This window comes from Onychomys torridus, chromosome 18, assembly GCF_903995425.1.
Source record: "Onychomys torridus chromosome 18, mOncTor1.1, whole genome shotgun sequence".
Lineage (NCBI taxonomy): Eukaryota > Metazoa > Chordata > Mammalia > Rodentia > Cricetidae > Onychomys > Onychomys torridus.
In genome coordinates, this window is record NC_050460.1 from 53,152,876 (window position 1) to 53,292,549 (window position 139,674).

The following is a 139,674-nucleotide window of genomic DNA, read 5'->3' on the forward strand; positions in this document are numbered from 1 at the left end:
TAAGTAATTTAAATATCGTCTCTAAAATAATGGCTTTTTCTTTGGAGGAGGAACCAAGAGTTTAATTAGAGTTACTTGTAGGAACACAGGCAGCTTACCCACAGCTATATAAATAAGGAAAATGTCTCTTTCTCTGTGAGCCACCATTAATTTCGTACAGATCCCTCAGGGAGGGGTGGGGTCCTCCTTCATCTTCTTCAGTACTTGCCTAAACATCTAAGTGTGGCTTATATACAGAATGGATCTTCATAGCTTCCCTTTTGATTCATGTTATGATCAACAAATGTTCTACAATTTCTTTCTCTGTCTTACCTGAGTCTCCTGAACTCACCATGTAAAAAATTGGACAATGTATACATAAAGATGCTGTTCTTCCCTTTCCAATCCTCACACCCCTTTCTTTCTTCCTTTTGTCTTCCTCTCCTCTGCCCTTTGCCTCCTCCTTTTTCCTTTCCTCCCTCCACCCTTCTCATTACCCCCTTCCCCCCTCCTTTCTCTCCTTCCTTCTGGCTCACTCAGTCCTCTCCTTGGCTTTCTAATACTCTCCCAGACTCAGACAGCACCTTGCCTGGGTTGTTAATTGGTTTGTGGTAGGTGTTTAGTAGATGCCTTTGCCTGGTAGGCCATTCCCGTTTTTTCACACTGTGCTGAATTCTAGCATCAGTAATTGGTGCTAACTTGGTTCCACCAGGATTTGAATTGAAAAGCAATTCTCTGACTCTTAAGTTTTCCTCCACAGTGCTTGCAATTCACTGCTCTTGTGCATGGTCATTCCATCATCCTGAAGTTGGTTCCAGAGAATATTCCCAGTTTGAGGTGCTTTTAATATCAGATCCCTGTCTCAGTGTTTAGATGACACAGCCCTGCTTTTAAACTTTGACCCTCATTTTTTTTTTTCTAACCTGTATTTCAAAATCTTCTTACAAGTGTGGATAAAAGCCTTCCCATTCCTACTGAGTCTTTGGTTGCTGACAATTTGGTTACTCACTACATAGAAGACAGAGCAATGAGTTTGAAGTTGATCCATATATTCCAGACTTAGGACAATGCAATAATTGTCTGTTCATAATATCATCAGGAAATTTTAGCTCATTCCTAAGAGATGACCCCTCTTAATATTCAGAAAACCATTTTGGCTAAAACCAGTTTGTGCTATGGCACAAACTTACAGAGTAAGCCAAGGAGGGCATAAGGAGAGAGCCAATTATTTTTTCTTCTTTTCCAGTTATTGTTTCCTGCTCAAGAGCAACCGAGACCTCCCAGCTTCCCTTTCTCAAGACTTCCTGATTAACGGGCACTTCTCAGAGACAAGGGTGCCCTTCTCCAATTTTGTTTGTCAGCAAAGACTGTAATGACTCCATTGTTTCCATCCTTCTGCCACCACGTGGGCTCTGGCTGTTCTGGAAATGTCAGTACGATTTTTTCATTAGCCAGTTAGCTATTGAAATCCTTCACTAGGAAGAAAAGATGGGTTTTCTCTTATAGAAAGAGTGGAGGCTAAGCAAATCGGAGCTCTGGACCTAATGCACTGTCTCCTTGGAGTTCATGTCCAGATATTTTGGTCTGCAGGGCAGAGGCTTTGCGGGTGCCAAACTCCTTGCTGGTTGGCTGATCCTGTGGGATTTTGTGGGTGATAAGCTGCTGTTGTCATTGGATGCCTGATAGCAGATTCCATTTCTGTATATGAACCGGAGACTCCAGGGCATCTAATCCTGAAGCTTGAGTATTGGAAGCTCTCTGAAAATGGAACCAAATCTCCATGTGTGCATCGCTAAGATTTCAAAGTCCAGTGACTGAAAACTGGAGTGGCCCGGGGCTTCCACACACGTCAGTGCTAGTCTGTAAGGATTTTCTGGAGAGAAGAGGAAAATGACCACAAATTCACCACTCCTTTTTCTGTAGCCACTTTAAAAATGAACTAGGCAGAGACGAGGTAGCATGGAGCAAGCTGACAGTTATCAGCCCTTGCAGCAGACTGACAAATATCTGTACTGTATACTGACAATAGTTTCAGTAATCATTAACTCAGTAGAGATATTTAGGATGCCTTCCCGGCATGTGTGCTCTCATATATGCGCTTAAAAAAAGATTGATTTTTATTTTAAGAGTGTGGGTCGGGGCTGGAGAGATGGCTCAGCCGTTAAAGGCTAGGCTCACAGCCAAAAATATAATAAGAGTGTGGGTGGTTTGACTGCATATGTGTTCTGTGTACCACTTGTATGTAGTACCTTGAAAATGCCAAAGAGGGGGTTAAATCCCCCAGAACTGGAATTACAGAGTCAGGTGCTGGGAATTGAACCTGGGTCCTCTGCAAGAGAAGCCAGTGCTCTTAACCACAGAGCCATCTCTCCAGTCCCTGAGTTATTATTATTATTATTTTTTGAAGATACTAGAAAGTGGAGCACGAACCTTAATTTTTTGAAATGCAAAACATAGTGAAAATGTGAAGTTTTGAGATGGAGTCTTTGCTCTGCAATAGAGATAGCAGAACACAGGATCCATTTACAATATGTGTTTGGGACAGCAAAGTGGGGAGGGAGGGTGAGGAGGGAGGGAGCTGTCTGTGTCACTTGGCATGTGAGTGGCTCCACCACATCTAGAAACTTCAATTGTCACCATTTGGGCAGTTGAGATATGATAGAGGTTTACTGGATACAACTCTGGACATTGGAATACTTGTGTTTTGAGGATTGTGCTTCCAGTTAAAGGAATTAGCAAGGAGAAGGCAGAGTTAATGTCCATATGTCTCTTAACAACCTTCTAAAATGTACTTTTCCATTCTTTGGACAGTCTAGTCATTACCACATTGTACTAACTATTGCGATAATTATTTTTTTTTCAGTTCTGTAACTACCAGTAGGTTCAAACACTTCTGCATACTCAGCCCTGAATCCCCAGTCCCTGTAACACAGGTTACACTTGGAGAATCTGGGGTGGGAGATATTATATATTGTTAGATGCCTCTCCTTCCCCCTCCAGGTATCACCCCTTCATCTTTTGTGCTGCTGGGCCATCTGTCTTTTAAGTTTTTCCTTATAGGAATGATGGCTAAGATTGCTGTAGTGGAGCAAAACCTTGAGCCTTGAAGTTCAATATCATAGGCCCCCAACGGGTAATAAATACAGGCGTGATGTTAACCCCTAAGTCAGAGCAGACCACCTTTGATGAAGACTCCTCTGGTTGTACAGGCTGTTGTCAGTCCTTCAAAAACTGTGAAGCTACCAAAGAGTCATGTACCCTTCCTGTGGTGTCCTCTTCCTGTTGCCCTTTCAGCCATGGCAGGAGTTGACTGACCTTCAGGGAGTGAGATGAGTATAGTTCAGAGGCTGTGTAAGAGGACATGAAGGTGCCTTGGGGTTAGGCATGGGTGGAAATCCTGTGTGACCTGTGGGGATCCAATGATGGGTGGCAGTGCTGAGGAACAGAATGCTCTGTCATCATTCCCATGGAGCCTCAGGCTGACATTCATTTCCAATTTGGGCTCAAAAGGACTCAGAATTTCCCTATTCAGTAGAATTAAGAAAGTATAAAAAGAAAAAGAAGAAAGTGTAAAAAGGCGATAAGGCATTCATTGCATAATTTGTAGACTGAGTTATAGACTGCAAAGGTTTATCATGGTGTGTATATTTATGGATTTGTTTCTGGGTCCAGAGAGTAAAGCCTCTCTTTCTTGTTGAAATAGGCATGGTTACCCTTGATGCCAAAAGTGGACATATTGAACTCATCATTCAGAAGAGAAAGAGATGGAAGTTTATGTGAATATACATGAAGGGAAGGGTTCTCTGGGCTTTCTGATACCTGGTAGGTGAGAAGACCAGTGTTTAGCTGTAGATGGCACAAGGATGCATAGCTTACGGTTGCTAACGCCATTCACTGATTTTCTATTATGTAAGTTTCATCTGGACGGGATTTCAATAGTCTCTTCCAAAGTCAAAGGGCTGGGTAGGCATGTCTGACCCAGAGCTCAAGTGTTCCAGGAGTGCTGTGTGGCTGATGGGCAGGGTTGTGTCAACGTGTTTTAGAAAAATTCATTATGCGGAACCCACCACGGAGGGAGCTCTCTGGAGGCTGCCCGGATGCAGGTGTTTCATTGTGCAATCCCACAGGGCTCTCAGCCTACTCAGTGAGCAGGGCCAGGATTTGATGCCAATTAACCAGAAATTACGGCAAACAAGTGGCACCTGGCGGGATAGGTGCTCAGTCGATGCTCCTTGACTGTGAAGTGGAATACAGTCCTGATCTTATTCTTTAACTGTCTCCACAGTGTCTGTCAGAGCAGCTAAGATGAATTATTTCCATGCCTTTTGTGATACTTCCGAGACAGTGCAATCGAGGAGAGGACAAGGTCCCAATCTTAGCTGGGTGGCCTTGGGTGAGTTGCACACCCTCTCTCTCCCTCATCAGTAATGGAGCTGGTGATGGTCCCTGTCATTTATGCTTTCTGTGTGGACTGAGTGGTACAAATGCCAGGGTGGCACACGGTAAGTACTGGAGAAGTGTTTTCCCTCGTCAGCCAACGTGAACCCGGCACATTCCATTCGTCTTCGGGCTTGATGTGGCTGAAATTAGTACTGTTCCCCCTTCTTGTTGCTATGGTTACGAATGCATTAATTGTACAGCTTGATGGGTTCACTAAGACAGCACCAGAAGTGTGGACACTGGTTCACACTTTTTTCTCATTCCCTTTCTGGTGCTGTGATATAACAGTCTGACTAATGTAACACAGGGAAGGAAAGAGTTCTTTCAACCTATACTTCCAGCTCCATAGTCAGGGCAGGAACTCAAGCAGAAACTTGAAGCAGAAACCAATAGAGTCTGCTAGCTAGCCTAAAGGCTCACATAGCTACCTTTCTTGTATATCTGAGGACAACCTTGCCAGGAAATGGTGCTACCGACAGTGGCCTGGGCCCTCTTTTGTCAATTAACAATTGAGATAGTCCCCACAGACATGCCTACAAGACCAATCTGATCTGGGCAACTCCTCTACTGAAATGCCCTTCTGAGATGACTCTAAGCCAGCAGTATTTAAAGCGTGTTGCCACAACCATTGGAAAACACATATTCCTGATGGTTTTAGGAACCTTCAACCATACGTTTTTTTTTGTTGCTATTTCATAACTATAATTTTACTGCTGATTGGTGTCTCAGTTCCTAAGACCACGGGAAACGTGTTTTCTGCTGGTCATGACCCCCAGGTTGACAGCTGCTGCTCGAGGCTGTGTTGAGTTGAAAGTTCAAGTGAACTAGGGACAGGCCTTGATACTCTGTCTTCTGCATATGCTGGTGGCCACATTTAAGGCCACAAAAGAGCCTGGGAAGACCCTGGGAGATGTCTGTTTAGTTATTTAGTGTGAAATAAATAGGCAGGTAATATACACACCCAGGGGTCTTGGTTTTAGAAAATATAGCCTTATGCTAAGAAAATGAATGTTGGAAAGAGTCAAATGGCCTTAAAAAGACATCAAAGAGAGATGGCTCAGAGGTTAAGAGCACTGTCTGTTCTTGCAGAGATCCTGAGTTCAATTCCCAGCAACCACATGGTGGCTCACAGCCATCTGTAATGAGATCTGATGCCCTCTTCTGGCCTGCAGGCAGAACACTGTCAACATAATAAACAAACAGATCTTATGCCTGTAATTCCAGCACTCGGGAGGCAGAGGCAGGCAGATCTCTGTGAGTTTGAAGCCAGCCTGGTCTACAAAGTGAGTTCCAGGACAGCCTCCAAAGCTACAGAGAAACCCTGTCTCAAAACAACAACAACAACAACAACCACAACAAAAATCCCCCAACAAACAAACAAAAAACCCCCAACAAACAAACAAACAAACAAAAAAAGACATCAAAGAACACAATAGCACACATCAAATTCCTATGCTGATTCCTTTAGTAAACTAGACAGATAGGCAAGCATTAAGAAGAGCCCAAGCAACATTGACCCATGTTTGAGCCAGGTATGTTTTTTAGGCCACAACTCCTGGTAGAAGGTGTCTCATGTCAGTGTGCCCAATTCCCAGCTCTGTGGGATGATACTAATGTTCTGCTGAGGAGCCATGTGAGAAGGGTTCTGCCTCATGGATTGTGAGTTGGTGTGCTCACCCTTTTAATGAAAATATCTTAGAAAGAGAAGAAATGAACTTTCCATCACAGGAGAGAAGGCAGAATTAAGGCAGTGAATAAAGATAAGGTGATAGTTACCAGTCTTGGGGACAATAAGATACTGATTGCTGTGTGTATGATTTCATTTACCCCTCTCAACAAGCTCAGGGGCCAGTATTTTCTTTTACTACAAGGACATGGAGGACAAGTCTCTGGCATGGAGGACTACTGCCTGTAAGTAGCTTGGTGGACAGCAGAGAAGGGTGGAGGCTGCTACATGTCAGTAGTTCTGGACTTGGTGGAGAGTCACTAAATGTTAGACAAGATCAGACCTGACTCTGCCTGATTCCAAAGCCCAGGGTTCTTCCCTGCTGGACTGCTTTTCAGATAGCAGTCATTGCAGGGTGGTGCAGGGGACCTCCATTCTCCACTAAGAACTGTTCCTAAGCTCTTATTACATGTCCACCATAGTGGCTTCTGGCTATATGTCCCCATAACATACACAGAGCAATCTCAATGGCTGCTAACAATTTATACTTCCTATAGCTCACCAAAATTAAAATTTCTACCAATGGACCTTGCTCTACTGAACGTCTGCTATCCACTGGACCTTGATAAAGACAACTTCCACCCATCATTTCAATTAATGGATTAATCTCAATCTTGTGAAATAGGCAACTTTAATTCCGTTTTGCACAAAGAAGTTGATGGTGGGAGGAGTGGTAGATGTGTGATCTGAATGCATGATATCAATACCCCAAGTTGGTTCTGGGCACCTATTGGGTATTGCTAATGATTGACAGTTCAAGGGTATTGGGCATACCTCAGGATTTCCAGGAGTACAGGTTTGGAATTCATAGCCAGTTCTTCAAAGTGTATGGGTTGTTAGATTAATATAGTGGTGCTGGCCCCCAGTAAGTCATGTTGCACCTCAGGATTAGGTTAGTGGTCAAGTAACTATAGGCGGCAGAGAAGTAGAATTACTTGAATAAATAACTACAAATTATAATACATCAAAAACTTACAAATAGGAGCTCACATTTCTCCAGGGAAAGATATTAGAGAAAACATCCTAAGTGCCTGGTTTTCAGATTTTATTTTCTGGGCTTAATGCATTGCACTTATAAGATCTTGTTCCACTAAAGAAATATCCTAAAGGGGCCCGAGGATATGTAGTTCAGTGGTAGAGTGCTTGCCTAGCATGCACAGGACCCTCCATTCATCCTGGGCACTGCTCTCCCATAGTTCTGAAGAATAAGCAAAGCCATTCACTTTATAAGAAGGGGCAGCTGTGAGTGAGATAGCAGGTATAACCAGTCAATTTAGTCTGACTCAGGGCATTCAAGTGGACAATTATACTGGAAACTTGCACTCAGTATAGCACTTAGTTGAGCTCTAATGCAAAGGACAGGCTAATGGGGATCTTGAACCATAGCTCTCGGGCTTACTCAGTGGAGACACAACCAAGGATTGCAGTTGACCTACTAATGTTGTATGTTTCCTTTGAGTATGAATTGCGACTTTGATTATTAATTATTAATAACTATACTCACTAGCTTCCCTCTTGTTGTTATGTGGGGGTGACTGCTTTTGGAGACCACAGTCCCATCCTCAGGGCAAGTCCCATGTATAATTTAAAGTAAAGCAGGAATAACCCGAAGCAGCGGAGACAAACAACATCTAGTGAGAATCTTGACTAGACCCACACACTGGTGTCTAGGTTAGGTAGGTTCTTGGCTCAACTGAATCCTGCTTTTCAGTCAACTGTTTGTGACAAGTGGTTGAAGAACAGCCAGTTTGGAAGTGGCAACAGACCCTGCCTGCTGTGTAGCTCTGCCTGGAACTCCCAGTGCCCATTTTCCTTCTGGACACTCCCACCTGGCTTCTGCACACTGTTGTTCTGTTGGCCCACCTATGGGAGTCTCACTGGAGACGCGTCACTACTTTGTCTGCTCATGTAGAAATGTCTAGGGATCATATGCATTCACAGACTGATGTCCAGTTAGTTCAAAACTCTAGAAACTGCTTCAGAACAGGACACACTGTGATGCACAGCCATTGCATTAGTTTTCTGGTTGCTGTGCCAACCCCCCCAACAAACAAACAAACAAACAAACAAACAAACAAACGGAATGAAGAAGGAACAGAGAAGAAAGGGAGAAAAAGGCTCCTCTAGATTCACAGTCTGAGGGGATAGATTTCATCATTTCAGGGAAGATGTGGCAGCAGGTGGCTTCATGGTGGCAGGTGTAACTAGGCTTCCTCACCTGCTCATATCTCATTGAACAGGAAGCAAAGAACAGACTAGAAGCGAGGCTGGGCTATGAGCCCCCAAATTCATAACTTTCCAAAGCAGCATCACCAACTAGAGACCAAAGGATCCAACAAGAGCCTGAGGGGACCATCACATAGAAACCCCAACAGCTATATTCCCCAATTCCCAGGCATCGTCAGGATCAGCTTGCCCTCCAGGACTCTCTGCTATCCTACCCCTGCACCCATTGATTCTCCTTTTCTCTCCTGCTTCTCCCATACCCTTCCTGATTGCTGCTGGAAGCATTCTCAAGTGAACAACTTGCATATGAGTTCTCATCTCTGCGATTTCTTCTAAGAAACCCAGTCTAAGGTCCTCTCATAGTTGACTAGCAGGAAAAAAAAAGCAAGCAGTCTTTATCCACACACAAAGATGAAAACTTCACTTGTGCTATAGAAGGTTTCCCTAGTAGACTAAGACTCTGGACCTTTTACCATCTTGAGTGAAAAACAAAACAGATACTGTGGATCCAAATCTTGTCCTCTGTGTTCATACTCACTGGACATTCAGGCTCAATGTGACATTAACCCCTGTTGGGTGCAGTTACTTTGTTCCCGTAGACTTATGCACACATTTGTGACATTTGCTTTGCCTCTAGAGTCTGCTTACACTGTTGGCTAAATACAATGTGGTGAATTGAATAGTTCTTAAGAGGGCAAATGATAAGAATCATCAAGGTTCTGTTTTCTAGAACGTGGGCTTGGCTATAATAGTCTGACAAACAGAGTTCAGTGGCACAGTTAAGCTGCCGTTCTCATCTTATTTCATCAAAGAGTAGCAGACCCAGCATCTATATACAAAGTTTCATGAGGCTCCTAAAATAACCTTTCCCCCAAGCTGTCCGTGTCCAAGCATCCACGTAATGGAATGTTTTCGCAGCAGAGCCCTGCATGATTGGAGTGACGTTGCCATTTGCTGGCGTGCTGGGTATGCAGCTCTTCCATCCAGTTGCACCCAATTTCACTGATCAGCAGCTCTGGCTGAGCTTATTCACCCCCACATATTCAATAATTCATTGGTCAGGTGCAGAAAGGCACATCCACAAAGGAACCGCAGCATCCCGGAGCACCAGGCAAGTACTCACCATTTGCTCTCTTGGACCACCACAATGAACTTGGATATGAGGAGGCTCACCAGGCTAGCGTATTTCAGCAGCAGAGATATTAGATATTAGAGATATTAGAGTTTCGGTTTTTTTTTTTCCTGAAAGGATGAGTTTTGTTTTTATCTTTTCCTTCCCAAACATGGTTTCCATCAGCAGATTCTTCTGAAATATCAATAGGTTGTTTGTGTATGACCAGTCACTAGGTCATGGAGTTGGGCTGGTCAAAGAGAGAGACAGATTAAATTAGGAAGCCAGCAAGCTTTCCCCCACAGAATCATGCTTATGGTTGTGATCATACAGAACCTTAAAAAAGTACCTCAAATGATTTAAATTCATAGAAAATTTACAAATATAGGACAGAGGTTCCCATGTGGCCCCCAGCCTACATTTCCTAGGATAGGCAGCTTATACAACTATGGAAGCAATATGGGTACAATGTTATGAGTATGTGATGTGGGCACAGTACTCATAACATTCACAAATACAGACTTTATTTGGATCCCCGGTTTCCCATGACTTTCCCTCTTTTGTTTCAATCCAAGATCCCACCACGCACTTGGACACCATATTTTATTAGTTCATGTGAACCCCCCCTCCCACCCCTCAGCCCCTGGGGAGGTGGGTAAGTCAGTAAGTGCCTCCAATGTAAGCACAAGGACTTGTGTTTGGATCTCTAGAACTCACATAAAAGCCAGGTGTGGTAGCGTGTGCTTATAACCCCAGCACTGGGGTGGAGGGCAGAGATCGGAGGATCCCTGAAGCTCATTGGTTAGTTAGACAGCCAGAGTAATTGATGAGTTTCAGGGTCAGTCAGAGACCCTGTCTCAAAAAAATATATGTGGAGAGTTATTGATTAAGGACAACACCTGACATCAATTTCTGGCCTCCATATACACGCACACACATGTGCAACACATGCCCGATTGCGCGTACGTGCGCGCGCACACACACACACACACACACACACACACACACACACACACACACACGTGCACCCTCACAACCAAGTGTATAACACATACATCATACATGTTTTCAGGTACCATATTCACAGATCTGTATACTTGCAGCGTGAGAATGCCTGAGTTCCAGTCAGGGTTCTGTCACCGTGGATTTGCTGGGTCAATCAGCACATTATTAATCCTTGTTGTTCCTTCTCTATGACTTGGGCATACAAATCCAACCTCATCTGTGTTGAGGATGCTATGGTACTATCCTCACATGGTACTGTGGGCATGGTCAAGGGGAGATCATATGGGAAAGCTTAAAGCACATGGTCTTTGTTCCCTGCAGTTAGCCCTGGACTGTTGTTATGTCACTCCATGTGAGCATCTAGTTACCCAATATTTATTTCTTTGTAGCATGGCTATGGATCACTCCCTTTAAAGTAGTTATTTTTCTGGAATAGATCATAGGCACATGGTGAAGAACAGTCCATCGGTACCAAAGAAGGCTTAGAGTCATTCCTATCCCTGTTCACCTGTCCACGGGGTCCCCCTCATCCTGCCCTGAGGCTGCCATCTTTGTCCTTTCTTAGACACTTTCAAATTCAGTTGTCTAAATACTCTGTTATTGGTTAAAATATATTAAGGCAACTCCATGTAGTTAAAAGGGAGGTTTATTTTGTGGGGTAACTTACAAGTGAAGGGATAGGTAACAGGGTCTGGGAAAGTGTGGCGCAGTCCGGCGGTGTTCTCTGGAGAACTCTGCTTGGTCTACCTCCAGCATCCAGGGTCCACGAACCAAGAGAGCTCCCCTATCTGGATCTTGGGTCTTCAGGGATCCTTTCTCGGCTTAGCCTTGTAGGCTTGACAGTTACCGAAGCCTCAAAGGGGGTGGTATTTCCAGGTCAGCTGGAATGGCTACCCACTACACTCTGTCCTTCTGGAGTTTTTGGCAATACAGCAATGGTTAAAGGAAGACTATTACCTAGATGGCAAAGGTAGACTTGCTTTCTTTGTGTTGTGAATAATGACAATAATATTAGTGGCATGTCACAGAGCACTTGTTACACAGCAATTGTACTATCTGTTCTGCTGATTTCTCTTTGGTGGTGCTGGGCTAGACCCCAGGTCCTTGAGCATGCTAGGCAAGTGCTTTATCTTTGAGCTACACCCCCCAGCCTCTTCCTTCCTTCCTTCCTTCCTTCCTTCCTTCCTTCCTTCCTTCCTTCCCTCCCTCCCTCCTTACTCCTCCTCCCTCCCTCCCTCCCTCCCTCCCTTTCTTCTTTCCTTCTTTCCTTCCTTCCTTCCTTCCTTCTTTCCGTCCTTCCTTCCTTTTTTTTTTTTTGAGCTATTATCTTATGCAGCATAGGCTGTTTCCCCATTCTACTGGTCAAATCTATCTTAGAACTCCTGATCATCCTGCCTCAGCTCCCCCGACCCCCATCCCCTAAGAGTTGAGAAGACAGGTGTGAGCCACCATGCTTGGTCTGTTATATCTTAATTCCCTTTCTGTCTCTCTAACCTTGTCTAAGATCACAATATCCTCGTGGAGTACATACTATTAACACTCCCACTTTACAGATAACAAGACTGAGGGCTACAGAAGCCTCCAAGGTCACCTAGCAACATAGAACAGAGATCAGAACTCGGGAATTGGCACTAAGACCTATATTTGTTTCTGGGCTTGGATTTCAATGATCCCTTCTTTGCTTTCTATGCATCTTGAGAATGCCGCCCCCATTGTCTTTGGTGACAGTCAGGACCCCACACAGATTCCACCTCAATTTACCTGGCACATCTCTTTCATCTGTCTTGTCTAGGATCATACCTCCCATGACCTTCTATGTTGCTGAGACAGCCTCATTAGCTCTTCACCTGCTAAGAATCAAGTGCAAACATTCCTTCCTTGCTTCCAGGTGTCTTCCAGTCTCAAGGGAATGAGCAGCTGTTTGTCCTTGCTGTGATCCCAGCATACTGACCCTCAGATGGCAGCCCCTGGTGGATTACTGCAGAGTTCACTTATTCATAGGCCTAACTGATGAAAGCCAAGGTGACATTTCCTTAACAATAAAACAGTGAGACTGCCAAGGAACTCTAAAGCATTTTCTTACATAGACAAGGAGGCTTTTTAACAGTTACAGTGCCCACTTCTGTTGATTTGGCTAGTGTAAGTATCCCTTTTCTACGATTTACAGCAGTTCATATGTAGTGGCCTAGAAATTAAGCATCCGCACAAAATGACAGAGGATGTAGGGTGTTGTACATCCTGATTCCATCTCCTGGGGATACAGACTTGGACTGACAGTGACATTCTCTGTCAGATGCTGCTGAACCCCAGAACTTGTGCTCAGCCTGGAGCAGATCCACTGGGTGGGCTGGCCTGGCCTCCCAAGAAGGGGCCTAGCTCAAAGGAAACAATGTATTTTATAGTTTGCAGAAAGCAAGTTTGCCATCTCAGAGCTGTTAGCAGGATTCATAAGGAGCCTTCTCTCCACAGTGAGTCGTTCAAATATTGGCCCCCCCTTCAGAGGTGCTGCAGCATGGCTTGGCGATAATCTTCCCTGCTGAGATTTTGGCCATGGGTATTAGTACCATTTGGCACAGTTCAGAAGCTGTTGGGAGAGCAGATTGCCTTGGTCTGGTGAAAGATTTTCCTCCCAACACGCCTAGAATGTCTTGCTCCATAGTGCTGGGTCCCATTCATCCTTTCCATGACAACCTTTGAAGCCCTAGAAAGGAAGCCCTGTGTCTTGTTTATCTCAGTGCCAACCAGATTTCCTGGCACAAAGTCAGTATTGAGGTAATGTTCATTTGGAAAAAAAAAAATGCAGACATAGTTTTCCCATGGAGGAGGCTTGAGACATCAGATTTTCCTAAGCTCACTGGATTTGGCCAAAGGACTGGGCACATTTCCTGGGTTTAGACTAAGTATAAAATGTAAAATGGGAGTTTCTGGCTCAGAAAGCTCCTTAAGAGTGTCCAGGGGCCTACATCATTCAAGATAATACCACGGCACTCTGCTGGTAGCAGCTGGAGATGTCTTGGAGCATCTGCTGTTCTGGCTTATCCTGGGTCAGTCTTCAGAACTGGGACTCGGAGCAGATCAGCTGAAGGCATGCCACTTTGATCTCCGCGTCGTTTTCTCTTTGATCTCCTGAGCTTGTTGGAGAAACTGAGACAGTGTGGCAGAGTCTGAGAAATAGCTTGTTTATTCAAGGAGAGACTAGGACCTTCAGGAGCTGGGGGAAATGACACACACAAGCCCTCAAATGAGTAGAGGACTAAGGACGGGCTAAGGGATAGGTTAGATGGGAGCACTGATGTCCGATTGTAGATAACGGTTTCTGTGCTTTCCACTCTCCTAGCTTCGGTGGTACAGCAGCGCCATCCTTCCCAGAAAACACTCTGACTGATGCTAGGGACAGAAGCCTGGCCCCTCTCCTCACTGTGACAATTTTGAAGGGCTGTCTGAAGAATCCTGCTCCTCTGTCCTGAGTACACTTCAGGTCAGAGTTGCATCTGCCCTCACCCAGCCCTCCAACATTCTTACTCTGGTTCTCAACCTGTGGATGTGATCCCTTTGGCGTTGAACGGCCCTTTCACAGGGGTCACATATCAGATATTCTGCATATCAGATTTCTACATTACAATTCACAACAGTAGCAAAATTACAGTTATGGAGTAGCAACAAAAATAATTTTATGGTTGGGGGTCACCACAGCATGAGGAACTGTATTAAAGTGTTCCAGCATTAGGCAGGTTGAGAACCATGGATGTGAAGCAATGACGAATGGACCTCCAGCCTACAGAGTCTTAGAATGTGCTTTCAGGAGAAACTGGGAATGTGTTCTCTGAATGCATTCATCAGATCTTGTGCCTCTGGAAATAATCTTTCAAGTCCCCCTGTCCAAAATATAGTCATCTAGTCTCTTCCCAGAGACATTGCAGTTTAACCAGGGCAAGAAGTCTTAGAACAGGATAAACAATTACTGCTTTGCAGAAACTTTCCAAGAATTGAGTGATGGTGTTGGTATCCCAGTGACTCTGAAACACCCACCACAGGATGTCTCTTGCAGTAAGCCTGCTTCCGTGTTTGGTGCCCACGACTTGTGCCACAGCCTCACACCTGACTGGTCCATCTGGGGCAGTGCATAGCTTCTGCCACTGTGCCTGGTCCATTGGTGTGCACACATCTGTGGGCACTCAAGGCTCTGTTATGGATACATTAGCCTTCTGTGTTTATGAAGGGAGGGTCCTTGTTATCTCTGTCTCTGTTTCCCGGATATCATGCTGGCACATAGCTGTTGGTCGCTAACCATGTGAATAGAGAAGGAGATACATGTTCCCTGGATTCAGGACACTAACAAGGGAAAACAAAAGGAATCCAAACAGGGAACATCCCTTGAATGTCTACCTTACTGTAGGTCAACTCTAACCCGGCTAGGCATGACTCACACCATGCCCTTATTGACTTTTCCCTCTTCCGTCCCTCTAAATCACCGATTATTCCTAGGTAAGACAATTAGAAAAACGTCCATTCCTCTGTTATAGTTTAAACATTGATCTGGATTTAACCTTGAGGTGTGTGTGTCCTCCTCCTTCCTGCTTAGGCTTGAGGGAGAGAAAGAGATACGGTCAGAGGAGGGGCTGCAAGTGGCTTCCCCCCTCATCCATCTTATATCAGCCAGCTTCTGATGATTGACCTGACCAGGGGAGGGTGGAGAAAGGAACTGCTTTCACCAGGTTAGAATGGTCCTGAACTGAGCTTCTGTGTGAGGCAGACATACAGATCAAGTTGTCTAGAGATAATTTGCACACGGCCCCTCCTATGATCTTACTCCAAGTGGCTGGGCTCTCTTGCCTGCAGTTCCCTTGAGTCCAAAATGTGTTATTAGGCTGTTGCTAAGCCTTCCTGTGGGCAGACACTGGTAGCTTTAGCCTCATCCTGATGAGGGTGACTTATCTCTTACCTCCCAGATGGTACTGTTAGGCTAAGGCCTGCAGTCTCTCCTGGACTGTCTTGGTCTCTTTCTCAATCTCTTTCTCTTCTAAGGAGACATCCTTCTATCTCACAAAGTCCGACTCGACTCACGCCACCTCCTCCCCTCTGTTTCCTCTGACATCAGTGATAAGTATTTTGAAAATCCTTAGTAGTGGGTAACTCTGCTGATACAATAAGCCAAATCAAGCTGAATTAAAAGTCCAAGTTTAATCTGAGCAAAGCATTCCTGGGTGATCTTGGGGGAAGAGGAGAAATCACATGCCTGTTCCTAAAGAGGGGGCCTTAAATACCCTGTAGGCTCCATCTTTGAGCAGCTCCAGGGGAGGAGCTGCTGTTGGCAGACTTTCTGGGGGGGGGTCTGTAGAAGGAAAGGTGGGGCTGAAGTGGGGTTCCCAGCTAAACAATCAGCTCTTGGCAAGGGCCAATGTTGGCCTTTGACTTTCTCAGATGGTTGAAGCTGATACACACTGGTTACTAGGCTACCCTAATATGGGGTCACATGACGTCCCTGAGTATTATTTCATGGAGCACTCCACAGAAGGCTTGAGCAAACAGAGATGTCAGCTTTCCACCTGGAATATCTTGGAATTCCCTGAGAATCCAATTTGACAGATTAAAAAAAAATGTTTAAGGAAGGTGTGGGTGTGTGGGGGTCCTCTTTTCTTCCTGGCCACCAGGTTGAGAGGGTCAGAGGCAGTAGTGGTGACCGACAGCGGCGTATGCATCCCATGAGCATGAATGGAGAGAGACCTCCAGGAGACAGACTTCAGTGGATCAGATCAACTTTATTCCAGAGTATAAGGAATATATAGGATTGCAGAGCCTGGGGACAAATCCTAATTTGCATTAAGTGGCACGCTCCTATCATAAGGTCCTAGCAGAAGTCTTGGTTATCATCTGCAAGAGAGCCTTCTAGCAGGGACCTGTGTTAGGGTTTAAGTTAAAGATAAGTCAAGCATCTGGTTTAGAGACAGTGTTCAGACCAGGTCTGTCCTCCAGGCCCAGGGACATTCTCTAGATAAGAGCAGGTAGAGGCAGGAAGTTCTGCTGGAGGGAGGGAGCTCCATGATAGTGAGCTATTGAGATAAGCTATCAGGCCATGTGGAGATGGTGACCTCTATCAGCCAGCAATGTCTTCCTTTCAACAGGAAGGTACAGGGTCACATATTTTAAAAATGTTTTGGGGACTTTATTGAATTTGCTGACAGTTTTACATGTGCATAAAGTACATTCTCATTGCTGTAACTGCCACCCTCCCTTTCTCTACTATCCTCTATTAAATCCTCTTCCTCACTATAATTCACGTCCTACTGTTTTGAGATCTACTGAGTTTAACCAGGATCACCTGTGTGGCCAAGGGTTTGAAACTATAGAATGGAGGAGCCTGGTGGGCTCCTCAGTGGGAACCTGACAAAGACGGTGAGTACCCTTCCCTCACATGTTGGTTAATGCGGTACTCGTGGCTGGCCAGCGCTGGTGGTGGCCATGCTGACGGAGGAGAGTGCTGGAGGAAAGTCACGAGCCATGGTTACGTTTCTAGAGCTTTATTGAGAGGGAGAGAGAGGGAGAGAGAGGAAGAGAGAGAGTGAGGGAGAGAGAGAGAGAGAGAGAGAGAGAGAGAGAGAGAGAGAGAGAGAGAACACCAGAGAAACAGAGAGACTGTGCTGAGGGAAGAGAGCAGAAAGAGAAAAGGGTGACACACAGAGGGCCGGCCTACTTTTTAGGCTGGGCCGCCGTCCCAGGCTGATGATGTAATTAAGGACAGAATCCTTACACCACAGTCTATCTGTAGCTAGCATTTCAGCAGGTATGGGTAGGGCTGATAGGCCCCTTCTTATTTCATGACTGATTATTGATAGACCTGTTTCTGAGCAGGTCCACTGTGGGCAGCCACAGCTGCTATGAGGTCATGACTGCATTGGCTGTGCCGTGCCCAGAAGCCAGCATCTCACAGCTTCCACATTGTCCCCATCCCCACTTTGCAATGACCCCTTCATCTTACAGGGCTCTAGGGTTGAGCACTCAAGCATCACTTATGTGTAGCACCTGAGTAGCCTTGTGGGTCTCTGCATTCAGCGTTGTTCACGGCAAAGAAAAGCTTCTCTGACTTAGGCCATGAATAGCATTTATCTATGGGGACGAATATAACTATTTAGACAGCATCTTGGCACCATGACAATGTAGCTAAATGACAGTATTAGGTTTACTCCTCAGACCTCCACTGCTATGGTGGGGTTGGCCTCACAAATTTCTATCACATTGTAAAATCTGGCTTTTTTATCTTTAATTTCTCTGAACATCAAGCTGGTCTTGTGTCTGCTCTCCTTTTGTGAGTTCTGCGTGGTAGCTTTACTTTGAAATATGGCATCTTTGCCATCAAGTATCAACCAAACACCAAGAGAGAAAAAGCCTATTTTAATAGTTATTCAGCATGGTAAAGGCTGACCTCAGATTGGCACGAATTAACCCTTCTAAATATAGAGAACTTACAGATCAAGAAACAAAGCCTAAGGAAGTTGTGCTTGCCAGATGCATTCAGCCAGCGAGTGGCAGAGCCAAAATTTACACCCAGGCAATTTGGATGTGGAGCCCATGCCATTAAGTACTGACTGCTCTGTCACCCTTGCAAATGAGTGTGTACCCTTGAGCAATTTGCTGTCTGGAGGGGGAGAGAGAAGCTAATTAAGTAACTGTAAGATGAAATAAGAAGACAGATATATCAAGAAAATTTTAGGTAGAGTAAAAAGAGAAAATACTCTACATGAGATGTGGGGAATAAAAAGTTTTCATGGAAGGGACACATTTTGGAGAGTGGATAGAAAGCTTGGTGATTCATTCTTGTCTATAACCACAGCACTCTGGAGGCTGAGGCAGAGGGATTGAGGGTTTGATACCAGCCTGGGCTACACAGTGGGACTGTTTCTCAAAAACCAAACTAAACCATCCTGGGATAGGATGGCAGGGAAAGATCCGTGGCCATGGCAGACAGATGGCAGAGGGTGGAAGCTCTGGAGTCTCTGGACCCAGCTTGACAGAAGAGAGATGGTTGGAGAAGGTGTGGGGGATGGGAATGGGGAAGTGGCAGCTCCAGTGTGACCTCACATGTCAGGGCGAGGATTTTATCTGACCTGTAGGGTCACAGGGATGCAGTGATGTGATAGGGTTCAGAGGAGACACAGTTGATAATGCAGGGACAATGAGAGGACCAGGCTGCCAGAAAGAACAGGGGTTACAGGAGAGACAGGTGGGAACCTGTGGGTGATGGGAAGAACGATTCACTGGGATGCAAGGTGGTCCTCTTTTTCCTTCCTCTTTTACAATTTGGTAAGATATGTGGAACTGAGGTTTTCCTTTGGAGGGAATTATTATTTAATGAACACTGGTGCTCTAAGTAGAGCACAAAGCATGGACTATATAACTTAATATAAAATAAAGAATTGTTTCTGCAACAGGGTTTTCTGTTACCTAGGCTAGTCTTGAACTCCTGGCCTTCGGCCCCTTCCCACCTCATATTTCCGAGTCACTGGGATGGTTGGTGGGTGCTGTTACCCCTGACTTTAGATTTTTATCACATAATTTTATTGGTCAACCTTCCCTCCTGTTGACTTTCTCTTCCATCAAGTTCTTTGGAATCAGCATTGTCTGAGTCAAAATTTAACCTGAAAATCTAGTTAAAAACAGTGATCAGTGCAACAAATGGGCAGGTAGAGGGAGTGCTGTGTTGTTGGGGGGAGAGGCATGAGTGAGTGAGCCAGTAGGGTGGTTTCTACCAAGCAGCATCAGTTGCTAGAATTGCTTTGGTGTTATGGAGCGCCTCTTCCCAGGTGGATAGGGAGGAGAGAATGGTTGATCAGTACCAAGAAGCCATTGAATGTCTTGAGTAAACACATGCACTCCCTCCTAGCCTCTTGGAAACTAGCCATGATCCACTCCAATGCTGGAGAGTTAATGACTGGGAGGTGAGCCCTCCTAAGTCTGGGAAACTGAGGCTGGCTTTGATTATGGTCTAGGCCAGTGTTTCTCAACCTTCCTAATGCTGTGATCCTTTAATATGGTTCCTGATTCCTCGTGTTGTAATGAACCCCCAACCATAAAATTATTTCAATGAAAATAACTGTAATTTTGCTACTGTTATGAATTGTAATGTAAATATCTGATATGCAAAACCCTGCAAAAGGGTCTTTTGACTCCAGGTTGAAAACCATGGATCTAGGCTGATTTTTGCAGAGTGATCCTTCACACGATTCATGCATTCTTATGAGTGTTGTGCTAATGTGGCTGAGAATGTCTTTGAACTGACCAAAACCAATTTGAGGAGGGAAGTGTTTAGTTCATCCTGGACTTTCAGGTAACAGTTCATCTCTGAGGGAAGTCAGGAGAGACACTGAAGTGGAGGCCTTGGAGGAATGCTGCTTACGGGCTTGCTCCTGATGGATTGCTCAGCCAGTTTTTTTTTTTTTTAATTAAAATTAGAATTTTTTTCTTTTTAAAATACCACCTGAGACCACCAGCCCAGAGATGTTTTTGCCTACATTGGGCTAGGTCCTCTCTCATCAATCATTCATTCATCAAGAAAATGTTTCACAGATTTGTCCACAGGCTAATCCATGGAGGTGATTCCTCAATTGCTGGTCCCTCTTCCCAGGTGACTCTAGTTGATGTCGAGTTGACAAGAACTAAATAACCAGCACAGACAGCGTCAGATTTCTGACTAAGATTCACTAGTTTGCCCCAACTCACTAACGGCAGCACCATCCTTAGCTAATCAGACTACCAACTTGGGAGCTGTTCTTGACTCCCTCTTTCAAGTCCACCAAGCTCTCGCTGCTGAGTCCCATCCGCTCTTTCTGTAAACAAATACACCTCACCTCTGGTGCCCCGTGAGGGGGTCCTCCCAGCTTCTGCTGTGTGGGTAGTTTCCCACATGTCCAGAGGGATCCTTTCAGGCTATTCTATTTTTCCATCCTAAATCCCCAAGAGACCCCCATCTGCCTTAGTTCACCTCACAGGTAGACGCTCTGATCACCTAATCGCCCGCTTTGCTTCCGGGGAAGAACACCTGGATGGCTTTTCAGCGAAACTAAGCTCAGAGGACTGGAGACTGTTGTTTCCACTCCTAGAGCCTAGGTGGCGCTCTGGGTCCATGCAACTTTCCCCCTGGCTTGTACTGACATCCCAGGGTGAACTTTACAGGAGGAAACTGTTTTCAAAAAGGGTTTGAGATGGCCGGATTCAGCTTAAAACACTTCCAATGTATATCTTTTGGGGGATCAAATTATAAGCTTGGAAAAATAAATTGGAACGATTTTTGGATTTTCTAATAAAAACCACTGCAACATCTCTGCTGTTTGAGACTGGAGAAACAGCCTGGAGGCACCGGTCTGTCAAGCTGGCTATGGAGGCAGAGGCAAGGGAAGGGAAAGCTTCAGTTTCCCCCTGGTCCACAGAGCCAGTCGAAGGCCAGCTTGAGCAACTCAGCGAGACTCGGTCTCAAAACACGAAGTGAAAACGGAACTGGGAATATAGCTCATTGGTGGATTCCTTGCCTAGCACACAGGAGTAGTCCCAGGGTCATTCCTAGTGATGAGAAAAGCAAAGTAAACAAAAACAATTAACAGTTGAAAAATGTTGAGTTGCAGATGAGGTGGTTTGTTTGAGTGCACACTAAGGGGCATTTGGGTGAAGGTTTTGATGTCTGGGGACAGAGTCCTGAATTAGAAGGGTTCTCATTCCAAAGCCAGCTCAGGTTTCCCTTGCTTCCTGTTGTTCTTTCTCACCCTAATCATTTTTGCTGGAGGGAGGTTCATCCTCAGGCTCAGGAGAGCAAAAGGAGACGTCTTCCCCAGAGCAGAGGGAAGGAGACACTGGGTGTCTGGCCACTCACCATGGACTCATCATCCACTGCAGGGCCACACTCTCCTCCTCTTTCTCCTTAAAAAAACTTTGTACTCCAAGACACCCTGAGATGAGATCTGAGATGGAGGCTTGCATTTCTTTTCTTTAGACCTGGCTTGGAGATAAAGAAGTCAGCACTTTCCTCCAAAGTGGTTGTGGGAGTTAAATGCCTGAGAGTCTGTGAACAGAGTGGGGGAGAAGAAAGGATGATGGACAGGGAGCTAAGAGAGGAGGGGTAGGGGAGAGAGAGGAGATGGGGAGATGAGAGAAAAGAGGGAGAGGAGAGAAGAGAGAGAGAGGAAGAGAGGAGGACAAAGAGAAGGGAGAGAGAGAGAGAGAGAGAGAGAGAGAGAGAGAGAGAGAGAGAAGGAGAAGAGTGTGTGTGTGTGTGTGTGGTGTTAAGATTGTGAAGAGTGGAAAGCTGGAGCTGGTTCAGTCCTGAGGAAAGGGTGACCACCCCCATGGGGTTACCTCCAAGGGGCCGCTGGACTGCAGAACATCCCTGTGGCCTTTTCTGCTGACCATCTATGTAGAGAATGGATCTGAGGATCTGGTAGCCACCCTGAAAGCTCTACACATCCCCAGCAAGAAGGCCAGGATCCTGTGTCCTGCCTGTTATCCCCAACAAGTCAGCATTGTGTTTGCTTGCCACATGGGAGCATCGGAGGGCTGGTGACTCTCACATGACTTCTCCCTGTGACTCATGTACTGTTGAGGATGGTGAGTCTGTTCTACGTCCATAGCAATCAGGACAGAGGCAGCTATCCGTGGCCACACCTCCCTGGGTTTCTTCTTTTCTCCTGCAGAGGGTAGAAGGCTCAGTGCTGGGCATCAGCCCCCTGGCGCTCTTGTAATCGTATTAGGTTATAGCTCACAGCTAAGCCTATGATATTGTCACTGTGGGACACACAGTGTCCTTTTCCAGGCTCTTGTTCTCATAGATAAAATAACTTATAAAGAACATAGACAATGCTGTAGTGGAGCTTTGCCTTCAGGTCTAAAGTGACCATTAGCCCGCATGGAGCAGAGAAGACTTTGGCTTGGTCGTCATGGCAACAGATAAGCAGACTGGTCCATACCAAGTCTGTGGTGATGGTGACGGCACTGTTGATGCTCCCCACTAGAAGGAGTTGGGGAGATCAGTAGACCTTCACCCAAGGGTCTGACCATTAGCTTCTCCTACCCATGGCTGCACATGGCACTTCTTTTTGTAATTGAAAATATTTTTTTCATATAATATATTCTGATCATCCCTCAACTCCTATCAAATCCTCCCCACCTCCCTCCCTACCCTTCCAATTCTATGCCTTCATTCTCTCTTTAGAAAACAAACAAGAAAACAAATAAAGGAAAAAACCCAAACAAGCTAGATGTTTAAAAAAAACAAACAAACAAACAAAAAAAAAAACAAAGGAAAGAACCAGAAACACACTGACAGACACACAGACACACATACGAAACTCATGTGACCACAAAATTGGAACCCACAATATACAAGCAAAAAACCAGTGAGATTAAAAAATAATAGCCGATCAGAACAATCTGAGGGAAAAAAAATCTACAAAAATACCATTGAGTTGGTTTTTGTATTGTATTTTGTGTTGTCCATCTACTGCTGGGCCTAAGGCCTACCCTTAAGTGTGGTTTATATACCCAGTGAGATTCCACTGTAGAAAACTAATTTTTCCTTTGCAAGCGGTTGTCATTTGGAGATAGCATCCTGGTTAGGGATGAGAGCTGGTGTCCACTTCCTCCCGATGGCACTGGGACCCCATCTGGCTTGAACCTGCGCAGGCCCTATGCGCTCTGCTACACTCTCTCTGCGTTCATATTACACGTTGTCTCGATGGGGAGGACACAGAAGCGTAGGGGAGGTGAAAGGTTAACTGAAGACAGGGATCCATGACACAGATTTGATGACATCATCACCCACAATGGGGTGGGTTGTTGGAGTCCTGCAGCTGTTCAAGTCCCCGAAGTAACCCCTCACTTGTGCTCTGATACACAAGACCAATAATCTCATTGACTCAGCACGCTTGACTTGAGTGGAATCTTTCCCTTGGTCTGTGTCTGTGCCCCACCTGGGTGAGTAGGTGTTTGCCCGCGTCTCCCCAGGAAAACTCATACAACAGAAGGGAGCAAAGGGATGATTGATTGGAGTCAAGGAGAGAAAAACAACCGGGCAGGGCAGGCAGGAGGTCTCAGCAGTTACTGGAGCTGCAAAGAGGAAGGAGGACAGTTGTGCTTCCTGGGTTAGGGTTCAAGAGAGCAAGCAGGCTCAGCAGTGAGAGTTGGCTGACAGCCACAGGCAGGGGGCTGCCGAGAGAGTTCAAGTGCTCTCTCTGAACCATGGGCCGGGCAGGTGTAGGACTGGGTCTGCGGAAGGGATATGGGGAGAGCAGGGAGAAAGTTACTCTTTCTGAGTGGGGAATCAGAGAGTGGGCAGGTCCAGCCATGGAGATCTGCGATCAGTTGTATCCAGGGAAGGTTTTGGGGTATGCAAGTACGTATCTCACTGGGAAGTCATTCCTCCCAGTCTCTTAGTTGCCCTCAGAGTGTCATGCTTCTTTTTACTTTTGTAGGAGCATGTAGGCCAGTCTTCCAGTTGTCTTGCAACAATCTCCTCCCTGGGGAAGAGTGTCAACATCTACCCACTCCTCATAAGGTCCCAACGACAAGCTGAAGTTTAATCCCCTCCCCCCCCCACCCAGGAACCATTGAGATTATTGAGTTTAAGTTCATAGCATGGGTGAGGGGGTTACTGATATGTTCATGGGTGACCCCCAAAGCAGCCATACTGGAAAGTCTATACCCAGCATGGATGATGGCCTCCCCATAGCTGCAGATGGAACCTATTCTCCTGGTTTTCCCTAGTCTAAATACTCTAGTCCTTATCCCCACCCCAAGATCCCAAGGCTACAACAATTAGAATAAAATTGCATAAAGCTGACTGCTAGTGGCGGCTGGGTACTCACATTGGCTCCCATGACTCTCCCTATCTACTTCTTCTATGAGGGAACGTTACCAGTCAACAAGCCCAGCTATAACGATAGTTTATGAGTAGACACAGCTGGACTTAGGGAATATGGTAGCTGTACAACAGGCTGAAGCAGGATTTATTTATTTATTTATTTTTTGAGACAGGGTTTCTCTGTGAAGCCTTGTGCCTTTCCTAGAACTCACTTGGTAGCCCAGGCTGGCCTTGAATTCACAGAGATCTGCCTGGCTCTGTCTCCCGAGCACTGGGAGAAGGATTTATTCTTAAATGTAAGTGCTACTCTGGCCTCATCTGCTGCAAAGGCTTTTATGGACCATGGGCCATGTAAAGGGATTTTACTGACCACCAACAGTATCGTTTGTGTCAGAGGATGTTGACATGGTGGTACGTATATAAGAGGTCCCCTGAGATAGGAAGGCCCATTGTATACATCGGGTAGGATGTATCATGCCATTTGTATAAGAGGATGCTGGTACATTGGCATTTGTGTATCCTGGAAAGAAACTGGCTGTAGATGACCCCTTTCCTTCCTTTCTTCCTGTCCAGGATCATCTATCGACACCACACAGTTAAAGAACTTTTTATAAATGTTAGTTTATCTAAACCATCAAGGGGCAATTGCACCAGATGGACATAAACAGGCCAGGAACCCTATTCAAGACAACGATGGCACAGCAAGGTATAGGGAGAGACGGGGCTCAACTCTGCTGAAACAAAAGGCGGGGGCATTTTCAGCATTGTGGGGTTCTGGGAAACAGGTGGAATGGTGGCTGATGGAAGGAAGGATTAGATTGCCTCCCCTGGGAACTGGCACTTACAGAATTGAGACTCCACCCTCCCACAGAGCTGGGCAGTCTGAGAAGATCTTTAAATGCTTTCAAAGTGACAGCTCCCAGGTTTTTGAGAGATTTCTATCTCAAAAGGGAGAGAAAGAATTTACACATTAAGAGAAAAGATTTAGTTCGGTCCCATGCAGTCTCCCCAGCTGTCAGTCCAGAGCCCGTGAGCTCCCATTAGCTTGGGTCAGCTATTTCTGTGTTTTTCCCATCATGATTCTGACCTACCCCCTCTTATTCTTATAATCCTTCCTCCCTCTTTTCAACTGCTACGGGTCCCCTGGAAATGGGAATGGGACTTATCCCAGGTATACAAACTGGCTTTTTAGACCCCATTCCCTATGGTGCAATGCCTTACTCAGCCTTGATGCAGGGAGGAGGGGCTAGGTCTGGCCCCAACATGGTATGACAGCCTGTGTTGATTACCAAAGGGAGGCCTTACTCTCTATAAAAAGGGGGTAGGGGTAGGATGGGGGTAGGTGGAGGGGGGAATGGGAGAAGGGGAGGGAGGGAGAAGAGGGGTTAGTATGTAAAAGGAAAAAAAATAAACCCTTGTTTTATTTTGTTTTGTTTTTCAAGACAGAGTTTCTCTGTGTAGCTTTGGAGCCTGTCCTGGAACTCACTCTGTAGACTAGGCTGGCCTCGAACTCACAGAGATCCGCCTACCTCTGCCTCCTGAGTGCTGGGATTAAAGGCGTGCATCACCACTGCCCGGCTGAATTTTTTTTTTTTTATGAAAAATTATATTTAGAAAAAAGAGAAAAGATTTATTTATGTATGTATATGTGTCTGTGTACATACATGGGCACTGTGTACAGGTCCTGTAGAGGCCAGAAGAGGGCATTGAACCACTTGGAGCTGGGGTTTCAGGCAGTTGTGAGCTACCCTATATGGGTGCCAGGATCCTTTGGGAGAACAGCAAGTGCTTTGAACTACTGAGCCATCTCTTCAGCCAGATTTATAAGTTTTCAAAAGAAAGTCTGTTATGTAGAGAGTTCAGGGAGGAACATGTCTGAAGTTTAATTAAGTTGAGAGGGCCATCAAAACAGGTTGTTCAAAATACATGGTGTGTGGTATGGGTATCAACTATTATTGCAGTTTGGGAGGGATTGTACAGAATGGGGCATACCATGTATAATGACAATACTTGATGGGCAGATGGCAGGTGCCAGGAGGATGCTCAGTAGAACTGTGATGGAGAGCACTATATACTATAGGTTAGCTCTGAGGACCCCATGCAATTTATAGAGCAAAGCATGGAATACTCCTTATTTGTTTGTTTTGAAAGTTACTGCTGTACATGTAAGTAAAACGTGTACAGGGAAAAAATAACTAGGGATTATTTCTGTATACAAAACCAACTAGACAACAAACGTTCTCTAAGGTGTTTAAAATCTGCATTTCTCTATCCTGTCTTTCATATAAAGAGTAACACCTGTTGCCTTCTATTTATTTATTTGTGATCAGTTGAATTTGGCTAAGACACAGGAAATAGTGGAGTTGGTGTCCTGACTCAGTGCTCTGCATAGCTCCAGGCTATAACAGTTGAGGGTATTCATTTAGCCCCCCCTTTTTTAAAAAAAATTATAAAATATTTTGATTTATTCTTTGAGAATTTCATACATGGACATAATGTATCTTGGTCTCCTCTGTCCCCTTCCCCTTCCAGCTTCTCTTAGAACTCACTCTTTCTTTCAACTTCATGTCTTGTTTTTTCTTTTCCTACTTATTGAGTTTATTTAGTGCTGCCGATAGGCTCACAGGTATGAGTTCATCTACTGGAGATTGTTCCGCCTATCAGGAGACACAAGCCAAAAGAAAACTGACCCACTCTCCTCTAGGGGCCATCTTCCAATAGCTCCTCAGCTAGGGGTGGGGGCTCATGTGTTCCCTTCTCCCCAATGCTGGAATGTTTCCTGATTTGATCTTATGCAATTCTTATGTAGGCAACCTTGGCTGCTATGAATTCATGAGTGCAGCAGTCCTGTCATATTCAGAAGACATTGTTTCCCTCTGGTCCTCCACAACATTCCAGAACTTCCTTGTCTCATTTCTACCTTCACAATACTTGTTCTTCTCTTTGACAGAAGCTGTTGAGTAAAAATTGTGTTCCCAGCTTCCTTCCGGCCGTTTAACACAGACCACAAGGAAGCAATGTGTGCATTGCTAACTTTCAAAGTGGTGTTCTTAGAGTCAGGTCTTTCAGAAGCTGGAAACAACTTATAGGTTGCCCTAAAACACATTTGAAGGCAGGATACTGTTGGGTGCAGGCTCTGCTGGGAGGTCTCAGTTGAACACCGGTACAGAAGAGAGCTCTGAAATTTCCTGAAGGTGACCTTGCTTTCAACGCTTCTGTGTGGACACTTTAGCCTTTTTGATGGCAGAGAAAGTGGCAGGTTTAAAAATACTTATGTCTAAATTCTTCTGATCTATCATTTCCTTCCCTTGAACTAAATCCATCCTACTTTAAAAAAAAAAAACCACTCTATTATAATGAATTCACAAGCAAAAACCTCTCACAGTTGGTTTAAGGAAGCCACTCAAATGCTTGCCTACTCTCAAACTCTACATCCCAGTGAGCTTCTGTGCAGTTAGAATGGCCGCTCTGCAGCTATGGAGATTTGCTTAGCATTATACACTTCAACCGTCAATTACATTTTATTTACTTATCCCCCACAAAAAGGAAAACAATTACCGTGGGGTTGAGACCAGAAAAGTTCTAGCTGTAGATGCTCTTTCACGGCTCTCAGGATGAGAAGTGCAGGCAAGAGCCCATAGCAGACATCTCACTTTCCATCACAAATTCAAATAATCAATACAATGTACTTAGTCTGCTTTGATTCAGAAAGGACAAACAAATGTGACTGCAATAACTTTCTTCAGAGTTCACACTGTTTCCACAGAGGACACCCTGGTAGTCCCTGTCAGAGCATTGCTGAGGCTGCTCCTTTGTTAGTGAATGGATTTCAGTAGGTCTCCTGTCTATATCTCCATGCTTGCTCTTACACCATGGAACTACTTTTAAAATGTCTGGTCTATGGAACCGAAGTCCAACCATTAATTTTCCTGGTAGTAGTTGGAGTCGCAGTTAACATAAAGAAGACTTTTTGGCATAACTTTTCTCTTGAGAATTAGTGAGAGGAGGAAATGACTTTAATCTCAAATGTAGAACATATGTCTACTCTATCAACAAACAAAACACAGCTCTGCCTGGCCTCTAACCCATCAAGCAGACTCATGGATTGTAAGGTTGGCAAGAAGGAAAGACAACAAGTAAACCAGCCTCTCAAGGACAGTACAGCACAGCTTATTATTATTATTATTTTTTATTCTGGAGAAAATCCTGAAGAGGGAGGGCTCTGGTATGAGAATTTTTCTTTCTTTCTTTTTCCTTTTTTTAATTAAATTTTTTCCATTTATTTTACATACCAACCACAGTTTCCCCTCTCTCCTCTCTTCCCATTCCCTCCCCTCAATGAGAATCTTTCTGGAGGTTGGGGTGGTTACTGAGCAGAAACTGGGGTGAGCAGGGATTAAAGTATTTTCCATTTTGGTTCATGGATGGCCATTGCTAGGGTAACCAGAGAGTTGGTGAGTTAAAGAATACAAGGTGATAAATATTGTTTCTGGTCAGGCATTACTGGAGATCAGTAGGATAAGGAAGGTTAAAACTCTAGAGGAATGAATTACTGTCACAGTTCAATCAAAATGGAGCATCTTCACAAAATGGCATAGCCCTGGTTAACAGGTATTTACTATTTAGACATTGGTACAACTGTCTAAGCCACATGGAGCTGACCTCTATGGCTGGTACCTTCTACTATTGTAGTTGATGGAGCTGGTTCCTTTGGATGGGATAACCTATAGGTTGCTCAAGACAGAACTGGCACATAGAGAAGCCCTGTCAGCCACGGCCCCATCTATTTAACATACGTGTTCCCATACCCAAAGCTCTAGTCTAGGCACTTGGGCTTTACTAGTGAACAAAGTAGGAAAATTTTTATCTCCAAGGAGATTATTTTCTACTAAAGCAGGAGGCTGAGTAGCAACACTAGGTCAATGTATTCTGGACGGCAGAATCAAATGGAGGCAGGAGAAGGGAAATGGGGTAAGAAACATCATCTATGTTAAGTCATAGCATCTCTGACAAGGTGATATTTATAAAGAAATCTGACTGAAGTGGGACCATATTTTAGTTACATTTTCTCCACCCCCCCTTTTTTTTTTCTAGAAAAACATGCAGATATAGACAAGAGGTCATTCTTAAAGCTGAATTTGTTTTCTTCTGCTGTTAAGGCCAACCAGTTTTGCTTATTGTGGAAATTCTGCTTCTTGCAGTAATGGTCCATCCAAAGTCAACACCACTTGCCAGTTTTTCTCTCTACTTTTTTGGGTTAAAGCTGATGCTGGCTGTAAACCACCAATATCAGCACAGTTTTGTCGCACCGTTGACAATGGCTATCCAGAGTGTTGAGAATGAACTCAAGCTCTTCTACAAGTGAGCCCATTGAGAGCAATAAGAGATCTACGCAGCAAACCGATTGCTCCTCATCCTCCTTGAAGCATCTATACTGGGGCCAGGGGAGACTATTGAGAAACAGTCACTGTCAAGCAAGAGTGACCCATTGGCTTGCCTGTCACTCATCCCAGGGCGGTGGTGCCATCCTAACTTTTTCTGAATGTTTCCAAAGCAGAACAGTTCAGGACTGTTAGTCCCAGTGCTGATGATCCTGTGTTTGAATATCTTTACAGGCTCCCTGCCTCCTCTTGGCAAGCAAATTGATAGGGACCAGCTGCTGCCTCTTGGCTCTTTGGATTTTCCCGTCTAATGTGTGTACTGGTCTTTCCTTAGGTGACTACTTTACTCCAATTTTTGGGTTATTTCATTTTATTATTCATTATTTTATTGTATCAGTGTTGCAAAATCCAGCAACATCATAAAAAATGTGCATGGGTATGTCCTTTGAGACAGTGTCATTTATTGGCCAAGAGCTCATGAGTCCCAGGGACCCTCCTGTCTCCACCTTCCCAGTGCTAAGGTTACAAATGTGTGCCACTGTGCCTGGTATTTTTTTCCTTTTTTAAGATTTATTATATTTGTGTTTTAATTTTACACATCAGCCATGGGTTCCCCTGTTCTCCCGCCCCCACTCCCACCTTCTCCCCAGCCCCTCCCCTCCATTCCCATCTCCTCCAGGGCCAAGACTCCCCTGGGGATTCATTTAAACCTGGTGGATTCAGTACAGGCAGGTCCAGTCCCCTCCTTCCAGGCTGAGTAAAGTGTCCCTGTGTAAGCCCAAGGTTCCAAACAGCTAGCTCATGCACTAAGCACAGGTCTGGGTCCCACTGCCTGGGTGCCTCCCAAACAGTTCAAGCTATTCAATTGTCTCACTTATCCAGAGGGCCTCCTCCAGCTGGGGGCTCCACAGCCTTAAATGTGGGTTCAGGAATCAAACTCCACAGTCTTAAATGTGGGTTCAGGAATCAAACTCAGGTACCTGTGCTTGCAAGGCAAGCACTTTACCTTCTGAAGCATCCTCCTGGATCCTAGCCAGAGACTTTGAAAATAAAGGCTTTCAACATAGAATTTCTTAAAGAGTCAAGTAAGCAAGCCTAGGTAGGTGATTTAAGTCTCCTTGAAGAGAGTGAAAACATGAGTACAGGAGCTGATTCAATTATAGCTATGAACTTAAAGTCTATTTGTGCTTGTATAGCTGAGAACTGCAGCAAAAGATATGATGTGGTTCATTGAATCCAGCACCCAACCCCAGCACTGTGGATACATTGATGAAAACTCCACCACTGTAGTTGAACTTAAGGGCAAGAATAGGCCATGACTAAGCCATTGTGACTCAAGTTTGTGGGTCTGAAAATCTAAATTACCAAAGAAGAGTAGGAAGACAAGAACTAAGAAAAGCAGAGACAAAGCAAGAGAACAACATGGGGAAAGTTTGTTGTAGTGAAGCATGTTGGGAGATCACTAAGGTCAAGACAAAATGGAGCTCTTGGGAACCAGCTGTTGGCCCCCTTCTCTGTCTATTGGGATTTTGACTCTGTGGCTTGGATTTCCTTTTCTCTCACCAACAATCTTTACCTAAAGCAGCCTGTACCCTCCTTCTGTGCTGACAGCTCATTTCTCTGTATTGCCCCTTGGCTCCTGTTTTTAAGTAACAACCCTTAGGAACTACCTTGCTCAGTACTTTATCATTATATTAACTTTGAAAAACATTCAATTACTCCTTAATTTCTAGAATGTGTCATGCCCTGGCCCCTACAGTTTGGGCATTAGGCATTAGTTCTTCATAATAGCAAACCCCCGAAGTCTGGATATATTCTTTTGAGAGAACGTTTATTTTCAAGATGCCTTGACATGTTCTATAATCACTGCTTTTGCATGTGAATTTTCTTTTTTTATTGCACAGTTTGATTGTCTTCTGTTTGGTAGACTTCCTATTTTCTTGTTAAATGTGTGTGTGAGCTCATCTTCCAGGGGATTTTTTTCTTTGCTAATCTGATAGGAAAAGTTTCTACACTAGCCTATCCACTTGGGTTTTCCTACTTACAAGTGGGTAGAGAGAAGATGATGATGATAATCTGGGGCACAGTTCGTGTTTTGCTTTCTCAAGGTTGGCTTATCGCCAAAACCTTAGGAAGTAACACGGCAAAGTAAAATTTTGAGCCAGTAGCAGATTGTCTTAGGGACTGGTGGCATAATAATTTCTTTCTGCCTTCAGGGTTTATGCAGGAAGCAGAGTCTAGCTCTCCACACATGATGGAGAGGTGGTAAAGTCCTGGTGCTTAGAGCAGGTTATTGGCCTGTATGGCTTCTAAGATTTGACTGTTAATCTGTATTTTTATTTCATTCTTATCTCTGTCATTTAGATCATTTCCCCTTTTACCTTAGCATTTGCATAGGTAGTGATTTATTTAAATAAGTCATTAAAAGTTATTTGACAGTTTTCAGCATGTTATGGGTTTTAGACACTTCACCCTTTTCTCCACTCTCATACCTCTCACCCCTTCCTTCTGATGCAATCTTTCTTCCCAACATGTCCTCCACTTCCTACACTTATGTCTGTGTGTGCATGACTCCCTGACTTTAGTTAGGGCTGTCTGCATGAGCGTGGGTGGGCGGCTATATCCAGGAGCTTGTGCCATTTAGTGGCTAAAGCATTTCCCCAGCAAATATTAGCATTCAGTTCTTCAGGGTATGTGTGTGTGTGTGTGTGTGTGTGTGTGTGTGTGGTGTCTGGGCGTCTCATTGATCTCTTTTTCCTTCCACGAAGAAATATTGTGCAGGTTAACCACAGTTGTATTACATTTATGATTGAATGGATATTTATTTGTTTTCATACAAAATTAGTGACTTACATTTTGTTTCAACCTGTCTTAATTTAAGCAAAGGGAATGGATGTGGTGGATGAGATATATTGTCCTGACCAGAAGTTTTGTATTATTTCTAGAAGTGATAGGAAAATAATCCAGTACTACATGATTTACCAACATAAACCTGCAGGTACAAAATGAGTGGGCCAATGGGCAATATATCCCTTTGGTTTTAAATGTCTTGAAGATAATGTCAATTATATAATTAGAAAGTAGTGGCAGTCACATAGTAAGTACATGCTTCAGATATATCTATTGAATTGACATGTACAGTTGAGTTTACTATAATATAGAGGGTCTTTCTGAGTCTGGGTTACTTCACTCAGGATGATTTTTTCTGGATCTATCCATTTGCCTGCAAACCTCATGATGTCATGGTTTTTCCCTGTTAAGTAGTACTCCATTGTGTATATGTACCACATTTTATTTATCCATTCTTCAGTTGAAGGGCATCTAGGTTATTTCCAGGTTCTGGCTATTACAAACAATGCTGCTAGGAACATAGCTGAGCATGTGCCCTTGTGGTATGATCGAGCATTCCTTGGGTATATGCATAAGAGTTGTATAGCTGGGTCTTGGAGAGCATTGATTCCCAATTTTCTAAGGAAGTGCCATATTGATTTCCAAAATGGCTGTACAAGCTTGCATTCCCACCAACAGTGGAGGAGAGTTCTCCTTGCTCCATATCCTGGCCAGCATAAGCTGTCTTCAGTGTTTTTGATCTTAGCCATTCTGATGGGTATAAGGTGGTATCTCAGAGTCATTTTGATTTTCATTTCCCTGATGATTAGGGATGTTGAGCAATTCCTTAAATGTCTTTCAGACATTTGAGCTTCTTCTGTTGAGAATTCTCTGTTTAGCTCTATAGCCCCCCCCCCGCCTTTTTTTTTAGTTTTTCGAGACAGGGTTTCTCTGTGTAGCTTTGTGCCTTTCTTGGATCTCACTCTGTAGACCAGGGTAGCCTTGAATTCACAAAGATCCACCTGCCTCTTTTCTTGGAGCTGAGGACCGAACCTAGAGCCTTGTGCTTGCTAGGCAAGCACTCAACCACTGAGCTAAATCCTCAACCCCTTCATTGCTTTTTTTTTAATAAATAATTTTTTCTTTATTATTATGTGTTTTAAATTTTATACATCAGCCATGGGTTCCCCTGTCCTCCCCTCTCCCGCTCCCACCCTCACCTTCCCCCCAGCCCCTCCCCTCCATTCCCATGTCCTCCAGGACCAAGGCACCCCTGGGGATTCATTTAAACCTGGTGGATTCAGTACAGGCAGGTCCAGTCCCCTCCTTCCAGGCTGAGCAAAGTGTCCCTGTGTAAGCCCAAGGTTTCAAACAGCCTGCTCATGCACTAAGGATAGGTCCTGGTCCCACAGACTGGGTGCTTCCCAAACAGATCTCATTGCTTTTTTTTACAAGGTTGCAAATCTTAAATTTCAATCAAAGTTTAGTGGAATAACATTTGCTGTTTTTTTTTTTCCCCACTGAAGTAAAATTCATGCAACATAAAATTAACCTTTTTTCCTTAAAAAATTTTTTTTTTGTAATTATGTGTGAGTATGTCTCTGTGTGTGAGAGAGTGCACATGAACACATGTGTGTCTATGTAGGCCAGAGGTCTGCATTGCTGTTTTCCTTGACCATGCTCTATCTTACATTTTGAGAAAGGATCTCTCACCGAACCTGGAGCTCACCAATTCAACTAGACTGCCTGAGAGCCCTAAAGAACTCATTTTTATGAGGCATAGGGACACCTTCAGAGATCTGCAAGTGTCAAGAGGGGAGTTCAGAAATCAATCTCCATTCAGGACATGGCCACTTATTCATGTCTGATTCCCTCTGTCACCAGAGGTCGACTCTGGGAGTAAGAGACTGACTCCTAAGGACAACAACCATGGCCCCAAAGCCAAGGAGCACACTTGAGTGAGGTTTGAAAGCATCAGTGGGATTTTGTTATTAGCAGAGCTGTATGGGATGTTAGTGAGCCAGCCTGACTGTGGTTTGTCTTGTAGAAAGAGCAAGCTAAGGGCAGCCCAGTCCACCCTGTGATGCCAGGTGGAAGGTGTTCAGTCTGTAGACGTAGCTATTAGATCTGCATGGCAGAATCCTTGCAGGATTAATTTTCTCAGTATTGGAAAGACTTGGCAGGAAGCGAGATAATGACAGAATATCCTTTTTTTTTTTTTCACTCTCAACTCGCTACAGGAAAAGAAAAATGTACCTGTGTGAGGAGCAAATATTCCTACATTGAGACTTTCTCCTTGTAAAAAAAAATCTTCTGAGAGTGATAGATCACAATAATTCACAGTTCTTTTAATCAAGAATTATTAATTAACACAGTGACTTCTTAGCCACGTGTCTTTTCTCAATTAAAATTGCACCTGACCTAATAAGACTGACGCTTCCACTATTTAATTTATTGATAAAAATCAACAAAATGAATGATTATAATTTAATCTGAGATAATAAATTAATTTAACTTGGATGAGGTACTGATGGGCTTTTAATGACCATAAGCAACGAATTGTCTTTGGAAGCTGAAATTGATGAAGCCGATAGTTTCTAAGTTATTCTTGAATATTAAAATCACATTATAACATTAATGCTACTGTTGATTTTACTATTTCTTGGCATAACCGTAAAGCTAATTTTGTTACTTATCTCCCAAGAAACTCTACTTGGATACATAAAAGTTCCTAGTAATTCACTTACCATAATTGCTGAATATTTACTATGTAAAATGTCTCCTTTTTGTGTGTCTCTGTGTGGGCAGGTACACACAGCAACCAGAGAAAGCCTCAGGTAGGTGTCCTGCTTCCTCAGGAGCACAGCTCATTCTGGGACCTATGCTCGGCTGGCTGGACAGTGAGCTCTAGGGATTAATCCATCTCTTACCCCTGTCCCCCACCAGCACAGGGATTGCAGGGAAACATAGCCATGCTTGGCATTTTATGTGGGTGCTGTGGCTTGATCTCTGGTCTTCATGGTTTAGAAGCGAGTACTTTACTGATTGAGCTATCTCTTAAGCCCCTCTCCCTATTTTTATAGCTAATAGAAAATATACTTTCCCAGGCCAGGGGAAGTACAATAACATGATTTGTTGAGACTCAAAATAAGTCCTTTTCTTCTATGGGAGTCACTATCAGCTGCAGTTGAATCTCAGTGGTCCTTACAGCCTTCCAGAAGGCAACTCTCTGACAAGCCATTGTCACCTCTCCTGTTTGTCCTGCCACACATTGGCCCTCATCTCACGAAATCACTCCAAACCATCTTCCTTAACTTTTGGCCCTCAGAGTCCTTGGTTCCAATGTCATCTTAAGGAAACTTCTCAGGAGGTCTACAAATTTTGGTTGAACCGTGCAGCAAAGGTTCTTCTTTTTTCTCTTGCTCTCATTGCCAAGGAAAGAAATGCACATGCCAAATGCATCAGAGACCTGAAGGCTTTAGTAGATTTGTATTTATTAATAATAATTTTTGAATTATTGTGTATGTGTCAATGTGGTAGACCAGCTCCTGACCATTACTGCAATACAACACAATTTCTACACCAAGGGAAAATTTTAACAACAAAGTTGGATTAAATTTAAGAAAGTAGGGAGACAGGGCCCCATGTCCTGCTATGATGGTAGTCTCCAAACTCCTGGTATGTCTGTTTTAGAATGTATTATAATGAACACTACCAAGGACAAATATCAGAATATCTAAAGTGGAGTCCCAGAAACTAACTGTATTAAGAAAATAAGAACCTGTGATAGCTGAGATATAAACAGCCTTCAGTTCTTTTTTTTAAAAAGGAGTTTATTTTTATTTTCTGTGTATGAGTGTTTTGCCTTCATACATGCATGTGCACCATGAAGGCCAGAAGAGGGTATTATATTCCCTGAAGCTGGAGTTACAGGAGGTTGTGAGGTGACATGAGGGTGCTGGGAATACAACCTGGGTCCTTTGCAAGAGCATCCAGACCACTTAACTGCTGACTGTCTAGCCACCAGTCCTCAGTTCTTAAAAACAGAAGCAATATGAGCAGGACTTTACAATTTTTTTCAGAAAGATACAAGTTTATTCAAATCTTAAAAAAACAAAACAAAACCCTAAGCTACAGAATGTGGCATAGTGACTTATTTACAAGTTTTATGTGAGGAGGCAGGTTTTAATTATCATTTCAAAATAAAGAAGTTTTTCTTTATTTCTTTATTTATCAGTGTTTCAAGTATTTTGGTAAAAGATTGATGAAAACATTAAGTGACTGTCTCAGTTAAAAACAGATAAAACAATGCCTTTGAAATGCTTTGAAAGGTAACTGCTTCTTAGCCATGTATTTTCACAACATTATTCTTGTGGCTCATCCAGACAATATCTTGGTTTAGAAAGGCAGACATAAAAAGTACAAGCAACATATGAACATACCTCCACTTAAGTACATGCTCCTTGGCTGCACTTTAAGGGGTAAATTAGTGTTTTTATGGCTTCTGGAGTCCATCTTCACTGTGGGTGGCAATCAGGGTCTGATGTGGGTGGTGTGTGATCCCCACTCACATGATTCTTATGAGCCATGTGAGTTCTCTCTGGCTTGCCAGAGACTGTGCTGAAGCAATAGAGCACAAAGTCCTTCATGCCACGCTAGCTCCACTCACACGGGGAGAAAGGGTACAGCAAACATGTCACCACCCTCTCTTTTACCAGAACTGAGTCTTCTGACAGTCTCCCCCTGGATGCTCATGATGGCCACCGTGTTTGATTGGTTACTCTGGGTTTTTAGGAAGCAGAATCATGATATTGACTATAATATCTCTTCCTGCAGTACTGCCCAGGGACTGAAATGTATTTGAATGTTTTGTGGTCTTCACATTCTGGATCTCCAGACTACCGTCAGATGATGCACTGTTACTGTAATAATGTCTGTCTTGTATAAACGTTTCCTCCTCCTCCTCCTCCTCCTCCTCCTCCTCCTCCTCCTCCTCCTTCTTCTTCTTCTTCTTCTTCTTTTGGTTTTTTGAGACAAGGTTTCTCTGTGTAGCTTTGGAGCCTGTCCTGGAACTCACTCTGTAGCCCAAGCTGGCCTTGAACTCACATAGATGCACCTGCCTCTGCCTCCCGAGTGCTGGGATGTTTTTTATCTTAACAAAGAAGGAATGGCCTTGAAATTCCTTCAGTGTTTTTCCAGATTTTAAACCACGAATTCTTCTTGTCTGGTCCAAAGAGGCACTAATATCTGATGACCGTCATCCTTAGAAAAATCTTAGACAGGTGACACCATTACTATGTGCCCTTCCAAATCTTCTTGAACACCATCCGTTCTGAATCTTCCACACACCTTGAACCCCAATTGCAAACATTTCAGTATCTCTGCTGAAAAAACATGCAAAGGACAGCATAACCCATCATCACGAAGTTATCCTCAGCCTGGTACTTAAGATCCATCCTGATTTTCCCAGTAGTGCAGTTCCATACTTCAACAGACCCAGTGACCAGATCCTGACCATCTGGAGAAAATCGAACACAACTCCCTGTGAGATTTCTGACCCAACTTAGGAGGCTCAGTTGTGCGGGAAACGTTTCTTCTTCCACATCTTTGAGGGCTGCTTTGCCTTGAAACAAATCTGTGGTTGTACCAGGAGGACGCAGCCTCTCTGGCTGCTGCTGTTTCAACACCTGTCCCTGCAATGCCGTGAGAGGAGACGGAGGCACCACACTGACTTCCCACGTGAACACCCAGGCAATGGCTGCCCTCCTCTTCTCCTTGCTGCTTTTATGTGAGTATGCCTCACAAGGATCAACGTAAGACCGGACAAAAAGGCTTTCCAGGTGAACCTAGTACTCTGGTTGTGTTTGCTTTGACAGTATCATGGGGTCTGTCTGTCTGTCTCTAAAGTGACCTGGCAGCACCCAATTCACGAAGCTCTACCAGTTCCAGAACAATCTGTTCATAGAAGTCAATAAGGGTTTTTTCTGGCAATCTCAGAAATTGTATAGCCCGTAAAACAGTAGCCAATGGTGACTGTTAATATCATGAAACTCTCAGTACTGTCCACAGTATTGAGAGAGACAGTAGTTGCCTTCCTGTGAGGTGGCCAACACCCTAGGTAAACTGTTCTCCCTCAAATACTGTACGATAAGATGAATCACATTGGAAGACTTGATTTCGATAGACACAATGGTAGTGTTTCGGGCGCAGGCCCCACTCAGCACAGACTGGGTTGCACACCACCTCCAGACATGTGGACTTTACAGTTTTAGTAGTGAATCGTCAAATGCAAATTTTTATGATTTTGAAAAAAAATTAATATCATTTTTTATAGCTGGCCACATGTTCCTCATCTGAACACATGTAGTTTGAAAATCATTTCTTTGATCACCTGGCTTAGAGCCAAACATTTCTGGTCCTACTTGTCCTGTATAGTTAAATTATAATTGTATAATCACAAACATCAAAAAAATCAAAAGAGCTTTATGAGATACATTTATTTGCCTCTCTTTCAAAAATTAGGAAAGAAAACAGAAGTTTTTAATGATATTTAGTGGGGAGAAGGAACTAACCTAATCTTTTAACTATATACTCAGGGAGACTCACCCATCTAGAGGACCCACTGAGCATCCAGGGTCTTAGCCTGAAAGGCTCCTGATTTGCATCTAAGGAAGATTTTTTTCTCCAGTTTTATCACAGTCAGAGGCAGAAACTACCGGAGTTGAAAAGGCAACTCATTATGGAAGGTCAGGCCCCTCCCAGAGCCTTAATTAGCATGTTGGGCATCTTAAATTAGAAAAAACTATGCCAAGGGAATGACTTTTTCTTTTCAAAGTTTTTTTTTTTTTTTTTTTAAATTTGGTGCCAGTTTACTCTTGTGGGTCCAAGAGATCTTTAGGTATTTTGTAGGTGAAGTGTAACAACAACAACCACAGCAGCAACAACAGCAGCAACAACAGCAGCAACAACAGCAGCAACAACAACAACATCAACAATAACAACAGCAACAACAGCAACAACAACAATAACCCCCCACTAGTTTCCTCTACTACTACTATTTCTGATGCTGTGTGTGTGTGTGTGTGTGTGTGTGTGTGTGTGTGTGTGTGTGTATTTTCCCCTCACCAATGAGTTCTCTCATTCACTCAACACTAACCAAGTATCCTCCAATTTAGTTTTGACATTTGTAGGACTCCATTGATTAAAGGCTCAGGGACTCATTCTCACAGACAGTAGCCAGCCTCTCTGCCTTCACTTCTTTTAGAGATTTTTTTCTTTTGATTATGTTATATGTGTCTGTATGTCACACTCCCAGGAGTGGAGTTACAAGCAGTTGTGAGCTGTTAGGCACGGGTGTTGCAAACACAAATCTTCTGAAAAAGCCGTACACACTCTTAGTTACTGAGCCATCTCTCCAGCCCTAAGTCCCATGTTCTTACCTTTATTTATGTAACCAGAGTTTTTTTTTTAGGGGGGTGGGGAAATACACCATGGCTTGGCAGTCCTGTGAATCACGGCTCTACCACCCATTACAATACACCAGTTAGAAGGGAGAGTTATGGTGAAAGGCAGAGAGAGGGGATGCCATCAGTGTGTATTAGGAAGAGAAGCAGATAAACTGAGTATAGAAAAGAGAAAGTAGAGTGACATCATTCTTTCTCTGGGGCACTGCCATGAGTGAACTTCAGGGTTAAACAGAGGAGGAGTTGGGGCACGTGGCAAATGAGGAGCAGAGTTACATACACCATGCTGATCAGGGTGTGACTTCCCTGATCTTTTCCCCAGCTCCACATCTGCAAGGTGGCCCTAAAATAAATGGCTGCTTCTGTCACCAGGTGTGGAGATCAACCTGCATCCTATATACTGATCAATTCTCTTCCAGAATGTGGCATCCACTCATTGGGTGTGTTGGGTTGGGAGTGAGTATCTGTCCTAGCCTGTTGTCTTCTTGAATTCCCAAGGGACTTCAGGTTTAGGATGATGACTCTTGGTACCTTTATCCTTGAAGGGAGATGAAATAGGTCAGCCAGCCAGATGGTACTTGAGTGCCTAACCATACCTACCCAGAATCAAGCAGGAATCTGACCCAAAGAAAAGGGGGCAGATGCGAAGTGGAAGCAGGGGAGTGTTAGCATAAGAACACAGTTCTCATTCTGATGCTTCTCTTTGAGAGAGTTTATTCTGGAGCCAAAAACACATGACCATGGCCCAGGGACATAGATGCAGGTATCCCCAAATCCCACCTTCCAACCTGGAAGCAGTTGCATGTTTTTCTAGTAGCAGAACAAAGAAAGACACAAATCAAGAGACTTCAAATACGTTGGTTGGTAGAGACATCAAGGTAGGCAGGTTTCAGCAAGGCAAAGGGAAAACTCTGCTACTGGCCTCAGATGATGCTTGATGACATCTTTGGTTGGTTGGAAATGAGTTGTCTGTGTATTCCAAAGGATTTACCTAATGGTCACAGAGACATTGGGTCAGGTACAGAAGATTAATAAATGGCTTCTAAGGGGGCTAATGATGCTAAGCTCTTCATTGTCACTGACTTGCTATTCAGCTAACCAGCCTTGATGCACTGGAAGGTGCCGATTCTTTCTAGGAACTTCTGTTCATAGGTGCCAGGCTTTCACCTTTTATCTACCCTCCAGGCACAAGGGAGCCCCAGCTGCTTTTTAGCAAAACAGCTTCTATGGGCCTGTTTTACTTTAGACAAACATGCTATAAACCAAGGTCTCCAGGGCTTTCATGACACTTTTACTAGGTTTGATAATTTCCTATGATGACTCATAAACCTCAGGGAAACAGTTGCCACGTTTCTGTTCACTGGCCTGTTATTAAGGATGATATCAAGGATACAGATAGACAGTAGAGGAAGAGGTGCCAGGGGAAAGTCTGGAAGGAAGGAACTTCTGTCCCTATGGGGTGGGACTGCACCAGCTTCCTGGCACGTGGACGTTTTCCTCTTGTTACCAATGTAAGAATTCATCAAATCTCTTTGCTGAATTTACACTCTGGCCCCTCTCTCCTTAGGTTGTTCAGCTTTAGAAGCCGCAGTTCTCAACCTGTGGGTCATGACTCTTTTGGGGGTTAAATGACTCTTTCACAGGAGTCACCTAAGACCATTGGAAAACACAGATATTTACATTATGATGAATACCAGTAGCAAAATTATAGTTATGAAGTAGCAACAAAATTTTATGGCTTGGCGGGTGTGTGTGTATGTCACCACAACATGAGGAACTATGTTAGAGGGTAGCAGTGTTAGGAAGGTTGAGAACCACTGCTCTAAAGGAACCAATCTGGTAGAATATGTATCATAATGGGGGTGCTTACTAGATCAGAGCTGAGTCTGACAATGACCGGTCACATGCTGGAGGGGCTGAGAACCTGGTATCTGCTTAGTACACAAGGCTGCATGCTCCAATGCTGTGGGATGTCTTTCTGTATGCTGTGAATGTGTTGCTCTGATTGGTTGATAAATGAAGCTGTTTGGCAATGGTGAGGCAGAATAAGGTTAGGCAGTACAGTTGAGCTGAAGAGATGGGAGAAGAAAGGAGAGTTGGGGCAGACGCTGTGAGCCGTGGCCAGGAGAAGCAAGATGTGAAAGTACCGGTCAGCCATGAAGCCACGAGGTAATGCATAGACTAATAGAAATGGGCTGAGATTGAGCCAACAGGCCATAGAGTTGGTAATTAATATAAGCCTCTGTGTAATTATTTTGTAAGTGGCTGGAGGACTGTGGGGATGGGTGGGACCAGAGAAACTTATAGCTACACCCCAATATGGTGCTGAAGTATCTACCAACTTCTCTCCAGTCCATGTTGGAAGGCCGAAGAAGCTGGGTCCTGAGGTCAATAAAGGATGATAGGCAGTAGTGGCAGAGGCAGCAGGATAGACACACTCACCAGGAAAAAGTGAAAGTGGGAAGCAGAACAGCTTTCCTTTGGACCTCTGATATCTGGGAAGCCACTTAAAGGTGTTATCTGGGGGAGTTAATCCTCCGCTGGTGATTCCGCTTAGAAACAGCCATCCAGAGAATCCCAACCCTGTGTGCTGAGGTTTCCTCACTGCTGTATCCATCTGCAGCTTCCTAGGATCCTGCTCTAAGTCACTCCATTGACACAAACTCAGGAAGGCTCTAAGATGGCTCATTATGAGTAATCCAATACCCCTGTCTCTTAGGAAACTGCCAGGGCTCTGTGTAAAGAGACAAGGGGAAAAAGTTTTATTCCATGGTAATATACATTCACTTTCTATAATTCAGATGATTTTTGTGCTTATTTTCCCCCTGCCGTCCGAATTGTATCATGATGGGAGAGAGAAATGATGAGAGGAACCTTAGCAAGGCGGCACAGTCTGTCTCAGAGACATCTATCATTTCTTCAAAGCAACTATATTCAGTAATTACATTCAGGAAACATAAGAAAACATGTGTGTTAATAGGAACATATAGGCTTTGAACCTAAATCATATTCAAGCATATTGGAGACTACAAAGAAGCATTTTGAACGGTTTGAATTTCTGAAAGCTCCGATCATAGTGGCTGACTTATTTGCTGGGTACTCTTTGCATGTCCAAGATTGGCTTTAAATTATGACTGTTATTTAAATTGAGGAAACATTTTATACTGAAAACTCAGTTCAGTACGCATTTGCTGTGCTACAGCTGGGATGGAGACGAGTGAGGGGCCTGATGTTTCAACTCTCAGTCTTCAATTATTAAATTAGTGACCTTGCATTGCTTCTCAGATGTTTGCAGATAGAGGGCCCCTCGTGGTTCTGCTAATAGCTACCTGTTTGATATCAGATCAACCACTTAACCTCTTTGACTTTCATCCTTTCCACAAATAAAATAAATAGATTAGGCTTAGCATTCCCCTGAATCCTTTTAACTCCAAAAAATCTATTGCTCTTGGAGTTTTTAAGTTTTTTATTGAATGTGTCTTATTGAACTTTCTAATTTTTTCTTACATTGATCCCAGATAAAACTACTTTCTAGTTACAGTTTAATTCAGAGCAGGAAAATTTAATGGTGAATGTGTAACACATGAGAAATAGTAAATAAATATCCTTCTAACATGTCAACATACTATTTTTCTTTTCAGGTATGATTGTTCAAAGATATTCAAAGAGATGATTCTGATTCCTTGTGTATTCTGTTCTTGTTCACAGGGGCTGAGGTTCAGAGACTAAGGGGTTACATATAATAGATAGCTATTTCATGTGTCCTGTTTGATCCATGATTTATTTTTTATTTATTTAAAAGATTTATTTTTAATAATATTCAGCATAGGGGTACACAAACATGTAAAGTCAGTATTGATAGGTCTGAAGAAAATAGTTTAGGTATCAACACAATTATACCTGGAGGCATTTATTTGCACTCCACCTTCAGTAATGGACAAACAAATATAAACATCAAAGTCAAGTTGTATCCTAGACCAAATGAACCTGACATGAAAATCCCATCAAAGAATGTTGGGTCTTCAGAGTTTTCTCATCACTACATGGAACATTCTCCAGGGAAAAATCTCAAAAAATAAAAAAAATTGAAATCTTATCAAATATCTTCTTTTTTCTGATATGTGCATGAGTATATATATATATATATATATATATATATATATATATACACATATACATATACATATACATACATATATATATGTGTGTATACACACACACACACTTGAAACAAATAAAAATGGAAACACAAAATCACAAAAGCAACAGGCTATAGCAAGTTCAGCAGTAAGAGGAAAATTTGAAGCAATCCATATCTACATCTGAAAAGCAGAAAGTTCTTTAGCAAATAAACTATCATTGCATCTCCATGAGCTAGAGAAACAAGAACAAACCCAAAGTTAGCCAAAATGAAGAAATAATAAAGATTAGAACAATATATGAACAACAATACCTGAAATGGAGACAAAAGATAAAATAATTAAATTCATGGCTAGACTAAGAAAAAGAAAAGATTCAAATAAGTAAAATCATAGACAAAATAACAGACATTAACAATGGACACTATAGAAATAGAAAAGATCGGATGAGATCATTATGGTCTCTATGTACCAATCCATTTGCTGACCCAGATGGCATGAACAAATTCCTAGACACATTTATTTTACTGAGCCTGGGTCATGAAGAAAGGGAAAACCCAAACAGGTCAAAAATAGCTAATGGGATTGAATCACCAGTGAAGAGAAGCACAGGACAAGACAGATGACTCCATTACTAAATTCTTCCAACACTTGAAAAACTAATATCAGTTCATCTTAAGTTGTTTCAAAGACTAGAAGAGGAAGGACATTCTAAATACTTTGTATGAGGCCAGTATCATCCTGGCTTCCAAAGCAGAATGGAAAACAAGAGCCAAAGTGTCCTGTTATCCACAGGCCAATATCTTTAATGGATTTAGGCATAAAAGTTCTCAGTAAAATGTGAACAAACCAAATGCAAAAGAGCACTGGAAAGATGATTTGCCACAATTAGGTAGGCTGCACACCAGGACTGGAAGGATGGTTTGATCTATACCAATCACTAGACATATTCCACCACAGAGTGGTGAAATCTGTGCAGTCATCTCAAAAGGTGCAGAAATGGAACCTCATAAATTTCGTGATAGAAAGGCTGAGAGAAGTATTATAGAAGGAACATACACATGCCGGTTATGAAGCCAGCTGCTGACATTGTGTTGAATGGGGGAAAACTAAATCCTTCCTGAGACCTGAAACAAGACAGCAATGTCCCATTTCACCACTTCATTCAATATAGTGCCAGAAAAACCTAGCCGTCTGGGAAAAGATGTCAAACTACCACTGTTGGTAGATGATACTTAGAGAGCAACCCCCTAAACTCAATGAAAGCAATCATGTGAAGACCTACATTTCCTAATCCCCTATTCTTTTCATAAGATTATACTATACCCCTTCCACCTCCCATGACAAGAATGGTGGTTAAGCAGACAACTACATCAGCTTTGTGAAACAAGTAGCTAATACAACCTTTCTGGGGATGATACCCACTTTTTAGAGTCTTTGCAATGTTTGAAGGAGTGTTTTAAATACACAGCATTGAGAATCATGCCTGGAGCTCAGTCATTGTCATTGTAGATAATTTTCCATCTTGTTTTTGTGCGCACGCACACACGCACACACACGCACATGCACACACACACAGAGTCAAACCATGGACCCATCCACTCGCCTTGAGCTAATCCTCTGTAACTTAGTAGTCATCAAAGCAGGAGTCCAAGGTGAGGTACACATGGACTCCTCTAAAGCATACTTGCCAGCTGGTCATTTTGTGTCATTTCAGAAAACATGGATCAAAATCTCAAGACAGAAACAAAGCCCCACCAGCAAACACAGGCACACGTGTCTTTGAAAGGATCCCCTCTGGCTAAGAACAAATCTAGCTTGCTTCAACCAGTGACTCTTAGGCTTGGGGTAAATAATCCTTTCACAGAGAATAGCTTGTCCTCTCTCTAAGAAATTGGGTGCAAGCCTTATTCCAGTGCTGTTCAGCATCACATTCTTCTTTTCTGAAACCATCTTAAATGTTATAGCAAATACTTGCTTACTTTATGATCCCCTCCCAGAAATATCTGTTGTATTAAAGTGCACTGTGTGCAAGCTATCAACTTCACATACTGTCAACTTTTCCTGTGGAAATGGGGACTGAGAGACTCAAATACCCGCAGGAATTGGGACAGTTTTATAAATAGTATAACCGCACCATCGAGGCACAAAATAGCAACAGACACACAGCCTTCAGCAGCGGGGCTGGAGACACATTCTGGATTCTGGGGATTATAGTACAACATAGGGCATATGAAACACTCACAGGCATGGAATGGCTAATGTTGGTTGTCAACTTGACAGTATGTACAATCCAGTGAGAGATAAGCCTCTGGGTGAGTCTATGACAACTTCTCCATGAAGGAGTAACTGAATTGAGAGGTCTGTCCTCAGAGCGGGCAGCACCTTCCTGTAAGTGGCCCAGAAATAAGGAAGACCCAGGAAAAAGGTGTGCTGATTTGCCTTCTTGCCTTCACTTCTTGCTGGTGAGGGCCTTGTTGTTGCCGCCGCCGTCCTCCCTTGATATCTGACCCTGCTTATTCAGCCTTCCAATATGGAACGAAGACCGGTGACTCCTTAGGAGTTTGCTAGACCTTCAGCATCAGATTGGGAGTGCTAACCCACTCAGCTTTGTGGACTGAGCAGCTTCAGGGTTCCAAGTCTCTCCAGCATGCATACAGCCATTGTTGGACATCCCAGCCCTTATCATGTAAACCAATCTAACGATCCCCCCCTTTAACATACAGCAATTTTACTAAAAACTTCCAGTTATTTGATGTATAGAAAACAGGTCTAATGATGCCAACAAGTCTAGTTTTTTTTTTAAAAAAGAACTTTAAATCTTGAAAATCAGTGTAAGTAATTTATGAATTAGTGTAACTTTGAATCTTGACAACCAAATCTAATGTAAAACTTTTTGTAGGAAAGCCATGTAGATACAATAGTCTACACCTATTGGCAAATCCAGCATCTGGACTAGCAATCACAACCCTCACTGTAGCATCCTGTGGGTTGTATGGTGTCATATGCTTATGGAAACATTTTCCCCCCTATTTACTTGATATTAGGCAGGAATAAACCTGTGACTTGCATAGGACAAGGTATGTTAGATTTTTGGGTGGGGTCTAGTACAGATGGGACAGAGTTCTTTTTCCTTTCATGATCAATTTTAGAGTTATTAACATTAAAATAGTAAGTGACGATTCAAAGTTGCCCTGGAGACTAAATAGAAGAAGTTTTAGGAATAATTGGAGATTTCACACAAATCACAGGGTAGGTTCTCCCATTGACCTTGAGCATGGTCTCTTGTTCCCATGACGACTAATTTTCTATTTGAGGAGTCTGATTCAGAGAGAATGGCATTTCCCAAAGGCAAGATACATTAGCTGTAGAAAATTAAGAAGTGAGAACCAGAGTCAAGCAATGTTAAGTAGGTTTATTTGCTGAAGGTTTTTCGGAGCCTGTGGATGTTGCTGCTGCCATTTCTCTCATGGATAGTCCTGATAAAACAACGTCCGTGGTAACAAACACATCTGTCACGTGCCAGATGCCAGGTGCTGGTCTAAGTGCCTTGCGTGTGCCTGATAGCTTAATCCTCGCAACTCTGGCCAGTAGGTACCATTATTTTACATGTGCCAGAGAAAGTAGGTCACTAGCCCAGGGTAGTCTAGCTCGAGTCAGAGGGAAGTCTCAGTCTAGGCTATTTCTCAAGTTCCTTTGACCTTCTTCCAGGCTCTTCCACCAGTGGTAGCTCATGGGATTAATTTTCCATGAGACATAGTTTTGAAAATGCTGGAATAGAGAGGGTTAGATGGAAGAGAATGGAGATGGACATCTGCCAAATGAATCACAGGGGAACACCATCATGGTGGTCTTGAGTATTGTAGTCTCTGCCCTCATCTCTGTGATCAAATGTTCCTATTTAGGATTTTAAGACATCTATAATCTTCCTCTCATATCTAGGAAGGTGTGTGTATGTGTGTGTGTGTGTGTGTGTGTGTGTGTGTGGTGTATGTGTGTGTGTGTGTGTATGTGTGTGTGTGTGTACATGACATTTAAAACATTTCAAGTAATGAAACAATCCCTACTTTAGAGATGTCTTGTCTCACAGTGTACTACACTAGTGTACTGGTGTTGGCTCCTCTAGCCAGTATCTACATTCAATCTTGAGTAGCTCAGAATTAATTTGAACAAGATATATAAATCCTCTTTGTATACTAGTTGTTTTTTTTAAAAGCCATATAAATAGGAGAAATAGATAGCTATAAGACATATGAAAAAATGCTCACCCTTAATTAAAGAAATGAAAATGAGAACATAAATCAATACTCCTTTTTTTCCCCTACCCCACAAATTGGCACACTGAGCAGGTCATCATCTATATGGGGGTTGGAAAGATCTTTTCACGCACTGTTGGAGGGAATGAAAACCATTACATCTTTGGAAAGCTTTTTAGAAGCCCCAAAAATCAATATGAAAATTGATGTACAGCAGCACCCTTGCAGAAACTGCTGCCACTGTCATGAGCTCAGCTGGGTCTCCTTGTGACAACCCCTCACAATCTGGCCTGTGGTTTGTTGACATTCCGTAAAGAAGGAGGCATTGGAGAAGGTCGTAGGACCCTCACCCGAGTGTCTAGACTCTCTTCCTCGATCAGTAGCTAGTGTTGCCCAAATTGCATGTGGCCTGGAATCTAGAGGACAGGCTATAGTATATGAGCTGGGCAGCACTAGGTGGAATGGGACTCTATTTATGAGGCTATTGGGAAGCCACCATCTGTACTAGGCAAAGACTTTCCGTTGTGACTGCTTTGGGGTCACATATGTTCCTGTAAGTAACCCTTCACTCAGGATCTGAGTAAGTTCAATAAACTCTGTGGTTTCCCAGGGTTAACTGTGGTGAAATTGTACTTTTGTTTGTCATTAGGCCTTTAGGAGGAGTATGTGTGGGGTAGCATTTATAGGGACAAAAATATCCTTGACTCACATAGTTGCACTGTTTCTATCCCTGGAGTCATCCTGCTTTCTCCTTTCTGCCAAGCTTTGGTCCATATAACAGGTAGGCAGAAAAACAATGGTTAGTTTACTTTCTTAGAGGCGTCTGCTGTGTGCTTTGGAATATCCACCAGTGGCTGGCTTGCAGCTCAGAAACAAGATTGGTTTAAGGTTTCATGTAAGTGCATGGCGTTCATTATTAAAAGTGTTTTAGCCACCTATTTGCTTGGGCTCCAGAGTGTATGTTGTATTTTCATGTGGTAAGTCTAACTGACACCCCTCTTTTAGCTATGGAAGGGAACTCCTCCTGGTGACTTCCTCCAGGAGGCCCTTCAGGCATGAGGCAGGAGGGGACCCATGGCAGTAAGATCCAATGGTGTTAACCTGAGAAAGGCAGGTCTCTGGGATAAATATTTCACACAGAGCAAGCAGAGCGACAGAGCCCTACATTTTCTATTTTTGCTGAATAGCTCTAACAACTGTGACATCTGCATTCTTTTCTGAGCTATAATCTCATAATATTTTCATCCTTAGATAAACATCATTGAATCGTCATCACACAGTTAACATTGTGAGGCTTTTGAAGCCAACAAGCCAAGACGATGTGGATTGATGGGTGGCAGCAGCCATGTTAAAATAGTTATTACTGTTCTGTGGTTCATGGAGTGTTTTAATATCTGCAAAGAGGAGGGAATTCTCCCTTTCTAGAGGGAAGGCACGGAGGTGGCTTATGTTCCTGATTCTATAGGGGACAGCGAACAGCAGTGGGAGGACATCACCCTGTCTTCATGTGGACTTACAGACTAACAAGTGGGACTCTTTTTTTTTTTTTAATCTGGGAATTTTTTTTGCTCATTAGGAAATGATCTCTAGCGAATTCTGAGTATTTTATGTTTCTAGATTTGCAATGGGCTCAACTTTTTTTGTAATGGGTAAAATGAGCCATTAAAGCAAACTAAATCTACAGAAGGTATAAAAAACAGAGATTAAAATATTTAAACTCACTTGAGGTGAAGGAACTTTGAAAAAAAAAAAACAGAAAAAAAATCAAGCAGCCAATTTGTATTGAAATGATTGTTTAGATTCTTCTGGATGGTGCCAGACACTGACTTGTGGGAGCAGAGCCACTCACAGAAAAGAAGGGCGGTGTTCCATGTTGGAGAGTTTTAAGCACACTCATAGACATGGACAGGTTTGATGGAGATACAGAATGGGGAGATGACCAGCTTCTTCTGCACGCTGTTTTCATCCTCTGGACTGAACTGCCTTCCCAGTGTTCTGTGTGCTGATTTTGATGAGTCTGTATTTGCTGACTGCAAGGAGGGGTGGAATGGATACATGACCTGCATAATGACAGAATTATGATTCAAAATCATTTATCCATGGGTTTTGGGGAATAGCTCAGTTGGTATTGCAGGCATGAGGATCTTAATTTGATACATAAAACTCATGTTAAAAAAATCAGATGTAGCGTTCTGTAATCCCAGTGCTGGGGATGGGGGTGTGGAGACAGGATCCCCGATAAGTCAACCTAGCCTAACTGGTGAGTACCTAAAGTGGCAATTAACAAGGCAATTCCATGTAGTTTATCTGATAGTCAAAGAGGTTTACTTTGGGTAAATTTACAACCAGCAAAGGGATCAGTTATAGGATCCAGGAGAGGTGAAGTGCAGTCCAACACCGTTCTCTGGAGAACTCTAACTTGGTCTGCAATCCAGCATCCAGAATCACAAGGTAGTCAAGAAAGCGAGCACTATGCCTCTCAGGTCTTAAGGTCTAAAGAGGCTATGCCCCAGAGGCAGGTCATAGGCAGGTATAGCAGTTACCTGCTGCCTCAGTAGGGACAATGCCTCAAGGTCAAAGCTGGAACAGCTTTCCTCTACAAGTACCATTCTAGTGAGAGACCTGTCTCTAAAAGAAGGTGGGTGGCACCTGAGAAACAGTACCTGAGGTTGACCTCTGGTCTCCACATGCAGGTATCTGCACACCAGTATGCACACACATATACCTGTACATATAAGAACACTGCCCCCCCCCCCCCATCATTTACACAGACATAAACATTGAGTCAAAAGTGTTAGGCTATAAGTGGGGGGCTAAAGAGGGATAACTAACAGCACTCCAGAGTTTGTGTCAGTTTAGGATGGCTAACCCAAGACTTGGCAGAGGTTGACATGGCAGACACTTGAGTGTTTTAGTCATCCATGAAGTCAATGTCATCCAGTATACTGTCAAGAAATGTAAATGAATGCATGGGCTGGGCTACTGCTCTAATTTGTTCTCCATCAGTGTGGTAAAAACCATAAGCAAAAGCAAGTTGGGGAGGAGAGGATTCATTTCAACACACTGCTTATAGTCCATCATTGACGGACGTCAGGGCAGTAACTCAAGGCAGGAACCTTGAGGCAGGAGCTGAAGCAAAGACCATGGAGGAATGTTATTTATTTGTTCTCCATGGCTTGCTTACTCAGCCTACTTCCTTATACCTCCCAGTAATACCTGCTTATGCATGGTAACAGCCACTCAGGGTGGGGCCCTCCCACTTTAATAATTAATCAGAAAAATGCCCAACAGATTTGTTACAGGCCAATCTGATGGAGCTGAATGGCCAATAGCTAGGCAGTAGAGATTTAGGAGGGGCTGGTGGGCAGAGAGAATAAGTAGGAGAAGAAGTCTAGGCTCTAGAGAATAGAAGGAGAGAGGAGAACAAGGGGGAAAGAGAGGGAGATGCCCAGGGCTGGCCAGCAAAACACAAGGTAGGAACATACATACATAATGAATAAAGTAAAAAGACTTGAGGCAAAACATAGATGAAAAGAAACAGGTTAAGATAAGTTATAAGAGCTAGTGGGACAAGCATAAACTAAGGCTGGGCATTTACAACTAATAATAAGTCTCTGTGTCATGATTTGGGATTTAGTTGGTGGCCCAAAAGACAGTCTGCTATATATGGGTTTCCATGGGGGCCCCTTTGGCCAACAACTCAATCAGATGCAACTCATTCCTGGCACTGGAAGTTTCTGTTGGTGGCAAAAGAGATCTAGTTGGGGCTTTGTATCCTCCATTATTTGATGATTCCCTTTAGATTTCTTTCATATATATATTTAAGAAGCTTCTGCTGTAGTCGGTTTCCATATGATCCCTCAAATAGCCTTTAGTGTTTGCTCTTCTTTCCTGCATTTTTCTTAACCCCTCTTCCCACCACCTCTCTGTTTAATCCTCCTGTTCCAGTCTCCCCATATCTCCGTAACTATGTATTCCACTCCCCCTATCCTCAAGTTCCTTTTCATTGCCTGGTCTCTTCCTCTATAGCTAACCTCTGTGCTAATAAGGGCAGTAGCATGCTCATTGAAGGCCTAAAGGTTAACTGAATTATAATTTTGGGACAGTTTCGCTATAAGGTAGTGATTCTTCTCTATCTACCTGGGTTTCTTTGTGACTGTCTGAATCTAACATTCTATCCACTTGGGTTGCTAGTGAGCAACAGACTTTTTGGGGTTGGATGTGTGGCTGGGACAAGATGAGGGATATGCTGAACTCTTGCCATTCTCTCAAGGTAGAAGCTGTACGCTCATGATCACACCGGACACTACTCCCATTTGGGAAGCTGAAACCCAAGCATGTGAATTTCTGTTTTCTTCTGCCAAATGCTTGACAGACACAGCTTAAAGGAGGAACAGTTTCCTTTTGTCTCATGGTTCAGAGCTAACGCTCCATCCTGGTGGCTGGGGAAAGCATGGTGCTCGGGGCTCTGTCTTTGGTGGTATGAACTTCTAGTAGTGTACACCTTGTTATATCCTAGAGGTAGACAGGAAGCAGAGCTGAGGCAGGAGCTGGGGCTTGTGTATGTCCTTTAAATGCCTCCCTAGTGTCTACTCCCTCTTGTGAGGTTTCACCTCAAAGGGTTCTACAGCCTCCATTCAGTAGGAGCACCATCTAGGGTCTAAGTTCAAACACATGAGCCCACAGAGGACCTTTCATGATTGAGCCACAACCATGAGTTTCTGTTCTTCTGGAGAGTAAATGTGCAGTGCATGTGATTTCTGTGAAGGGAGATTTATGCAAGTGTTCTGCACATTATATTTCTCTCAGTTTTGTCAGATATGTGGTGTATCCTCTATGAAGGCACATAAGGGATTTTTTTTTTTAGGTCTTATCAAAGGTAATGACCATTGGATGCTTCCCACTTAGTTAGTATTGGTGATCATGGCACTCCAGAGAGATTTCTCCAACAGTAAGGCCAGGATTTTCCAAGCATTAGGATGAGGTGAGAGTCAGCTGAGATGCAACCCTCCTGGGAGCCAGAAGGGGTTAAATATTGGTCACCTAGAAGAGATGTGAGTGCTTGTTAGGTCTTGAAATATACAGTGGCATGTGTGAAAATCTTCAGTTATGTTCTAAACCCCTGGAGCCCCTTTTATGGTTTTAGACATTAAAAAAAAAAACATAATTACAAGCCATCAGAGAATTTTTGTGTAATTGTTTGTGATGAACTCTAGAACATTGTATGTTGTTATAATCTGTAACATACTTTTTTACCTTGTGCCAAAGTCCAGATTGCCAAAGTCTGGATTCCAAAGGCTGAAAATAAGCTCCTAGCTTAATATGTGTGGATTTTATAGATGTCAGGATTATTCATGAAAGAGCCAGGGAGTGTGACAAAGACTTTTATTAGGATGTGGGATTTATACCAAATCTGCCACCAGATGCCATCTTTCAACCATGTCCCTGCCACTGGACTGTTTCTTAATATTCCCTGGAGCAAATTCTTGTGAATAGTCTGATTTAGGAGTTCACCTTCCTCCTTTCCTCTCTGTACTCCAGAGTTATCCTGTCCTCCCTTTTTGCATGGCCCTCCTGAGGCCTGTTTTATGTGAGTCTTAAATATGAAGTAGAATCCCTATGAAGACAAATTTGATATTGCCAGATGTTGACTGTATCCATTGTATGACATGTAAAGCAAATAAAAATCATGGCTTCTGCTTGCAGCTGATGTGATGAGCCATGGCCTCAAGTGGGGCTGAGGCGGCTCGTTGCCTGGAAATACAGAATAACAGATTCACAAGAAAGGCAGATCTTCTCAGGATGATTTACCTCAGTGTAGATTCTCTGATGCTTGCATCCTGCGGGAATCACAAGGGAAGTAGGCCCCCAGGGCATGTTGCATTAGAAAAGCTGTGTACATTCCTAGAATAAGTTACAATAAATTTTAGCAGCAAGGATGCTGGGCATTGTAGCTAACAAGATGTGGAGAATGAGCAAGTACCTCAGAAAAAGGGTGGGATCAATGACACAGAGCCACTGACTCTCTCACAGCAGTGAACGCTGGGCATGTGATCTGAGAGGCATTGCTTACGTCAAGCTTCAATCTTCAAAGTATGGGTAATATAGTCCGATTGGTACTGTAGTTGCGCTGTCAAGATTAAATGAGAAAAGATTCAGAGAACTAATGAATCAGTAAGATATAGCCATCACTTAGTCTATGTCAGCCCTGCCTCTGTTATGGGAGTCCACTTTTGTCTAACCCTGTGGGAATTAGCATGGTGTTAGACACAGAACCTGACCCATCTGGCTTTCCTTTTTCTGTACTGAAGTGCCATGTGGCTGTTAGCAAATCAAGTGTTTCCTCTGGACCCTGGTTAAGTTTTGTCCTATTTTTTGTATTTAGGCAGAATGAGACATAGCAAAAGTGAGAAATATTCTTTAACTCTTTTCCAGTCTGAAAACTTGACTGTATGTGACCCAGCATCATGCTGCAAAAGACAAATAAAGGTATAGTCTTCCTGGTTAGATATCAAAACCCACATGCTTCGATGCAAGCCATGTACCAATTAAGGAGCTAGAATAGGGTTTATCACACTTAACACACATTTGACTCTGCTGGGGAATTCCAGGGAATTGTTAGCATGTGAGTCCCTATTGCATAATCCCCAGGTGCTGGGGGCTTGGGATTCTGTGTTTCTAACCAGCTTCCTGATCATGTGTGAATGAAGAAAGGCTATATGTTTTCCCAGTTTGGCCTCTTTGCTTGGTAGTATAGACCCAAAAGTCCCCTTTCTCTATATACACAAAGGAAATGAAATTGCCACCTTGTAAAGACACTTTTTTTTTTTTAAATTGCAGTGTTATTTGCCACAGCTAAGATGTGTGAGAGTCTATAAGCCTGTGGGTAGGTGTGTCTCAGACACTGCTCTATTGCTGTGAAGAGACACCATTACCAAGGCAACTCTTAGGAGAGAAAGCATTTAATTGAGAGCTTGCTTACAGTTTCAGAGGTTTAGTTAATTATCATCATGGTGGGGAGCGTGGCTGCATGCAGCAGCTGAGAGCTACATCTTGATCTGGAGACAGAGAGATACAGATCGGCTCTGGTATAAGCTTTTGAAATCTCAAAGCCCGGCCCCAGTGACACCCTTCCTCCAATGTGGCCACACCTCCTAATCCTTCTGATCCTTTTAAACAGTTCCAGTCCCTAGTGACAAAGCATTTCAATACAATAGCTATGAGCTATTGTTATTCAAAACTACCACAGGGCAAATGGACCAAAAAAAACCAAAAGATGGTGAATACACGAAAGGGATGCTATTCAACCTTTGAGTAAAGCAGACTCTGCTGTTTGTGAAAACATGGATGAACTTAGAGGACATTACAGGAAATGGAACCACCAGACACAGAACAACAAATGCTGTGTGACCTGGTTGTCAGGACAAGCTGTGTGTCTTCAGAAACAGAGGGAGCAGCAGCTGCCATGTAAAGAGCCACGAGGGGAGGGGCAGGGACTGGTGGAGAAGAGGCAGAGGGAGTCCAAAGATGGAGGTCAAAGGGCACTAAGTTGCAGTTAGAGGGGTTTGGAGATCTAATACACAACACAAGGGTTTGGGATTGGGGTTGGGAGGATGGCTCCATCAATGAAGTGTTGGGTGTATATGTATGAAGATCTGAGTTCAGTCCCCACTACCCATGTAAAATGCCAGATGCAGTGGTGCATGCTGGGAAGATGGAAAGACGGGAGGATCCCTGGGGTTTGCTGGCCAGCCAGCACAACCTACTCAGTGAGTTCGGGAGTGGGGGGTGGGGGAAATAGTGGTCAGCACTTGAGGAATAATAGCCAAGGTTGTTCTCTGGCTTCCATATGCATTTACACACACACACACACACACACACACACACACACACACACACACACGCTGGTATTTCACTGAGAGCAGATCTCAGGTATGTGCACCACATACACAAAGGTACCTATGTGAGGTAGTACATTAGGAATCTTTTCATGATGTATGTGGACATTAAAACACTTTGCTGTACCTGCCAAATAACACAATTAAAAAAGGTCTTCGGCATGTGGATTTTAATGCGAACTCTTTCCCTATTCATGTTGATTTGGTTGAGATAGCTTAAAAAAATAAAGGGCAGATGAATTAAATAATCCAAAAGGGCAGGAATATAATACAAAGCCTTCAGAAACATTCACAAGCAAGACAGCAGCATATGCTGAGGCAAACAAGACTGAGGTCTGGTAGAGTCTGATGGGCACATACCAGAGCCAAGGTCTCTGTTGTCTCCATTTTGGGTCTTGACCAAAGTATCTGTGGGCTGACATGTTCAGTTACTCCAAATGTAAACGGCACGAGGGCCGTGAAACCGGGACAACTGACGTCTGATGACAGTTGACATCTCTGAGAATATTTCCAGTTGCCGGTTTCAACCTCAACAAATTGCACAATTGGACTTTGTCATAAAATTCACTTTTTAGTTAAGAACTGTGGCTAATTTTGCCCTGTAAAGAATTTTGCATAGAACCTATTTCCTTTAAACTGTCAGTGTGAGTCATGGAAAAGAAAAGAGCCCTGGGGATAAAACGAAATGAAACTCCTGATAACTCCACCTGTCAAGTTTCAGAGGACCACAGTGACCCAGTGTGAGATGGATGAAAAGGAGATGACTTCTCATGGAGCCTTAGCAGGAGACGGGTGTCCATCTCTTTCAGGTCAGGGAGTTCTTTTTGATGTCTGTGAGGTTTAGGCATCTTTGACGATAGGCATGGAGAATGCATGTTGATCAGTGGAAGCCGGAATTGCTTCTGCTCATGGTCAATCTTCATTCCCCACTTTGAAGTCTCAGAGGGAGGGCAAGAATGGAAAAGGCAGTGTGCAGAAAGATGCTTATGTTTGCTGGCCTATGGGTTGAGAGCTGGCTTGAACTTTTCTTTTCAGACTTATGAAACTTTCAAGTGAAAACTTAAGCAAGAAAAACAAGTGGGGAATTTTGTTTTCTTTATAATTCTAGATGTCCTGAGCAATGCAGTATTTGTGGGGAAATATTGGGGGGAATTTCCCAAGGTGTAGAGTATACGAAATATCTATATAACTATGCTTATAGAATATGTATGCAGATTTATATATTATATACTTTATACATTTATGCCGTGTATATTTACAGAAAAAGAGAATACTCCTTAAGTTGGGTTTTGTTTTATATATAGAATTTTGTTTTAAAAAGCACTCTCTTTTTACATTTTATGTAGCTAAGAATTCTTTCATGACAAGAATATTCATTGGCTAGTGAGGTTGGATATTTTGATATTTGCTTTCTTTAATTGATTTTTTTTGTGTGGGGAGAAATTAGTTACTGCTGCTTGGACAGTGCTCTGAGTTGGTTCTCTGCTGTGAAGTCTAATATCATGCTTTGCAAAGGCTATCACTCAGCCTTAGTGTTAAAAATCCATAGATAACAGAGCCTTGCTGTATTTGGCTAACACACTGATTCTGATGCTATAATATTTCAGAACTCAATGGTCAATATTTTTTAAATCTAAATTACTTTTTCATGTGTATGGGTGCCTTCCCTACATGCTTTTTCCATGCCTGGTGCCTGTGGAGGTCAGAGAAGGTGTCTGATCACATGGAAATGGAGTTACAGACAGTTGTGAGCCCCCATGTGGGTGCTAGGAATCTAATGTGGGTTCTCTAGAAGAGCAGCCTGTGCTCTTAGCCACTGAACCATCTCTCCAGCTCCAGTGGCTAATATTTTAATGTGAAAGGACTAAGTTTTCTTTTTCTGCTCCCTCCCTCCTGTCCTCCCTCTCTCCTGTCCTCCTTCCCTCCCTTTCTTCCTTCCATCCTTCCTTCCTAACTTGTTGGGGCACAGTGGAATGGACAGTTGTAAGATGAAGATGAATTTTCAACTGTTTTACATTCGCCACAGAATGTATCATTTTGGAAATATTTATGATGTTTTAGGCATTTTCTGTAACTTCTTATCTGGTTTCAGAATCTTCTCTGGTTCTGTTGGAAGGGATCAGGGTTATTACTAGTGGAAGAGTGGTGGACCTTGTACTCACCAATTCTGCAGATGACTGCATTAACACCTCACCGTGGTATTAATGTCTAGATGAATCAGACTTAGTTCCCTCCCATCTGCAAAGGATTTTCTACTGTGAATGTGTGTGTATGTGCATGCCTATGTGTGTCTGAGTGAGTGTGTATGTGTGTGTGGGGTGGGGCATGCATGTATATGTTTTAATTTGAGCGTTTTAACCTTAGAGCTAATCCTTAAGATGAGTGGATTCTCACATTTCTCCTTCATGTAGATAAACTTGTCTTAAACTGTGCCATTAACCAGTTTCTGACTAGAGCATCCATCAACTCTTCTCCTTGTGTTACAGTTTGATCCCACCAGTAAAACTGTCAAAACAACCATATATAGTGGTTCTCTCCTTTTTTCTATGCCACAACCCAATTAACAGTCTACATGCCGAATCTAGAGAGCAGACACTTTTTTTGGGTACATTTTACTTCACATCACCTGAATTCACATGTAAAGATTTCAATATAATTCAGTAATGGTGAAAGAAATAGAATTTGTGGGTGTGAGTACTGAGCTGCAGGGTCCTGAACGATGTCTCATGACACCATTACTGCCTCCTCCCATTGTCCTTCAAAACCCAAGTCATGTGGGCATCCTTGGCTTCTTCCCACATGGAAGCCATTCTTGGGAGTGGAGTGACTGCAGATTTTGGGATATGGCCCAAATTCTTTCACTCTGCTGGTCACATTACCAGCCCAGCAAAACCCCCGCAGTGGCCCCAAAGTTCTCTTGGTGGCCCCAAAGTTCTCTTAATGGCCCCCAAATTCTTAGTTCAGAGCAGTTTAGTCATGATGTTATTAGTTACTTTTCTCTTGCTCTGATGAAGCACTACAGCCAGAAGCAACTTAAGGAAGGGAGAGTTTCTCTGGGCTTACAGTTCCAGAGGGGGAGTCTAAAATGGTGAGGCAAGCATGGTAGCAGGTGGTCAGAGCAGGAAGCTGAGTGCTCATGTCTTCATCCCATGCAAGAAGCAAATGCAAACTCAAAGTAGGGCAAGGCTATGAAAGGCCGTCCCCAGGGACACACTTCCCCCAGTAAGGCTCTACCACCTCCTCGAGCATTGTCCCCAACTGGGGACAAAATATTCAAATACCCAAACCTGTGGGGGACATTTCTCACTCAAACCACCGCAGTGGTCTCCTCAGGTAGAGGAGTGAGGACACAGGAATGGTAGAACGTGTATGCGTGATGGGGTCTCTGTGGCCCTTACAGGGAAGATCATATTACTATATTCAAACTGTAGGAGAATGCCATAGGAACCAAAAACAATGGAGACACAGAAGTTTCCCTTGTCTCCTTGATCTCTTGTTGACCTTTCACCATCCACAGTTAATCTCCCCAGCAGAGTGCTGCTACCGAGGCCATTGTTTTGGGTCAGAATTACACATTTGATCACAAGCCATAGGGTGGTCCCTTTGAAACTTCACAAGCAGATGCAGTCCCTCCCAACTTACTTTCCAAACTGGTCCCCTTAGAACTTTGAGAGTCTCAAGAGAAGAGATTTCTGTGGTTAAATATTTAGTAAACACTGGATGTTCCTCCCAAACCCCTGAATTAGATGCCCCTGGAAGGCTCAGCACGAAGGAGTCTACTTAATTTCGTTGTTTCTCAAATAATATTGGTCTGGAAAGTTCACCCTGGAATCTCAGCCTCTGCATACAAGGTTACATACCTAGTAAATGACTAGAGAATCATGGAATGGACTCAGGATGCTAATTGTCTAATACTCTGGCTATCAATGGATGGGCAGTAGAAAACAGTTGGGATTAAAGGCAGGGAATGGATAGCAGACTTATCATTTGTGGAGCTTTCAGAAGCTGAGGTAACATAGAGAAACATCTTGTTTGAAGCAGGCTGTGGTGTTATTGTGTTCCCTAAAATATTGTGCACCCTAATAAACTTATCTGGGGTCAGAGAACAGAACAGCCACTAGATATAGGGGCCAGAAAATGGTGGCACACACACCTTTAATCCTATCACTTGGGAGGCAGAGATCCATCCCGATCTCTGTGAGTTTAAAGCCACACTGGAAACAGCCAGGCATGGTGACTCATGCCTTTAATCCCAGGAAGTGATGGCAGAAAGCAGTAAGGTATATAAGGTGTGAGGACCAGGAACTAGAGCTGGTTAAGCTTTTAGGCTTTTGAGCAGCACAGTTCAGCCGAGACCCATATGGATGAGGACTCAGAAGCTTCCAGTCTGAGGAAACAGGGTCAGCAGAGGAATTGGCAAGGTGATGTGGCTGTGGCTTTTTCTGCTTCTCTGATCTTCCAGCATTGACCACAATACCTGGCTCAGGTTTGATTTTATTAATAAGACCTGTTAAGATTCCTGCTACAGCAGGCTCTTAATTTGCAGGGGCTAGATGTGAAGTCTAAGCAGATGTATGAACTAGCGGGGACTGCTGTGGGATGTCCTCTGTATGCTGTGAATGTGTGTTGTTCTCACTTGTTGATAATAAAGTGGTTTTGGCCTATGTCAAAGCAGGATAAGGTTAGACAGTTCAATCAAACTGAGGGCTCAAATGGAAGAGGGGTGGAGTTGGAGCAGATGCTGCAAGCTGCCCAAGAAGCAAGATGCAAAGAGACCGGTAAGCCACAGGCTTGTGGTGATGCATAGATTAATAGGAATGGATTAATTTAAATGTAAGAGCTATTTTGTAAATAAGCCTGAGCTATTGGCCAAACATTTATAATTAATACCTCTGTGTGGTAATTTGGGAAGTGACTGCCAGTTAATCTGGCAGATGGGATAGAAAGCTCCGTCTCCTTTTACAAGGGGCTGGCTCATTTCTCAAATGCCCATTTGGTGATCAAAAGCTTTTCTTCAGTTCTTTGAGGATAGAGGACCTGTTTTCTCAGCTTTCAGTGCTTTTGTGAGTGAGCTAGTTTTCTGTACAGAGGCCATTCCAAGGAAAGCATTTATTTGGGAATTAGTTTTTGTCTGTTTCAGTAGAGAAATGAGACAGAAAAATACAATGAGAGAATTAGAAGAATTTCATGAGAGAAGAGTGGTTTCTGGAGTCACATGTGCTGTTGTCCACAGGTGTGCATCATGAGAACCAGCTGGCTAATGTCAGGGATGATTTTTTATGTGTGTGTGTGTGTGTGTGTGTAAAATATAGAAAGCCCTCAAGAAACAACATAAATTTGGCTCAATGTAATCACTTAGTTGCATTGATACACTTCCTTCTCAGTATGTAAAGCAATTTACAGTGAGTTCAGGCCCAGCTTTCCCACGTGATGTTAGGTCATTAGCACCTCTCTGCCAATAAAAATGCACTGTGAAAGGGCTGAGAAGATGCTCAGTGGGTAAGCATGCTTTCTATGGAAGCATGAAGACCTGGGTTCAAATCTCCAGCATTCGCAGAAAAGGCTGGGTATGCCTGTGCACCTGTAAATCTAGGGCTGAGATGGAGACAGGGGAATGATTGGCAGAGCTTGTTGGCTGCTAGCATACCTCCAAGTTCAGCGAGAAACCATGTCTCAAGGGAGTAAGGGAGGGTGAGTGATGGAGCAGGACGCTCAATGTCATCCTCTGGCCTTTGCTTGTGTGCAGGTATGCATGTCTGCACACACACACACACACACACACACACACACACACACACGCATGCACGCGAGCACACACACACACACACCCCTCTTACAAACACTTTTAGAGGCTATATCATATTCCATACTTTAGATATACTATAATTTTTTTTTAAACTGTCACTTGTGTTATTCAGTTAAAACATGCATGCGTTTTTGGCAAGAATCCACTCTTTGTTTCTGCCTCAAGGCCTAAGCAATGCCTTACTTAGGTTCCCAACCCACCTGGAGTTGAGTCTGATGTCTGGGCAGTGGGTCAGTGCCAGCCACCTCCAGCCTCTGCTGCTCACATCCTGTCACACACCTCCAAGGAGGGTTTCTGGAGAGACTGTCACTTGGGGGTTATTGATCTCATGGATAATTTAGCCTGCAGCCAGGGCAGCCGCAGTGAGAAAATGCTGTCAAAATGGAGCATGTCCCTGGGGCGCTGTCTCATCTGCGGGTCCTCAGAGACTCACAGAGGGCACAGGAAGGGAGGTCACGCTGCTGTCCGCTCAGTAAAAAAACGAAAGGGCAACAAATGGCTCTTGAGAAATTACCACTCTTAATTGCTGCAAAATGGACAAAGTGCTTTTTTCCCCCCACAGGGTGATCAGCAACTGAAAACCATCCATTTAGTTTATAAATGAAGCAAAGGAAGATAGACATTCCATTTCTGAGGTAATAAGCCCAGAGCACAGATTGCTTTCCGAGGGTTAAGGATGGGAGGTGTCTGCTGGAAGGCCACCCTTCCCTCCTTCCAGCATTTACCTTTCCCTCCTCCCAAACGAAGCACAGTCCTGAAAGACATAGCATCGGGACACAAAAGAATACAAGTCAAAGTAAACGCTTATTATTTCAAACATAGTCCTATACATTTGTTTTTGTCTTCTTTTAGAAGAAAACTAAAGATTCTCACATCACTTCTTCTGGGCTTTTTGGCTAAGATCTAATGTGAAGATTCTCACAAAATTATCTGAACTCTTCTAAGGAGGGTTCTTTCTTTTTATCTTTTTATTTTTTTTTAAACAGTTCCTCTGTGTAGCCCTGGCTATCCTGGAACTCACTCTGTAGACCAGACTGGCCTCGAACTCAGAGATCTGCTTGCCTCTGCCTCCTGAGTGCTGGGATTAAAGGCGTACATGCATGCCATTGTCTGGCAGATTAGTTTCTTTGCTGGTGTTTTGAGTATTGAATCATTACCCCATTGATAACAGGATGATAAAGGAATGTTTAAAAAATTATATATTATTCACTAATAAAATCTGTGAACATTCACTCACATGATAGAGTACCATAGCTCTTAAAGTTTTGTGCTAGAATGAAGGCTCGATGGCTAAGAACATTTTTTGCTCCTACAGAGGACTGGAGCTCCGTTCACAGCACCTGCAATTGGTGACTCAAAACCTCTTGTAGCTCCAGCTCCTGGAGATCCACTGTTCCCATGTGCACACTCTCCCCTGCCCCATGCACCCAGAGACACATAGACACATACACACAGTTGAAAGGGTGACCAGCTTTCTTTATTTCTTTAAAAGCCATGTATAAATATATGGTCTATATGTCAAATAACACTGTGATAGAATCATTTGATATACGTTTAAACTGTTGTTACTATTATTTACTATTTTATGTGTATGGGTGTTTTGGCCTGTATATATGTCTGTGTACCACTAGCCTGCAGTGACTGTAGAGGCCAGAAGAGGCGTCAGAGCCCCAGGAACTAGAGTTGCAAAAGGTGTTGAGTTGCCGTGTCTGTGCTGGGAATCAAACCCAGGTCCTCTGGAAGAGCAACCAGTGCTCCTAACCACTGAGCCACCTCTCCTTTCAATGTTTTAAAATGATTTCTATTGACAATGCCGACAGAGGATCTAGCATCCTGACAAATAATATCTCATTTAACCCCCACTTTGAACATCGCGTCATCTCCACAGCCGATATCTTTGTTTTTTTACAGACAGCCAAAAAGGCACAGAGAAGTCAATTAACTTCCGCAAGACCACATAGCTGGTAAGTCCGGAAAGCCCTATACCCTTTCACTGTTTTTGGTATGGATTCCTTCTTCAAGTCAGGCCAGTACACATCCCTTTCTTCTGTTTTTTCCAGGTCCCTCTGCCCATGTGGAGATTAGGAGTGTCAATGTCAGCGATTTATGAGAGAGCTTTTGCCCTGAGCTAAGCCTTCAGTGAACTCGGGGAAGGATATTGTAGTGTGTGGCATGTTGAAAGTGTTTTGCTTAGATCAAGGCAGGAACATAAAACACCAGAAAAGTATTTTAATTGCACTGTTCTTCCTGGTACTTGCTGCTGTGGAAGGAAATTTGAAGATAATGCTGAATATAGAGGTTTTTTTTTTTTTTTTTTACAGTTATTTAGTACCTGCTGTTGCTCAAGGCCCATGTACAAGACACAGTAGAGAAAACCACACGTGATAATTCATTGAGGGAGAACATATCCTGGTATGTTTCATTAACACACATTTCAGTATGTGTTTTAATTTGGAAAGGTGTATTGTTTTCCGGATTGTGATTTTCATCCCTAGGTATTTGTGATACATTTTTTTCCCCTGAAAAATTGGTGTTGGCCTAGGTGGGAAAAAAAAAGCCAATCATGAAGGCAGCTCTTGCTGAAACTTTGCAAACATCAGCTAACTGGCTGAGGCAAAGCAGATAAACATGAGTGAAATCACAGGCCCCGACTCTATCCTGGAAAACCACAGAAGCTTGAAACAGTACAGGAGTGGATGGTGGACCAGGGACAGGCCCTGCTGCGACACAGTGTGACCTTCCACAGACCCTCTGACCTGATAGAGCTCTCTCCTATTCTTCCAACATAGCTCAGGTGACAGGTAGCTTTTAAGAGAGAATGACTATCCCATGGAGCTACATTTTTACCATAGTTTGAAGTATGTGCAGGAGCCTTTCTTCATGAACAACGATGCTTGATTTTCCCCTTTCTTAGATTTCCCTTTGACAGTGAAAAAGAAAATGGAGTTGTGTGAACTAAATAACATTATCCTTTCTTAACAACCCTAACTGGTTCATGTGTTGAATCTGTTCTCTCCATGTTACATGTGTGATCTGTATGTTTTCTGACCAGTGCATATAGGTGGTGTGGGAAAGCTGGAGCCCCTGAGGAGGACATGGGCTTCGTAGTCAAACAGCAGGGACTCAGTCCTTGAGGGCTTCTAATTTCCACTAAGCAGCAGGCATAGCAGCTCATTTTATAGTGACCTCAAGGGACAGCCCTTTCCCATATTATTAGCTTCATCTCTTCTTGTAACTGAGTGTAACCTTGCTGTTTGTGCCTAGAACATAGCCCTTTAGATATAACAGTTGCAGGCAGGTGGACCCGTATAGCTTTGTTTCTCTTCTGATTTGAAAGCCTACTAGAGGTTGTTCAGGGATAAGAGTATCTAGGTGGCACCCCCTCAAACCCTCCCCACATCAGAAGAAGGAGCTTACCTTGTCCCAAGAGTTGATGGGAGCTGGTATGCAAAGACCCCAGCACACCTCAACAAACACATCAACAAGTTGCAATGCTCAGTTCTCTTCCCTCCAGGTTAGGCATCCTGGCTCATTGGCGAGCAAGCAAGGAACACACACACACACACACACACACACAGACAGACACACACACACACACACACACAGAGGCACACACACTTTGTAGTTAATTTTTTGAATTTCCGTGTTCTTTCCTATGTCTCAGTGATCACACAGCATCCTGAGATCCCAAGGAGACTGTAAGCAACCTCACTTCTCAACACATTTCTTCATGTCCCGCCTGTGTGGCAGATCACACTGGCTAAGCCATAGGTCCAGGACCTGTTTCTTGCTCTATGAAAGACTGTAACTCTGAGGGAGCCAGGGCAGAGGTAAACACAAAGCAGAAAGTCAACAGATGGACAGCCTTGGCACCAAGGAAGTTTTGAACATGATTTTCTCAAGAGTGGGGCAAAGGTCTGTTTGTTAGTGTCGAGTTTCACAACATTTTGGACATGATTCGCTGAAATACTAAATTTCTTATCATCCCTTATTCCAGTGTGTTTGATGTGTGGGAGTCACAGTAGCACTAGCATGACCCACATGTACAGGAAGGAGCCTTTCTCGTCACATTCCAAGCACTCATAAGAAATGGTAAGAGAAAAGCAGGTTAGAACTTTGGTATTGGCATTGCACTCAGCTCAACACCCCTAAGTGCCCTCAAGCAAGGATGTGACCTAGGACCTCTAATAGCCGATTAGGGAGCTTTAATTTGATCACTGATGACACAGAACTGATGTCTCCTAATGCCCCTTTTAATTAGTAATTCTGTATATGTCTCCCATTCTAGAAAAGGGAATGGAAGACTGGAAGAGCCAGAGGATGGAGAAGCATTGTCTTTTGGACAGCAGGACTACTGCATTCATGAGCTCACAGCAGCTGTGGCTGCCTGCACAAGACCTGCACAAGATGGAGCCATCCACATTCCAGCATGGAGTGGGTGGGGCTTGTGGTCCCACCCCTGGCTGAGGTGCTTTTGGCAGTTGATGGCTGCTGGGGCAGGGAGAGTCAGGTTTTTTCCATGGTGTGGCTCCCTGTAGCTTGACCAATGGCCCCATACCCATGTGCTGGATTCAGTGAATTATTAAAAAAAATCCAAGATATGAAGTTGATGGGGAGATGTGGTGAAAAGTTATCTGGGAAGAGGAGGAAGGAGAGTAAAGGGTGGATATATGGTCAGAGTACATTGTATATGTTATAAAATGTCTCAAAGAATAAACAAAGTTAAAAAAAACACAAACAAACCAAAGCAACAGACTTGAAAATAATGTTCACTTTGATCCTTGTAGACACTCAAAAGGAAAACAAAGGCAGCGGTCTTCATTACTGCTTCATAAAGCAAAGAATTATCTCAACATTTAAATGAAACTTTAACTGCATTGTTTAAAACAGCTCCAACCTAACCAATATGTTTAGTACTTCATTAACCAGGAAATTGAACTAAGAAATCTGTTAAATTGATATTTTCGTTGAACTAATTCATCATTTAGTTCCTTTAAGACAATTTTTAAAAAAAAAAAATTTAAATCTTAAATAACTCAGAATAGTCAGGAGATTAAAGTCACCAACAATCTTTTCTGAAGTCTCTCATCCACTTGCCTGGAAGGCGAATATCCCCAAATCTGTGAGAAGTGAAATTGGAAAAGAAACCTCAAGTTCCTCTATGAATGGTTAGAGTATGGAGGAAGATTTCTATTCTGGGGCTGTTGTAAGTCTTTGAAGGTTTTTAGTGGGAGAGCAACTTGTTCTGAACCATAGGAGATTAACTTGACATTGATGCCTGGAATGCATTGGATGGAAGAAACACCCGCTCGGCATTTACTGTGTGGTCCAGGTGAGCATCCTCATTGAGCATACAAACAAGACTGGTGGGAGTGGAGAGGGGTCAGTGCATCAGGAAACACCCCTTGCCTGAGGGGGTGATGCTGGCTGGCTACTGAGATGTCTTTATCATTCTCTGCTTTTTTTTTTCTGAGATAGGGTCTCTGCAGAACCTGAAGTTGGCTAGGGAGGCTTGGCCAGTGTGGTGTTTTGAGTAAGAATGGCCACCATAGGCTAATGTAATATATTTGAATGCTTAGTTACCAGGGACTGACACTGTCTGAATGGATTAGAAGAAGTAAGAGGTGTGGCCTTGTTGGAGGAAGCGTGTCACTGGGGGTGGGCTTTGAGGTTTCAAAAGCTCCAGCCAGGCTCAGTCTGTCTCTCTCTGACTATGGATTATGATAGAGCATGTCAGCTACCTCTCTAGTACCTCCCTGTGTGTCATCATGCCCCCTGTCATGATAATAATCTACTGAGCCTCTGAAACTGTAAGCCAGCCCCCGATTAAATGATTTCCTTTTATGAATTGCCATGGTCATGGTGTCTCTTTACAGCAATAAAATGAGTGACTATGACAGCCATTAAATCCCAAAGATCTTCTTGGCTCTGCTCCCTCATCACTGCAATTATAGGAGCATGCCATAGCGCCAGGCTTTCTATGTGGGTTCTGGGAACGCCAACTCAGTCTTTGAGGTTGCACCACAAGCACTTTACTAACTGAGGTATCTTCCTAACCACCCCCCCCCCCAAAGGATGAACTATTTTAACTACACGGAGAAGTGCAGAAAGTGCCATCCGTGTAGACTTAATTTGCTTAGATTTTTTTTTTTTAAAGGGATCTCATCCATCTAAAGCCAACTCAATGATCTCAAGTTCTGCTTGCTTTTGCAAAATGGTCAGGAAATTATTTCATGACTCTTGTTTTATTGACAAGACACAGATTAAACAATGTGCTCAAATGTTTCCAAGTAGTCCCAGAGTGGATGCTTGCCTAGCCCTTATATCACACCAGACAGTTTGTTTTTTTTTGGGGGGGGGAACCCAGAAGCCTAGAAATGGATAGTTATTTCAATTTTTTAAAATAAAAAAATTTGGATTTTAGATTCTAAAACTATTAGCTTGTTGTAGATCTAGACAGGCAAATTGATTATTAAATAGTTCCTGAACACTTATAAAAGGATTCAATAAAGGTTAACATTGCTTTGTGAGTCCAAATGTTCAGAATTCTGGCTCTCCAGAGCCTGCTTGGTGTCATTTCATGCCTGAGATCACTGCACAAAAGGCAGGGCCACTTCCTCGGCTCTGACCTGAAAACTCACTGCTCTGTTGGGCAGGCACCAAGGAGCTGTTTCCGTGTATTCTTGCAGAAATGAATATCATGTAGGAGTCCACATTCTTGATAGTATTCCTGCCAGGCCTGCAAAGGACCCTGATGTAGCTCATGGGACAAGCAAACACTCATCTGTAACGTGGGTAAAGTCAGGAGTAGAAGGTGCCTATGTGTTTGCATGTGTAGATAACAGAAGACATTTTTGTCAGTGAGAACAAATCAGGCCAATGGCTCAGTGGGTAAAGGTGCCTGCCCCCAAGCCTGAGTTCAATTCCCAGCGACCCATATGTTAGAAAGGGAGAACTGACTCCTGGCAAGTTGTCCTCTGACCTCCACATCGGTGTTGTGAAGTGCATGCCTTCTCCCTCCCCAAACAAGTAAACATAATACAAATTAAAACAAAAAGAACAAATCAAAATTATAAGAAAACATACAGGCACACGGGCATACCAGGCACAAAATTAATTTAGATACTCGATGGGAAAGATGTTGTTTGACCTCAAGTCCTATGAAAAACTCTATCTAAATTTAGTGTGATTTCTGTTGATGGAAGTATAATTCCTCAATCAAGGGATAATCAACTCCCATCTGCCTTGATAGGTTTCATCCTGGCTACAAGCTTCATTCAAAAATTCAGCAAGTTGAAAGATGGCAGGTGAGTGAGCCAGCACTCAGAAGGAGTGGAAAGCCATATGGTTTGGCAATGGCCGGAGAATCTGGAGATATGTGGTCAGAACAAGTAAGAGGAGGCTGTATGGAGGAAAATGGGATTCTAGAATAAGACGTTTGTGTGATGGACACACAACCTGGCAGCTGAAAATGCCAGCCACATGGGATTTAAATATTCCAGTAGCCAAACTGAACAAAGTAAAACCAAAAGCCAGCTGAACTTTAATAGTGAAATCTATCCAGTTTAATACACGCAACACATTCCATTTTGCAAACACTAAAACATGAACAAGGTGTTGTGCACCCTCTGTAGTTGTAAAAGCATTCCAGGTCTTGTGTGTACAGACCCGATGCTTCAATTCTGAGAGCCACATTCTGCATAATCAGCAGCCAGCTACTGTTCTATTGGGAAGTGTCACTGGCTGTTGTCACCCAGAAAGTAAATGTGTCCTTTTCTGAAGAGCTGTCATAGAAGAAATGGCACTGAAGGGTGAAAGCAGAGGGTTTTAAAACAGATTGGAGTTAATTTTCTCCATGTTTACTTGGGTAAGAAACAAATGGCTCAGAATGTGACACTGAACTGCATTTTACTGGATTTATAGAAGCAAAGACTAAGTGACCCTCACTGGAGGAAGTGGGCAGAGGACATTCCTGTAGTGGGCAGAAGAACTTAAAATATGAGCCTCCCAGTTTATATAATGAATATTATATACAAACCAGCAATATTGGTGAAATTATTAAGGCCACTCCACGTAGTTAGGAGGGAGGTTTATTTTGTGGGGTAACTTAAAAATGAAGGGGTAGGTTGCAGGGTCTGGCAAAGGTATAGCGCAGTCCGGCCGTGTTCTCTGGAGAACTCTGCTTGGTCTACCTCCTGCGTCCAGGGTCCCCAAACCAAGAGAGCGACCTCCTCTTGATCCTTGGTCTTCCGCTCCCTCCTCTGCCCTGCCTTGTGGGCGTGATCATTACTGAAGCCTCAAGTTGGAACTTCCAGGCCAATGCTGGGATGGCTATCCACTACACAGCAACTCATTCATTGTGGAGTGAACTTGTTAGAATCCCAAGTTCAAAAGAAAACTCAAAAGGCCATGTGCTCATCGCCACAGTAGGAATGCTGAAATAAACTCACAAAGGGGTGCAGAATGGTCAGTGGTGTCCTAGGGCACTGCATTCCTCTTTGCATCCTGTTAGCTTTCTCCTACAGAGCTGTAAAATAGCCTAGTTCACAAAAGAAGGACAGACCCTAAGTTACCCTTAGCAATCATTAACTGCCACAACTTTTCTTATCAACAGTGTGGGGGTGATGGTAGCCTGGCTTGGTGATGTGATGTCAGGCTGCAGGGTGTCTGCCTATGGCTACACTGTGGTGACAATGTGGGGATTAATCAAGAAAGCCCGGATGAACCATATCCTCACGCAGATGAAGAGTCCCTGGGACTATGAAGAGTCTCCCGGGTCACAAGGCCCAGTAGGGGTAGAGGGAATGGGCATGCAGCAGTTCTAAAGTATGAGCAGCATGATGAGCAGAAAACAAGTTAGGGCGTCTCACTAAAAGTGGGAAATTCAAATTGGTGGTGAGGATCCATCTTGACTCCTCTTTCCCGGTTATGGTCAAGAAGATGTCGAAACATAGGATCTCACTAACAACACTTGCTTAGAAATCATTGCTGCGATATCCTTGTTAGTTAGGGTCTGAGGAACTTTGTTTGTGGACATGTTTACACTGAGAGTTGTAGCACCTCTGGATGCCCTCATTTGAATGCAAAGTTATGTCAGCTCTCCCTTGGTGGGACTCACTTTGCTTTAACTTCACTGAAAGTTCGTAGGGGAGGATAGTACCGCTGCAGACATCTGGGGACAAGGAGTGCGCTTCCTCATTAGTTCTTTAACTGTGTCTTTTAATGAGATTTTAAAATGCACCCGGGGAAGGCATTTTAAAGATGGATTTGGTTTCTGAATCTTACTCTTATATTTGAAGTCTTGCAATGGAGTGCAGAAAAGGGGCTGAAATGTGTGTCTAATGAGGACGAGGCCTTTTTACTTTTGAGTCTAATTCTGCCTCTGTAGCATGGTACTCTTAGGTGAGCTAACTGGCTCCTCAGGAGGTGGCCACTCTGCTTCTTGTTAGTTACAGGGTACCTGCAATAGGATGGTGGGAAGGTGGGGGTGGGGGCGGGAGGGGGGAGGACAGGGGAACCCATGGCTGATGTATAAAATTAAAATAAAATAAAAATAATAATAAACACCAATGGCTTCTTTGCATTGGATTTGCCGTGAAGTCCAGATTCCTTCCCTAAAGTGAGCCATTTTGTCTTCCTCTTTGTCCTCCTGATTTCCAGGCAGACCTTCTCATTTGGGTCTCCTCATGCTACAAGCCACAAAAATATATAAAGTAGGATTTCAGCTGATTATGACAAAGCTAGTACCTGGAAGAAGCCAAGGGCCTTCCAGAGGTCAAGCTGATGCTCAAGGAGCCTTGGTGATATTTGGCTTTTGATTATTAGCTATTTCCTGCTGAGTTTCTTATGTGCTATTGCAGCTTTTCTGTCTACCACCATCCATTCGCCATGTCCGAGCAAGGGGCTATGGATGGAGAAACAGACAAAAGACAGCAGGTCATTTGTGTCAAAGGATGCCGAATGCCAGTAATTGAAGAAGGGAGGAAGCCTTAAATACAGGCTTACAGTACAATGGAAGAACCCCAGAGGGCAGAAGTTCGCTATTGAATGTTCTACATTCTTGCATCTAAGCTGCTTATACCAAATGCAGGCTACATAGACAAAGAACCTCTGGTGAGCATTCAGGAGAGTGGAGACTGCAGGGGATCAGCATAGGGAGGACATCAAGGTCAAGGTTGGCAAGCAGGGCGCAGTTAACCAACTTGGGAGTTCCAGGGCACTACACTTTTCCATCATTTATTGGGCACCATTTCCCCTCTACTAAAGGAATATTTAGATAACCTTGTGTGCTGACAGCTATGCACAACCAGAACCACAGTTCAAGCCTCCCTGTAATTATCATCATTGGCAGCATCCAGCCAGGACCATCCCCAGATGGAGGAAAGTACCTTATCAGATCCCTCTGTACTCTCTAAGAACAGACTTGAGCATCCAGACTACCAGTCTGAGAAGGCCTGGCAGATGTGCCAATTAAGCTTAACTTCCTCCTTTCCCAGATCTTACCTCTAGTTCCAGATCTCCCTTTAACTATCATTAGAGGCATCTATCTGTACACAGGTTGCCTAGTGACTGAGCACACTTTCCTCCACCCTGCAGAAAAATGGTAGATAGCTTGAACAGATAGGAGCCACAGGAAAAAGAAGACAGTTTTATTTTCTCCCATTGACCTAGCAACTTATAGATTCTTAACATTTTCTACCAATCATGTTTAAGGTTATAGTTGAGCACATAAGATCCCTCTTCTTAGATACTACCCGAATTTAGCCTTTAGTTAATTCATTTCCCCATTAGTCACTTCCCTTTGGGGTTGCAGATGATAATTAACAATTATTGCCCCTCTTTGTGATTCTTATCACCCCTCCATTTGACCCTGGAAGCCTGGTTTTGTACTGCCAAGGGAGGGATTACTGTTTGTAAATGTATATATACCGGGGCTCCCAGGGCACGGGAGGATGAAGAAGATTTGGAAGAATAAATGACTGGACTAAGAGCTTGGTGTACTGAGATTCTATTTTCTGAAAATAGTCCTTGCCATTTGTAGTTTCTCTCCTGAGGCCCTGGGATGTATAATATTAAGGCTGGTTCCCTCTAATATTATACAAGATCCTAAGACAAGTGCTTTCTTATTGTAGCAATTTTGTACTGAAATATTCTTCCTTGTTCTTTGGATGTCTGTTTCTCTGTGTTTCTGTCTTAGTTTAAAATGTACAATCTCTAGGGAAGTGTACCCAACTTACCCACCTGATGTGACCCATTTATGTTCTATCCTGTTTTTACTCAGCCCTTGTATTTTCTATGGTTTGTTTGAAATATGTTTTATATTTTATGAGTAAATCATCTGTATCTATACAGAGTTTTTTTTTTAAAAAGCCTGATTCCTACCCCCTTATTGCCCATTCCATATCTCTCTCTGTTCCAATAGCAACTACTACCTGGAGATGCCAGACTTAGCTTAGTATAGTGTAGATACAAGCAGGATGTAGGATACAGAGAGTTTTATCTTTTTTTTTTTGGGTTTTTTTTTCAAGACAGAATTTCTCTGTGTAGCTTTGTGCTTTTCCTGGATCTCACTCTGTAGACCAGGCTGGCCTCGAACTCACAAAGATCCACCTGCCTCTGCCTAGCCAGAGAGTTTTAAATTAGCCAAAGATTCACAATAAAGTTGAGGAGAAATCTGTGAGATTTCTAATGTAACTTCCCTTCCTCTATGCACCGGCAACTTCCTAGGCTACCAATGTCTCCCACCAGAGTGGTTCATTTGTGACAGTTAATGAACCTACATTTGGCATGCCATTATCACCCTAGTGTGCATAACGGCTCGCTCTTGGTGTACATTCTGTGGATTTTGGCAAATATTCAATGACACGTATCAATCATTATAGAGCCACAGGGAATAATTTTATTGCCCTAAAACTTCTCTAGGTCTTTTCTGGATTACAAAAGGGAAAATTTAAAACTTCTACCAGTAACTGAAGATTTCAATTAAGATAAATAAGTAACTGAATGAATGGATATGTGACTCTTATAATGTGGTGATAATGCCACTGTATAATGCAGCTCACTCAGACAAGGCTTATTCCATGATGTGTAGATATTGAGGCAGTTTTTGTGAGTTGGCTTTTGAATAAATGTCTGATTAGAAAGACTACAGAGAAGGAAGTGTCCACTGTGGGAGAAGACACAGTTTCCATCATGGCGTATATAATTCTGATGTGTTCCCTGCCCTCTTCTTTTGCAGTGGAATCAACTTCTGTGCAAGGCAATGTGAAAGTTGTCTAGTCTAGATACACAATAGTGTGACTGGAAGGGGAAGAGTCACCCACTGTGGAGTGGGCATGCAAAATATGGAATGAACAAGTTTTAGCGCAAAGATCATGGTGACAGTCTACAGTCTTTCAAATTAAAATCTTTTGGTTAAGTTAAGTCAAATATATTAAAACATGTCAATAGAACATCAATCTATTTAAAGCATTTGTCAAACTTGTGCTGGTTGTAAGGGATTCAGGAACAGATAAAAGAATCTTTTATTATGCCCCCCTGGTCTGATGGAATGCTTGACACACATGTAGTTAATATGTAGAGTATGCACTTAAAAACACTGACCATATGGAAAAACACAATGAGCTGCCCCAAGAAGTTCCTGGCCCAAGCAGACTCTTTATATGGTGTGGATATACTCCCAAGATTTCTATTCTTTCAGAGTAGAGAGCTTTCCTGTCCGTGAATAAAGTTTAGTATCATCACTACTGGATACTTAGTGTTTGTGTGAACATAAATACGCTACAGCTCTTCAAGTACGTAGTTATCTAAGAGGGGAGTTAAAATGGCTAACAGAAAAATGGTTGGACTTGGTGCGGAAACCATGAGAAATGATACAGAACAACTGAGCCATTAGAACAGATGTCAGTCAGTAGAAATGAAGTGAACGTCTGTGGTGATGAAGTGTGACAGATGAAATGATGCGGGAAAGACATAAGAACAAGATACAAAGGATCACATCAACAGAGGCACCAGCTGGGAGCATCTTTGACCAAAGGAACAACACAAAATAGCAAAAACATACTCCAGTTTGAGCCAGGTAGTAAATTCTATTTTAAAAGTAGTGCCTTTTCAGGCTGAGGTAACTTTTGGTTTGACATGTCCCTAATAGCTAAAAGATGACAGTGCTAAATATTATTTTTTTCTAACACTTACTACCAAGCTGTGGGTACAAAAGTTTTGACTAAGTAATTAGTATATAGTTTCATGGATTTGTATTTAGTCATAGATAACCTGTCTTTCTAGTGTTTGTGGAAGCTATTTATTGGAAAATGAATAGGTAACATTTATTCAGGTTGTTTAAGAACATCATGTTATTTTAAGTAGAAATATAGACACTTCTATTAATATTTGGAAATATATTAAGTTATAACTTGTAAATTAATGTGTAGACACTGGATCTAAAAGTAAATTTATGTCAAGATAACCTGATACTTGTGATTAGAGCCCTAAATTGAGTGATTAGTTATGGTTTGGGTTATTATAGTAACTGTTTAAGAGAAATAAAGAGGATTTGGAGTCTAAATGCTACATTTTTTTCAGGTGAATTAGATGAAAACGGTGATCAATTTCTATTTAAATTTACATGACTGTTGATATAATTCTGGCTTGTGGTTTCACACTTTCAACGGGCTCTCTCTTGCTATAACTCCTTATAGGCACGTAAGCATGCCTTTCCTCATGCTTTAGGCATCTTTTACTTCTTGCATTAGCTATGGCAATACTATGCTGGTCTAAGAAACCACATCAAGATTTTTAAAAAAAAAAGCCTTAGTGGTTTGAAACAGGTTTACATTTATTTCTTACTCACCATGCATCTCCAAAAGACGCCAGCAGGGGCTCTACTCACCTCTCCCTGGTCAACAGGAGCTCCACAGGCAGACCCCCTTCAGTGATGATAGTTCACCTGGGCCACAACATCTGTTGTCCATAGTTGACACAGATGCTTCCATTTATGTGGAATCCAGAAGGCAGGCAGATGAATCCAGCTGGGAGGCTGTGAAGATTATTCATTGGTAAGAAAAAATAAATATTTGATTTATGTAGAGTGGTAGCATATATATATATATATGTATATATATATATATATATATATATATATATATATATATATATATATATATATATGTATATATATAATATTTATTATATTTGTATGTAATTAAAATTTGTGGCTCCTTTAATATTGTGAGATGTTCTCTCAGGAGAGAGTGATGTTATTTTTCTTCATTTTAGTAAGCATAAATATGGCCTCAGAGTGAGGACAGAATCACAGACTAGTTCCAAACACGTGCTTCAGTGATGGAGATGGAATCAATGTAGAATTGTTAAAGTGGGGTGGGGTTGAGGGAAGACATTATCTCACTGATGGGACATTTGATTAAATTTGATTTAAACTCTTCAAGTTGTTGCTTTGAACACTTGAGAACACTCTAGACAGCCAGGAAAGGTAATTATCCTAGTCAGTGTGAGACATTGTACAGCCTACCTTTTAAAATGGTTTCTTTGCGGGTTGGGGATTTAGATCAGTGGTAGAGCACTTCAAGGCCCTCGGTTCGGCCCTCAGCTCTGGCAAAAAAAAAAAAAAAAAGTTTCTTTGCCATATTTGGTTTATCTAATTGCACTGTAAAAGCAAACTGGAACTTGTTTTGGGTGTACATTACCAGGCTTTATGTAGGCACACCTAGGAAACAGCTTATTGTTGCTTTTTAGCTTTCCATGGTTAAAACTATGTAACCATTTCACCAGTTTTTTCTTAAAGTAGGTGCAAAGAACTGATGAGTCTGGGGAGGAAGGATGGCGTTTCTCAGAGCATTCACACTCAGGCAAGAGCAATAGCACACTAATTCTGCAAATAAATAGTGATAGAGACAGCCCTGCTATTGCCCTCGGAGGATTTGTGAAATGGACACTTTAATTCTGGCAACATCTTTTAACTTTCTTGCTCATTAAGCACCCTGTTCCCCAGAAGACAGGATACGTTCAGTTGCTGACAACTATGCCTACATGCAGACGAGACATCTGTTTAGCAGACTGATGTCTTAGTGAGACTTATGCACTGTGTAGACTCTTATTTTAAGATGGCACTAGCTTGATAAGATCATTTAACATGGCATTAAGTTTTATTCACCTGGTAAGGTGTAATTAACACATATTCATGTTTGTTTTCCTCTTTTCTTCTCACATCTTTGCTGAGCACAATGTCTTCCTTTGTTCTGCACAAGGAATGAGTGGTTTCTTGTTGGGCTGTGAGTAGACGGTCCTTGTCTGAGCTCCATGCCATGTTGCTAATCACTTTTTCTTAGAACGCTTACATATCAGATGCAAATGTTCCAAGTGTCTCATCACATAGCATATCTTTCTAAACTCTGAGATGTGTATGTTTTGGAAAGGAAGAGTTCTTTACATTGACCCATTAGGCAACTTGTATGCAATCATTTTCTTTACATCTGTTCTGCTCCGTGTTTAGGGGTGATGGTGGTACTTGGGACTGAATCCAGCAACTTGGGCTTGCTAAGCATACTTCCTACCACTTAAGTAACAGTGCCTATGGATTTCAAATAGACATCCAATGATATAGACTTTGATATGTTATCACCTTCTCTTACTTGTTTTAAATTGGCTTAAAGTTTTATGATAATATTTTTAAACACACTGAACGTGTTATTTTATTGTCCTACACGGGGCATGGATACCTTTAATAGTTGTTTAAACATTTAATAAAATGCAACAAGCCCCCACATCTGTAATTGCAGTTTTTGGAAGACCAGTGGTTCGTGAAGCAATTTGCACTTCAGCCATCAATCAGGAAGATTCCTCGTTTAACTCTAGGGACTGTAGAAGCAGATGATGGCTTGACCCAGAGACTCCAGTGCAGCCCATTTACCACTTCCATCTACATACATGATTAAAAGCCTCATCAATCTCCAAGGCATTGCAAAGAAAAGTTTTAAAACCACAGGACCTCATGCATGAAATGCTTGAATATTTTCAGCCTCATATATTTTAGTTTTGTAGAGAATATTAATGTGGCACTACAGAGGAACTTCAGATTGGAGGGAACATGGAGACCTTTCTAGCAATTTTTATTTTAATTGTAGTTCCTTGTGCTTGTAAAGTTTTAGTTTTTTTTTTTTTCCTGGTTGATATCAGTATTTTCTCGCCATTTGGAACAGGAGTTGGTACATGGGCAAAGACATAAGGGGAAGGTCTGAGGGAAATGGGATGGGATGTTAAGCTGGGGTTTTCCTTGTAGTTCAGACATGACTTAACACTCCAGTCATCCCAGATGTTCTCCCCACTTTATCTGGCTGTCTGATATGGGTTTTAGGAATCAACTTTGGGCGCTGCTTCAGAAAGTCTTCTGAAACTTTCAAGACAGGTTTGCTGTTTGTAATTACATTAAACCATTAAAGCAAAATGATTTTGTGCTGCCCCCAATCTTTCACAGCTCATCTCACTTAGATTCTAATGGCTTACTTCCTTGGTATATGCTTCCTTAGGCAGGAAGAGCATCCTACTCACCAATGCCAAATCCTTGATTGTTATGACAGTTGTTCAGTGAAGGATTGTTGTGCAGCTTGGAGGAAGGGACTAGCTGCCTGTGCTGGGCTGCAGTGCATTCTGGGTGCTGTCACCATTGAAAGTGGTGGATGTACTGAAGAAAGAAAATATGGCTGAAGAGTCAGTAGAGAACAGTTGGAAAGGAGTTGTTCCTTGTTGTGAATTCATATATAGAGCCATGGAAAATACTATTAACCAAAAGTCAGCATTTCTGAGATAGAATTCTCTCTGCCAATGGCTTCTGTGACTGTGTGATGTTGGACAAGGCTTCTAGTCACTCTGACAAACAGCTTTCATCTTTGTTAAAAGCAAACCTTTCATTCGACTCCCAGCCTTTCTTAGGGTGGTCCTCCTCCTCCTCATTATTATTATTACCGCATAAAAGGCAACTTGTGACATATAGTCAATGTGAGATACCATGTATGGTGGTTTGAATAAGAATGGTCCCCATAGGCTCATATATTTGAATGTCTAGTTACCAGGAAGTGGTACTATTGGAGAGTAATTAGGAAGTATGACCTTGTTGAAGGAAGTGTGTTACTGGGGGTGGGCTTTGAGGTTCCAAAACCCCATGCCAGGCTCAGTGTCTCTCTCTGCCTACAGATCAGGATATTGCTCTCTGCTTTTACTACAACACCTGTCTGCATGCCCTCATAGTCCCTGTCATGATGATAATGAACTAAAACTTTAAAATTATAAGCAAGCCCCCAGTTAAATACTTTCTTTCACAAGAGTTACTTTGGTCATGGTGTCTTTTCACAGCAATAGAACACTGACTAAGACACCATGAAGAACCAAACTTTTGAATTATAGGCATAGATGAGAGAGAAGAATCCCAAGTCAATGGCATAGACCAGATCTTCAACAAGACCATAGAAGAAAAACTTCTCCAAACTAAGTTAAGATATGTACATACAAATACAAGAAGAACACATAATACCAAGTAGAAAAGACCAGAAAATAAAATCCCTATGATATATCAAGGTTAAAATACTAAGTATATATAGTAAAGAAAATTTATTGAAAGATGCAAGAAAAATATGCAAGTCACATATAAAGGAAAACTCATCATATTAACAGCTGATTTCTCAATGGAAATGTTGAAAGCCATAAGAACTTGGAACAATGCAGTCCAAGTTCTAAAATGCTATGATGCTTAGCCTAGAGTATTATACCCAGAAAAACTATCCACCATCATTGAAAGAGAATGAAAATATTTTCATAATACAAACAACCAAAGATGTTATATCCAACAAACCAAATGTGAAGAAAATACAGAAACCAATATTTCAGACTGAAGACTGGAATGAGAATAGCAGAGAGACCATGGATATCATAAACAACACCAAAAATCAATAACAATGACCACAACGAACAAACACATTTCAATAATAACTTTGAATATCAGTTTTCCTCAATTATCCAATCAAAAGGCACAAGCTTAGAGAATGGCTAAAAAATCCAAATATACCCATCTTTATCTACAAGAAACACATAAGAACTTTGAAGATAGGCATTGTCTTTGAATGAAAGGAAGGGCAAAAATACTCCAATCAAATGGGATCAGGAAGCAAGCAGGCATGTCTATCCTAGTGTCTGAAGAAACTAAAATTAATAAGAGATGAAGAGGAACACTTAATTCTAAACAGTTAAACAGAGACATCACTATCCTAAACATATATGTTGTGAACTATGGGGCATCCAATTTCATTAAAAATCTACTACTGGATATAAAGACACAGATTAACATCAATGTATCATGAGGTGATTTCAATACCCACTTTCTTCAATAAACAGGTTATATGGCCAAAAACCAGAGACATATCCAAATTAATTGATACCATACATCAAATGGACTTAAATGATGGATACAGAATCTTCTATCCAAACGCTAAAGAATATACATTCCACTCAGCAGCACAGGGAAGCTTTTCTAAAATAGATCACATCCTGGGACACACAACAAATTTTTACAAATTCAAAAATATTGAAATCACTCCTTATCTGACCTATCCGACCACAGTGCAATGAAACTTAAAATGGATAGCACACACACACACACACAAAACCTATGCAAACTCATGGAGATTAAGCAACTCATTACTGAATGATGAATGAGCCAAAGAAGAAATCATGAAAGAAACAAAAACCTCCTGGAACTAAATGAAAATGAAAACAAAACACAACAAAACCTCTGGGACACACTCAAAGTGTGATGGAAAATTACAGCTCTGAGTGCCTACATTAAAATATCAGAAAGAGCACACATAAACTGCATAAGGATGAAATGAGAAAAACTGGAAACACAAGAACAAAGTAAAATCAAAGCCAGAGAGAAACATTGAAAACCAGAGCAGAAATCAACAGAGCAGGAACAACAACAAAAACAAAACAATACAAAGATACAACAAATCTAAGAGCTGGTTCTTTGAGGAGATAAAATTGACAGACCCTTGACTCAAGTAACGAAAATAAAGAAAAGATCCAAATTAATAGAATCAGAAATGAACACAGAAACATTACAAGAGACACCAAAGAAATTCAGAATATTATAAGGGAATATAAAAAAACATACTCTATTATGCTGTGGAGTATTTGTTTAATGATGTAAAGATGTGTTGCATTCTTTTATATTGCCTTTGTTGAACTCTGTAAAGCTGTGTTACTTTGCCTGTCTAAAATACCTGGGGATTGGTCTAATAAAGAGCTGAATGGCCAATAGCTAGGCAGGAGAGGGATAGGTGGGGCTGCCAGGCAGAGAGAATAAATAGGGGAAGAAGAAGAGAGAGGAGTGAGAAAAAGGAGGAGGATGGGAGGACACTAGGGGCCAGCCACACAGCCAGTCACAGAGTAATACATAAAGAAAGGTATATAGAATAGAGAAAGGTAAAAGCCTAGAGGCAAAAGGTGGACTGGATAAATTAAGAAAAGCTAGCTAAAAATAAGCCAAGCTAAGGCTGGACATTCATAATTAAGAATAAGGCGTTGTGCGCTGCCCAGTTGTAGGTACTAGGAAACAAACTCAGATTCTCTACAAATGCAGTACACATTTTTCACTGACGAACCATCTTTCAGTTGCTAGATTTTAATGGAAGTATCCTGATCCTGTATTTAGCAGTTTGCACATATGTCCCTTGTAAACTGTATGTAACATGATGCTCTTTTTCTGTGAGCCACTTTTTAACTCTGTTTGAAATTCATTAATTTTCATAACATTCTTAAATATCCTTCTTAACATTCCACTGCAATAATGGACATGAGAAATGAATCAGGATACATAGGCTTTCAGAACCACATCTCAACATATACCTTGGTGCTGAATCATACATGACACAGGGTTTTATTGATGTGCATGTCTAAACTGCATCCAGATGGGCACAGCTGGGAAAGTGCAGGGATGGAAGCAGACACACAAGAAATTTGAAGGTTGTATGAACTCTACCTGTTCCAAGCTGCACATGTCACATTAAGAAGGACCAGAAAAGAAAAAAGATGGAGAAGTGACTGGTTCCCATTCAGGTACTCTGCAGGTATGGTAGGGTTAAAGAGCTAGGAATCCACTTCCTCACTTCATGCCTAAGCCATGGTCTAAGAGAGTTGCAACATGCCTGGCCTCATGGAGGAAGGTTGGTGAGGATCATCTGGTCATCACCTGTCACATGAACATGCGGGTGTCAGGAGGTAGAGCCTCCCCTGTCCAGACACTGTCTGATAGGCTGAGGCAGAGGCCAGGATCAGAATAAAAGAGCGAAGGCACAGGACACTTCCATCCACTTACCTCCTGAGATATACACAGATCGGGATCGTGAACATCTAACACCCTCTTCTTACCTGCAAAGGTATGTGCAATCATGTACACATACACACACATAGACATACACATAAATATGTAATTTAAAATGTAAACAAAATATTTACAAACAATATTTGAAGGAAAGTAGAAATGTTCAATACATATCACCTGTATGAAAATGACACCAGAAAAGCTTTTATTTTGTAACATTAATGTACAGTAATAATAATAATAAATGCAGTGCTGCCTTCCAGATTGTAAAAAAAAAAAAAAAAAAAGAATAAGGCTGTGTGTATTTACTTGGAAGGTGGGTTGCGGGCCCCCAAAGAACAAAGAGTAAAACAAACAAATAAACAAAAAAAACCCAACTAGACTATTAAGATGGAAAACCTAAAAGAAATGGATGATTATCTAGATTTCAAGACTCAGTTGAATGACCAAAATTAAAGCAAGAATTCAACAGCCTAAACAGACCCATAACAAATGTGGAGACTGGACAATAATCAAAAGCTTTCTAGCTGAAACAAAAGTTCAGGGCCAAATGGACTCACAGCAGAATTCTACCAGACATTCAGAGATTTATAGCCAATACTTCTTAAATGTATTCAAAAGAGTCAAAACAGAAGGAGTACCTCCACACTTCTACAAAGATATATCATTTTAATACCCATTCCAGGTAAAGCCACAGCAATAATAATATCAAAAGAAAACTATAGGCCAATATCCCTGATGAACATAGACTCAAAAATGCTCAGTAAAATACCTGCAAACAGAATACAGACATATATCTCTATTGGGGGAGCAGGAGAAGGGGATAGAAGTTACAAGTTATGTCATCAGGAAATAGGAAATGGGTGAAGGGTAGTAAATATTGAAGAAGAAAGAGGATAAAATAACAGTAGGGATATTTGAAAAATCATTGGAAATCATAGTATTAACTATTTGTCTAAAAATGCACCCCAAATACAGGTAAGTGTGTATAAATATGCATATATAGTTTAATGAAAATTTCTTATCTAGGTTGATAAGGCAACCCACCTCCAAGAGTCAAGGCCTAGTCAATGAAAACCCTAATGCCAGACATAATGATTCCTCTTTTGAGCTGTCTTTCAGGGTGTCCAAGAGGCTCCCAAAGTATTCTAGGCTGTTGCTATTGCCCTTGGTTTCCCCCAACACCCAAGGTGGAAGGGAAGTCTCTGTTGCCGAAGACACCATGAACTTCAGAAACAGGGCTCAGAGACCCCTGATCTGGAACTGACCTGAATGTCTCCCCACTGAGGACTGGCTTTCATGGTACCAGAAGGTCACATGCTAGTTTCCACAGAAGGGAAGCAACCAACAGTCCTACCCAGCTATGAAGCCTATGAACCACATCATCCACCAGCATGGCATGCATACTTTGATGGTAGTGAGCAGCTCCATAGTTGGACTTGAGACCCACTCAACAAGAAGAATACCATGCTTATTACTGGAAACCTAGCCAACCCCCCAGTGCTGGTGAAGTCATGCACATTGGAGGAGAATCTACAATCACCACTTTACTAGACCAGCATAATCCCCAACTACAGTCTAAATATCTGCCCTTATACCTACAGCTATAGTGTAGTCCTCACACATCAAGATAAAGCACTCATTCCAACAAATGGAGACTGCTACAGAAAACCATATCCAATCAAAATGCAGCGTTGTGGGGCTCAGTCCCTGGGGGATACATCTACAAAACAACTCCCGCACCTAAGGCTCAGGGAACATTTTGGGAGTGGGGGCGGAAAGATTTTAAGAGCCAGAGGATCAGGGAGTCGGATATGAGTCTCAACAGAATGACTGCTCAAACATGAGCTGAGCTATGATGACACCAACAGACATGCCAAAGTGGACAATGGAAAGACCATGAGGCCTCAACTCTATACAAGGAACAACAGGCAGCTAAGGAATGCTGAGGGTGGAGGAAATAGCCTTCCCTGAGGAAGAACCCGGCAATTGATTATTTAATACTAAATGGTCAGCCTCCAAACATACGTACAAGTAATGTTACATAGACTGAGCAGAATGTGTGTGTGTGTGTGTGTGTGTGTGTGTGTGTGTGTGTGTGTGTGTATACAACAATTACTGAAAAGAAAGCCACAAACTTGAAAGAGTGTAGGGAGGGGCACATGGGTCTGTTTTGAGGAGAAAAGGAAAGGGGAAGATGATGTAATTGTAATCTCATAATAAAATGATCAAATATATTCAGGATATAATTTGAAATGCTATTGTGTGTCTCTTTGATTTATCATGTTGTTACTATAAAGGTCTATGTTTAAATGCAACATTGTCATACAAGAGAATGCTTCATAATATTTAGCAACCTTCTGTGGAGGGATAGATAATAAAATAGGAATGAGGGCACGGAGTTCACTTTAGCAAGTTATAAGAAAGATTATGAAGTAAAATCATCTTTGTAAGAGTATCATTTGGTTAAGTGGAGCCAAATGGTCACAAAGACAGTAGGTTAGTGTTAACTGTTTGCTGGTGTCATCTAGGTGATGTCTATTTTGGTTTTATTTTTCAATTCTGTAACTTTATTTTCTAGGTTTTCATGTTTCCTGGGGCATTAGGCAGAAATCAGTAAATATTTATATTTAATGGAGGTTTTTATAGATGAAGTTGTTAAATTTATCCATATTCAACTTCATCTACTGATTCTGAGAGAATCAGCAATTTCTATTAATAAATGTGTAGTTTTGCAACGATGGCATGACAGAAAACAGTGTATTAAAAGTCAGTGGCAGTTGTATCCTGTGTTTCTCCTCTGTTATCAGTGTGCTTATCAGAGGTAAAAAACACATACTGTACCATATGCATATGAGGTCTTATCAAACTTCCCCAAACCAGTGAAGCATAATCTCCATTTTTTTTTAAAGACAGGGTTTCTCTGTGTATTCCTGACTGTCCCTGGAACAAACTCTGCAGACCAGGCTGGCCTTGAACTCAGAGATTCATCTGCTTCTGCCTCCCAAGTGCTGGGATTAAAGGCATGAGTCACCACCTTTCTCCTAAATCAGTGCACAATTTGAAAGATGAGTCTCTTTTTTTCCCCCTATTGAAGTATCCCATTCGGTTGAAAATTTAGCCATTTATTATTTATCTTCCCTGAGTTTGAGTATCTGGTGACTTTTGGTCATAATTGAATGAAAGAAGGGAACACGCTTTTTTCCTCACAGGCAGTTTTTGTCTTTTATTGATTCTTGATTGTAAGAAATCTGTGTTCTTCCAGGTCTGTTTTCTACATGATTTTGGCAAGTTTATCACTCTAAGTGATTTTTACTTTTCAACGTATCATAACGTTCATTTTTCTTTACGGACTGAAGGCCAAACAGGCTGATAATGAAGCCATGATGTTCCTACTTGTGTTCTTTTCTTTCATCAGCACGTAGTGATATACATCTGTTAGAAATGTGCACATGAATATAGATGCAAATGAAAGTGTAGATGTATCTATATATCTATAGCTATATCTGTATCTCCAGAGCCTGACAACCTGAGTACCATCCCCAGAACCCCATGATGGAGGGAGAGAATTGACTCCTCCTGCACATTTACCACATGTGTCATGGCATGAACACACACACACACACACACACACACACACACACACACACACACACACCACCCAAATAAATTAAGTGCAAAACAGAACAATTTCATGTGTTGACTTGTCACTTGAACAAGTGTGTAAAGAAAATCAGATGATTCCACTGTAAAAAATCTCAGCTTTTACTGTACAGAGTTTACCCCAGTTTGATACAGGACCTGGAGTCAGGCAGACTAAGGAAGGAGTCCCCCTATGGTGGCTTCCTCTCCAGATAACAGCTACACTTGGGTTTTCAGAGATCTTTCCACCTGGCTAGCAATCTGGGGATTGGCAGGAGCAATTTCAGGTTGATCGTTCACTAGAATGGCTCAGCGGTCAGGGAAGTGCAGATGTTAAAGTCTGGTTTGTTATAGCAAGAGAACACAAACTAAGACATGCATGGCAACAAGTCTGAGAGAGTTTGGCATATGAGGTAGGATCATTAATTTTTTGATATGTTAAATTTGACATGGCTATTAAACATATAATGCTGGATGTCAATCTCACTGAAAGGGAGTAATCTGAACCAGAGATAAACAAATAGTAAATACCTCACACCTCCATACATTTTCACACTTATAGGCAGAGTGAATATGTGCCAGCCTGTACTCACAGGATGCAGCCTCACTGTCACCTACCCCCTGCTTGACCATTAATAAGTCACTTAACCTGTGGTGATATTGTGTTCTCCAAAATATTGTGTACCCTGATAAACTTATCTGGGGTCAGAGAACAAAACAGCCACCAGATAAACATAAAGGTCAGAAAAGGGTGGCACACACCTCTAATCCTAGCATTCCAGAGGCAGAGATCCATCTGGATCTCTGTGAGTTCAAAGCCACACTGGGAACAGCTAGTCATGGTAACAACATGGTAATCCCAAGAAGTGATGGCAGAAAGCAGAAAGGCAGAAAGCAGTGTGAGGACCAGGAACTAGAGCCTGGTTAAGCTTTCAGGCTTTCGAGAAGCAGTTCAGCTGAGATCCATTTGGATAAGGACTCAGAGGCTTCCAGCCTGAGGAAACAGGATAAGCTGAGGAACTGGCAAAGTGAGTGGCTGTGGCTTGTTCTGCTTCTCTGATCTTCCAGCATTCACCCCAATACCTGGCCTCAGGTTTGTTTTTATTAATAAGACCTTTTGCTAGGTGGTGGTGGCACATGCCTTTAATCCCAGCACTTGGGAGGCAGAGGCAGGTGGATCTCTGTGAGTTCGAGGCCAGCCTGGTCTCCAAAGCGAGTACTAGGAAAGGTGCAAAGCTACACAGAGAAACCCTGTCTTGAAAAACAAAAAACAAACAACAACAACAACAAAAAGAGCTTTCAAGATTGCTGCTACATTAACCCTTTCAGTTCTCAGTGTCTTACTCCTTATATTTAACATAGCAACTATAGTAACCGAAGCACAGGGCTGTTTACAGAATGAAATGAGTGAAGTTATGTGTAGACATTTTGGGAGGAGGATCAGATCCTTGGTCAGTGTGTCTTGAGTGATATTGTTATCACTGTTCTGTTAAATGCTTTCCCATTAAAACCTCAAAGCAACTTGAGAATGTTGCTGTCTTGTAACTTTGCATGAATAAATATCACCCAATCTCCCAGAAAACCCTTTGCTTGTCATTTTTATCTATGTATAATGTGTTTTCCCAGTTAAATTTCCATAGAAATAAAGCTGTTTGACATGAGTGCAGCCATTGTATCACAAAAATCATCAGAGTAAAGAATTTCAAATACATCCAAGTAATCTTCAATAAACTTTTGCTTCCCATTCATGTAGCTCTGTGAATTGCCTCTAGGAAAAGGGACCGTGGGACAGTGGTGGGTGAGACAGGGTGGAAGGTGACACTTTCTTTGGCCTGTGTTTTACAAGGAAGGAATGCCTTCAGACCTGAATCTGTTCTCTTTGGCTCAGGTTTCGAGAGACTGATTCACTAGAAGCCTCATGAATTTCAGAATTTTCTCTAAGAATAAAGACTTGAGGATTCCCAGGTTGTGTGGTGGGCTATTCTGTGAAATAGGAGTCAATGGGGCTGGGTTTCATGTCCCTCTGCTAGCAATCTGGTAACATCTATTTTTATCTTTGTAAGTGCTGGTTGAAAACAAGGCTCTTGAGCTACAAAATGGTTTGAAAATCACTAAACAAAATGCCCCCCTGACCACATTATACATACTGTTACTGTGATTTAGGCATCACTAGGATTAAAGCATGAAAGTACTTGAGGTAGGGGGTTATGGGATCGGGCGAAGAGAAGTGTTGCATCAGAAGCACTTTGCTCAGGTATTGTAGCATGTCAGCATGCCTCCATTGTAGATCCACACAAGCAGCGTGGGCCTTTGAGACATGCAGTAGTGCTTGCTTTAAAATTGGGCTTTATTAACCAGGAAAATTAAAAGAGACCATTTCTAGGATGGGGGGTTGAAGAACAATAGAGAGGGGAAGAGCAGGGCATGAGAAATCTGATCAGGAGAATGTGAAAGAGGGGACTCCTTACAGAGGGGAAGGGAGATTAACACAGAAGAAGGTGGTGGGGGAGGGGTCTTAAAGGGGACTGGTAGGATACTGCTGGGGATGTCTTACTGTATGCTGTGAATGTGTTGCCCTGATTGATTGATAAATAAAATGCTGATTGGCCAGTAGCCAGGCAGGAAGTATAGTATAGGTGGGATAAGGAGAGAGGAGAATGCTGGGAAGTGGAAGGCTGAGTCAGCTGCCAGCTGCTGCCACCATGAGAAATAAGGTGTAAAGTACCAGTAAACCACAAGCTACATGGCAACTTATAGATGAACAGAAATGGGTTAATTTAAGATATAAAAACTGGATAGCAAGAAGCCTGCCTCAGCCATACAGTTTATAAGTAATATAAGTCTCTGTGTATTTACTCGGGTCTGAGTGACTATGGGCCTGAGTGGGACTGGAGAAAACTCCAACTACAGGATACAAGTGGTCTGGTAGGGGTAATAGGCAAAGCGGAGCTCCTTATGGAAGGGGAAGGAGGTAAATATAGGAGAAGGAGGGATGTGGGTAAAATAACAATAAAGATGTTTGAAACAGCCACAGGGCATCACACTATTAACTACCTAAAAAAACCTGTAATGCATACACTTCAGACCATAAATATGCAATAGTTTTCTAAACTGTCCTGATGGAGTTTCCTCCAAGATCCAAAGACCATCTAACAAAACCCCCAATACTGGACATGAGAGGCCCTCTTCGAGTTGTTGGCTAGGGCTAAGAGACTCCCAAAAACATATAACCTATTGCTGTTGCCTTGGTTACCCCCAGAGGTGGAAGGCAATTCTCTACTGCTGAAGACACCATGGACTTCAGAAACAAGGACCAAAGACCCCTGAGCAGTAACTGACATGAATGAAAACTGAGAAGTAGTTTTCATTGTACAAGAAAGTGTCACAGTGCTTTCTGAAGGAGGCAGGCAGCCAACAGTCCTACCCAGCTATGATATCTAGGAACCCCATCAACGACCAGAACAGCAGGGTAACCTTACAGATGCAGGAGTGGCATGCATACTTTGAAGCTAACCATCTGCTCTCTAATTGGGTTTAAGACCAGCTCAATAAGGGGATGCAGTGCCTGGTACTGAAAACCTAGCTAACTAATAATCAGTGCCAGTGACGTCATGGTGATTGAAGTAGAACCTGCAACCTTTAATTTCCTAAAACAAGAGAATTCCTAACAACAATCTATAAATATTTGACTTTATGCCTACAGAGAAGCATAGTCTTCACCCCTCATCAAAGAAACTTTTCTTTGCAATAGACAGAGACCATTATGAAAACCCACAACCCATCAAAATACAAAGTTGTGGAGCCCAAGTCCCAGTGAATACATCTACAAGACACTCCGGCATCTAAGGCTCAGGGAACATGTTAGAAGAAGGGTCAAAAAGGCAAGAGCTAGAGGATCAGGGAATTTGCTGTGAGTCTATGTCTCCTAGTAACACTGGAAGCTATATCTGTAAACTCTACCAACATGACTGCCTATTTGTGAGCTGGACAAGGATGACACCAATGAACCAGCCAATAAGATGGGGAAAAGTCCATGAGGCCTCAACCCTATACAAAGTACTACAGGCAACCAAGTAAAGCAGGGAATGGGTGTGGGCCTTCCCTAAAAAAAAGAGCACACCAATTTGTTTTCTAGTGCCAAATGGTCAGCCCTGTAAACATCCTTACAAGTAACATTATCTGAATGTAACAGGTTATATTTAGAATGTATATGTATATAAATACATATATGAATGCAACAACAATTCATCAAAAAAGAGGCCATGAATTTGAAGGATTAGGGGGAAGGGGTATATGGGGAGGTTGGGAGGGAGGAAAGAGAAAGGAAAAATGTTGTAACTAAAGTATAATCTCAAAAATGAAAATAAATAGGTCAATGTGTTTTATGTTGTGTGACTTCTTGTGTGCTGCTACATTTGGAGTGGTGTGGGCTCCTTGAGTTATGTGTCTTGAAGGTGGATGGGGGGACAGCTAGAAAGGGTGTGCACACTGCACGTGCTCATGGGCAACTCTCAGGAAGTTTAGGCTGGGGTTCTGGCCCCAAATCAGCTGATTAAATATTGAGTTCAAGTAGCATTTAGCTTTTCTCTCTCTGGTGATTTGTGCATTTTCTTATCTGGAGAAAGCCAGGGAGGTATGTTGTATACAATAATGAAATAAAGCCCAGATGCATATTATAAAATTGATATACCACTACTTATTTCTTTTTTTACTCAGTCATCATCACATATTTCAATATTGGCCTTATGTATCAGAAAATATAGTGTATTAAATTATCTGACTTATTTTACTTGAATTTTTGGTGTAGTTGAACCTTTTAAGAGTGTGAACTTCTCAGGTTCTGTGATGCAAACTGAATACTGGATGTAACAAAACTGCAGGCACTCAATGTCTCAAGGCCATCTTATACCAATTAAGATACTAATGTCTACTCTCCCATGTATTGCTTAGGCATTGATAGTTATAAAAACTTTATTTGATAGGAGTAAACTCATTTCCCCTACACCCATCCTCTGTCTAAGATGTGACTTCTGCAGCCTGTAAATTGATATTGATCTCGCTCCTGAGGGGTTGGAGGATGAGTTCAGAAACTACAGAAGGTTTTCACCCAGCCCAAGAAGCTGTGTGACCTCTCTGGCAAAGTCTGACTATTAGACAAGCTGTGGATTCTGAACTTTGCCCCCAAGAGGGATGTCATCTAACAAGATAGTATCAACGAGTTTTTTTTTTTTTTTTTTTTTTTTGAGACATAGTTTATTTAAACAAATGTTTCTAATGCTGCTCACATGCATCGAGAATGGTGACCTTCATCTAAGTCCTTGAAGCAGCAACTCCACATACCTGTCCTGGAGAACTGCCTGTGAAACAGGTGGAGGCTTTGTTACCATCTTGGAGTTCTGCTTTCTTGTGAGTGGACGCTGAAGCACTAGAGGTATGTCTACCTCCTTCTGTTCCTGTGATGTTTTAAGTGTGGATCAGAGGACTAGGAGTCTGCATGTGACTTGAACACATCCTCTGTCAAGGAGGCAGAGAAGTAAGTTGAAGATTTTCAAGCATCATTGCCATTGTATTACATCACAGAAATGCCGCTGGTTATGTCACATTGTCTTCCAGGTAAACTTTGAGTGCCTGCAAGCGGACCAGTCAGTGTGATGTTTCTTGGCACTGCAATTTTTTATAAAAGTTCATTATTTTTTAATTTTATGTGCCATTTATTTCTCCTGCATGTGTGTATGTGTGCAGTACCCACAGGAGGCCAGATGAGAATGTTGGATCTCCTGGAACTCCTGGAATTACAGAGAGTTGTGAGTCTCCACATCTGTGCTGGGAACTGAACCTGGATTCTCTGTAAGAGTAGCAAATGTTCTTAACTGTTGAGCCATCTTGACAGCCTCTGGGCCATACATTTGGATGTGAGGTGTCTCCCAAGGTAGTTCACGATGCTTGGCTCCAACCTGTGAGTATCTTTGGAGGTGATGGGACATTTAAGAATAAGCAAAGAGGCTATTGTAATACTGGCCCCTTCTGGTAAACAGGCCGCCCCCACCACCTGTTCCTGAAAGATTGGCTTTTTACCTTTTTGGCTTTTTTGTTCATTAAGAAGCCCACCATCCAGTTCCCAATTAATACACTTAGAGGCTTATTATTATTTATAAATGCCTGGCCTTAGCTTGACTTGTTTCTAGCCAGCTTTTCTTAACTAAATTATCCCATCTACCTTTTGCTTCTGGGCTTGTATCTTTCTCTATTTCTGCATACCTTTCTTTTATTCCCACTCTGTGTGTTGATGTATAGCTGTGTGGCTATCCCCTGATGTCCTCTCTCCTCCTCTCAATTCTCGTATTTATCCTCTCACGGCCTGCCAGTCCCACCTATCCTTTCTCTATCCAGCTATTGGCCATTCAGCTCTTTATTAGACCAATCAGGTGTTTTAGACAGGCAAAGTAACACAGCTTCACAGAGTTAAACAAATACAACTTAGAAGAATACAACACATCTTCACATCATTAAAACAAATGTTCCATAGCACAAACAAATATAACACATCTTAAATAATATTCCACAATAATTGGTGGTGTCAGCTTGTGCTCAAAGCAACAAAGCCAGGTAACCAGGAACCAAAACCCTAAAACTGTGGACTAAAGCCAACTTTTCCCTCTTTTTAAGGTTATTTAGCTCAGGTATTGTTTTCATAGGGGCAAACAAACCATCCTTTTGGCCTGTCCCACAGAACACTTACTATGTAAATCTTGCTTCTCTTTATTCTCCCCACACCCTCCTTCCTCCTCTCTTTCTCTCTTTCTGTTTTTAAATTAAAAAAATAATTTATTTCTAATTCTTTAGACAAGGTCTTCTGTAGCCCAAACTCTCCTCAAACTGGACTTGAACTCCTGATCCTTCTGCTTCTGCCTCCAAAGAGCTGGGGTTACAGGCATGTTACCACCATGTCTGACGTAGTAAGCCTAGTTTGCTTTTTATGAAAAGAATTTTAAGAGTCATAAATGCTATCTAGTATTTTTGGGACTTACAGGGATATTGAGAGGTACTGGTAATGAAAGTCCATGAGAATATACAGCAGTGATAATTAGAGTTCAGAAGGCCAACCTATCAGAACTAAGGGTTCTGTTAGAGGAAACCATCACTCAAGGCATTATGGAATTATTGCCTTTTGAATGAACTGGCTGTGTCTTGTTGTAAACTTCTTGTGTAATAACAGCTATGATTCTCCCTATTTACCATGCATTTCCATGTTATGTGTACATGTAATCTCACAATTGCACCTCAATCTTGGGCACGACTTTCCCTATACATTTGGGGTAATTGGACAACTGTCCCCAACTGTGTTTATCTTTCATTAACATATATCTGGCCAGGGCCATTCTCCAGGCAAAAATATTTCAGCAAAGATACCTTTTTCCAAGGACAGAACTGCACATAGATAAACATTAGCTTATCTCACTCACAGACAGAGAAAAGAACCACTAACAATTAAATCCTCAACCCCTTACCTTCACCCTGGGGTATTTACACAAGACCCTAAGTTAAGAGATTTACTGCTCACATTCCCAGGATGAGGTTTTAGCCATTTGCTAGATACTGAGTTAAGGCAGTTACTTCCCACTGACCCAAGGAGATTGCCTACAAGGCCAGACAGGCAATAGGTGCCAAGCTTCTTTCTTGTGCAAATTAAGTTTTGATTCCTCCTCAGCCAGGTGCTACTCCTAGATTTTCTCCTCAGCAATTACTCTGAGTGAAAGTGCTTTTACTAACCAAATACTACACGCTCTGACATAAGTTGCTTAGCCACCTAGCAGACGTCCCCCTCCCTATCAGAAAGCAGCTGCAGCCCGGACGAATGGGAAAAGCGGCGCTAAAGACAGTTTACTTTTTTTGTGACTTCTTGACCCCTAACATTCTACCTAGCCATTTCTAGATTATAGTTTGAGCACATAAATTCCCTAATTGATCTTAGCCTTTTGTTGACCAGACCAGAGAACTCCCCATTAGTCACTCCCCTTTTGGGTTGTAATTGGAAGCTGACAATTATTGCTTTATGTGTGGATCCTTCTTATTACCTCTCTCTGTGACCCTGAAAACTTCAAGCCTCACGTTGCTTTACCAAAGAATTACTGTGTGGGTATATAGACTGGTTCTCTGAGAGCACTGGGGGAAGAGGATGGACGGAGAAGAACAAAGATGAGGACAGAGATGGAAAAAACTAGATAGTCATGAGAAAACAATGGAAGGGACTGAGAACAATGGAAGGGACTGAGAACAGGAGGGACCGAGAGCAGGAGGGACCGAGAGGAACTAAGTAAGAGAGCAGAAAGGAATCTGTGCAGTTAGAATCGCTATAGAAGAATAAAGTGAATGGACTAGAGAACTCAGTGTGCTTAGATTCATTGTATATCCCTCAGATTAGAATCCTCAGCTGGTTGGTAGACTCTTCCTCGGACCCTGGGAGCAAACAATATAGGCTGGACCTGTTATTGTTTGCATTGCAGGGCTTAGATTTAAAAGGCTGGATGACATCCTGTTGTCAAGTCTGGGTGGTTAGAGGTGGGGCTGTCAGCCCAGATGTCCCTCTGGAGCTCAGGAAAGTGTGACTTGGAAGTATGGTGTGCAAACCAGAAAGCTAACCACAAGTATGGGCAGGAGAAGGTGTGGCTCTGTCTGCTGGCCTGGTAAGCTAACTGTCCCTAGGCCTGAATGTCTGTTACATGCAATCACAATGCAATCTGCTTTATGTTCAATTCTCAGGAGAAATCCAAGTGTAATATTAAAGTGTTCCTTATTTTATAGATGATAAAACAAGCTAAAGGACAACAATGGCCTGTTGCTATCACACAGAGGCTTCAGTGGTGGCTAGCATTTGAAGCAGGGCATATTTGACCCTGACATCTACACACTGGCCTTGCCTTTTGCCTATGTGAACCCCAAGTGAGAATTTAAATCTTTGTTCTGGTGGTAATGGAGGTTTTAATCCCCTGAGTATGAAAAAGATGCCTTTTCTCCTCCAAAATGAGGATGGAGCAGGGGATGATGATAGAAGTTGGCTTTTGTTTGAGGACGTGATCTCTGCTTTGTCTTAGGAACCTTTTCAATTTCAAGCCTCTTTTGCTTTTCTCTTAAGAAAGGAACCTTGCAGGGAGTGGAGGCAGTTCTGAGTGGGTAGAGAGAGAACCAGGGGAGGTAAGATTTCTTCTTGGTGGGACTGGTCTCTCCACAAGCTTTGAGTATAGCAGGAGAGTTTGGATTTTTCAGAACACAGCTCACTTTCAGTCTTTTCAAGGATGCTGTTCTAACAATCAAGATAGAGGTGGGATCAGAATCAATCAAACATCAGTTCTATACGTTTCAGATCCTCCAAATCAGAATTCAGTCTTTAAGAAAATGGAATTTAGAGAAGTCACTATTATTTTATATTTTGTTTATTTACTTGAGAAATTTATAGATGCATACAATGTAGTCCATCATATCCTCTCCCCATTTACTCCCCTGCTCCTCCCTGCTCCTTCACCCCTTGTCCCCTCGGAACTTCCTGTTCCTATTTTTTGAACTAATTGAGTTCAATCAGTGCTTCCCATAAACACATGAGTGTGGGGTCTGGGGCATGATTAAACTACCAGGGAACATCCCTTTGGAGAAAATCTGCTTCTCCTCCCCTGGCAATCATCAACTCTCACTAACAAGGGGTGGAGCCTTTTGTGCCCACCCTCTGCAAACAGGGTTTTCTGGATATGACAGGACATTGTGTTCATGAACACACCATTGCTGTGGTTGCCTTCACGTGACCTGAACAAGATCAAGCCAGGCAACATTCCAGGATGGATGTGGGAATGATTATCACCATTCTTAAAGGCAAATGCTCTAATGAATATTTAGAGAATATGTGGTCATCCAATTTAGGTCCTTCCAACTCCTGTTATGACTTTGTAACTACACTGCTTTGTTTTTATTTGGCTTCTTTCTGGCCCAAGACTCTATTCTTCATGCTGTAATGGAAATCTTCCATATAGAGGCTGCAGGAAACATATTGTCAGGAAAAGAATGGAGAAGACAGAGCCACCTCACCCTCTCCTTCTGTTTGTTACCATCAGGAATTACTTTACTGTGGTCCCCTGCCTCTTTTCCTCTCTTGAGTGTAGTGTCATGAGAGCAGAGACCCTCTACTCTTGTGCTTGCCATGTCCTCAGAATCTAGAAGCCAGAGAGATGTTCTTCAATGCTCAATACATTAAGGAGGGGCTAGTGTAAGACATTTTTATGAAGAAAATTTTTTTGATGTGTTCCAATCAACATCTTGTAGACAGAATTATGGCTGTAATTGGAACAAATATCCTATCAAATGGAATCAGGATCCTAGTTTTTCATACTTTGATAATGAAATGATAGATCTTGCCAAGGATCACCAACCCTGCTAATGTGACAAAGACCATCAGGTGACTTAATATGACTTCCCTGGTGCATTCACACACCTATATAGTAGATGTTCTTGTCCCAAATTTAACTTGACTCAACTAAGTTTCCAAATTTAACTAGCCGCTTGCAGGAAACATGGCACACACTTAGCTATACAGTGACATGGCAGTTGAATTGGCAAGTCTAGAGTGAGGGGGCCTTCCAGAGGACAAATGACCATGATTTTGTGTCTAGGGGTACCCTTGCTCACACAGGTCAGGAGACATTGTCGGATGTCTTCTTATATAACTCTCAGCCTCCTTTGCTTGAGAGAAGGTTTCTCACTGAAACCGGAGCTAGCTAGGCTGGCTGACCAGGAGACTCCAAGGCCCCTCCTATCTTTGCATGCACTCCCCCCATCTGCTAAGTGCTGGGATTACAGGTGTGCACGGCTACCTGTACATGGGACATGGAGAGCCAGACTCCTGCTTAAGCTCTCACACACTGGACCATCTCTCCAGCCCTCAATTCTATGCCTTTAATAAGTACATTGAAATGGACAATAAGAAAGAAAAAGGACATGGTATAGTAAAGGAAGTTAGGGGGCACCACAGTTGACTACATTGTGGATTTTAGTTCCCATCAGGAAAAGTGACTTATTATTTAATGTTTGTAAATTTGCTATAATTTTTGTTATATTTTAATGGATATATAAGAAGGTCAGAACTGTATAGATTAATGGGATTTTTTTCCCCCTTTGAAACAAGATTTCTTTGGCTGTCCTGGAACTCACCTTATAGACCAGATTGGCCTCTGCCTTTACCTCCCGAGTGCTGGGATTAAAGGTGTGCACCACCATCACCCAACTTAATGGGGTGTTTTAAAAAATCTTGCCGGGCAGTGGTGGCGCATGCTTTTATCCCAGCACTCAGTAAGCAAAGGCAGGTGGATCTCTGTGAGTTCGAGGCCAGCCTGGGCTACAGAGTGAGTTCCAGGAAAGATGCAAACATACACAGAGAAACCCTGTCTTGAAGCCCTCTTCCCCCTCAAAAAAACCCCAAAAAACTTTACTTATTTATTTTGGGGGGGAACATGTATAGCAGCAAGCATATTTGTGGAAGTCGGAGGGCAACTAGTCAGAGTCAGCTTTCTCCTTCCATTATGTGGTACCAGGGATTGAAATGAGGTCATCAAGCTTGGCAACAGATGCCTTTACTCACTGAGCCATCTCATTGGCCCCTAATGTGGTGGTTTTGTTTTGTTTGTTTGTTTTTTTTTTTTGACTCACATATAAACTGTAGTATATACATCAGGTGATGTGTGTGTTCTCTCACATTTATCCCTTTCTGTGGTCAAAAAATTCTTTCTTCTTCTGTGAGATCAGCTTATTTAGAATCCCAATATATAGGAGAACAAGCTGAGCTTGGTCATCAATGCAAGGTCTATCTATTTCAGTGAACTCATGGCTTCCATTCCCACTCCTGTAGCAAATGACTGGATACTCCCGCTTTTCTATGGAAAACAAGCCAACCGGAGGAGGTAACTTAAAGTATCTTGAGAAGAAAAGGGAACATTGTTGCCAGTTATAGCGCACTTTTAAATCAGCGTTGGAATGAGGAAGGCTGTGCTTATCAGAGTTTTATGTTGTGAACAGGCTTCAAAGCCATAGAGGAAACAGCTTGAGCTTGGCCTTGAGCGAATGCAGAAATATGAACATTTTGCCACTGTGAAGTATTTCTAAATCATAGTAACACTTTCCCCTTTAGTTTTCTCTGGGCCTGGAGAGATGGCTCAATGCTTAGGAGTGTTTGCTGCTCTTACAGAGGACCCGAGTTCAGTTCCCAGCACCTACATCACATTGATCAGCTCACAACAGCCAGTTAACTCCAACTCCAAGGGATCTAACACCCTCTTATGGTCTCCTTGGGTACCCACACATGTGTGGCATATGCACGTATACACAAACATACATATAAATAAGAGCAAAATAAATCTTTTAAAAGTCTACTTTGGTAATTCCAGCTTTCTTTTTGTATGGAACATAATTTTCATGCATTATTTTCAACTTTGCTTTATAAATGTATTTCTACTCATCCAGTTTTCCCCATCTTACCTCTTTACAGGATTAAATTGACCTTTATATCAAATACTCATCAATATATTAGAATTGAGATACGTCATCCTAACAAGTATTATGTCAATTACCTTATAATCTTTTAATCTTATTGTATTCCTTTTGGATTCATTTTCTTTTGACATCTGGGAAGTCTTATGCTTTTTTATTCATTTTAGTGGTCAGACTAAATGTCATGGTGTAAACTCTTAGTTTATCAAAGACTATTATAAATTCATGACTTTACCTCCTTCTTAACACAGCTCCCTTTTAACACAACCCACTTCTGATGGCACTACCTGACAGCTTGCTAAGATGAAGTCCTTGAACCCTTTTTCATTTAGAAAAACCTGGTTTCACTACTCTCATTTTTTTAAAGATTTCATTCCTAGATACAGAATTCTAGTCTAAGCTTTCTTCCTTCCTCGTCACGTTAAGAGAGTTACAACTTAACTCTCCTGCCACATAGTGTATGTGAAGATGGTTCAGCTACATTAAAGCATCTTTAAAAAGAGGTCTTGTCATGGATGATCTCCAATTTTAGTCTGTTCTGAATTATGTAGTAGGTTATAGCCAGCCTGGGGAGCAGAGTGAGCTTCTATTTCATGTATGTAGGTAGAATGTTTTTAAAATTTTATTTATGTTTTTATGTGTATAGGTGTCTTGTCTATGTATCATATGCATGCTGTAACCTTCAGAGGCCAGAGAAGTGTGTCAGATCCCCTGGAACTGGAGTTGCAGATAGTTTGTGAGCTACCGTGTAGGTACTGGGAATTGAACTCGGGTCCTCTGGAAGAGTAGCTAATGCTCTCTGTGCCACCTCTTCAGCTCCACTAAAAAAATGTGTTCTCCTTTTCTCTTTGGTGTTAGCAGTTTGGGTAGGATACATTTAAATTTGTTTTTCTTTGTGTTTCTTTTCCTTGGAGTTTTCAGAGCTTCTTAGATAAATGGATTGGTGCCTTTGGATATTCAAGAAAATCATCAGTAATTGTTTGCATTTTTTTTCCTGCCTCTTTTTAAACTGACTCCTCTCTGGAAAAACAATTATAGTTAAATAAGACCACTTGATATTCTAGAGATTTTAAATGGTTTTCTAACTTAGTTGTTCATTTTCTCTGTTTTACTTCTGATAATTAAAAATATTTATTTTATTTTAAATTATATGTTAATGTGTGTATGTGAATGTAGGCACAGTGCTTATGGAGTCCAGAAGAGGGTGTCAGATCAGTGAAGCTTGTGTGGGTATGCACATGTAGGTGTGGTGCTCATGAAGGGCGGATGGTGTTAGATCCCTGAAACTGGAATTATAGGTAGCTGTGAACCCCTTTTCTGAAGTTCAAGGTCTTCTCCAGATGTCTGTCTTTCTTTTACTAACTATATGATTCTAGATTTAGTACATATATATTAAATATATTAGTGATGTATTTTATATATATTAGTGATATCTTCATTTAAAAAAGCAAAACAAAGTGATTATTTCACTTTTGTGCTTCCTTGTCTGTATTCCATGTATCCCTCATGTAACAGTTCCTTACTTTGATTTCATTAATATGTTGCTTTTAAATCCCATGTTAAAGTCTTTATGATGCTTTTATTTCATCTACCAACATCCTCTGGAGCCACTTTGCTTTTAGATGACCCATTGTTTTGTCTGGTTTTTAATCCTAGTAAGGACAGATAGCAGAACTTCTTGTGTTTAGGTAGGCATTTTTTTTTTTTTAAATTTTAAAATTGGGTCTTGAGAAAAGGTTTCTGTTGTAGAATGTTATTTTAAGGTGTGTTACTTTTGTTTATGTTGCATTTGTTTAACTCTGTGAAGCTGTGTTACTGTGCCTGTCTAAAGCACCTGATGGTCTAATAAAGAACTGAATGGCCATAGCAAGGCAGGAGAAAGGCGGGGCTGGCAGGCAGAGAGAATAAATACAAGGAGAAATCTGAGAGGAAAAAGAAGTAGGCAGAAAAGGAGGAGGACTCCAGGGCCCAGTCAGCCAGCTACACAGCAAGCCATGAAGTAAGAATAAGGTAAGATTTACAGAAGTAAGAGAGCAGGAAAAGCCCAGAGGCAAAAGGTAGATGAGATAAGTTAAGGAAAGCTGGCAAGAAAGAAGCCAAGCTAAGGCTGGACATTTATAAGTGAGAATAGCCTCCGTGTGTGATTTATTTGGGAGGTGGGTGGAGTGCTCCCCCCAAAAGTAAACCCCCCAACAAAAGGTATATATATATTTAAGTTTATTCTGGAACTTATCATGGAGGCCAGGCTGGGCTCACCATCTTGGCAAACGTTCTACCTCATCCTCTAGAGTGCTGAAATTCTACATAGGAGCTGCCACTCACAGATTGGTAGGTTCATTTAAGGGATATTGTTATCCTCACTCTTCTATCCTCTTTCTTATAACTGTCCCAGCTGACATGCAGACATCATAAAGAGAAACACTTATGTCTGTCCCTTGGCTATCAGATTATTGAAAAAGTGGACCCCAAGAAATTAGAATTTCCACAGGAATCTCATGTTGAGAGCCTGTGGTCAGCTAAAGCTAGTTTGTCTCTCAGAAAAACACTTCATACTGTTGTGATATTTCAGATGACCTCACAGGATAGACCTCACTGAGATAGTGGTGGGTCAGTGATGGGCAAGACTATACATTGACTAGGACTGCTTAGTGATGCACATCTCTTGCCCTTAAAGATAACCTTATGTCCAAGACTCAAAGATGAGCTTGGGGCTGGTATGAGTGGGTATCGCTGGACCTCTTCCTCTTTTGAGTGTGGCCACATTGAATACACCTCTGCTTTTCACTGTTATTATTTCTTTAATTGGCTAATTGAGATCAGGTGGCTTACTTTATATTGTTGTGGCTGTCAGGGCTTGGGCTCTGACCCCAACAGCTCCAGCAACTCCTGATTCAGAATATCTTACTGTTTCCTCAAGGTAGTTGGGTACTTGCCTAATATCTTTACATCCACTTCTAAATGCTATTTATGGAAAACCACAAATATTCTATTTGGCTCATTATTGGATTCAAAAGCTAGCTTTAAAAAAAGCTTAAATTAACTCAGAGAATCTGCTGATGTTGTAATATTGGCTTTTCAGATAATGATAACTGTAGCTAAAATTTTGAAAGAGACCAGAACTATCAATTTTCATTTTCACTGATGCTGAAATTTTCATGTTGCTTTTTTTCCCTGTTATTCTTTGAACATCAGGCTGTCTAAAGTCTTTGAAAAGGAGTAATGAAGGTCTTTGTATGTAGAAAAAACTATTCTTGCTCACAAATGTGTTTCCAGAATAGGCTAACTGTGATTTTCTGCTAGTAGGAGTAAATAGTCAATTCTTCAGAGAAATTGTTTTGTTTTGTGGCTCATTTTAAATTTATTTCCTTTACAGACAATGGTTTTCAGCCTGAGAAAAACGATCTGTTTCTGCCCTCATGCTGGCTGGTCTCCCTTCTCTCCACTGTACCACTGTGCGTATGTGTCAAGGTAGGTTAGCACTTTAGTATTTCCAGGATGTCTTGGCAGTTTCCAGGGTGTTAATGAACATCTGTGGCTTCCGGAGAGAAGCTTGATGTCTTAAGTGTGTTTCTTCAATGCCTCAGAAGACCTGCCAGGAAAGGTTGGTAGGGTATTTCAAAAGTCCTGGATCAGGGAGCTGAGGGTCAATGCTTTTTGCTAACTAATCTTCAAGATGAAGTGTGATGTGTGGGCAGGAAAACTGGCTGCTCAAGACAGGCCTTCTTACTCCACAAATTGTTCCATAATTGGGTTGGATACATTTTTGTTACCAGACTGCTAGTGAACCTACATCTCATTGTGTTGTCTGAATACTGTGGGGAATCCTAGAGGATGGGCTTCACCCTGCCTGTGGGTAGAATCTCCTCTGGCTGCTTGTGGCTCTTCACCATGACTAGGTAGAGTCTCCTGTGGTTGTTTGTGGCTCTTCACCCTGCCTGTGGGTAGAGTCTCCTGTGGTTGTTTGTGAGTGAACTCCTCATGAGTGTATTGTAGTAGCTCTCTGTTTTCTGTAGTGTATTACTGCTTTCTTGATGGTACATATATTTTTGTTATTAATGTTGTTGTTATGCTTGAGATGGAATTGATAACATTGTGCTTGATAGTCAAATCTTTTGCACTGAGCTACTTTAAAGGGAAGATGCTGTTGAAAACATGGTACCTGTGGATGTAGATAGATGAACTTAATACTGATTCTGAATACCGTTTTGAAGGAATTAAGCCTAAAGGTAGTATATGGAGACTAAGTACACAGAAATGAAATAGTTCCCAAACCCATTCTCATCTGGTAGGTTATGAAGGAGAATAACTAGGGTGCAACAGGAAGGTAGTATCTGATGAGCGATATACAAAAAGGAAGAGACCCAGGCCACCAAAGAGACATGTGATATTATGTATATTTTTTTCATAGTGTGTCTTAATAAGGTGCTAATATATTTCTAATACATTATGAATCACTATCAGTAGTAATTTCAAAAATATTTATTTTAATTTGTGTGTGTATGGGGTGGGGAGGGGTGGTGAACATGAGTATAAGTTTTCTCAGAGGTCAGAAATGGGTTGGATCCCCTGGAGCTGGTGTTATGGGAGGCTGTGGGCCACTCAGTGTGGGTGCTGCGAACCCAGCTTAGGTCTGCCGCAAGACCAGTACAGGCTCTGACTGCTGAACCATCTCCCCAGTCCATGGTAATGTTATTATCATGGAAATCAATGGTTAAAATATAAGATTTAAAAAGGATTAAGAGACCATGATAAATGGAGACCACATGAGAATAGGAAGGAGCAAAGTGCTAGAGAGGTCCCCAGAAATCCACAAAGATACCTCCACTGTAGACTGTAGGCAATGGTCGAGAGAAAGCCTGAACTGACCTACTCTGGTGATTGGATGGCCAAATACCCTAACTGTCGCCCTAGAAATCTCATCCAATGATTGAGGGAAGCAGATACAGGGCCAGGCCCCAGGTGGAGCTCCAGGAGTCCAATTGGTGAGAAAGAGGAGGGATTATATGAGTGAGAATTGTTGAGACCAAGATTGAAAAAAGCACAGGGACAAACAGCCAAATGAATGGAAACACATGAATTATGAACCAAAGGCTGTGGAGCCCCAACCTGGATCAGACCCTCTGGATAAGTGAGACAGTTGATTAGCTTGAACTGTTTGGGAGACACCCAGGCAGTGGGACCCGGACCTGTCCTTAGTGCATGAGCTGGCTGTTTGGAGCCTGGGGCCTATGCGGGGACACTTTGCTCAGCCTGGGAGGAGGGGACTGGACCTGCCTGGACTGAATCTATCAGGTTGAGCTGAACCTACAGGGGGAATCTTTGCCCTGGAGGAGATGGGAATGGGGGATGGGCTGGGGGGAAGGCGGGAGTGGGAGCGGGAGGGGGGAAGACAGGGGAATCCATGGCTGATACGTAAAATTAAATTAAATTATAAAATAAATAAAAAAAATATTAGTGTAGCCGGGTGGTGGTGGCACACATCTTTAATCCCAGCACTTGGGGAGGCAGAGGCAGGCAGATCTCTGTGAGTTCGAGGCCAGGCAGGTTTACAGAGTGAGATCCAGGACAGGCACCAAAACGACACAGAGAAACCCTGTCTCAAAAACCAAAGGAAAAAAAAAAAAAGAAAAAAAAATTAGTGTATTTAAGGACTATTGTAGTTCCTCTATACTCCCTCACACAATAGCATGACCTTTACAGGTTGGTTATTGGGACACTGGTGTCTACAACCCATACCCAGTACCATGATTTTAGTAACAGATAATAGTGATTGGTCGGTCATCTTCTTTCATCACTCTGCTTATGGTTTTTTTTTTTAACCCCCCTGTCTTATTTGCAAAGCAATGAGAAGTAGGCACTCCCAGGAACTTCATTTTACAGCTAGGTCATCAGATACAAGAGCTAAACACTTGTCCATAGCTACATACTAGGTGGCAGGGGTTGGTTTCCTGTGCCTGGCTAATTTTGCGGAATGTCCTTGAGGTTCAGAGATTAACATCATCCCAAATGACCAGATCTTGCCTTTCCATGGCTGACCAGTTTTCCATTGTACATATGCAACACTTTTCCTTTATGAATTTGTTTGATGACTGAATTCATTTGCTCTTATATCTTGGCCATTGGGAATAGCCTGACAATAGACGTGGGTGTGCAGCTGTGTCTCTTGTGATGGTTAGCTTTCACGGTCAACTTTGCATAACCTAGAGTCACCTGGGAAGAGCCTTTCAGTGAAGGGTTGTCTACATTGGGTTGGTCTGTAAACATGGTTTTAGGGCCTTGATGTAATTAAATTGATTGATGTAGGAAGACCTAGCCCACTCTGGGCAGCACTATTCCTTAGGCCGGGGTGCTGAATTGTGTAAGAAGAGAAACAGAGCAGCAAGCAAGCACAGGAGTGTGCATGCATTCGTGTTTCTCTGTTCAAGACCATGGAGGTAATACAACTGGCTGTCTCAAGATTCTGCTGCTGTGACCTCCTCACGGAGATGGACTGTAACCTGGAGGTGTGAGCTAAAAGTCACCTGTTTTCCCCTACATGGCTTCTTACCACAGAATTTTATCACAGCGACATATGTGAAACTAGGACATCTCTTTGAAATACTGGTTTAATTTCTTTTGGTAAATGCTCAGCATTTACCCTTATATTGGATGACCGTGTCATAGAGTCATGAATGTTTTCTTTTGGAAACTTCAATACTATTTCTCAAAACGCGTTCACATTCTCACAAAAATGCTTCTGTACAACAAGAGACATAGATGGTAGAGCAGAGAGATTCCAACTGGAACAACAGCAGAAAATATTTACAATCCTTTGTCTCATAAGGGGCTAAATGTGCAGAGAGAGGTAGATTCACTAGCAGAACTAAAGTAAGCTTGATAAAAGGTAGGCACTAAACCCAAAAAGACATCTCTCAAAGGAAGATGTATAAATGGACAACCTGTATAGGAAAAAAATGTCCTGTGTCCTTAATTGGAAGGGGAAGAAATCAAAACCACGAGACATCCTCACCTCATCAGGTGAGAATGCTACCACCTTCTCCCTCTGTGTGTCCTCTGGAGAGAAGGGCTGCTTTTAATTCTCAGTGTCTTAGATAAAGTGTCCTGTATCAAAATGCTGAATTATCCACAAAGGTTCAGGTCTCTCACCCAGGATGATTGAGGATTTGGGGTGACTGGTCATAGAGACCACACTCATCTCTGTGTTCCAGGAGGGCACCTATTCCACAGCTGATGCCTTTCCTTTCAAATAATCCTTAACCCTCAGAGTGGAAGAAGATGATGAAAATGTCTGTATTGTAACACTTCAACTGTGCAGTAAAAAGGGTGATTTTTCCCCCTGTAAAAGCTGAGCTTTTCATAATGGCATGCATAAAACACCAGGAAGAACCCAGCTATTATTACAATAAACTCTAACATGATGGCAGTACATATGTATTTCTTCACACTTACAAAAAGGCCCTGGGGGAGACTAAATGCAGGTCCAAGTGTTGTAAAGAATGAGATTCACTTGAGAGAATTTGCTTCTCATCGTCTTTAATTTGAAAGCCGCCAGCATCACAGTATCACAGAGAAATGAAAGAATGATGTGTGCAAACAATATGGGTGACTAGCATTCTTTACTTCTCTTACTAATAAATAGCCAGATGTTTATTTAAAAATCCCCTTTTCATTTAGTCTGGAACAAATGGCTTTTTGTTAAAATTCCTACATGCAAAGCCTTTCAGTGTTGCTATTGTCTGGCAGCTAATGACACTAAATGAGTTTTTCTAAATCCCAGGGGTCCTCAGAGGCATCTGACTAGATTGTCCCCACTGCTCCTGTTCTGATACGATAAGACATTGACACAGAGACAACAAAGCCATGTGCAGGACACAGCATCTCCTACTGACTGTCTCGTTTAAGGAGAACAATGCATGTCTCCAGGAGAATCCTTCAATAAATGACCCCTTTGGCCTTCAAAGCTTCTCTCCACATGGAATTTCCAATCAGCTGAAATGAAAAGAAGCAGGTGGCCTAACTTCATGAGCAAAATTCTAGTTTATTATTATTATTATTTCACATAGTCCCAGGCTGACCTAGGACTTCTTATGTAGCTGAAGAGGACTTGAACTCTGGATCCTCCTTGCCTCTGCCTCCCAATGGCTGGGGTTATATGCTTGTGCCACTGGGATGCCTGGTTCATGACATCCTGGGGATTGAAGCCTGCTTGGCAAGCTGTCCGCCAACTGAGCACTCCATCTCCTGCTCAGGTCATTTGGCGTTGATGCTGAGCTCATCAAGGATGGGCACAGAGGAGAAGGCTGTCTGGCCTTAGTGAAGATGGTTCTCTCTTACTCTTAGACAACAAAATAAATAATCTGAGACTCTTAGAGAGTCTAGAAAAGGACAAACACTTGGCATTATCCCTTTACTATCAACGTCCACTAGAAGCTGGAAGAACGGGGCTCTTGAGAATACCCACAGGACTTAGCCTGAAAGAGTGTATTAATTTCCTCACAAAGCCCTAGGCCCTTGACTATGTTCTGGCTTGTTTGAAAATGTCAAGTTCAGTTGAACACATTTTCTTTCAAATGCTTGAGTCATTCTGTGAGTGCTGCCTTAACATTCTGTTCCAGTTAATTGTCTTAATCAGATGGCAAAGAGGAAAAGCTTTGATTGCTTTCCTTTATAACTAAATATGGGTGTGATAAGATGCACTTAGGATAGTAGCCCTTTTGCTGTCTCGGTAATGATGCACACGTCCCATGATGTTCCTTCTTTGAACTTGAAGGTTTTTCACTTAGTGAGGCCATGGAGCAAATTTTATCATGAAGCACAGCAGACTTCATTCATTTAAAAATGATTACACTTATTTGTTTATTGTGTGTGTGTGGTTATGTATGTATGTGGGGTGCATGTGTAGAGCTCAGGACAACCTGTGGAATCAATTCTTTCCTTCCACCATTTATGTTCTGGGATTGGAGTTGGGTTGCCAGGCTTAGTGGCAAGTGTCTTTATCTGCTGAGTCAGTTTGCTCACCTACAATGTCCTTATTTAGGGTGTGGCTGTACAGGGGTCTGAGCAACTTGCCTGGAGTCAGAAACCTAGTAAGGGATACTCATGGGATGTTTTGACAGTTGCTCAGATGAGTCTCAAGTCAGGACCATTCCTAGTTTGTTAGACAAGTCCTTAGATGTGCTCCCCCTGATGGTATTTGTGTGTGAGTTTGGTATCGATGTGAGTTTGCTCATGTCTCTTCTTGGGGTTTTAGCACATCACCTTCCGTCCCTTTTGTCTTATAAAAAATGGCACCTTGTTTGGTTCCCTCTGACTTTAGTTCACGGATATAAAACACATATGAGCTGACATTCCCAGAAAAAGCTACTTCAGTGCTTGAACGCCTCCAAGGTTGACTGGCTTGACCCATCAGGAGCTCTGTGATTGTGAGATTGGAATGCTGCTGGTCTGGAGCCAAATCATCTTGATTTATCTTTAGCCCAATAACAGTCATTCACTTCCCACCTCTCTTTCTGACCTAGTTTTATTATGAAGATCAGGGTGCTCTTCAAGTTTTCTTAAAAAAATTATTTATTTATTATTTGTGTGTGTGTGTGTGTGTGTGTGTGTGTGTGTGTACACATGCGTGCGCGCATGCACACACGTGCATGCAGAGGTCGGAGGACAACAAGTAGGAGCTGATTCTCTCATTTCACCACCGAACTCAGGTTGTTAGCCTCACTGGCACGTACCCTTACCTGCTGAGCTATACCTCACCCAGGAAATCTTCTTGAAATGTACTAACTCTCAGCGTTTTGGAATGTTCTAGTTTCTAACAATTCAGAAGCAAGATGGTCATCTGTTAGCATCTGAGGCTTACAGCCTGTAGCTCTATTTCTCTGCTTTGATGCAACTGCTTACCTGGTGTTCTCTCTGAGAATTTGGAAATTGCCTGATGTATGACTAGTTCTGTTCTAGTGCTGTCCAGGTACAGCCGGCCAAGCCACACTTTACACAGTCACACTCCTTCCTCTACTGTGTGCAGGCAGTTTAATTGAAAGTTCTACAAATCAGAGCCATAGCCTTTGTTGGTACTTTTCTTTTTTTTTTTTTTTTTTTTAACGTTAAAAGTTTGTTGTATCTTCCCCCCCCCCCCAAATCATTTTCTCCTTTTTCTTTAAATTGCAACATCAATGAAATATCAGAGTTGAAATTTACTCTGGAGACATGCCAAGGGACTCCAAAAGGCCACAAGAGGATTTCAAACTAAAATCCAAAATCCACAGAGAGATCTCCTGACAACCCACCAAGAAAAAAAAAAACAAAAAAAACCCAAAAACTCTGCCTTGTTCATCACCGCCACTACCTCAGCCAAGGCTTCTGTGTTTGTGTATCCACCCTGGCTCTTCGCTTTGAAGGGAAAGTTAAATGTAAGTTATCTGTGACATTACATAAGCAGGCTCAAGAACTTATTAGTTAGCACACTAACCAACTCAAGCACCCTCTGTACACTCATGCTCCCCCATCTTTTTCTGCTCATATGAAGTGAGGAGGGGTGTGTCTCAGTTGATAGAGTACTTCCCTAGCATGCATGAGGCTGACCTTTGGCTGCATCAATGGTACTCCATAAAGAAACTGGAGGCAGGAGGATCAGAAGTTCAATATCATCCTTGCCTGTTTAACAAGTTTGAGGCCAGCCTAGACGACATGAGATCCTACACAAAGGAAATTAGTAGTAACAAGATAGAATTCTGTGCAGAAAACCACAAGCATCGATGTGCAGAATTAAGTATAAGGAGGCACTAGACCAAGGGAACCTACAGAGAGGTAGCTAGCATCTAAGCCACCCGGCAGATTGCTGTCTGGGTGATTAATTTTAACTGCATACTAGAATGTTCCGAGGTGTCATGAGCTCTGTGGGCTTTTAGCAGAAAGATTGGTGTGTAGTTTCTTATTGCAGCTTCAATGTCACGGTGAACAATTTGCCTTTAAGACAAATTCTTTGAACTTTAGGTATTTGTGTAAGGATATTGAGCTTTTGAATCTCAAAAGTGCCTTGGCTCCTCACATGGTTCACAGAGAGTTGAGGCTAGATGCTTCTGGAAGGTACTTCTCTACGGTGTCTTGACAATGAGCCTTTGATCTTTGGGAGTACAAGACCAAATCGAGACTGGTCATAAAATTATGAATAGCTCTGGGATTAGAATGTGGGCTTTGTCTAGAAGAGCTTTTCACTTGCTGTGTGTCTGTAAAGCAAAAGTCTTTGGTATATAAAATTGTTTGAGATACCATGAGTAAGATTTTCCTTCAATTCTTTGACCAAAAGCCTCTCTAACTTTTCCTCTTGGTTCTAAAACTCTCTTTAAAGGCAATTCGTTGTGACCTTTTGAAGGGCTAATCTGAGTCCCAGCAGTATTGCTGGCCTCTCATTCAGGTGACCCACAAAGATGGTCCATGATGTGCTGAATAGTTTCTCTCTCATGATCGTGTTGGTCTAAGAGATTCTGTGAAGTTCAGTGCTGGGGGATGTCTGCCATGGTATAACAATGGGGGTGGGATGGTTATTATTTAAAATACATTTTTTCTGTTAGGGTTAACAACAGCTTTCTTTGTAGGAGAAATTGCAGAGTTGATGCCTAATGGGACAGAGAGCAAATAAAGGTGATTTTGGTTTTTGCTTTGTTCTGTTTTCTAGAAGCAGCTGATGTTCCAGTGCTTGTTGACATGAGGTATGAGCCAATTCTGCTGACCTACTCATCTCCTGGGGTTCTATTAGCTGGGATGTAGACATGAGCTTGGCCAGGGGACTTCACCTATCCAGTAATTAGGAGACTGGCTGCCATGGAAACAGCTACTCATTTATATCTGAAGACCTAGCTTTCACCAGGTTACAAGAAGTAGCTTCTAGAAGTTTTAAGCCCAAACAAATGCAATTTTGAAGAAATCTTATTTTTTTTTGTGGGGATTGAGGCTTAAGTTCCTTCGATTTTCAGGGCCTTTTGGAAATCTTCTGAATATGATACTCATTATGAACTGCTCAATGAGAATTCTCGGATGAATGCATTGTTGGAGGTTATGGAGTAGCAGTGAACTCATGGCCCTACAGATGTCAGGCTGAGTCTTTGGTGATTGTCTGTTTGGTTGATGTGTTTGGACAAAGACTAGATACAAAGCAAGAAGCCTATGGAGCCATCTGTGGAAGTGGCAGATTTGTTGAGGTTGTGTGAGACTAGGCTGCCATCTATTTTCTTCATCTTGTGTCTGTGGAACTGTAAGCTCATGAGGGCATTATGTGGAGAAGGTAGACATTTGCCCATAAACTGTTCATCATGGGGGGTGGCACACTGCTTCTGGGCAGTTTTGCTAGTAGTTGTGACTTGTCAAGATATCTGGGTCACACTAGTCAAACCATTGAATCTGTGATGAGAGGGCCATGAAAAGGTAAGTGTTTGACTAAGTGAAATCCCAAATGTGGATCAGATCTAGTAACAAAGTGAAAGGCATTAAGGCTCTTGGGATATGGAGTGAAACCCTCCAATCTCTCTGCTGAAATTGTCCATTACAGTGGTTACTCACTGATGTGTGGCCTGCTTCCTCAAACCCTTTCTCTTTCTCTTCCCTGAGGGATAGCATGATGTGGTTGCCAAACCAAGTGGAGAGAAACCATATAGGTTTCTTTATATAGGTTGGAAATTCTACTGCTGTTTCTCTAATTCAATTTCCCATCACTTCACCTTTATCTACTCTGAGAGCAGATTTTCTGGTATTCAAGGTTCATATCTAGACATACAACCTCGGGTGCCTTGGCATTGTTGCAGCATGACACATGTGACCTTGAAGTTAATTGGCTGGTTTCTTCATTTAGTTCATATTCTGCCAGATGAGAATTTCTTGGAGGGCAATTTAGACCCTCTGCAGAACTATTCACTGTTTACTTTCACAGACTGTAGTGACTCCGGCTTCAGTAGTCTTTTACATCTTACACATTTAATTAAGTCACGGCAATGGGCTCTTCTATCTTTGGGCTTTCTTTTCCGGAGCAGGTCCAGAGCTCCCCTCTCACAGATGCATATTTGTTACCCAGGTCACAGGACTGCAGAGGGGTGTCACAGCCTTGCGGTCACGGCTCCCTAAGGCTTTTGTGTATTCATACTTGGTCCTTCCCCCTACTGCTTTTCTGCCCTCTCCCTGTTCTTGTTCTTGTTTTAACTAGAGCAGGAAAAACTCACATGTGAAGAAACAGCGTTCGTTCATGTCATGATCTAAGCAAATTTGGTTTTGACTAGAGAATAATTTGTTTTATATTAATTTGTGAGTGATGAGGAAGTGAGGATTATAAATTTTGGACAAAGATCCCATTGAGATTTCATTTTTCTAATCTATTTCTGGTGATACTCTTATCCACAAGGTATAATTTATTTTGTTTTCTTAGCTACAGTTACAAATGATTGAAATCTGGAGATTAAATGTCAGCGTTGGTTGGCTGCCCAATACAAATGGTTTTTATATGCTGAGAACCTAGACACTAACGTGTATTAGAGGTAATGGATAATTTTATTTTAAAATATTTATGATTTTAATATTACCTGTGATAAAAGGCCCCCCATTGAGCTTTGGCTAGATAAAATTTCATTAAAAGTGTAAGTGCTGTATTTTCTCTGTAGAAAAGCAGAGAGGTTAAACCTTATTAAATTCTCAGTAAAATGTCATAAAAATTCAGCTGCACCACAAATTCTAGTGATGCTGTGAGCCCCATTATGGGGCACCTGCTTGGATTGGTAAACACTATAACAAATAAGTTCTCATGCTTGACTATGTAATGTTACAAATACCTTATATTTAATTTTCCTTTTAAGTGAGAAGCTTGAGTTGAAAGAAATATATAAACACAGAAGCCTCAGCTGAGGAGGTGGCAGAGGTGAATGAGGTGGTAGATTTTCCTCCGTGGGTGGTTATGAGACCTCTGTGTGGCTTTTGAATTTTAGTTGAAATCCCTTCTGTGGCCTTTTGGAGTCCTTTGCTGTATCTCTGGTAGGATCCTGGGGAAGTCCCACAGAAGACTATCATCCACGTATGCATTAAGCAATTCAGCAAGAGCATTTAATTCTAACATGCTGGCACCCGACATCCCACACAAAGGCAAAAATGGCGAAGACTCTGAGAAGAACCCATAGGCTTCTTTTAAGCACAGCCAAATGGAGGTCCTAGAGCAGTTAGGTGGTCTAAGATGGTGTCCATTCCCTAAGATGGAGTCTGTATTGCTTTCATAACTCCTATAAACCTGTCGTGAAAACCACAACTATCTGGTGATCTGCCAAGAGACTCACATGATTTGACAAGTCTTTGAGTCAGTTCTCTAGCAGGACAAATGTCTAGCTTGCCACTTGAAAAGCCAAACTCTGCTTCCCTGATGTCATTTTCTGTCCTGGTGAAAAGCCTTTCAGGATTCCACAGCCCTTTGCCCAAGCAGTAGTCTCTACTGTGTCAGAAAGTCTTCCTCAGAGCTCCTCCCCTACAAGCCCAGAACCTCAGCTATTGCATAGTCAGAGGAACTCTGGTCCAGTGGCAGGCCTGAGCAGGTCCAGAACCAGTACTCTCAGATAGGAAACAGGCAGCCAAGTATTCAAGCCTCAAAAGGGTGGTCTAGGACCCTAAGCTTCTGCACCACTGCCAGCACTGTGACATGTACTCTGTAGACAATATCCTTTACACTATTCATGGGATGCCATGGGCAGGAAAATCCTTTTCAGTATGGATACAAATGTTAAAACAAGTATGATTTTGCCTGGCTTGCGATATGGGCACATAACGAGGACTGAACACAGTCAACACCGTTCTCAATTGGTTTGGCTTTTGAGGGGTTTGTAGTTTGGTTTTTGGTTTTGAAATAACTCCCAAGAGAAAGCTACAGATGACCAGGCTTTAGGAAGCCAATTAGGAGTATGTTGAGTACTCCAGCAGGTTGATCAAGAGCCAATTTAGACCTGGGAAAGACTCTTAATGCTGAGACAAGGGAAAGCAGGAGTTTTAAACTCAAAGGCTGTAGGTATGTCACACCTGGTGCAGGACAGGGGGCCTTTACAGTGTAACCTCTGCTCTTGGGCAACATCACTCCTGGTGCAGGATAGGGGCCCTTTACAGTGTAACCTCTGCTCTTGTGCAACATCACACCTGGTACAGCTCTTGTGCAACATCACACCTGGTGCAGGACAGAGAATTCTTTACAATGTAACTAACCCTTGCTCTTATGCAACATCACACAGGGCAATTCCTCCCAAGGAACCAAACTGTTTTTATATGTCAGTACCCTTTCTCATTAGGGAAGAAGGGCCTTTTGGGTTTTGTAAAACACTTTATCAAGTGAAAAGCCATTCGTTTTTCAGGAAAATAGGGCTCCCAAGGTGCCCTGACCCTTCCTACAGGCAAATGAGACTCTTAAGTAGAGGAGGTTCTGGGACATGGCAACCTGATCTCTTCTAAGTCATTTCAATTTTGATCATCCTTGATAATTTATCTGCTAATTTAAAAAATTACACATTCTACTCATAAAATATAAATTTGATAGTGAAAGAAGGTTTTGTCAGCTTTTCATAAAAGTCTAGTCAAGGTTGTTTATGCATTAGTCAGTTAGATGCATTGATACCTTTTTTATTTAGACCTATGAGAGTTGAAATACAGTTATTATCCAGTTAGTATCTTACCAGTTTTCTATACTTGCCCATAGTCTCCCAGGGTTATCTGCTCTCCTGCTGATTCAGTATATACATTGCAACTATATAAATATATGCATATATATAATAAATATATACATATATATGCCATATTTCAATATGGTAGAATAAACTTTTTTCTCTTATGAAATTTGTGTCATAGTTTGGGTTTCTATGGCTATGATGAAAGAGCATAGCAAAAGCAAGGTGGGGAAGAAAGAGTTTGTTTGGCACGCACTTCTACATACATGCTGTCCATCAATGACGGAAGTCAGGACAGAAACTCAAACAGGGCAGGAACCTGGAGGCAGGAGCTGATGCAGAGACTATGGAGGAGTGCTGCTTACTGGCTTGCTCAGCCTACTTTCTTACAGAACCCAGGACCACCAGCCCAGGGAAGACCCCACCCACAGTGGGCTGAGCCCTCCCCCATTGATCACTAATTGAAAAAACTGCTCTACAGGCTTGCCCACAGCCACACCATTTGGGGACATTTTCTCAGTTGGGATTCTCTCCTTTCAGATGACTCTAGCCTATGTTAAACTGACATAAAATTAGCCATCTCATAGGGCTGCAGAGATGGCTCAGCAGTTAAGAGCACTGGTTGCTCTTCCGGAGGTCCTGAGTTCATTTCTCAGCACCCACATGGTGGCTCACAACCATCTGTAATAGGACCTGATGCCCTCTTCTGACCTGCAGGCATACAGATAGACAGAGCACTCACACATTAAAAAACAAAACAAAACAAAATTAACCAGTGAAACTGTTACAACCTATTTCAGTGTTTATAGAGAAAGTGCCTTTAAATATGCCCAATTAAAGCATTATTTTCATTCCTGTAACTTAGGGTGAGTCAAGTGGTTTCATTTCAACCCAGAACAGTGCTGTTATCTTGGGGTAATAAATATTTTTCTTCAGGGGAAAATAAAAAACATTTTCTTTAAAAATTTAAATTATGAAAATGGAAGTCCTAAAAGTTGAAATTCTGGTTTTAAGTTGGAAATTGTGTTTGATATTTAAAATACATTTATGGGATGTCTAGTACAAATATGTTAGATTTTCATTGATTGTTTTTTTCTATTTCCAAGTAAAGTTTTAAAGCTAAGGTAAATATACTAGTGTGCTAGATGCCTTTTTCCATCTGAATCTTTCATCTAAATTCTGCATCCTGATATTATTAGTGTCAGGTAAGATGGATAACCACATTCATAATCTTATTCTTCCTAGGCTTTGATGACCACAGAGGAAGAGGAATTCATCCATCTTATTAAGATACTTCAAAAAATAAAATCTCCGAAGTTTCCTTTAGAAAATTTTGCCTTCTGTCCATTTAGTGCCCATAATTTCCAAGAAGGTTGTATAGAAAACACAGAAGAATGTAACAGGGAGGAAATGGATATAAAAATGACAATATGCCCAAACAGACCACAGTGTCCTCTCTAGAGGAGGCCAAGTGAAATCCTTTCTGTGTGTTCTGATTGCAATTCTTGTTGGCTGTTTTTGCTTTCCATGGGCATTGACAATGGAGTGTGGGTGTTCACCACAGTGGGAGAGGACAGAAAGGGAGAGTTAACATAAGCCACATTCAAACACGACATTTAATTGGTTTATAAAAGTAAGACTTGCTGAATGAATTTGGAATGGTCCGTTTCAAGTAGGAAGCTGGGGTGTGTGTATGTGTGCGTGTGTGTGTATGTGTCCGTGTCTGTGTCTCCATGTGTGTGTACATGTGTGTATATGTGTCCATGTCTGTGTGTCTGTGTCCCCGCGTGTGTGTGCAAGTGTGTGTATTTGTCTGTGTGTGTCCATGTGTTGCATGTGTGTATGTGTCCATGTGTATGTCTATGTCCCTGTGTGTGTGTCTATGTGTGTGTATGTGTGCATGTGTGTATGTGTGTGTGTATTTGTCTGTGTGTGTGTGTGTATGTCCATGTCTATGTGTGTGTCTGTGTCCCTGTGTGTGTGTGTGTGTGTGTGTGTGTGTGTGTGTCTGTGTCTGTGTTGTATAATATTTAGCTTATTCTGAAGAGAACTTGGCAAAATGATAAAACATTGTTACTTATTGTTAGTTTCTATGTACTTCATGAAAATTTCTTTTTAGAAATTCGGTTACTATCTTGTAATTACTCCTAATTTGCTTCTTAAAGAAATATCCTACCAAGCATTAAGTTAACCAAAAATGACCTCTTACAGTGAAGAAGAGGGAAGTATTAAGGTGTCTACCCATTAAACCCCAAGTGCCCCCTCTCCCTGCTCTAGGAGGCCATTCAGAGGATACCCATGCTTGCATAACCAGTCTTGGATCATCCTGACTGCACTGTTTACAGTGTAGCACCAAAGACACTGCCTCCGAAGGTGAACTCTTTGTGAGCCTAGCTCTCTAGTCATTTTGGTCTGTTGCTTAAATCACTCACAAGTTCCATTGGTTTTGGTACCGCACTTTCCAAATACATAACTTGACTCTAGCACTTACCAGTTTCCAGCAACAAAACAAACAAACAAAAGAACAGCAACAGGTTGTCATTTGGAAACTGCTGTTTTTAAAGTTTTATTCAGCTGAAAGGAATATTCCCAAACAAACAATGAAAATTGTCCCAGAAGAAGCAGCAGCCCAATGTGTTATTGCATGCCTTTAGTTCTCGCTGCTTGGGAAGCTGAGGCAGGAACATTGCTAGAGCCTAGGAGTTCTCTGCCAGGCTGGGAACCTTGGCAAGGCAAACAGGAAAGAGCCCCCCTTAAGTCAGCTTATTACCTATACATTCTGGGCCCAACAGTGACATGTGTATTTTCCTAAGAACTAAAGATGAATGTTTTAAAGGTGCATTTCGTTTTAAATATGGAAAATACTTTTCATAATTACAAACTATAAAAAAAAATCCCAATTTTCCAATAACTTAAAGAGTGCAATTGGTGATCTCTGTAAGTTTGAGGCCTGCCTGCTCTACAAAGCGAGTTCCAGGACAGCCAGGGCTGTTACACAGGAAAAAAAAAATGGTCCCAGGAGGTGTGGCTTTGTTGAGTATGTGTAGCCTTGTTGGAGGAAGTATGTCACAGTGGGGGTGGGCTTTGAGGTCTCCTCTTCTCAAGCTATACTCAGTGTGATACACAATTGCTTTCTGCTGCCTGAAAATATAAGAACCTTCAGCTACCTTTCCAGCATCCTGTCTGCCTGCATGCTGCCTTGCTTCCCCATCCCCCCATGATGATAATGAACTAAACCTCTGAACTGTAAGCCAGCCCCAATAAAGTATTTTCCTTTATGAGAGTTGCCATTGTTATGGTGTAATAGAAACCCAAACTAAGATAGTGTGCCAAAGATGTTGATGTGTGAAGCTACAAACACTTCTAAATGCATGGGAATTTTGGATTTGCTTAAATACTCTGAGTTAAATTCTATACTACAAAAATTGTTAGATTCTTTCCTTACACACTACATAGGTTCCTATTTTTAACCAAGTGTTTTATAGAAATGAGTTTTTAAAAGTTTAATATGAACTGTTTATGAACTATTTCAATTAACAGACAGTGTTCTGAAACTAAATTTATTTTCTGTGAACATGTTTAGATTTTTAAAGTTGGCAATTTATCTATACTAATACATTTTTTTAAAAAGAAACTGAAAAGATTAATAAGTTTGCTTCAGATTTTTCTAATGTAGCTACAACTTCTTGAAGGCTAGACTTATACTTTGAAATGTTTTTATTGGGTGTTTTGTTCTAGAACTGTGCTTGCCATTCATCTGCAAAAAGGGAATAAATCCAAAAATGAAAGCAAATAACAGAGACAACTCTAAGTACTGCAAAATTTTTATCAAATGAATGAACTGTTTGAAAATTTTAAACTCCCCAATAAAGACCTTTTTGTTAGTCTTAGGGGGTATATGTTTTCTAGTACTTGTTTTTGTTGATACTTAGGTATATGGACCTATTTTGTATGCAAAGCATAAATCTTGCATTATGGTTGTAAGATGTATGATACCATTTGGGGATCAAGAAAGCAGTTTAATGCTAGGTAATTTTATCTAATATGTAGATCCTGTTGTGATTACTGCTTTTCTTTTTTAATATATAAATAAAAAATACAGGTTTGGAATTTAGCTTAGTGGTAGAGCACTTGCCTAGCAAGCGCAAAGCCCCGGGTTCAGTCCTCAGCTCCAGAACAAAAAGGAAAAAGATAATGACCTCAGTTTTTCTTTTTTTGAAAGATAGAATCAAAGTAACTTTTTAGTAAGTGTATGCTATGTAAAAATGTTAATGGCAAAAAATAAAAATTGATGCATAGGCTCAAGAGATGGCTCAGTGGTTAAGAATATTTGTTGCTCTTGCAGCGAACTGGAGTTTGGTTCCCATAACCCATGTTGGGAAGCTCACAACCACCTGTAACTCCAGCTCCATGGGATCCATGCCCTCTTCTGGCCTCCCTGAGCACTTCACACAGACACACAGACACACAGACACACAGACACACAAGACAGAGAGAGCATGTGCAAATGTTTGTAGTTTTGGTTTAAATTGCCAATTGTCTTCAAAGTGTGTGCACTGGCCAGTATCTATAGCCTCCTAGATATTGTTTCTCTACTTGTGAGCTACAGTATATAGTAGGAAATATAGCCTTGTATTTCTTAAGGTGAGTTGCCTGAAAATTACCAGTATTTCAATTACCAGTATTGCTGATGTGATAGGTGATGAAGTTAATCTTTTTTAATTTTAATCTTTTTAATTAAGTGGAAGCATTTTTTAGAAAGATATATGTGCTGAGGTCTAATTTATAGATGGTAAGATTCCTGCTTTTTAGAAGTTCAGGTTAGTGAATTTTGACAAGTGTGTTTCCCTGTAACCAGCACCATGGTCAGATACCTCTGTAATTTGCTTCTGGATGTTTCTGCTGCTGCTGCTAGCAGCCTCTGGGCCTAGTCCCTTTCCAAACACCTTGAAGGATATTCATTTAGAATGCCCATCTCTCCAAAATGCATTTCTCTTCTCTCTATAATTTTCCCATATCCTAGTGACCTTATCAGAGCACTATCTTTTGTGCTAGTTAGCTTTCATTTATTTGATACAAGCTAAGGTCACCTGAGGAGGAACCTCAAGTGAGAGAATATGTCCATCAAATTGGTCTGTAGGCAAGTCTTTGAGTTATTTACCTGATAGAGGATTGACGTAGGAGGGTCCGGTTCACTGTGGGTGGTACCATCACTGGACAAGTGGTCCATGGGGTTTATAAGAAAGTAAGACAATAGGTAGCACCTCTCCCTACTGCAGTTCCCACCTCCAGGTTCCTGCCTGGAGTTCCTAGTCCGATTTCCCTAAGTGATGGATTATGAAATAGGAGTATAAGATGATAGAAATGCTTTCTAAGCCAGGTTTGGTCCTGGTATCTTATCACGGTAGTAGAAACTAGACTGAGACATGGTCTTTAATAGTTTTGTGTTTTTTTTCTACTTTTTTTATTTATTATATTTATGTATTAATTTTACACATCAGCCATGGGTTCCCCTGTCCTCCCCCTCACATCCTCACCCTCAGCTTCCTCCCATCCCCTCCCCTCCATTCCCATCTCCTCCAGGGCCAAGACTCCCCTGGGGATTCAATTCAACCTGGTGGATTCAGTACAGGCAGGTCCAGTCCCCTCCTTCCAGGCTGAGCAAAGTGTCCCTGTGTAAGCCCCAGGTTCCAAACAGCCAGCTCATGCACTAAGGACAGGTCCGGGTCCCACTGCCTGGGTGCCTCACAAACAGTTCAAGCTATTCAGTTGTCTCACTTATCCAGAGGGCCTGATTCAGTTGGGGGCTTCACAGCCTTTGGTTCATAATTCATGTGCTTCCACTCGTTTGGCTATTTGTCCTTGTGCTTTTCTAATCTTGGTCTCAGCAATTCACGCTCTTACAGTCCCTCCTCTTTCTCGACAGTTGGACTCCTGGAGCTCCACCTGGGTCCTGGCCGAGGATCTCTACATCCACTTCCATCAGTTATTGGATGAGAGTTCTAGCATGACCATTAGGGTGTTTGGTCATCTGATCACCAGACTAGGTCAGATCAGGCTTTCTCTCGACTATTGCCAGCAGGGTGTATCATTGTGGATTTCTGGGGACCTCTCCAGCACTTCCTGTTGCTGCTACCTGTTCTCATGTGGTTTTCATTTATCATGGTCTGTTATTCCTTGTTCTCCCTTTCTGTTCTTGATCCAGCTAGGATCTCCCGCTCCTCTAAGCTCTCTTTTCCTCGAAACTTGCCCCTCATTACTCCCACTGTTGTTCAGGTTGTTCATGTAGATCTCATCTATTTCTCTGTCATTGGGCGACCCCTGTGACTTTCCTAGGATCCCATTTTCTAGGTAGCGTCCCTGGAGTTGTGTAGTAGTCTAGTCATCTTTGTTTTACATCTAGTATCCTACTATGAGTGAGTACATACCATGTTTGTCTTTCTGAGTCTGGGTTACCTCACTCAGGATGATTTTTTCTAGATCCATCCATTTGCCTGCAAACCTCATGATGTCATTGTTTTTCTCTGCTGAGTAGTACTCCATTGTGTATATGTACCATATTTTCTTTATCCATTCTTCAGTTGAAGGGTATCTAGGTTGTTTCCAGGTTATGGTTATTACAAACAATGCTGATATGAACATAGCTGAGCAAATGCACTAGTGGTATGATTGAGCATTATGGTTGTTTTATTGTGGTATGCCCAAGAGTGCTATAGTTGGGTCTTGAGGGAGATGAATTCCCAATTATCTAAGGAAGCGCCATATTGATTTCCAAAATGGCTGTACAAGCTTGCATTCCCACCAGCAGTGGAGGAGAGTTCTCCTTGCTCCACATCCTCTCCAGCATAAGCTGTCTTCTGTGTTTTGGAACTTAGCCATTCTGACAGGTGTAAGGTGGTATCTCAGAGTCGTTTTGATTTGCATTTCCCTGATAATTAGGGATGTTGAGCAATTCCTTAAATGTCTTTCAGCCATTTGAACTTCCTCTGTGGAGAATTCTCTGTTTAGTTCTATGGCCCATTTCTTAATTGGACTGTTGGGCATTTTAATGTCTAATTTCTTGAGTTCATTATATTTTCTGAATATCAGCCCTCTGTCAGATGTGGGGTTGGTGAAGACCTTTTCCCATTCTGTAGGCTGTCACTTTGTCTTGTTGACTGTGTCCTTTGCTCTACAAAAGCTTCTCAGTTTCAACAGGTCCCATTGATTGATTGTTTCTCTCAGTGTCTGTGCTACTGGTATTATATTTAGAAAGTGATCTCTGGTGCCAATGAGTTTGTGACTACTTCCTACTTTCTCTTCTATCAGGTTCTGAGTAACTGGATTTATGTTGAGGTATTTGATCCACTTGGAATTAAGTTTTGTGCACGGTGACAGATATGGATCTATTTGCAGCCTTTTACACATTGACATCCAGTTGTGCCAGCACCATTTGTTGAAGAGGCTTTCTTTTTTCCATTGTACATTTTTGGCTTCTTTGTCAAAAATTATATGTTGATATGTGTGCGGGTTAATGTCAGGGTCTTCAATTCAATTCTCTTGGTCCACATGTCGGTTTTTATGCCAGTACCAAGCTGTTTTTATTATGGTAGCTCTATAGTAGAGCTTGAGGTCAGGGATCGTGATGCCTCCAGAGGTTGTTTTATTGTACAGGATTCTTTTTGCTATCCTGAGTTTTTTGTTTTTCCATATAAAGTTGAGTATTATTCTTTCCAGGTCTGTGAAGAATTATGTTGGTAATTTGATGGGAATTGTATTGAATCTGTAGTTTGCTTTTGGTAAGATCGCCATTTTTACTATATTAATCCTGCCTATCCATGAGCATGGGAGATCTTTCCATTTTCTGACATCTTCTTCAATTCCTTTTTTCAGGGACTTAAGGTTCTTGTCATATAGGTCCTTCACATGCTTAGTTAGAGTAACCCCAAGGTATTTTATATCATTTGTGGCTATTGTAAATGCTGATATATCTCTGATTTCCTTCTCAGCCTGTTTGTCTATCAGGATACTGATTTTTTTGAGTTGATCTTGTATCCTACTATGGTGCTGAAGGTGTTTATAAGCTGCATCAGTTCCTTGGTTGAATTTTTGGGGTCACTCATGTATACTATCATGTCATCTGCAAATAGGGAAAGCTTGACTTCTTCCTTTCCAATTTGTACCCCCTTAATCTCCTTATGTTGTCTTATAGCTCTGGCTAGAACTTCAAGTACTATATTGAATAAGTATGGGGGCCTTGCCTTGTTCCTGATTTTAGTGGTATTGCTTTGAGTTTCTCTCCATTTAATTTGATGTTGGCTGTTGGCTTGCTGTAGATTGCCTTTATTGTGTTTAGGTATGTTCCCTATATTCCTGATCGCTCCAAGACCTTTATCATGAAGGGGTGTTGGATTTTGTCAAATGCCTTTTCTGCGTCTATTGAGATGATCATGTGGTTTTTTTTCTTTGAGTTTGTTTATATGGTGTATTACATTGACAGTCTTTTGTATGTTGAACCACCCTTGCATCCCTGGGATGAAGCCTACTTGATCATGGTGGATAATTGTTTTGATATGTTCTTGGAGTCCGTTTGCCAGTATTTTATTGAGTATTTTTACATCAATGTTCATGAGGGAGATCTGTCTGTGGTTCTCTTTCTTTATTGCATCTTTGTTTGGTTTAGGAATCAGGGTAATTGTAGCCTCATAGAAGGAGTTTGGTAATATTCCTTCTGCTTCTATTGTGTGGAACAATTTAAAGAGTATTGGTATTAAGTCTTCTTTGAAGATCTGATAGAATTCTGCACTGAAACCGTCTGGTCCTGGGCTTTTTTTTTTGGTTGGGAGACTTTTAATGACTGATTCTATTTCCTTAGGGGTTATTGGACTATTTAAACGGTCTATCTGGTCTTGATTTAATTTAGGTATGTGGTTGGTACCTATCCAGAAAATTATCCATTTCTTTTAGATTTTCCAGTTTTGTGGAGTAGAGGTTTTTGAAGTATGACTGATGATTCTCTGGATTTCCTCATTGTCTGTTGTTATGTCCCCCTTTTCATTTCTGATTTTGTTAATTTGGATGCTCTCTCTCTGTCTTTTGGTTAGTTTGGATAAGGGCTTGTCTATTTTGTTGATTTTCTCAAAGAACCAACTCTTTGTTTCATTAATCCTTTGTATTGTTCTCTTTATTTTTATTTTATTGATTTCAGCTCTCAATTTGATAATTTCCTGGCGTCTGTTCCTCCTGGGAGACTTTGCTTCTTCATGTTCTAGAGCTTTCAGGTGAGCTGTCAAGTCACTAGCATGAGATTTCTCCAACTACTTTATGTGGGCATTTAGTGCTATGAATTTCCCTCTTAGCACTGCTTTCATAGTGTCCCATAAGTTTGGGTATGTGGTGTATTCATTTTCATTGATCTCTAGGAAGTCTTTAATTTCTTTCTTTATTTCTTCCTTAACCCATTGGTGATTCAGTTGAGCATTATTCAGTTTCCATGAGATTGTAGGTTTTCTGTAGGTTTTTTTTTTTTTTTTTTTTTTGTTGAAATCTAACTTTAAACCATGGTGGTCCAATAGAACACAGGAGGTTATTCCAATTTTTTTGTATCTATTGAGATTTGCTTTGTGGCCAAGTATGTGGTCAATTTTAGAGGAGGTTCCATGGGGTGCTGAGAAGAAGGTATATTCTTTTTTGTTTGGGTGGAATGTTCTGTAGATATTGATTAAGTCCCTTTGAGTCATAACATCAGTTAAGTCCATTATTTCTCTGTTAAGTTTCAATTTGGCCGATCTGTCCAGAGGTGAAAGCGGGGTGTTGAAGTCTCCCACTATTAATGTGTGGGGTTTTATATTTGATTTTAAGCTTTAGTAATGTTTCTTTTACATATGTGGGTGCCCTTGTGTTTGGGGCATAAATGTTCAGAATTGAGACTTCATCTTGGTGGATCTTTCCTGCGATGAGTATGTAATATCCTTCATCATCTCCTTTGCTGGATATTAGGATGGCTACAGCAGCTTGCTTCTTAAGACCATTTGATTAGAAAGTCTTTTCCCTGCCTTTTATTCTTAGGAGGTGTCTATCTTTGAATTTGAGGTGTGTTTCTTGTATGCAGCAGAAAGGTGGCTCCTGTTTTTGTATCCATTCTGTTCGTCTGTGTCTTTTTATAGGTGAATTAAGTCCATTGATATTAAGTGATATTAATGACCAGTGATTGTTCATTCCTGTTATTACTTTTATTTTTTGGTGGTAGTGTGTGTGTACTTCTCTTCTTTGGGGTTTAGTGCTGTGTTGTAATCCATTGCCTGTGTTTTCGAGGGTGTATCTGCCTTACTTAGGTTGGAATTTTCCTTCTAGTGCTTTCTGTAGGGCTGGATTTGTGGATAAGTATTGTTTAAATCTGGTTTTGTCTTGGAAGGTCTTGTTCACTCCATCTATGATGATTGAAAGTTTTGCTGGGTATATTAGTCTAGGCTGGCGTCCATGGTCTCTTAGTGTCTGCATTATATCTTTCCAGGTCCTTCTAGCTTTCAAAGTCTCCATTGAGTAATCGGGTGTTATTCTGATGGGTTTGCCTTTATAAGTCACTTGGCCTTTTTCCCTTGCTGCCCTTAATATTGTTTTTTTATTCTGTATAGTTAGTTGTTTAATTATTATGTGGCGAGGGGACTTTTTTTGGGGTCTAGTCTGTTTGGTGTTCTATAGGATTCATGTATCTTCACAGGCATTTCCTTCTTTAAGTCGGGAAAGTTTTCTTCTCTGATCTTGTTAAATATATTTTTTGTGCCTTTGAGTTGGTATTCTTTTCCTTCCTCTATCTCTGTTATTCATAGGTTTGGTCTTTTCATTGTGTCCCAAATTTCTTGGACATTTTGGGTCATGACTTTGTTGACTTTAGTGTTTTCTTTTACTGATGAATCTATTTCTTCTAATGTATCTTCAACACCAGAGATCATCTCTTCCATCTCTTGCATTGTGTTGGTTATACTTGTAGATGAAGTTCCTGTTCGTTTACTCAGATTTTCTATTTCCAACATTCCTTCTTGTAGTGTCTTCTTCATTTTTTCTATTTCTCTCTTCAGGTCTTGGACTGTTTCCCTCATCTATTTCATTGCTTTTTCATGACTTTCTTTCAGGGACTTATTGTTTTCTTCTGCTTTATTTGTCCTTTCCTCTAGTTTTTTTATGGTGTTCTTCCCATTTTTTGTTTGTTCCTCCACGTTATTTTTGATTTCTTCTATATAAGTCTCTAGCCTCTTTATGATGTTACTCATAAGGTTGTTTTTTTCTTCTTCTTCCATTCTGTGATGTTCAGTTCTAGCTGTTGGATGAGGGCTAGGTTTTGGCGATGCTGTATTGCTCTTTATTTTTTTGTATGCACGTCTACCTTGATGTCTGCCCGTCTTCTCCTGGATTCGTTCTTGGTCTTATCAGTACACTTGTTCCAGACAGAGCTGACAGATTTAGGGAGCCTCTCTCTGGTCCAGATGGAAGCTCTGTGCTGGATGCGAGCTCTGGTCCAGATGGGAGTTCCGGGCCAGATGGGAGTTGGGGGCTGGTCTCTGCATGTCAGGAAGTGGCTGGGGTGTCTGGAAGATGGGTGTGGGGCAGAGTGTGGAGATTACAGGGTCTGCCTGCAGTCTTGGAAAAGGGGGACCTTCCCATGGGGCCCACTGAATGGCCAGAAACTGGGGCCAAGTTGGGCAGGTCTTGCTGGGATGGCTGGTGCCCAGGGCTTGGTGCCCAGTGCTGGGACCTAGGTGCGGGCCTCTCTGGGTGTGACCCCAGGCACTCACCACCGGTCCAGATGGGAGTTCCGGGGCAGATGGCAGCAGGGGGCTGCTGGTCTTTGAGTCTCAGGAAGTGGCTGGGATCTCCTTATCTTGTCCAGATAGGAGCTCCCAGGCGGGATGGGAGCTGGGGACTGTTCTCTGAGTCTCAGGAAGTGGCTGGGGTCTGGGCAGATGGGCGTGGGGGCAGGGTATGGAGATTGCGGGGTCTGCCTGCAGTTTTGGAAAATGGGAACCTCTCAATGGCCAGAAACTGGGGCCAAGTTGGGCAGGTCCTCCCTGGGATTGCTGGTGCCCAGGGGTGGGACCTAGAGGTGGGGCCTCTCTGAGTATAACCCCAGGAACTCACCTCTGTTCCAGGTAGTTTTGTGTTTTATGTAGCTTTTCCAATTGATCTTGGCAGGTGACTTGGTATGCTAACACATAGACCTTGCTTTTCCTCTTACAGCAGCCCCCTTGTACCAAGATTTCATACTAGGATGGCAATGATGATAGAATAATTCTCAGTATTTGATCAACTGAGAAAACACATTGCTGCCTCAGAGCTGCCTGTCCCTCCCTGGGTGGTCTCCTGGGAACCTAGTGGTAGAGACTCTTGCACTGGGTAGTTGGGTACTTCCCTTGCACAGGCTTCCTGGGCTATAGTGACAGGGATACTCATGTGAGTTCTTATCCCTACTCTTCTATGTGGTGACCAACACTTTGCTCCATGGCATCCCGGTCAGAAAAAAAGGATGGGAATACAGCTACCATAGAAGCCAATGATTGTTGAATGTCCATCCACAGGTTTGCACATACAATTTCTGTCATTTTTAAACATTTATTTCATTTTTCTTTTTGAGAATCATTTCCACATCACCCTCTCTTACTCCAATTTCTCCCATGTCCTGCCCACTCCCTCTCAAATTATTAACCTTTTATTCTTTAATTATTGTTGATATATATAATAAGTATATATGTTTATGTTCACGTGTGTGTGTGTGTGTGTGTGTGTGTGTGTGTGTGTGTGTGTGTATGTGTGTATAGACCTATTGAGTCTTTAGTATTTCTTATATTATACATGTTTAGGGGTGATCACTTGGAATTGGATAACATATTAGGAGCTCACCCTATGGAAGACTGATTCTTTCTCAGTAGCTATTAATTGCCCATAGCTCTTCATCTAGTGATGGGGCCTTGTAAGAGTTCCCCTATCAACACTGACATATCAACCAGTGCTATTGTTGCACAGTATTTTTGTTTTGTTTTTTATTTTTGAGAAAGTGTTTCTTTATGTAGCCCTGGCTGTCCTGGAACCTCGATCCTGGAGATCTGCTTCCTCTGCCTCCCAAGTGCTGAGGTTTAAAGGCATGTCCCACCACCACCTAGTATGTGCAGTCTAGTTTATGTGTCCATGATGCTAAGATTTTAAGGGTACAGCTCTCTGTCCTTTTCGCTGGTTATTAGCAGCTTGTATTTATAATGAGGAGCCTGTGGACTGTGTATGTCTGGTACATGTGGGCTGAGCACAGCCTGCTGAACCATTGGAATTTGAATTTAGAATGCTTCTTACCCTCCAGTCTCTTTGTTGCTTCCTCACACACAAATAAACCCTGCAATAGTGGGCTGCTAAATTAAACAGCTAAAGTATGTTATAGTAGATGGCTCAGTCTTATTCAAAACTGATTAGTGAGAAATGTCAAAAAACAATCTGTCACCCATAGGATGAGTTGATCCTATTGTGGGGGTGCATTCAAGAACAAATTACTTGCTCTGGCTTTAGTTAATTAGAATTTATCCTGATGTCTACAACTACCAAAAATAAGAATTACTTTTAATAAGAAAGGGTTTGTGGATTGAAAATACGGGGGGATAAAATATCAGATGTGACCAAAGCCAGCATATCTTCTGTCGGTAATTGTGGACTATTTTACAGGGATTTTTATTGTAAGTAGTATGGTACAACAACAGCTTTGTGTTGTAGTGGTATTTGCTCTGCCCATGACCTTGGGCTATACAGCCAGAAGGAGGTCGTGCTTCTTGTCTTCCAAGGAGAGAGGGGTCATGTGTTTCCTCCCCCTCCTCCTCCTCCTCCTTCTTCTAACCCTAGCGTGATTGGACACTGGACAGCACTGAACCCGGGTCCTCTGGAACATCAGTCAGTGCTCTTACCACTGAGCCACCTCTCTCCTTTCCTTTTAAGAGGACATGTAGGAAGGCAAGAAGCACCACCTCCTCAGGCTGTATAGCCCAAGGTCATGGGCAGAGCAAATACCATCCCAACGAGTGACCCATTACACTCTTGTAACGACATAAACACTAAGAGACTTTGGCCTTCGATAAGCCTTGGCAGAGGATATATTCCATCTGACCGAGTACACAGAGTAAAGGAGGAGACTGTGACTTAAACACAACCCTAAGGAACCACTTTCGCCTTTTCCCCCCTGGTGTTGAGAGATGTGTTCTGGCAGCTGAACAGGTGACGTTAGAGTTTGCTTTGCTGTTTTGAAATGCTTCTTATGTAGAAGGTTAATTATCATTGTACCGAGTTTGCAACATGAAATTGGGACTTAGGATGACATCATTGGGGGTGGTAAGGACAAGGAAGGAGGTATTCTGTCATGCATTGGGTGCTAAACCAAGTAGCTTTTGGTGTGGTCTCTAACAAAGTAAGTGCAGGGACTGGAGAGTTGGCTTATGAAAGTGCTTTCTGCACAAGACCTGAGTTTTGATCTGTGGTGCCCACATAGAAAGCCAGGCTCAGCTGTGTATGTCTGTCTCTCAGTGCTGAGAAGGCAGATGCTGCCAGCCAGACTACCTACATGGGTGTGCTTCAGGGCCAGGGAGAAACCATGTTCAAAAAATGAGTTAGAGTGTAGACCTCTTGCCTGTAAATGTATACAGGCACATGTGCACACACACACAGACACCCCCCCCCCACACACACCCCTAGTCCTAGACAAATTCAGTTCTCTAAAAATAGTCTCAGAATCTTGTAGCCTCAATACATTGGTTGCCTACAAGGGTACAGAAGTGTCTGGTGAAGGTTGATGAAGTCAGGTTTAAAGAAATTCAGGAAGGTTCTGTAGAATTTAATCAAGTGTCAAAAGAGTCCTTGGGGAAGAAGAATGGAAAATCATTGCTATTGTGGCAAATTGCTTTATAGCTTAGGAATTACCTAACCTGAAGGGAAGAGAGGCTGTGATTTTCATTTTGCTAACTCTTTATTTACAAACATCTTGGCAGATATCATATCTAGAGATGATTTTTAACCATGTTCTTTTGTTACGTTCTTTGGAAAGGTCACCACAGAAGACTGCTGTCAATAGAGAAGGATTCATCTTTTGAGCAGAGCTTGAACTTCCCTGCTCTTGCTGCAAGCAAACATTGATCTCAGCCTGAAGTGCTCACCTCGTCTCCTGTAGGGTCCGGCAGCCATTGTTTTCTGCTGTTAACGAGACCAGGTTCTGCTCTCTTTCTCGTACAAGGCTCTCGTACAACTCTGCACAGTGGATTTTTCTATATCATCTTGTCTTGTGAAATCTCCACTCTGTCGTTTTTAATCATTGGACTATTACCAAGTATTGCAGTTTAAATTTTATGGTGGATTGGTTGATCTTATTAAAGCTTTCTTTGGAAGAGGCTAGTAGTGACTTCCACCCCATTTCTTTAGCCAAAGTAGCTTCTTAGGCTCTGCTTTATTTCAGACAAGGAAGGAGCTTTCATCCCTACCGTATTTTCCAAAGAGGAGATCTAGAAACTGTCCCAGGACCAGCTCCCTAGTACTGATACTTTCCCAAGGCACACACAAATTTGAGGACTTTTTAAGTAGACTGTTGACACTCTCTAATCTTATGGGATTATTTTTTAAAGCCAATCTGACATGACAAATACAATCATGTTAATCAGGAAGATTATTCAACACTGTAAAATGTGCAGATTGTCAGGTCTGTCCTTGTGAGCATAAAGATCCTAATGAAGACAGCCTGGGGTCATTTGTTTCTTTTCTCCAATATTTTAGATTGATAAAGTTCAGATGCACCGACAGCTTGAAGTGATTTATTATTAAAAGAACATTCCTCGATCAGCTAGGTTCTACCAATGAACATTTTCTCTACTTATTTCATCATATAAATACCATCTAGCCATCTGTCTGCCTGTCCATCATGCTGTCTTACCTTTTGAAGAATTTCAAAGTAAGTTCCAGAGATCAATGCACATCCTCTTACACACTTCAGCACACTTGCATTAAGTAGATTCTCATGCTTGGTTCTGGTCATTTCCACTGCAACATAGAAAGACATCAACATTCTGTTCAGTGGCTTTTGATAGATGCTTTGTCTACCCATACCACTTTTTCAAGATTCCAAGAGTAGCTACCACCCTTGAATATCCCTTTCTCCTTTATAGTAAATTATCTTTCTGTTCCACATTCTCCTCCTCAAAAAATTCATGTTTTTTCTTCATAAACTTTGATTTTGCCTTGTTGGGAATTTTGTATAAATTCTTTGATTTAGCACTTTTGTATGAGGCTTAGCATGCTTTGAGACTCACCTATTGTGTTCAGAACATGCTAGTTTCTTTTTCTCATTGCACAGCATTCCACTGCACACCAGACTCTTCATTATTAATGCACTCCTAGGTCCTTGCCAGATTTTAACTCTTTGAAAATGGTTTCCAATTCATTCTTGTTAAGAAAATATCTAGGCCAGCCTGGTCTACAAAGTGAGTTCCAGAACAGCCAGGACCATTTCACAGAGAGATCCTGTTTGGAAAAAAAAAAAAAAAAAAAAAAAAGAAACAAAAGAAACAAAACAAAACAAAACAACTAAAAAAAAGAGGCTCTTTTGGCATTTTTTTTTCTTTTCCCTTGAGAAAATATCTACAACTAGGTATGATACATGCCTGTAATCCTGGCACTTGGTGGGTAGAGCAAGGAAGGTTTTCTTTTGAATGACCACTTCAGCTACATAGTAAGACACTGTCACAAATGAAACAAATGAACAACTAAAAAAAATGAGCAAACTAAACTAAGAAACATCTAAAATGAAGATTTCTGGGTTATGGATAGGCCTTTATACTCACCAGGAGTCTTCAGAGAAGCTGAACCCATGGATGTATGAGCAAGTGCTTGTACATGTGTGGGCATGTGCACATATGTAATTGTAAGAGGGATTTTATCAGATAGGTTTAGAAAAACAGAGGCTGGATCCTCCCACAGTAGTTATTTATGGGCTGGATGTCTGGGGAGAGCATCAGCTACTCTGTCCTGAAAGATGCATCTAGGTTTCCAGCTGCCTTTGGAGCAGATCTTCCCAACTCCATCTTCTCACCTACATGCATGGTGGTCATTTGTAGAACAACCTCATAGACTCACCCAGAAGTGTGCTTTGCCAATTCTCTAAGTGTGTGTATCTGGTCAAATTAACAACCCAGAATAACCATCATGTTTATGCATACATATTTGTGTGTGTGTGCGTGTGTGTGTGTGTGTGTGTGTGTGTGTGTGTGTGTGTGTCTGCTAGGTTTATATTGTACTGAGATTCCACTCCCAGTATGAACATTCTCTTTCCCCATTGTCTCCCTTAAATTAAGTGCTGCCAATCATCTGATCTCTAGCAGTTCTTGTGGGTGTACGTAGGGCGATTGTTGTGGTCCCACTTTTCATGGAGCTGACATGAGTGTTCCCACACTTCTTTTTGTATCTACTAGACACATTGTATCTCCTTTTGAGAAACATTTACTTTATTTTGCTTGGATAGTTTTTTGTTTTTTTACTTCTTACTTATTAAATTGTACCTCTTTATGTTTCTTATGTAAGTTTATCAGCCAGCCGGGTGGTGATGGCGCACGCCTTTAATCCCAGCACTCGGGAGGCAGAGCCAGGTGGATCTCTCTGTGAGTTCGAGGCCAGTCTGGTCTACAGAGTGAGAACCAGGGCAGACACCAAAACCACACAGAGAAACCCTGTCTTGTAAAACTAAAAAAATTAAAAATTTTTTTTTATCTGAGATATGTTCTACAAGCATTTTCTTTCTAGGAAGGAGGTCAGCAATGGAACTTCTCTTGGTAATTTTGGGAAAACAAAATATTTTGTATTTCAGTTATGAGTTTTTAAAGAGGACTTATCTGGTCTCAAGACATAGATGTATCCTGCATAAGTTCTTCTTTTTGTAAAATAATAAATGTAACTTTCACATTTTGGCTGGTAGCTTACCTCAGATGATTTGTATGTGTGTGGTATGAGCCAGGGTTTAATGGCCATTTGCTTTTTCCTTGTCAAGTTGTTGTGTTACCCTATTGACTAAAACTCTCTTCCCCCAGCATCGCTGTGATGACTCTTTAGGTTTTTGGATGTTGCATGGCAGCCAGTCTGTAGTCTAGCACTTCACTGCACTGTGTCTTCTGACTTTACAGGCATTCTCAAAGCGAGGAGGCCTAAGTCAACTTTGCTTGACAATTTTAAAAATTATTGTGGTTTCAGAAGGCTCATTGTCACTAGACAGAAATTAAAATTCCTTGTCACTACAGGCAAATTATACAATATCTCTGTTGGTTTCTGTAAAAGACATTGTTAGAAGGGGATAGTGAAATGACTCAGCAGGAAAGGCATGTATTGTGACCTCTGATAGCCTGATTCCCAGGACCCAGAATGAGAGAACCAATTCCCATAAGTTGTCCTCTGACCCCAATGTATATGCTGTGGCATATGCTCCAGGCTCCCCCAAAGCATAAATATATATATATTTTTAAAAAGTAAAGAGATGGGCTGGAGAGATGGCTCAGTGGTTAAGAGCACTGGCTGCTCTTCCAGAGGTCCTGAGTTCAATTCCCAACAACCACATGGTAGCTCACAACCATCTGTAATGAGATCCAGTGTCCTCTTCTGGCCTGCAGGCAGACATTCAGGCAGAACACTGTATACACAATAAATAAATAAGAGGAAAAAAAAAAAAGCACCGAACAATCCAATTACAAAATGGGCTAAAGAGCTAAACAGAGAATTCACAAAACAAGAAACACAAATGGCTAAAAGACATTTAAAGAAATGCTCAACATCCTTAATCATCAGAGAAATGCAAATCAAAATGACTCTGAGATACCACCTTACACCTGTCAGAATGGCTATGATCAAAAACACTAATGACAGTCAATGTTGGAGAGGATGTGGAGCAATGGGAACACTACTCCACTCTGGGTGGGAATGCAAACTTGTACAACCACTGTGAAAGTCAGTATGGCGGTTTCTCAGAAAATTGGGAATCAAACTACCTCAAGATCTAGCCATACCACTCTTGGGCATATACCCAAGGAATGCTCAACCATACCACCAAGATATATGCTCAACTATGTTCATAGCAGCATTATTCATAATAGCCAGAACCTGGAAACAACCTAGATGCCCATCAACTGAAGAATGGATTAAGAAAATGTGGTACATATATACAATGGAGTACTACTCAGCAGAGAAAAACAATGACAGCATGAAATTTGCAGGCAAATGGATGGAACTAGAAAAAAAAATCATCCTAAGTGAGGTAACCCAAACCCAGAAGGATAAACATGGTATGTACTCACTCATAAGTGGATTCTAGATAGAAAGCAAAGAACAATTAGACTGTAACCCACAGAAACATAAGGATATATATATATATATATATATATATATATATATATATATATATATATATGGCATGAAGGACCTTAGGATGACTGTTGCTTATAATAAGATCTAGTTTTACTCAATTACTGAGTAACCTTCAATGAAACATCACAATATTAAGAACAGCCAGCTTGGGTTGTGCTGGGATCAAGAACAATGGGCCTTAGCGGTTCATGTTCCTGGGGTTTCGTCCATGCCCATGGATACCCACATGCTCCAGAAGAGAGTTTGACATCACTGCTTCGATTGTTGCTGGTATAACAGTGACGACCACTGCTACTACTGTTTCTGGGATTGCCATTTCATAATTGGTTACTATAGCTAGCACAGTAGAGACCGTGGCAGCAAAAGTAGCTACCACAGTTAATTAATCTTTCATTCTATTGGGCGTGACAAATTTAAATCAATAGTTATATACATTTTAATTGGCCTTGAAAGCTATAAATTTACAAACTCAAGTTCTACTTGCTTTCAGGACACCATCTTACAAGGTCTCCAATTTGCAGTAAAACTCGTTAAGGAAGGGAATGGCTTAGTTGCCTTTAACCTACCGGCTATGGGTGGATTAAGACTTCTGTTGGTCTTTTCTGTGTCGAACACACAGATTGCAAGCCCAGCACCACTTAGAGATCTTTGGCAACAGTCAACTCTGCAGCTCTCACACAGTTGAGCCAGTATGATAATGAGTATTCAGAGACAGGTAATTCTTGGGGGGCACTCACCAACCTAAGACAGAACACCTGTGTGGCCTGGACAGGGGTCTCCATGATGGGTAAGGTGACCTGCTGACATCCCATGCAACCTAAGACAGAAGCTCATTTCTTAGTAAAAGGGGGGGGGGACCTGTAGGTCCCTGGCCCCCGTTTTGGGTAACTGTTGCCTTGCTTGCTGACCTTGACCTTGATATCCTCCCTATGCTAATTCCCTGTGAGATTCCACCCTCCTGAATGCTTAAGGGAAGCTCCTCATCTGTGAATCCAGCATATTGGGCTTTAACTACTTAGATGCAAGATTGTAAAACTTCAGGAGTGGGGGGTGCGGATTTAGCTCAATGGTAGAGTGCTTGCCTAGCAAGTGCAAGGCCAGGGGTTTGATCCTCAGCTCAAAAACAAACAAACAAACAAACAAACAAAAAAACAACCCGGAAGCGAACTTCTGCCAACCAGGGTTTCCCCATTGTGCTGTAAGTCTGTATTTAAGACCTCCTCCCTCCTTCAATAAATGATGTTCGACATTCCAAAAAAAAAAAAAAAAAAAAAAAAAAAGAGGGGGTCAACAACATGATGGGGAAACCCACAGAGATAGCTGACTGGTGCTAGTTGGAGCTCACTGAATCTAGACTGACAGCTCAGGAACCTACATAGGACTGAACTAGGCCCACTGAATGTGGGTGACAGCTATGTGACTCGATCTGTTTATTGGGTCCCTGGCAGCAGGACCAGGACTTATCCCAGATGCATGAACTGGCTTTTTGGAGCCCATTCCCTGTGGTGGGATACCTTGCTCAGCCTTGATACAATGGGGAGGGGCTAGGCTCTCCTTCAACTTGGTATGCCAGACTTTGTTGACTACCATGGGAGGCCTTACCCACTCTGAGGAGTGGATGGGGGCAGATTGGGAGGGAGGTGAGGAGGGGGGAGAAGGGGAGGGGGAACTGGGGTTGGTATGTAAAATGGAAAAAAATTTTAATAAATAAACATATTTAATTAAAAAAAGTAAAGAGATTACTAGAATCACATCAGAGATTATGAAGAATTCACAAGTAAGTTTGGGGAGTAGTGATATTTGAACAATAGGGACTTCTTGATCCATGCCCACAGTGTCTTTCTAGTCACTGAGATTCTTTGAAAATTCAGTTCAGACAATGATCTGTTGCACATGACCTCAGGTTATTGCAGTGTCTGGCTTGTGCATCCCCTGTTCCCCATAGTTCAGTTCCTTGGACTTCATTTGAGCTGCTGCAAATCTGCCTCATTCTTCAGGGACCAATAGTGATGTGGACAGAGGGTATGCCTGGAATTTCAGTATTCTCTCTGGCTTCATCTCTCTGTCTTCCCTCCTCACTGTGGAGTGGCTGTGGTACCTTGAAGTCCTAACCCCTGGTTCTCCAGGGCAGCAAGGGACTAGTGTCTTACTGGCATGACAGCCACTGACTATGGGTATGGCATAGACAGGGCTCCTCTCAGGCTGCAAGTGCTGAATAGAAATTCAGTCATTGCTGACCCTGCCTCAACTGTTGGCTCTGGGGAACACGCCTGCTTTTGTTTGCTCATTATCAGACTCAGACAACTTGAAACAGGCTCTAGAATTAGCAGTTGCCATCTGTGGGACACTCAGAACTGTAGGATTTTATTAGTAGAAGCCAGTTCATCTGGTTCAGACATCTGCGTTCTAGTAACACATACATGGATTCTTTAACTCTTGACTTTAGCATCAAGAAACAGATTGACTGTGACATATTAAACAGAAGTACGATCCAGGGAGGTGATGCACAACACCCTGTTATCCCAGCCTTTGAAAAGACAAGGCAAAAGGACTGTGAATTCAAAGGTAACCCGGACTACACGATGAGATTCTTTTTGAAACAAACGAACAAAAACAAACAAATGAACAAGCAGACCTACTGACTGACAGACAGGCAGGCAGGCAGACAGACACAGACAGACAAACCCCCAAACCCTCAAAACCCCGAAATCAGCAAGTCTAGAGCCTGTGTTCTTTTTTTAAAAAATAGATATTTACATATCTTGTAATACAGAGTCCTGTGTTTCCTTGACTCCAGCATCCAGTGAAGTCCTCAGTTGGAGGTACCTATGGAAGCGTTCTCTCTGGTTCTTAATTTCCTTCCTTAAACTTTCTGTGTCCATATTTGGTCCACAGCTTCTCTCCTGGATCATCTCACCTGCATTATTTGTATACATGATTTCAAGGATCTTGGTGTGGTTTAGAAATATCCGGTTTTCCCCACCTTGCTGTAGATTGGAGTTGTACATAGCTGGAAGGCTTGAAGAACAATGTTTATGGACTATTTCCTTTTCTATGAATTGTATCACAGCTTGTTTCTGAGACGCATACACTGCAAGGCACCTGATGTCCTCTCTCTGTGTGTGACTTCCCTCCTCCACTTCTCCTCATCTCCTATCATTGTTCTTTCTGACACCACTATATTCCCGACATCCTGGAAGAAGATGAGAATTTATTTCAAGCATGACCTCACAGTGACTCCTGTCATACTCAACTTCATCATGGCCTCAGCTGTTTTATATACTGCAAAGACAAACACCTTTTTTGGTGGCACGTGTTTTAGGAGTGTATTGTATATTTATTTTCTAAATATTATGGGTGGAGGCATTTGTTCCTAAAGCAATTCATTTTTTTTTTTTTGTATTTAAAAAAAAATCTTTAATCTAGTTAAATAGCCCAGAAAAGACTTTGAACTTTAGAAGTACACCATCAATCTAATGGATTGCTTCCTGGAAGAGAGATTTTGGTAAAATAAATCTTGAGTGAGACTTGGAAGGAATTTCTGTTGCTTTACACGGTGATCCTCATATCACTGTATGTCCAGCCATTCTGTATGGCACGTGTGGCCTCCCAGATTGCTAGATATGGGCAGGTGCATCTGTGCGTCTGGTGTCGATGGAGAACTTGAAGTATACAGAAATTCAGTGAAGGGTTCGAGAGATTTAAAGTTCTTACTCATTGCATGACTTTCCCAGGGACTCAGGGATAAACTTCTCACCTCAAACTGTTGGGTACCCACAAGGGACCTAAAAAAGGACTCCACTCAAGGCTAGCCTATAGCCAGTGGGCCCACTGCTGTTAGTTACAGGTGTGTGGGTGACTCGACAGAGATGCACATCGAAAACCTACCCTAGTGTTGTAGCTCAGGACCACAGACTCCCTTGAACCCTTTGTAGGTCTTATTGTCAGCTGCCCAGAGCCTCTTCCTCTAGAGCAGATGTCCACTACTCATACAACTCCGTAGAAGAATCAACTGAGTCTGAAGTCTTAGGAGTCTTTCCATCTTGTACCTTCTGCAGCTTTTGAGTTCTACTAACCTGCCATCTTCCTCTAGGCAGAAATAGTTTTAAATTCAGATGAACTAGCTATACAGTTTCATGTCTGCTTGTTTTAGCTTCTTTTCCTCCTCTAAAAAGGTGGAATTTTCCTTGTCATTCTACCAAAATAATGAAGTGATATAATTGTGTGCTTGGTCCCTCTGGTACTTGAATTCGTGGAAGAGTTTGACACTAAGATAAAATCCAGTAATTGGTAGAAGAGGTGGATTGTAGTTCCCTGCTCTGAATTACTGTTCATGGATGCACATGCCGAGATCCCAGGAGGACCTTTGCTGGTGGTGGCCCTCATTGTGCTGGGTACCAGAAGCAGTTTGGATTCAGTAGACTGAACTCCACCAAAGATGAAACTACTGGATCCTATTTTTTTAAAGTCATAATTTCATTTTTATGTTATTTGTGCCTGTGCCCATGTGTGTGTGTGTGTGTGTGTGTGTGTGTGTGTGTGTGTGTGTGTGTGTGTGTTGTGTGTACATGCCATTTATGTGTAGGTACCTGCAGAGATTAGAAGAGGGTATCAGATCTCCTGGAGATGCAGTTACAGGCTGCTTGGCAGGAGTACTAGGAACTGAACTCGGGTCCTCTGGAGAGCAGCAAACATTCTTTATCACTGAGCTGTCTCCCTCAGCGCCAGACCTTATGCTTTTCAAGCGTTGTCTACTAACAGTGTTGCAGCACAGAAGTCATAGAAGAGGCTCAGGTAGCTATTGAACAAATGTACCTCCCACCCCATACCATCCTCCACCCTCCAGGTTCTTCAAAGTCTCTTTGTGGAACACCCGTCCTCGTAGAATGAAGGTTCTTGTGTTTCAGTATTCTAGACCACTGGTAAGAGACTGCTACAGGTTAGATAATTGCCTTTGACCAGCGGATGTTGTCTGTGATTGGAGAGGGGTTAGCCGAACCTCTAGGTTTATGCCTGCAGTGTTTTGTGGAATTATGGAGGGGTCCTCTCAGAGGTCAGCAGAAACTTTTCTTGCCCATCTTGATTGTGTGGGTCAAGCTCTTAGACCACATCTGCACATGCTTGCTTGCCACGGCCCTGTGTTGCCAGGATCCTGGGGTTGTGTGAGCGATGTCTGTGCTTCTGATTTGACCTTCTCATTCTACAACCTTCCATTCATTATACTCACTTTGACACCGAAGGACCATCTTTAGCAACAGAACAAACCCCACAGGTTTGAAATGCTTATTCCTAGCTTTGCCTATGTTTCCTAGGTTTATGCTCTTCATTCTAGTCCCTCAGTGTCAATATTCTAAGTAATGATTGGATTATTGAACAGAAGGTACTAGTTGTAGGCACTATAGTAAGTGCTAGTGCTAGGTATCAGACATTGAAGTGAGTGCTAACATTAGGAACTAGACATTGTATTAGCCGCTAACATTAAGTGCTAGACATTGTGGTAAGTGCTAGCTTTAGGTTCTATACACTGTGATAAGTACTCAAACAAGGTGTTAGACATTGTGCTGAGTGCTTACATTGTTTACTAGACACTGTGCTAAGTGCTAGCTCTAGGTGCTAGACATTTCACTAATTTCTCAAACAAGGTGCCAGATAGTATGCCAAGTGCTAGCGATAGGTGTTACACATTATGCTCAGTGCTCAAACTAGGTACTAGACATTGTACTAGGTGCTAATACTAGGTGATAGACATTAAGTGCTAACACTAGGTACTAGACATCATACTAGGTGCTAAAACTGGGCCTCAGTGCTATGCTTCCTTATGAAGTAGGTTTGATTATTGTCTGCACAGCACACAGAGACCATCACCTTAGAAGAGTCATTTAAGGCAAGACTCCGTGTGGTTATTCCTGGAAGGAAGAGACACGAAGCAGTTAAGGGGAGCTGGTGGCATTCCAAATCTGCT

At 42.1% G+C, this 139,674-nt stretch overlaps 1 pseudogene; it reads right to left on the bottom strand.

Moving 5' to 3' along the window:
- Nucleotides 1-37,032: 37,032 nt before the first annotated feature.
- Nucleotides 37,033-119,550, bottom strand: LOC118569416 (annotated as a pseudogene).
- Nucleotides 119,551-139,674: the final 20,124 nt, after the last annotated feature.